Source organism: Balaenoptera musculus, chromosome 16 (assembly GCF_009873245.2).
Source record: "Balaenoptera musculus isolate JJ_BM4_2016_0621 chromosome 16, mBalMus1.pri.v3, whole genome shotgun sequence".
NCBI classification, from domain to species: Eukaryota; Metazoa; Chordata; class Mammalia; order Artiodactyla; family Balaenopteridae; genus Balaenoptera; species Balaenoptera musculus.
The window spans coordinates 65,592,279-65,726,082 of NC_045800.1; the positions used below are offsets into that span (position 1 = coordinate 65,592,279).

At 39.5% G+C, this 133,804-nt stretch overlaps 4 protein-coding genes, 1 non-coding gene and 1 pseudogene across 26 annotated transcripts; 4 read left to right on the forward strand and 2 right to left on the reverse strand.

Annotated features, from left to right (window-relative positions):
• The first annotated feature begins 211 nt into the window (after positions 1 to 211).
• On the forward strand, positions 212 to 51,078 carry RUFY2 (RUN and FYVE domain containing 2). Of its 11 annotated transcripts, none has more exons than XM_036829190.1 (18): positions 212 to 369; positions 2,257 to 2,430; positions 6,324 to 6,441; positions 12,265 to 12,366; positions 14,101 to 14,224; positions 14,418 to 14,479; positions 15,309 to 15,374; positions 18,063 to 18,132; positions 20,124 to 20,225; positions 20,363 to 20,479; positions 21,321 to 21,488; positions 23,604 to 23,701; positions 26,133 to 26,252; positions 33,804 to 33,933; positions 34,242 to 34,336; positions 42,772 to 42,820; positions 48,818 to 48,895; positions 48,988 to 51,078. In XM_036829190.1, the coding sequence occupies exons 1-18, from the start codon at positions 366 to 368 to the stop codon at positions 49,129 to 49,131; spliced, it is 1,821 nt and encodes a 606-aa protein (XP_036685085.1). In that variant the 5' UTR covers positions 212 to 365; the 3' UTR covers positions 49,132 to 51,078. The 11 variants fall into 11 exon arrangements, 10 of the variants coding, with proteins under 10 accessions (XP_036685085.1, XP_036685082.1, XP_036685081.1 ...); XM_036829186.1 differs by lacking the exon at positions 212 to 369 and adding an exon at positions 430 to 449; XM_036829183.1 differs by lacking the exon at positions 212 to 369 and adding an exon at positions 672 to 792.
• Positions 38,554 to 38,682, forward strand: LOC118883181. The gene has a single exon (XR_005016965.1). It is a non-coding gene; the product is annotated as a small nucleolar RNA SNORA19 (small nucleolar RNA).
• Positions 48,351 to 48,469, reverse strand: LOC118883187 (annotated as a pseudogene).
• Positions 51,079 to 51,386: 308 nt separating the features above from the next.
• On the reverse strand, positions 51,387 to 63,222 carry HNRNPH3 (heterogeneous nuclear ribonucleoprotein H3). Of its 7 annotated transcripts, none has more exons than XM_036828029.1 (10): positions 63,108 to 63,211; positions 57,497 to 57,631; positions 56,830 to 56,968; positions 56,131 to 56,315; positions 55,588 to 55,674; positions 55,183 to 55,298; positions 54,013 to 54,148; positions 53,181 to 53,276; positions 53,008 to 53,100; positions 51,387 to 52,623 (listed from the first exon to the last, which is right to left on the reverse strand). In XM_036828029.1, the coding sequence occupies exons 2-10, from the start codon at positions 57,606 to 57,608 to the stop codon at positions 52,547 to 52,549; spliced, it is 1,041 nt and encodes a 346-aa protein (XP_036683924.1). In that variant the 5' UTR covers positions 57,609 to 57,631; positions 63,108 to 63,211; the 3' UTR covers positions 51,387 to 52,546. The 7 variants fall into 7 exon arrangements, with proteins under 7 accessions (XP_036683924.1, XP_036683925.1, XP_036683922.1 ...); XM_036828030.1 differs by lacking the exon at positions 63,108 to 63,211 and adding an exon at positions 62,926 to 63,008; XM_036828027.1 differs by lacking the exon at positions 63,108 to 63,211 and adding an exon at positions 62,696 to 62,882.
• On the forward strand, positions 57,638 to 102,940 carry PBLD (phenazine biosynthesis like protein domain containing). 6 transcript variants are annotated; one of them, XR_005016765.1, is made up of 11 exons: positions 63,138 to 63,223; positions 81,197 to 81,343; positions 90,826 to 90,925; positions 91,296 to 91,394; positions 93,178 to 93,287; positions 93,500 to 93,529; positions 95,994 to 96,082; positions 96,320 to 96,498; positions 98,586 to 98,648; positions 100,083 to 100,256; positions 102,727 to 102,940. XR_005016765.1 is itself a non-coding variant. In XM_036828034.1 (11 exons), exons 3-11 carry the CDS (start codon positions 81,260 to 81,262, stop codon positions 100,193 to 100,195), a joined length of 867 nt encoding a protein of 288 aa, XP_036683929.1. In that variant the 5' UTR covers positions 63,155 to 63,223; positions 67,180 to 67,224; positions 81,197 to 81,259; the 3' UTR covers positions 100,196 to 100,896. The 6 variants fall into 6 exon arrangements, 5 of the variants coding, with proteins under 5 accessions (XP_036683931.1, XP_036683930.1, XP_036683927.1 ...); XM_036828034.1 differs by lacking the exon at positions 102,727 to 102,940 and adding an exon at positions 67,180 to 67,224 and having other exon boundaries at positions 63,155 to 63,223; positions 100,083 to 100,896; XM_036828036.1 differs by lacking the exons at positions 63,138 to 63,223; positions 102,727 to 102,940 and adding an exon at positions 57,638 to 62,138 and having other exon boundaries at positions 100,083 to 100,896.
• A 21,618-nt stretch (positions 102,941 to 124,558) lies between these two features.
• On the forward strand, positions 124,559 to 126,108 carry ATOH7 (atonal bHLH transcription factor 7). The gene has a single exon (XM_036829135.1). The coding sequence runs from the start codon at positions 125,141 to 125,143 to the stop codon at positions 125,597 to 125,599; it is 459 nt and encodes a 152-aa protein (XP_036685030.1). The 5' UTR covers positions 124,559 to 125,140; the 3' UTR covers positions 125,600 to 126,108.
• The last annotated feature ends 7,696 nt before the right edge of the window (positions 126,109 to 133,804 follow it).

Below are 133,804 nucleotides of genomic sequence, written 5' to 3' on the forward strand. Positions count from 1 at the left end.
GCCCCCAGGGTGAGACCAGGGTCCGCCCCCCTGCTCCTCAACGCAAGGTCCTCCTCAACGCGAGATTCTCCTCAACGCGAGGTCCCCCTCACACACCTCTTCCTTCTCTTTTCGCTCCGGCTGGACCCGGAGTGGCTCAGAGAGGGCGGGTTTCTCTCCTGCCGCCTGCAGGCTCCGCGGCCCCCCGCCCTACTCGGGCGCCGCGGGACCGCCCGGCCGTCCTCCCGCCGCCGGGAGCGCTGTGGGCCGCAGCGGGCCTGGTCGCAGACGCCGTGGCGGCCGCCGCTCGCCTGAAGGGAGCTGCTGGCTGGGCCCAGGGAGTCCCCGCCCGAGACCGCGCCGCCGCCGCCGCCTCCGCCGCCGCCATGGGTAAGGGGAGCAGGCCGAGAGCGGACGCCCGGCCCTCCGTGCTGGGCCGAGGGCTCGGCCAGGCCAGGAGGACTGGTGGTGTGAGCATGGAGGCCTCGGGGTCGGGACTGGGGTCCGAACCCGGGTTTGGGCCTGGGCGGGGGCAGCCGGGGACGCAGGGGCGCCCGCGGTCGCCATGGCAACGCGCGGCCGCCCCTCGTTCCCCTCCGCCCCCTTCCCCGTTCAGGGGCCTAATGGCAGAGGTTTGGTGGTCCGTCGGCTTACAGGGAGCGAGGACAGGGCCGGCTGGGGTGCAGCTCCCGGGTCGGGGACGGGCGATGACTTTTCAGGTTTGGGGGTGGCGGAGGGAAGCGTCTCAGGTTTGGGCTTGGGTTCCAGACGCCGAGGGCAGGAGAAGGGCAGCGATGCCTCGCAGGACCCCGGGTGAGCCCTCCGTGAGGGTGTTGGGGGCGCCCCGAGCCCTTGGGCAGCCTTGCTGGCTGGGAGGAAGGGAGGCAGGGAAGGGGTTCTACAGGCAAGATGCGGGAACCGGCCCTTGGGCGCGTGCGGGGGCCGCAGCCCGGGCGGGGCGCGGCTGGGGTGCAAACGCTCCTCTACTCGGGAGCTGCCGGTGCCCACCAGGACCTACCTTCGAGCAGTTATAAAGGCGCCCTTTGTCTGGTTGTCGCATCGTACATTACGGATTGTGATGGGCACTGTTAAGAAAAATGAGAATTGCTGCAGATTATGAAACATCGACTGGTTTCGTCCCCGAAAAAAGAGGGAGTCATACCACGATGCACATTTGAAGAAATGATGTCTTGTGTGGAGATTCTCCACTAGCTAGCTTGGTCGTAGCAGTTGTGACTGTTTGCATTTTAAGTTGCTTAGGATTCAGTGTCACGCTTCACGCCTGGCTATCTGTGACCAGAAGTAAAATACTAGATCATTGGGAACCCTGGACTTTTTGTCCAGTGAAGGAAAAACGGACATTTGGTTTACTTGGACTAGTAAATTGTCAGGGATTATAAGACAGTATACTAAGTGCTTTATTTTTTTACACTTCATTTTGGCATCTGTGTTTGCTGAAAATATTTCTGCCAGTCACAACAGTGATGAGAGTATGGGGAAGTATCTGAATTTATAAGAAAACTGAGAATAAAATTTGTGGGAAAGAAAAATTTTTGTGAATTGAAAGTATCAAGTAAAATCAGTTTTAAAAAAATGTATCTATTACCTTGATATTCAACTGGATCAGCTGTGTGGAAGGTCAGGGAACTTTAAGGTGAAACTGGACCCTGCTTTAATTTCCTCTGGGAAAATAAAGGAGTCCTGCAATACGGAGCTACAATTGCAATGAAAAGAGACAAGATAGAAAGAGGGTTAAAATGAGTGAGAGTTGAATGGCTTCTCTTGTGTCCCCCTATTTTATTTACCTGTCATGTTTGTTATGGGTGAAATTGGAATCTTAGAATTTTAACTACCTTTTATTTTATTGCCAGTTTATTCTGAACATTTTTTTGCTTTTGAATTCATCTTTGATGGTTCCTGCTGTCTGCCTTTGCATGAGACCCTTAAACATGTTGTCTGTTACTCTTATCTCCAGAGAAAGATTTAAAAAAACTCATTCTCCCTGAAGAGGTACCACAAAAGTAAAATAAATACCCTAGAATAGCCAATTTGCAGGATCTTGAGAATAATTCATAAACTTTGGCTGGAGTGAGCATTGTTCTATGGTATGCATGAGAGACATAAAAAGAAGTTAACTAGGGGTGTATGTTAGGAAGACTTACTTGTCCACCAAGGAAAAACAAACCACTGTTGGTTTTACAGGGGAAGGAAAGGGTTTGTATAGTTTACAATGTCAGTTCTTGCAAGTGATGTTGGACTCCTTTCTTGTGCTTTCAGCTACAAAAGACCCTACAGCTGTAGAGAGAGCAAACTTGTTAAACATGGCTAAACTCAGTATTAAAGGACTCATTGAATCTGCTCTAAGCTTTGGCCGCACTTTGGATTCTGATTATCCCCCCTTGCAGCAGTTCTTCGTTGTTATGGAACATTGTCTGAAACATGGTCTTAAAGGTATTGTGAGATTTTTTTTAAAAAAACCAACTATAGAACCTCCCCCCTCCCATCTTAAATATCCTTGAAAATGTAATTTTTTTTGAGGCCATAATTACTGTTACTTTAAAAATACTGGGTGGGTTGGTTTTAGGAGAAAATACCCTACTACTTTATGTTTTCTAATTGGTGGTCTTCAGAAAATCCTTAGTTGTTAGTGTTTTGTAAAAAGGGTATTTGTATACTCTTTTGTTTTAAAAAAAACTATTTATTTATTTATTTGGCTGCATCGGGTCTTAGTTGCAGCATGCCGGCTCTTTGTTGCGGTGCACAGGCTTCTCTAGTTGCGGTGAGCGGGCTCCAGAATACTCAGGCTCAGTAGTCGCGGCACGCCGGCTTAGTTGCCCTGTGGCATGTGGGATCTTAGCTCCCCGACCAGGGATTGAGCCCATGTCCCCTGTGTTGGAAGGTGGATTCTTAACCACTAGACAACCAGGGAAGTCCCTGTAGAAAGTGTATTTGATTTAAAAACGTTTTCAACATACTCTGAGCTGATTTCCATTTTCTAGGACAACTATAGAGTTATATAGAAAATTTTAAGCTTGGTGATTCTGGTATGAACTATAATTACTAGTTTGAGCTCTCTTGAACAAATACATTAAAATAGTTGATTGTTGAAATATGAACCTCCTTAGTGCATGGAAACATATCTAGAAAAATTGTCTTCTGGATTGGGTTATTGTAGAAATGTGAGTGCTCCCTGAAAATGATGATAACAGTGGATATTGTATTCATCTATACATTTCATATTGAATTATTTTTATGTGTTTGTGTTATATTACTGTTCTTTTACTTATAGTAACTACTTTGATCTCTGGTTCATATGATCAGAGCTGTGTAGAGGGCTATGTAAGAGTTGTGTACTAAAGTGACTATTAAAAAGGAAGAGAAGCTTGCTTTTATGTTGGTATACCAGAAGCCTGGGTAAGTTGGAAAGTTCTTTTTTTTAAAAAATTTTTATTGAAATATAGTTGATTTACAATATTGTGTTAGTTTCAGGTGTACAGCAAAGTGATTCAGTTTTATATATATATTATATATATGTATATTTTATATATCTATATTCTTCTTTAGATTCTTTTCCATTATAGGTTATTACAAGATATTGAGTATAGTTCCCTGTGCTATACAGTAGGTCCTTATTGGTTATCTATTTTATGTATAGTACTGTGTATATTTTAATCCCAACCTCCTAATTTATCCCCCCCCCCTTTCCCCTTTGGTAACCATAAATTTGTTTTCTATGTCTCTGAGTCTATTTCCCTTTTGTAAGTAAGTTCATTTGTATCATTTTTTTAGATTCCACATATAAGTGATATCATATGATACTTGTCTTTCTCTGACTGACTACTTCACTTAGTATGATGATCTCTAGGTCCATCCGTGTTGCTGCAAATGGTATTATTCCATTCTTTTTTATGGCAAATATTCCATTGTGTATATATACCACATCTTCTTTATCCATGCATCTGCTGATGCACACTTAGGGGGAGTTTCTGACTATGGCACATGAGAGTAAGGGTAAATGTAAAAAGCAAAAGAAGAGATTTACCTAAACATGGTTTTAATAAAATGTACTTTAAACTGAGAAGGAGCCTTGGCATTGAAATTTGAGAAACCCTATATGTGATGTTATTAATGTATTCATTTTAAAATTAAAATTTGTTTATATTTATTGAGATATAATTGACATATAACATATTAGTTTAATGGGTACAACACGATTCAATATTTTTATATATTGTGAAATGATCACCACAATAAACCTAGTTAACAGCCATTACCACACATAGTTACAAGATTTTTTTTCTTGTGATGAGAACTTTTAAGATTTACTCTTAGCAGCTTTCAAATATACAATACAATCTACAATACAATAACTGTAGTCATTATGTACATTACATCCCCAGGACTTCTTTTATAACTAGAAGTTTGTACCTTTTGACCATCTTTACTCATTTCATCCATTCCCACCCTCCAACCCTGGCAACCACCAATCTGTTCTGTGTATCTATGAGTTTGGTTTTTTTGTTTTTGTTTTTTTCAGATTCCATTTTTTCTTTAATTAGAGTTAAAATAATTTAAAAAATTATATATAATAGTGAAATATGTTCTTTTTGTACATGAATCAAACAACATAGAAGCACATGGAGCAAAAACATAATTTCCCTTCATCCCTTCCATTCATCTCTCTAAAGGAATCTTTGTCATTCTTCCAGCTCTTTTCTGTTTTTCTTTCTTTCTTTTTTTAATTGAATTATAGGTGATTTTTTCTTTTACTCTAAATAAAATCATGCTGTATTATTCTGTGACTTTCTTTTTTTCCCTATTTAAAAGAAAAAAACAAAACAATGGTATGGTTTGGAGATTTTGCCATTTACATAGAGGTCTTTATCACATTTTTTTTTTTCTTTATCACATTTTTAATGGCTGTAAAATATTTCATAGTATATGTATACCATGACTTATTTAACTACTTTCCTCTTAATGTACACTTAGGTGTTTCCAGTTCTTTATTATTAAAATTATGCTGTAAGGACATCTTTGGATATATATGTTTGTACACACATGCTATGATTTCTTTAGGATTCCTAGGAGTAGAATTATTGGGTCAAAGGATATAGGCAACTGATGTCTGTAAAGGCTTCACTGATTAATCAAACAACAGTGAATGTGTTTGTTTCCCCACATTTTTGCCTACTCTTGATAGTCTCAGTCTCTGAATACTTCTTTTAATACATCAGGAAGTCAACAGTCTTATCTCAGGCCTTTAGTTTTAATTTGCTTTTTGAAAAACTTCCTTTTAAAAAAAAAATAATAGCAGTGACATAGGTCTTTATTTTCCCCCAGCCTGCTGAAATGGAATTTGCCAAATGATGGCCACGATAGTTACATTTTAAACTCTTTTCTGAATATATTTTCCTTTACTTCCCAAAATATCATGAGGCATATCCTAACAGTCAAATGCCTATCTTGATCAACCATTATAAAGCTACGTTGTGCTGATTGATTTTTCTCCCCCAGGGAAAAATTGCCTATCTTGCTGGCTTTTGGGTGGTGCATATGATAGGCACACTGGATCTACAGGAGATCTGGTCAGTATTAGAAGGAAAAATAGTGATTTCATGGTTTTATATTACCCAAATCTCACATTCAAATAAAAGGAAAAGTAAAGTCACAGTTTTTTGTGTTTAAAAGTAAAATAACTATTTGTCCTTGGTTTATTGAATAAACTGGTAAAGATCAGCCTGCTAGGGCCACCAGTCTTATTTTTGTACTGGTAAAGAATGAGCCTATGGGACTTCCCTGGTGGTCCAGTGGTTAAGAATCGGTCTTGCAATGCAGGGGACGCCGGTTCAATCCCTGGTCGGGGAACTAAGATCCCACATGCCGCAGGGCAGCTAAGCCCATGCACTGCAACTGCTGAGCCTGCACACCACAATTAGAGAGCCCGTGTGCTCTGGAGCCCTCGCGCCACCAACTACAGAGCCTATGCGCTGCAACTACTGAGCCTGTGCGCCACAGCTATCGAGAAGCCTGCGCAAAATAAATAAATATCTATATAAAAAAAGAAAGTTTAAAAAAAAAAAAGAATGAGCTTAGTTGTTCTTCTACTTTAATTACCTACTTGCATATTTCTGATATGGAAAAATGACCAAGGTGCATATTTCTGATAGGGAGAATATCAGAATCCTGATGAAAGGCTCCTGATCAACAGGGCTGTGTAGTGATAAGAGAGGAAAGGTCTCTGAATAATTGTATGTTAAGTTAGAAATGTTGAAACTAAGTGTTTAACATGAGGTTACTGCAGTTTTGTAAGTTGAAGTTACATGCATTATATTTTCTTTTTAAAGTAAGAAAATCATTTTTGAGTTATAACAAAACTATATGGGGCCCTTTGGAACTGGTGGAGAAGCTGTACCCAGAAGCAGAGGAAATAGGAGCTAGTGTCCGGGATTTACCTGGTCTTAAGTAAGTAATCTTATTACTTGTTCTTCCCTCACTGTAGAAGTATATTTACTGTTCCTTAGAAGTACCTCACAGTCTAGTTTATTATCTTCTCGCAGCCTTATGTAGCCTTCTTGCATTCTCTTCTAATAAAATTCTGTTTATTCTTTATGGCTCAGCTCAAATTTCATTTCCTTTATGAAATTTTTCTTAGCCCCTTCAATAAGAATTAAGTGCTGTTTCTTTTATACTGCTATCATTATAGTCACTCTTATATCACTTACTTAAATTCTGAATTGTATTGCAGGAAATAGGCAAGTTCTTTTAAGATAGGATGTATCAGTTATGCATTTCTGTTTCCTGAGTATTATGCTAGTTTGCAGTAGTAGGCAGTTGTACTATTTGAAGACTGATTTAAGCTAAATCCAGGGCAAAGGCTCAGGAGATTTGAGTTCTCTGATAAGCCATTTATGTACCACAGGACTTGTGCAAATTACTTTTTTTTATTCTTAAAATTGGGATCTTGGGGCTTCCCTGGTGGCGCAGTGGTTGAGAATCTGCCTGCTAATGCAGGGGACACGGGTTCGAGCCCTGGTCTGGGAAGATCCCACATGCCACGGAGCAGCTGGGCCCGTGAGCCACAACTACTGAGCCTGCGCGTCTGGAGCCTGTGCCCCGCAACGGGAGGGGCTGCGATAGTGAAAAGGCCCGCGCACCGCGATGAAGAGCGGTCCCCGCACCGCGATGAAGAGCGGCCCCCACTTGCCGTAACTAGAGAAAGCCCTCGCACGAACCGAAGACCCAACACAGCCAAAAATAAATAAATAAATAAATAAAGTAGCTATAAAATTAAAAAAAAAAAAAAAAAAAAAAAAAAAATTGGGATCTATATTGTCATCTGCCTGTTTGACTAGATGAAGGTGCAGCCGGCCCTCAATATCTGTGGGTTTTGCATCTGCAGATACAACCAACTTTGGATCAAAAATATTCAAAAAAATTTTTTTCAGGTTTCAAAAAGCAAAACTTGAATTTGCCACACCCTGGCAGCTATTTACATAGTATTTACTTTGTATTAGGTATTATAAGTCATCTAGAGATGATTTAAAGTATATGGGAGGATGCACATAGGTTATATGCAAAATACTATGCCATTTTATATAAGGGACTTGAGTATCCATGGATTTTGGTATCTGAGGGGGTCCTGGAACCAATCCCCCACAAATACTGAGGAAAAACTGTATACGAAATGTCCTAAAAGCTTTATGTTCTAGCTAGTGACTCATGAGTGTTGAAAATTTTTTGCAGGTTTTTTGCTGTTAAGGCTAAGGTCTTATGTTCTTCAGGGTGTGATTAAGATGGAAGAGCTTACTTTAGTTTATCTTAATTCTTGTGAATGAGATAACTTTTTTTTTTATGCTTACCATTTTTTGTCAGATTATCAGTTTGCTTTCTCTTAGCTTTACAATTTAGGGCTTTATATGTTATAGGGAATATGGTAGTGTTTTCTGTTATCACAACATCCAAATGTTTGCAAGTTGTACTTAATTGAGTGATAAAAGTAAATAGCTACTATTCATTGAGTACTGTATCAGGGTAACAGGATAATTGTTTTACATGAATTATCTCATTTAGCGCTTAAATCAACCTTAGGGTAGAGATTATTATCATGATAATTGTATAGATGTGAAAAGTAAAGATCAAAGAAGTTACAGTTAATAAATGGCAGAGCCAGGATTTAAACCCAGTTTTTAGAATTAAATAGCAAGTGATGTTCACACTTCATATTTCTTATAATGGTATATAAGGTGTAGCAATTTTTAACAAAGAGAGGAAAAGGGGAATTTAACTCTCAAAAAGAAAAATATAAGATTTGGTTTCATTTTAATATGAAAATACATGTTCATATTGTTTTTAAAAAGCCAAACTCTACAAAAGTAAAAAATGTTTTCTGAAAAATAGTGTTCATTAAAATGCTAAGCCCGAGGTGGGTGGGTGATAAAAATAAATAAATAAAATAAAATAAAATAAAATAAAATGCTAAGCCATAAGAAATTTGTTAGCTGTTTGAAGTGAAGATTAAGTTTCCTCCCACATTACCTGACAAAATGTTCTCTGCATAAGAAAACATAAAAGTGTGAATGATATATTTCTCTTTAAAAAAGTCATACATATTCTGTAAAACTTGGTTTTATTTTTACTAAATGATAAGAATTGGGATAAGAGAGATATGAGATTAAATTTTTTTTAGCAAGAGAACAAATCCACACTTTTATTTATTTACTTTTCAATAAGTTTAAATCCTTGAGGGGTATAGCATCACACAGATTCTGTGTCCAATGACCTTAGCAGGAAGGTTGCTTCAGAATTTGGTGCAAACCATGCCACTGTTACCATGAGCACAGGTCACCTTTCCCCAGATGGCTGGTTTCGTTCAGTTTGCCACAAGGAGTTACTGTGTTGTTTTTTGCTTTGTCCACATCAGCGCATCTCTTGCCTAGATAGAATTAGTTTTCATCTTGAGCACAAACACCTTCCGGTTTTTTTTTACATCTTTATTAGAGTATAAATGCTTTACAATGTTGTGTTAGTTTCTGCTGTACAACAAAGTGAATCAGCTATATGTATACATATATCCACATATCCCCTCCCTCTTGAGCTTCCCTCTCACCCTCCCTATCCCACCCCTCTAGGTGGTCACAAAGCATCGAGCTGATCTCCCTGTGCTATGCAGCAGCTTCCCACTAGCCATCCATTTTACATTTGGTAGTGTATATATGTCAGTGGTACTCTCTCACTTTGTCCCAGCTTCCCCTTCCCCTCCGTGCCCTCAAGTCTGTTCTCTACATTTGCATCTTTATTCCTGCCCTGCCACTAGGTTCATCCGTACTGCTTTTTAAAATTCCATATACATGCGTTAGCATACGGTGTTTGGTTTTCTCTTTCTGACTTACTTCACTCTGTATGACAAATTCTAGGTCCATCCACCTCACTACAAAAACTCAATTTCGTTCCTTTTTATGGCTGAGTAATATTCCATTGTATATATGTGCCACATCTTCTTTATCCATTCGTCTGTTGATGGACATTTAGGTTGCTTCCATGTCCTGGCTATTGTAAATAGTGCTGCAGTGAACATTGTGGTACCTGACTCTTTTTTTTTTTTTAATTAATTTATTTTATTTTATTTGTTTATTTTTTTTTATTTATGGCTGTGTTGGGTCTTCGTTTCTGTGCAAGGGCTTTCTCCAGTTGCGGCAAGCAGGGGCCACTCTTCATCGTGGTGCGCAGGCCTCTCACTATCGCAGCCTCTCTTGTTGCGGAGCACAGGCTCCAGATGCGCAGGCTCAGTAATTGTGGCTCACGGGCCTAGTTGCTCCATGGCATGTGGGATCTTCCCAGACCAGGGCTCGAACCCGTGTCCCCTGCATTGGCAGGCAGATTCTCAACCACTGCGCCAACAGGGAAGCCCCCCTGACTCTTTTTGAATTATGGTTTGCTCAGGGTATATGCCCATTAGTGGGATTGCTGGGTCATATGGTAGTTCTATGTTTATTTTTTTAAGGAACCTCCATACTGTTTTCCATAGTGGCTGTATCAATTTACATTCCCACCAACAGTGCAGGAGGGTTCCCTTTTCTCCACACCCTCTCCAGCATTTATTGTTTGTAGACTTTTTGATGATGGCCATTCTGACCGGTGTGAGGTAATACCTCATTGTGGTTTTGATTTGCATTTCTCTCATGATTAGTGATGTTGAGCATCTTTTCATGTATTTGCTGGCCATCTGTATATATTCTTTGGAGAAATGTCTATTTAGGTCTTCTGCCCATTTTTGGATTGGGTTGTTTGTTTTTTGTGATATTGAGCTGTGTGAGCTGCTTGTATATTTTGGAGATTAATCCTTTGTCAGTTTCTTCATTTGCAAACATTTTCTCCCATTCTGAGGGTTGTCTTTTCATCTTGTTTATGGTTTCCTTTGCTGTGCAAAAGCTTTTAAGTTTCATTAGGTCCCATTTGTTTATTTTTGTTTTTATTTCCCTTACTCTAGGAGGTGGGTCAAAAAGGATCTTGCTGTGATGTATGTCATAGAGTGTTCTGCCTATGTTTTCCTCTAAGAGTTTTATAGTGTCTGGCCTTACATTTAGTTCTTTAATCCATTTTAAGTTTATTTTTGCGTATGGTGTTAATGGTGTGTTCTAATTTCATTCTTTTACATGTATCTATCCGTTTTTCCCAGCACCACTTATTGAAGAGGCTGTCCTTTCTCCATTGTATATTCTTGCCTCCTTTATCAAAGATAAGGTGACCATATGTGCGTGGGTTTATCTCTGGACTTTCTATCCTATTCCATTGATCTATATTTCTGTTTTTGTGCCAGTACCATGCTGTCTTGATTACTGTAGCTTTGTAGTATAGTCTGAAGTCAGGGAGCTTGATTCCTCCAGCTCCATTTTTCTTTCTCAAGATTGCTTTGGCCAGTCGGGGTCTTTTGTGTTTCCATACAAGTTGTAAAATTTTTTGTTCTAGTTCTGTGAAAAATGCCATTGGTAATTTGATAGGGATTGCATTGAACCTGTAGATTGCTTTGGGTAGTATAGTCATTTTCACAATATTGATTCTTCCAATCTAGCAGAATGGTATATCTCTCCATCTGTTTATGTTATCTTTGATTTCTTTCATCAGTGTTTTATAGTTTTCTGAGTACAGGTCTTTTGCCTCCTTAGGTAGGTTTATTCCTAGGCATTTTATTCTTTTATTGTTTCCTTAGTTTCTCTTTCTGATCTTTCATTGTTAACCATAAGATCATCTCGATAGATGCAGAAAAAGCTTTTGACAGAATTCAACACCGATTTATGATAAAAACTCTCCAGAAAGTGGGCATAGAGGGAACCTACCTCAACATAATAAAAACCATATATGACAAACCCACAGTAAACATCATTCTCAATGGTGAAAAACTGAAAGCATTTCCTCTAAGATCAGTAATAAGACAAGGATGTCCACTCTCACCACTATTATTCAACATAGTATTGGAAGTCCTAGCCATGGCAATCAGAGAAGAAAAAGAAATAAAAGGAATACAAATTGGAAAAGAAGAAGTAAAACGGTCACTGTTTGCCGATGACATGATACTATACATAGAAAATCCTAAAGATGCCACCAGAAAACTACTAGAACTAATCAACGTATTTGGTAAGGTTGCAGGATACCTTCAGTTTTAAGAAGAGCTGTGTGCTCCCTCTGTCCCAGAGACACTGCTTATAGCCAGCAAAATGGCCTGGTCCACAGCCTTTCAGACAAATTCGTTTTAAAAGTTCTGTTCCCATCAGGCCTCCACATTAAAGAGGAGATTTAATGTTTTAAACGACAACTGGATAAAAGAAACATTTGAAAAATAGCAAGCAGTGATTCTTTCTAATTAATTAGCATCTAGATACCTTCTTAGCTTTGTCATGATTTTTAAAATTCAGATATAATATCAGTTATTTTTTGAGAGCATTATATTGCCTTTATTGATGCATTTTGTAGAATCATATTTAGAGGGCTAAGCCTAGTCTGATAAAAAATTTCTTGTGGAAATATCCTCACTATTTAGAGAGTCATTTTTTCCAAGGCATAAAATGATACCTAGGTGTCCTGTAGGTGCAGATTTATCTTAGAGACTTAAAAAGCTCCCAGGGATTGGTTTGCATGCTCAAAGAGCTGACTTGAAGCTCTGGAAACTAAGATAAAACCATGATAAGTTGCCTTTTTTCTTTATCAATGTGTACTTCAACAAAGGTAGAAGATGTAGTCTATAATCTTTGCGCTGGGGCTCTTTTCTGACTGTTGGGTTTTGCTTTTCAGGACCCCCCTGGGTCGTGCAAGAGCGTGGCTTCGATTAGCCCTCATGCAAAAAAAAATGGCTGACTACCTGCGTTGCTTAATTATTCAAAGGGATCTCTTGAGGTATTACCATTAAATCATGTTCATTTTCATTTTTTATTTCATTTATATACTGTTTCCCAAAAAGAATTGAAGATATAGTATGAAAGGATATGTAAAATACATTACGATGGCATAAAATAAAAGGAGGAGCAAAATGAGATAGAAAAGCATGGTGGGGACATAACGTGGATCAAGAACTAGCCTAAAAAATGAATACTGTAAGATTTTTATTGGCTGACAAGGTGGAAATTTATATGTCATATTTCTAAGTTTTAATTTTTTCCTAAATTACAGTTAATTCTATGAATAAAAATTTGTATTGGAATTTGGGGCTTTAATTCAGGAGGTTTCTTTTTAGATCTCGAATGTCCAAACTACTGCTTTGACTGTATTGTGGGCGCTTTTTAAACTGTCAGTTTAAATTGAAGGCCAAATGTTTAAGACTTTCAAAGCAAGGATATCAGTTCTCAAAGGGAGTGGGCCCATGGCAGCCCTTCTATTCGCCCTTGTTCTCTTAGAGTGCCTCTGTGATATTTTGGAGAATCTGGTCTTTTTTTTTTTTTAATGTTTTCTTTTTTAAAATTTATTTATTTATTTTTATTTTTAGCTCCATCGGGTCTTTGTTGTGGAATGCGGGATCTTTTTTGTTGTGGTGCTTAGGCTCTTTGTTGCAACGCATGGGCTTCTCTCTAGTTGTGGCGTGTGGGTTTTCTCTCTGTAGTTATGGCGTGTGAGCTCCAGAGCATGTGGGCTCTGTAGTTGTGGTGTGCAGGCTCCAGAGCGCGTGGGCTCTGTAGTTTGCAGCATGCGGGCTCTGTAATTGAGGCACATGGGCTTAGTAGTTGTGGCCTGTGGGCTTAGTTGCCCCTCGGCACGTGGGATCTTAGTTCCGCGACCAGGGATCAAACCCTCATCCCCTGCACTGAAAGGCGGATTCTTTACCACTGGACCACCAGGGAAGTCCGTGGTCGTTTTTTATTTTACTTGTGACTCCAGTTGTACATCTTGGTTTTCCCATTTGTTAAATGAGAATGACCATGCTTTAAATACCTTCAATTTCTCAACGATATTCTTCTGAAGGTTAATTAAGGTGATTAAGTAATATACATGGGACTTCTTGAAGAAGGCATGAGACAGTGATAAATAGTTTTCTGAGTGTTAGTTGTCAAGTCTTAGTTTTTAGGCTGTCCTATTTCTTTCACAAGTCTCTTGTTTGAACATTTTTTGGGATCTAGATATCCAAAAATATCTTTAATGCTTATCTATTAAGAGCACTTGCAGTAGATATACCAAATGCATTGACTTGAAAATGGACTTGAAATGTTTCTTATGTTCGTTTACCCACATTAGCCTTTATCCTAAGCGTCTTAATAAATCCTGGGATGAAAATTCAACTGTACTAAAAAGTATCGTAATCAGATCAGCAGCAGTCACTGTATCTTTTGAGAGTCACAAACATTCCAGGCCTCAATGATGCCCCCTTTTTTTTTTTTTTTAAATCTCTGTTTGCTTCTCTTTTCTGTCTCTCAAAACTCCTTTTCCTCTTTAATCTCCTTCAGTCTGTTTCTTTTACGTTTTCTTTATAGACATTTAAATCTCAAAAATTTTAAGTTATTTGCATATAGAAAGGTTAATTTCAACCAATATAAACTAATTTATATTGGTTCCATGCTTGTAATAAGGTATTGAGATTTTAAAATTTAGTTTTCGAAATAAATTTGTAATTTAAGATTTTTATTATTTTAATTTTCACAGTGAATTCTATGAGTATCATGCACTAATGATGGAAGAAGAAGGAGCAGTAATTGTTGGGCTGCTGGTTGGCCTGAATGTGATAGACGCTAATCTGTGTGTAAAGGGAGAGGATTTAGACTCACAAGTAAGTGAGAATGATTAGTGCCAAATGCAGAGTGTTTTCAGTTTGTACTGTTCCTCTTTGATCCAGGTATTACTCTAAGTTATAAACAGTGCTGTTAAACACTAGAGAAAAATTAGGGATGAAAGTCAGTTGTATGTTAAAGGTACTTCTAGAATTTCCACCCTCTAAATAAGAATAACTTTATTTACTTTAGGTTGGAGTGATTGATTTTTCCATGTATTTAAAGAATGAAGAAGATATTGGAAATAAAGAAAGGTATGATTTTCATAAGTTATTTCACATGTTGTATTTTATATGTAGCTCTTTACAAATCAGTATGAGGTCCATCTATTTGCAATGTGGTTTTTATTTCCTTTTATTCTGTGTAGTTCCTGCTTTGTTTTGTTTTCACTTCCATTTACAAGGGTTACAAAGCAAAAATCACTTAGAAGGAGGTTTTAATCTGAAGTATGACTTTTGGTCATACCAGTAGTTCGGAGACCCATTTTATTTTTTATTTATTTATTTTTTGGTTGTGCTGCACGGCTTATGGGATTTTAGTTCCCTGACCAGGGATCGAACCTGGGCCCTTGGCACTGAGAGTGTGGAGTCCTAACCACTGGACTGCCAGGGAATTCCCCGGAGACCCATTTTAATAGTCAGCTCTGTTTCTGTGATAAAAAGAAATGAAAGCTTATTATTCATAAGCTTACAAATGCTAATTTATTTTAAGACATAATGGCAATCATATCACAATATTAAATGTATTATATTAACATGTACACCTTAAATTTACACAATGTTATATGTCAAATATATTTCTTAAAAAAATAAATGCAGAAAAATTTAAAAACATACTAATGGTATTGTTTAATATTAGCAAGTAATTTATTTAACAAAAGTTACAGTTATTTAGTACACAGCTTGCTGCTATATGATTATAAAGATTCTTGAATTTTATTTTAAAGGCAAGATAATGTTGTTTTACCATTATGGTTTAACAACAATTTTAGATGATTTAGATCTTTTGTGTTTTCTTTTTGTTTTTGGTCACCCAGTAAATACCTTTCCAATTAGCACAAAGCTACTTTTTCCCCTCCTCTAGGAATGTTCAAATTGCTGCCATATTAGACCAGAAGAATTATGTTGAAGAATTAAATAGACAACTGAAGTAAGTATTATGGACACATGGATACTTAGTACATTTTGGATGCTGTCTTAGGGTTTTTCCCGCCCCCCCTTCAGGTCATCTTAACCCTAATTCCTTTTTTCTAAACATCTTTGAAAAGGGGTTGAGGGGTAGAGAGTGAATGGAAATTGAGAATACAGAGAATTATTGGAAATAATTGATTTTCAGCAGAAAATGAGAGTCATATTTTTAAATAGAATCTTCAGAGACATTTAAAAATAGAATTTCAGACTTATCCCTCTACCCTTGAGAAAAAAAGGCTAGATAGGGTGAAAGTTTATATCATTTTGGTGGTTCAAAAATTCATTTTTCCTACTTCAGAGGACTTCACGTGTCAGTGTGACTGTCATCTTCCATGGTGGAAGTTTTCTCCTTACAATGTCACCTGGTCATTGAAGCTGTTAGTGAATACTCTATCTGGGAAGAATTTCTGAGATCTGTGTGTAAAATAGTATAGTATAGTTCTGTCTAGTAGAAATATAATGTGAGTCACAAAGGTAATTTAAAATTTCTAGTAACCACATTAAAAAAATAAAAAACATGAAATATGAGATATTTTATATATTTTGTTGTACTGTCTTCAAAATTCAATGTGCATTTTACACTTACAGCACATTTCAATTCAGAGAAGCCACATGTGGCTTATGGCTGCCATACCAGATAGCACAGGTATAGTGAATAATATTTACTACATTGTTAGAAACAGACTGTTCTCATTAACTAAGATGAATAATTCAAAAATGGCTATCTCTGGGTGATATTATGAATAATTTTTAAATTTCTTTATACTTTTCCGTATTTTCTGAGTTTCACTCAATAAACATGCATTACAATCAGAAAATACAGTTAAACATTTTCCCATTTTAGAAAAAGAAACTAATAAGTTGTAGCTCTTGCTTTCTCTCTGAAGTTAGAGAAGAAAGATCTTTTATCAGTGTCTTTTTTTTTTTTTATCATGGAGTTTTAATAATTGGTATCATAGGAAATATATGCATATATATGTGTATTTTGTAATTTGTATTTCTGGGATTGTATATCTGAATGCAACCTTGTACTGCTTATTTATTTACTTTTAAATTTTTACTCACTATTTGGGAATAGGTAATATATTCACATGGTTCGAACTTCAAAAGGAACATAAAATGAAAAATTTCCATCCTTCCTGATCTCCAACCATCTGATTTCCCTCTTTGGGAGTAATTAATACACTAGGTTCTTGTGTATGCCTTCAGAGATACATAGGGTAGCATACTTTTTACACTAGTCTGTTCTTTACTATGTTCTTTACTATTCTTACTCAACTGTTTATCTTTAGAGTTTATTTCATTCAGTTAAGAAGAGCTTTCTCATTCCCTTTTCAATTATGTGTATTATTGAGTTACAGCAGTACTGGTACCTTACTTTTGTATGTTTTATGTATTAAATTTTCTATTGTTTGTCTCTTTAGAAAGTAGTTCTTGTACATTTAGAATATTTCAAAAGTATAGAAAACAGAAAAAATAAAACTCACTTATTATCCTTCACTTAAAGAAAACAACTGTTGAGGGTTTATTGTTTTTAAAAGTGCTTTTTGATTATTATTTTATTGATTCTCACATAAAAGTAGGGCAAATATCATTGTCTGATTTTATAGATAAGGAAACTGAAGCTCAGAAAGGTTTTACAACTTTGAAGGTGACACAATTAGAAAGTAGAAAAGCAGGGACTATAAACTTGGTCTTCCATCTCCTAGTCCTGTACTTATTATGTATCACCATCAGGATACCCTTGCGCTGTTTGTGAAAAATTCAAGTTGTTTACCTAAGAATGATTGTATTTTAAAAATGATTTAATATGAGTAGAAAAACATTTTTCTTGTTTCATCAGTTAAACTAATATGCCATTACTTATTTCTGAGGCTAGTATAAAATTTGTTGAATCTATTATAGATTTTACTGTAACGTATACAGCATATTTCATTTTATTAGAGAAAGTTTGAGATGGTAGAATCAAGCAGGCCTTGAAAAACGACTCAGTAAAATGTACAATAATGTCCAGTCTTGATCGATTTAAGTAAAAATGCACAGAACAGATTTGTTCATATACTGTAACCTGACTTTTGACTCTATCCTTGAAAGACGCGTGATTGCTTAGCTGCAGGCTGATTGGATACCTGATGCTGGGTGTCTCATATTCACATTTCCCAAACCATGGGTGACTTTGGAGGTCTTTAAGTTATTATGAAAGTGGAGAGGGCGAACAGATGGAGCTTGTGTTGAAGACCACTATTTACAAGCTTCATTAAGCCACTTAATTATAAAGTGGACATTTAAAATTCATCCTAAATCTAAAATAATTTTAAATTTAGTTTTAACAATATTTAGTAATCTTTGTGTGGAATTTTAGTTCCTAAATGTTATAAGTTAAATGTAAGAAGGACCCTAAGAAGACAGAAAAATATAATGAGCAGCATCAAATGGAATTTTAATAGAAAATTTTATTCTTTTGCTACAGATTTTATTGCTCTGTTAGTCAGATCAAGTTCTCCAACTTAATGAAATTTCCCACAATCAAAAATTCAGACAGGGCAGTTGGTGCATGTCAGTCAACATGATGAGTCCAGGAACATACTTTTTCTTGCCTTTGTGAGTCTGTGTGATTCTGAATGTGTTTTTTCTTTATTAATTTCAGCAGCACAGTCAGCAGTCTCCATTCAAGAGTTGACTCTTTAGAAAAGTCAAATACTAAGCTGATTGAAGAGGTATTGTCACCTAGCCATGGATAATTGCCTTTCATGGACCTAGTATTGGTGATCCTTTTCCATTTTAAGTATGAATGCATTAAGCGTGCACGCACACACACACACACACAAACACATTTTCATCATTATGATGGAGTACTTATAGTATAGTTGTAATTGATGATCATAAGTTCTAAAGAAACCATGTATTCTCCGGCAAATTCTTAGGTGAATCTGTGAATTGTTTGAGATACTCAACTTCTGGAAATGAGCCCCAAAGATGAAATGCATACAACTCTTCTGTAAATAAACCATGAGTCTCTTTTTTTAATCTGGATGACCTGTATCACCTATAGTTAGAAATTACCATTAAAATGATCCTGTCCCCCGTGTTCTCCTATTCAGATTACTTTTCCTTACAAGCATCACTCCATGATCATGTATGCTCTTTCTCCACCCTCCCATCTGTAAAACTCCTCCCATGTGCTCTGGTTTCCTGCATTGTTGAAGTAGGTTGTCTGGTGGTTGCAGAACCAGAAATTTATCTCAGCTCTCTTTTTTTTTTAACTTTTTAAAAAAACTTCAAAAAAAATATTTTGGCCATGCCGCACAGCTTGTGGGATCTCAGTTCCCCAGCCAGGGATGGAACCCGGGCCACAGCCGTGACAGTGCCGAATCCTAACCTCTAGGCCACCAGGGAACTCCTTCAGATCTCTTTTTAATACTATTTGTAAAGTTGCTTTTGAGATAAGTTTTTTTTTTTTTTTTAATCTATCTAACCATAGAATTATTGCTTTCCGGACTTCCTTGGTGGCTCAGTGGTTAAGAGTCTGCCTGCCATGCAGGGGACACGGGGTCAAGCCCTGGTCCGGGAAGATCCCACATGCCGCGGAGCAACTAAGCCCATGCGCCACAACTACTGAGCCTGCGCTCTAGAGCCCCTGAGCCTAGAGCCTGTCCTCCTCAGCAAGAGAAGCCACCGCAGTGAGAAGCCCGCGCACCACAACAAAGAGTAGCCCCCGCTCGCCGCAACTAGAGAAAGCCGGCGCAGCAACGAAGACCCAATGCAGCCAAAAATAAATAATAAAAATAAAATAAATAAATTTTAAAAAAAAGAATTATTGCTTTCCATTTTCAGAATTATTTAGGCTAGAGGAAGAAATCTGTTTTAGTGCTATGAACCCTACTTTACATGTTAATTAAAATTCATATTTCTTTTAGAACTGGCCTAATTTTCCCAAACCAGGAAGCACATGACTGTTTGCATGACTGCATTTTCATTTTGATAGTTTAGGACCATTTGATAGTTTGATAGATTGGGACCATTAAAGAGAGCTCCTCACTAGTTTGTGCCTCTTCTTGACCATAATAGGCGCACTGTGAAGTTCGAGTTGCATTTCTGACCAAGTGTTCATGAATTTATTTGCAAGCCAACATTGGGGAGTAGTTCCTGCTTTCCTTTCCTAGGATCCCTCTTTTCATTCTAGGCTTCAGAGCCAAGTCACTTAGTCATTCATATTTAACTCTGAAGGTGAGAGCTGTCTCGTATTTGTTATCGTCAGTTACTCAGCATGCCCAGATTTCACAAGGGTGTCCTATTTGATTATCGTGAATGTCTGTGTTACATTTTCAATAATAGCAGAACTTTCCTTATAGATGTTTTTGTCTTTACACAAGTCTTTACAGTCTTACTGTTTACCATATAATTCTTCATATGCTTACTCATGCACTTTGTACTCAGGACATTATAAATCAGATAAGCAATATGTTTCTACTAACATACGATTTGACTGGCTAACAAAAGGAAATAGAAATAAGAGTATAATTTCTTTAATTGGTATGTTGGGATAATAGGAGCACATTTTTCTTATGAAAATTTCTGTAGATGTGAGAGACATTTTACAAGTTTTCGAATTTTATTTTCTGTTGTTATAGTCATGAACATAACTTGTAAAGCAAGTATAAATAAAGATGTTTAAAATCTTTTTTTCTTGCCCCTGTTTTATTTTTAGTTAGCAATAGCAAAGAATAATATCATTAAACTCCAAGAAGAAAATCATCAATTACGAAGTGAAAATAAATTGATTTTAATGAAAACACAGCAGCACCTAGAAGTAAGTATAGATTGCAGACAGATTGTCTTGCATCAGAAATAGCCCTTTTGGGGACTTTTGCATAGACTGGATATATCTGTGCTGTATTAATTAATAGTAGTGATTATAGAATAACAAGTTTTATGTTTTCTTCCTAGGTTACCAAAGTAGATGTGGAAACTGAGCTTCAAACATATAAGCATTCTAGGCAGGGGCTAGATGAAATGTACAATGAAGCCAGAAGGCAGCTTCGAGATGAATCTCAGTTAAGACAAGTAGGTTACATTACAGTTACATTAGTAAAAATGATAATTTACCCTTAAGCACCACTTAAAATCTCTATCAGCCTTATCTTCCTTGGTGTGGGATAGCGATCTGATCCCCTTAGTCCCTTCAAATTCTTTAAACTCCCATTGTGTCAGTGTTTTTTAAACAGTGTTTTTAAACTGTGTTACAGTCTGTGTTTGTGAAGTAAGTAGATTGTGACCAGCATTACAAAAAATAGAATAGAATGATGTATTCGGATATCAATATTCAAATAGTAAAGTCATATTTAAAATTAACTTATTTTTTAACCTGTCTAAATTATGAAATACTGACAGAAAAATACAAATATGTAGCTTGATGGATTATAACATAAATACCTGTGTAGCCAATCCAGGTCAAGAAGAGAGTATTGCCAGCCTTTCCATCCCTTTTGCTCTTTGTCTTTAATGTTAGGATCCTTCTGATGTAAAATTCTTGAAGAGAAGAAATTAAAACTGTTTGTGAAATGGGATTTTTGATTTATCTTTGGCCTTTACTGATATGGACTACTTCATTTCTTTAAGGAAAATTAATACTGAGTTTATGAGGCATAAGAATACATAATTCTCTAGCCATTAAAATAGTGATAGTCAACATAATGTGGAAAATGCTTTCATTTAACAAAACGTGCATTTGAAAATATTTAGAATGTTCTTATAGGGCCTAGTTGATTCCCTTTAGTGGGGCTTATAACTCAAAAGGAGTAGTCTGCATAATAAATGGTAACTCTTTCTTGTTGTCATTAACTGTTGTGTATCTGACTTTGACATCCTGAAGCAGTGTGTGAATTGAGGCTGTATTGAATTGCAGGATGTGGAGAATGAGCTGGCGGTACAAGTTAGTATGAAACATGAGATTGAACTTGCCATGAAGTTGTTAGAGAAAGATATCCATGAGAAACAAGATACTCTGATAGGCCTTCGACAACAGCTAGAGGAAGTTAAAGCAATTAACATAGAGATGTATCAAAAGCTGCAGGTAAGGAATGTTCTTAAATTCTTGGAACTTCTTGTTATATAAATTGAAAATGAGGGACTTCCCTGGTGGTCCAGTAGCAAAGAATCCACCTTCCAATGCAGGAGATGCAGTTCCCTCCCTGGTTGGGGAACTAGGTTCCCACATGCAGTGGGGCAGCTAAGCCCTCGCGCCACAAATACTTAACGCACCTCAACTAAAGAGCCTGTGTGCCGCAAACTGCAGAGCCCATCCACCCTGGAGCCTGCGCGTCACAACTAGAGAAGAGAAAACCTGTACCCCACAACTAGAGAGAAGCCCACGCGCTGCAACGAAAGATCCCGCGTGCCGCAATGAAAGATCCCGTGTGCCACAACGAAAGATCCCATGTGCCACAACTAAGACCTGATGCAGACAAAAAAAATAAATAAAGATAAATAAATAAATTGAAAATGAATGTTTGTATGAAAGATTCGGTTTTTAAGAGATGAGCCCATTTTAATTGTGCCATGTCGGTAGTAAAAACCAGTGACATTTTTCCTAAATGGAAGCTGAAGAAATGTAGCAATGTCAAAGAACAAACAAAAAAATTACCTATCTGAGTTTGTTTCTTTTTTTTTTTTTTTTAAATTTTATTTATTAATTTTATTTATTTATGGCTGTGTTGGTCCTCGTTTCTGTGCGAGGGCTTTCTCCAGTTGTGGCAAGCGGGGGCCACTCTTCATCGCGGTGCGTGGGCCTCTCACTATCGTGGCCTCTCTTGTTGCGGGGCACAGGCTCCAGACGCGCAGGCTCAGTAATTGTGGCTCACGGGCCTAGCCGCTCTGCGGCATGTGGGATCTTCCCAGACCAGGGCTCGAACCCGTGTTCCCTGCATTAGCAGGCAGATTCTCAACCACTGCGCCACCAGGGAAGCCCCTGAGTTTGTTTCTTAATGCTGACAGATTAACAGATGAAGCGTAAATCTTTTGGGAAAATTCAGTCAAAATGTGCAAGACATTTTTGTAAACTTCTTTACACAGTATAGTCCTAAGAGATTTAATTTTGATTGAAATGCTTTACTATAATTGTTACAAATTGTCTAATAAAGTGACATTGCTGTTAAGTAGACTTGTTGCCAAAAGCCCTTTACAATTTAATTTGAAAAAATAGCATATTTTACATGAGTTTATTCTGTCATCTTCTGAAAATATTGAAGGCTGAGGTTTTTTTTTCCTTTATTACTTTTTTTTTTTTTTGACCTTGCTGCACAGCTTGTGGGAGCTTAGTTTCCCAACCAGGGATTGAACCAGCGCCCTCGGCAGTGAAAGCTCAGAGTCTTAACCACTGGACCACCAGGGAATTTTCCTTTTATTACATTTTAAATGAAGACTAGTTGTAGTAGTACTGCTTTATATCTAGGAGTATTTTATTTTATTTTATTTTAAATTTACTTTTTATTAGAGTATAGTTGATTTACAATGTTGTGTTAATTTCTGCTGTATAGCAAAGTGACTCAGTTATACACACATATACATTCTTTTTTATATTTTTTTCCATTATGGTTTATTCCAGGATATTGAACATAGTTCCCTGTGCTATACAGTAGGACCTTGTTGTTTATCCATTCTATATGTAATATGTTGCATCTACTAACCCCAAACTCCCAGTCTATCCCTCCCCCACTCCCCCTCCCTCCTCGGCAACAACAGGTCTGTTCTCTGTATGTGAGTCTGTTTCTGTTTCGTAGTTAGTTTCATTTGTGCTATATTTTAGATTCCACATATAAGAGATATCATATGGTATTTGTCTTTCTCTTTCTGGCTTACTTCACTTAGTATGATAATCTCTGGTTGCAGCCATGTTGCTGCAAATGGCATTATTTCTTTCTTTTTTATGGCTGAGTAGTATTCCATTGTATATATGTACCACATATTCCTTATCCATTCATCTGTTGATGGACATTTAGGTTGTTTCCATGTCTTGGCTATTGTGAATAGTGCTGCTATGAACATAGGGGTGCATCTAGGAGTATTTTAATCTACAAATAAACTCTGCTCATTTCAAAGTAACAATCCCATAGCAAAATGGTATACAAAGCTTATAGATATTCAGGTTTAAAAATCAAAACCACTGTAGCTTTTATGTTTTTCTAAATAGGGTTCTGAAGCTGATTTGAAAGAAAAAAATGAAATAACTGCCCGACTAGAAGAAAAAACCAATAAAATTACTGCAGCCATGAGGCAGCTGGAACAAAGGTACAGCATTTCCAGTCTTAGTTTCTTTTTTCCTTTCTTTACCCCCCTTTTCTTTATTCAACTCTGACACCTGCCACAAAGACCATTAGGAAAATTTAGATTAGGAATTTTTTTTAAAGCCCAGCAGAATTTTGCCTTTTTTGTTTCGGTTGTTGCATGGAATCAAGTTGCTTTATATTAGCCTGATTCATTTGAACTTGCCATTTTGTAGATTTTTTAGAAAGGCCTAATATCGGCAGTTTCATTTGGTTCAATGTATTACATAAAACAAATACACAAACAAAAGCCTCGAAAAAGTGAAAAACGAACAAAATCCATGGTGGAATTATCCCTGATTGATTTCCATGCATATTGATTGTCATATCCCTTGTCATTCACCATCTCTTTATGTGAAATCAAGCTTTCTGAGTTGGCAGTTTAGTTGTGTTTTTTTGAGCTAGGACCCTCAACCTAACCCAGGAAATAATTTTGTTTAAATTGAATTGTTTTATATTGGCATTTTTCACTTTTATTGTTGGAAAGTGTAATGTATTTCCATTGACCTGTCATGTTGGTGTCAACATATGTCTTATCATTGCTTTCTTTGAATCTACTTATGAAAAACATAACTATTAATGCTTTATTGACATGAATATTCTTTTATTGACATCCTCTTTCTTCTTTTTTCTTTTTTGTTTTCTTTATCCCCATTTTTACATTTTGGACATCTTTATTACCTTTTTCTGTCTTTGATTTCTGTCCATTCCATTATGAAGTGACAATGATTTGTTAACTCAAACTAGAACAATTGCAATGTCATTGGTGAAATGTGCCAGCAGTGACACTCAGGACCAGTACAAGCTGGTCAAAGATATATCTTTCTGAAAACCACTTGTATTCAAACAGACTAAAAGAGAACCAACAATTTTATAATATATTAAATTGAAAAAGAATTTATGCTATTATGTATTCTGAAAGGGTATTAGGAACCCTGTACACTTCTTGATCAGCTGCTGTGGTAATACACTGCCATAAAGCAGAGTGGGTGCACTTGGATTTCCAAAAATTCCTCATACTTTGTGCTCAAGGGCTTATTTGAGTATTGACCCTTTGAAGGTCAGAATTTTCGAATGCAGTTTTACCTTTTTAGCTACTTTTTGATGGAAAATACAAAAATTGTTTAATAATAAGTTAATCTTTGGTTTCACAATGTGTTGGCACAGACTTTTTTCCCCATTGGCCCACTCTTTGCCTACTAGCTCCTTTACTGATTTTTTACTATGTTTTAAAATAGTTTATAACCCAGATTGGCCATCATCTTATGCTTTAGCGCCTTGATTTTCCAGTTCCCCTTAGCCCTCTTCTGTGATAGCACAACTTCAAGGCCTACCTCACTCTGACTTTTATTTTCATTTCTGTACCCTTAGAGAAAAGCTTGGGTCTCCCATCTCTCCATCTTAATATTTTAAATTTAAATTTAGATTTAGAGATAACTTGAATGTTACACTTACTCTCTTTTTTTTGGAAGTGGCCTTTATACTTTTGAAATGTGTGAGGGTTGCCCCATTGGCATGGTTTTAAGGAAGAAAAGAAGAGGTAATTTTTTTGGTTAGTTGAATAGAAATTTCTCTTTTGATTCCCTGCAAGGACTTAATGTCCCTTGAATACTTGGGAGATGTTTTCTTATAAAAGTAGTGACGTTAAATCTAAGAAATCCTAGATGGCCATAGGAGGCAGGGAGTGGAGCTAAGCACAGGGAGAAGCAATGACTTACAAATAAAAGCAGAAAGAAAGAAATTCACATTTTAAGCTACTTTAAAAAATTCAGTGATGAGGAACAAAAATGATCTCTAGAGAATGTTGCCAACTAGTAATAAATTCTTTTGAATCTTAAAACACACATATACACACTCACAGAACATTGGCATAATTTAGTAAATGTATAAAGATTCTATAGGGAGGACTTGACTGTTATTTGAAGTAACTGCAGGTCTTTGCTCTTGGCCTTGTAGCACACTTGATTCCTAGCATACACATCCTAGCATAATATATAACAATGTGGCTTCTTCACCTAGTGTAGACATAAGTACTATACTTTTCATGGTTTCGTAAAAAGGCAGTAACACACATATTATACTTTGAAAGTTAACTCATTATGCTTTACATAAGTGGTAAAGGCTATATTGCTTTGCATTGTTAATTATGAACAAGAAATAAAGCACATTTGAAGATAGTATTCTGGGTATATTATGCGTTATATTGAAAAAAATCACAAAACAATTTCTAGACATTGTGTGGCTCTTTCACGTTTGAGTTTGTGAGTTTTCCCCCAAACTTTGTTTTCATTTAGAAATGTTTCTATTTCCCCATTTTTCTTTTATTTGTCTTCTTCACCCTTTTACACCCTAGTTCTAGCCTCAGTTTTACCCAAAGTTGATTTGAATTACACCAGATTGCAGCAAGCAGAGAAGGCGCAAATGGACACTGAAGATGAGGACAAGAAATATCTACAAGAATGCCAGAGTAAATTCGACGGTCTGCAGAAACAAATCTCCCAAAAGGAGAAACAGCTGTGAGTATATTTGGAAATAAATACCTGTATTAACATAATTTCCCCCTCTTCCCCCCCCCATTTTTTGGCACATAATGGTAGACAACCTATATTTTTATTTATTTAACGATGCTGGCTAGGTTGTGGAGTTCTCCTTCCAAGAAAAAAAAGAAAACTAGAAAGCATAATTGTGATAAAACTTATGTTTTTGCTCCCTTTATTGTTTATAGAGTACTTTCAACTGTCTTGCTATCTTCTTGCTCAAGGAGAGTTTTATTCTTTTTGCTGTTGTTCAGCATTAATCCGATGGCCATTATGTTTCTAGATACTGAGTATTATAGGCCTTTGTAACTCAAAGGAACTTACGTTATCAAAGAAAGTGATATTTTCTGAGAACATTTTTATTAGTACTTTGTATGATAGATCTATATATTACCAGCTAGGAAAGATGTCAGTATATGTCACTGAGTTGAAAAAAGCAAGTTGCAGACAGTATGCTAAGTATTATCCCATTTTTTATAAAATTAAAACTGTATATGTGTGTATTTACATATACATAGAAAAGAGTTTAAAGAATACAGATTCTGGAAAATGATTATCTCAAGGGAGTGATGGTAAATTGACAGGGGTATTTTACTTTTTACTTTATAAACATCAGTATTTTTTTCCCCAATAAATATGTACCACTTTGTTATTAAAGAAAACAGCAAAACAACAATAGAAAATAAAGAGTTATATATTGGGTTGGCCAAAAAGTTCATTCGTGTTTTTCTGTAAGATGTTCCAGAAAAACCCGAACGAACTTTTTGGCCAACCCAATATTATGTTTAACAGAACATTAACAAGATCACATACCATGTATGATGTGTAACTTGCTAAGCTACCTTTAAATCCATTGAGGTGTTTTTAAGTTCTTTTCTATTCTTGATGATTTTCTGTCTAGTAGTTCTATCAGTTATCAAGAGAGGATTTGTTGAAATATCCCAACTATAATTGTGGATTTGTATATTTCTACTTTTAGTTCTATCAGTTTTTGCTTCTTGTATTCTGAGTTCTGTTGTTTGGTGCCTACACATTTAAGATTGCTGTGTCTTCTTGGTGTATTGACCTTTCTATCATTATATAATGTGCCTTTTGTCTCTGGTAGTTTTATTTGCTCTGAAGTCTATTTTATCTCATATTAACATAGCCACTCCTGCTTTCTTCTGATTAATGTTTTCATGTAGTAAACAAAAGATTAATGTTTACATTTTCTATCTTTTTAATTTCAGCCTAATCTGTATCATTATATTTGAAGTAAGTTTCCTATAGTGCATGTTTTTTATCCATTCTGCCAATCTCTCTTTTAAGGATGTATTTAGCCTATTTACATTTAGTGTAATTGTTGATATATTAGAGCTTAAATCTGCTGTTTTATGTATTTTCATTCCTCTATTCTATTTTTCCTGTCTTCTCATGGGTTACTTGAACATTATTTAGAATTCGCTTTTGATTTATCTGAGTATTTTTTAGTGTATCTCTTTGTATAGATTTTTAAAAGTGGTTACTCTAGACATTGTATCATATATCTGCAACTTTTCACCACTGGTATCAACATTTTACTATATTGAGGGAAGTGTGGAAGCCTTACCCCACTTAGGTCTTTTTACGTTCTCTTTTTTACAATGTAATTTGCTTAAATATTTCCTCTATGTAATATTGAGAAGCACATCAATGATATAGTTTGTGCTTCAACCATTAAACATAATTTAGAAAACTCTCTATTGTTCTTTCTTCATTCCTGATGCTCCAAGTTTCCTTTTTTGTGTCTGAAGAACTTCATTTAGCCATTCTTCTAAGGTAGGTCTGTTGGCAACAAATTCCCTTAGTTCTCTTTCATGTCGTGATTTCACCTTTATTTCTGAAGGATATTTTCAGAATATCCTTAAAATTCTGAGTTGACAGTTCTTTTCTTTTAGCATTTGAAAAGTGTTGTGCCACTTTCTTTTGGTCTTCGTAGTTTCTGATGAAAGGTAGACTGTCATTTGAATCATTGTCCTCTAGTTACCCTCAAGATTCTTTCTTTGGATTTATCCTTTTTTGCCTTTGGTCAGCTTCTTGGATCATTAGGCTTATCTTTGCCAAATCTGGAAAAATTTCAGCCATTATTTCTTCAGATATTTTTTTTCAGTTCCACCTGCTTTCTCCTCGCCTTCTGGGACTCTGATATAATGAATGTTAGATCTTTTTATTAATAGTCCCACAGGACCCTGACACTATTTTTATTTTTTTCAGTCAGTTTTCTTTCTGTTGTTCAGATCGGGTAATCTCTGTTGTTCTGTTTTGAAATTCATGCATTCTTTCCTCATCATCTTCATTCTCCTATTGAGACCATTCAGTGAGATTATTTTATTTTTCAGTTCTAAGATTTCCGTTTGACTCTTCTTCCCTTCCAAAATTTCCTTTCTTCCTTTCAAAACTTCCTATTCATTAATTTGTTTCAAGCATATTCTTTTTTTTTCAGAGGAAGTAAAATATAAACTGTATTTTAAATGATACCCAGGAGTCTAAGTCACTATCTGGGCAGGAGAGGGAATTTCCAGGTAGAGGAAATGACATTTTGGGAGTTTTTTTGTTTTGTTGTTTTAATTGAACTATAGTTGATTTACAGTGTTGTGTTAGTTTCAGGGGTACAGCAAAGTGATTCAGTTATACATACATCTATATATTTTTTCAGATTATTTTCCCTTATAGGTTATTACAAAATATTGAGTATACTTCCCTGTGCTAGACAGTGGGACCTGTTGGTTATCTATTTTATATATAGTAGTGTGTATATGTTAATCCCAAACTCCCCCCTTTCCCCTTTGGTAACCATAAGTTTGTTTTCTATGTCTGTGGCTCTATTTCCGTTTTGTAAATAAGTTCATTTATCTCATTTTTTTTTAGATTCTACATGTAAGTGATATCATATGATATTTGTCTTTCTCTGTCTGACTTACTTCACTTAGTATGATAATCTCTAGGTCCGTCCGTGTTGCTGCAAATGGCATTTTATGGCTGACTGATATTCCATTGTATAAATATAACACATCTTTATTTAGTCATCTGTCGATGGACATTTAGGTTGCTTCCATGTCTTGGCTATTGTAAATAGTGCTACAGTGAACATTGGGGTGCATGTATCTTTTCGGATTACTGTTTTCTGCAGGTATATGCCCAGGAGTGGGATTGCAGGATCGTGTGGTAGCTCTATTTTTAGTTTTTAAAGGAACCTCCGTACTGTTCTCCATAGTGGTTTTACCAATTTACATACCCACCAACAGTGTAGGAGGGTTCCTCAAGCATTTTCTTAATTGGTCATGGGAACATTTTTATGATGGCTGCTTTAAAATTCTTGTTAGTTAAATCCAGCATCTTGAATTATCTGACATGTTGCCATCTGTTGATTTTTCCTGGAATCTGTTGACTTGGAATCTGTTGGAATCTGTTGATTTTTCCTGGGTCTTGGTATGACAGATATTTTTCAGTTGCATTCTGGACATTTTGGGAACTATGTTATGAGACTGCATCTTACTTAAATCTTATGTTTTAGCAGTCCTATACTGAAACCACACCAGCAGGGGAACGTGGACACTGACTCTTCATACCAAGTGGGGGTAGAAGCCCAGGACCATCCTGGATGGAATGGAGAAGGGTGCCTAACTAGTGGGCAGGGATTGAAATCTGTGCTTTCCACTCAGTCTCCATTGACACTGTGGAGAGGGAGAGTGGTGCCTTGTTACCATCAAGTGGGAGTGGAGTCCATGCTTCCCTCTTGGTCTCTGCTGACACCATCCTGGAGGGGAGTGAGAGAGGTACCTCACTAACCCCAGGCCAGGGTAGAAATCTAGGCTCCCCACTTGGCGTTTGCTGACACTGTGGGGACGGTGAGAAATGCCTTGTTACTGATGCATAAGGATAAAGGTCCAGGCTCTCCATGTGACTTCCACTAATACCGTAGAGGTGGTGGGGAGAGATACGTCATTACTGCTGGGTGGTGGTAAAAAAAGTCCAGGCTCCGCACTTGGCTCTTTCTCTGATACTACAACAGTGGGAATTGGGAGGCATGCCTCATTATTGCCAGGTGAGGGTAGAAACTAGGCTTCCTGTTTGGCTTTTGCTGACAGTGGTTGGGGTGGGCATGGTTTTTTCCTCTGGTGTTTTTTTTTGGAATAGGGCATTTATCGTTGAAAAGGTTTCTATCACGCTAGGCTGCTTCTTCCTAGCTCTTTGACAGGAGAGAGTAGGCTTTTCTTGGGGCTTTTTTTGTCTGTGCCCATTGCTGTTTGTGGGTTGTGGGCTTCTTCAACATCCAGTTGGAGCTATAAAGAAGGCAAAAAGAAGCCTCAGGGAACTCATCACCATGTTATTCCTTGAATTCTGGCATTCCTAGCTGGTCTGCTTTCTTCTCTCCCCCTTTCAGAATATTCTTATGTTTGTTTATATATAATGTCTAGGGATTTTAACTGTACTTAGTTGGAGGGATAGGTAGAAATGTGTTTACTCCACCTTGTTCAGAACCGAATTAAGTTCCTTTTAAATCTGCCACAAAAATAACATTTTGAGAAATTGGTATATAGAATAAGGCTTTAGGCCAGGGAGTATTACCTTGGTTGGAAACTTACGTCATTTGTAAATTGTGAAACTAAAACTCACACACGCCCCCCCCCACTCCCCCCCCCCCCCCCCCCCCCCCCCCCCGCCCCAGAAAAAACCCACCACTCGGCAAACAAACATTTTCTCTTAAAGACTTTCACAGAAGCGCTTTCAGGACTCCCTTGGCAACAGAAATCACAAAGAACATTTAAGTCATCAAGTTTATTAATGGTGCCAAGGGTTTTGTTGTTTAAGTCCCTGTACCCTGCGAAATGGAAAAATGTGAAAAGCAAGACTGGGACACTTTGCCAGTCAATAGAATACAATCTTGAAACTTCAGTACTCCGTGTTACTGAATCACTTTTCTAGAGTTTGACAAAAGGGTAAGTAAGGCAAGTCTGATATTAATTCTACAATGTTGCCTTTATTTGATCCCTGCCCAAAGGATGACCCAAATAATGCTCCAGGGACCTGGTCCTTCCCTGTAGGGCTAACCTACTCAGTAGGTCTTGGGTACAGATATGGAGAGAAGATGTTTGTCCCTGCTGAAACTGTGAAAGTAACTTCATTTCTCATTGGGTGCCGTTTTAGTAGAGCATAAACATGTTAACAATTTGGAGATCAAGGGGATCCCTGATGTCTCAGAAAAATTGGAACTGTTTCTGTAGAAATAGGCAATTGGGACTTTGTTCAAGAAAAACAAATTCCATTTTTTCACCTAAAATGGAAATAACTTTTTTTGGTTTCTGATTATGAAAACATTACATCCTGTTGACCAAATGTAAGAAAATATGGGGAAAAGTGCAGAAAATAAAAATGGGATATACCTTTTTTTTTTTTGGCTGCGCTCGTGGCATGAGGGAACCTTGGTTCCCCAACCAGGGATCAAACCCAAGCCCCCTGCAGTGGAAGCACGGTGTCCTAACCACTGGACCGCCAGGGAATTCCCTGGATATACCTTTTTCTAACATTTTGATGAACATTCTTTTTGGGTATGCATAGATATTTTTTGCTTTTTATCAGTAGAAAGAGGATCATGCTACATGCTCTTTAGTATCTTGTTTATTGTATTTACTACATTATGGACATTGTATCATATCAGTTACTGTAGGTCTACAGTATCGTATCTCAGTTAACCTAAAGGAATCATTTAGCCTGAAAAATTGTGCTTTATTGTTTGAGTTTGCATATCTTTGATTACTAGTAATAGCCTTTTGTATTTCTTTATTTTGTGAATTTCCAGTTCATAGCCTCTAGTTTTTCCTCTGTGGTGTTCAGTTTCTTAATATTTATTTATATAAGAGCTCTTTATGTGTTTACTGTGGGTTTTTCACATACAGTGAAAATGTTTTCTAAGTTTATAGTTTTTTTGTGTGTGTTTTTAAAAAATTAATTAATTTATTTTTGGCTGCGTTGGGTCTTAGTTGCTGCTCACGGGCTTTCTCTAGTTGTGGCTAGTGGGGGCTACTCCTCTTTGCGGTGTGCGGGCTTCTCATTGCGGTGGCTTCTCTTGTTGTGGAGCACGGGCTCTAGGCGCGCAGGCTTCAGTAGTTGTGGCTCGCGGGCTCTAGAGCGCAGGCTCAATAGTTGTGGCGCACAGGCTTAGTTGCTCCGCAGCATGTGGGATCTTCCCGGACCAGGGCTTGAACCCGTGTCCCTTGTATTGGCAGGCGGATTCTTAACCACTGCGCCACCAGGGAAGCCCTATAGTTTATTTTTAAACTTTGTTCATAGTGGTTTTTTTCATTTAGGCGTTTTACATTTTTATATAGTTCTGTTTTCCCTTTTTTTTCCCTTCATGGTTTCTGCCCTTGGTGGTCAACATGTGTTTTGACAATATATTTAAAATAACTTAAAAACAAAATTTTTCCTTTGCTTTTTCACTCAGTTTTTTCTGATTCTTGATGATGCAGCCACTCAACAATGCACTCACTCTGTACTTTGCTTACTTCAGTGTTAGTAGCATATACCTGTCCCTCTGTATCCCTTTTAAATTTGTGGTGAAATGGTATTTATCAACAACTTGTAAATTCCATTTTGAGGTATCTTGTCTCTTCAACCTTAATTATAAAATCTAAAATTGCTTCACTGAAAATAATTTGGCTGTAGATGGAAATGCTAACTTTATGAGGAAACAAAAGTAATCATTAACAAAAAATTAATATAATGTAATACGGTGATATTCTCAATATTATGACATAACATTATAATTTAAAATGTATAGTATTAGGAACTATTGCATTATTAGTATATACCTCACCTGTTACAACTACTTATGAGCAATAATTATTGGAATTATTTTGGGGGAGTTTCCTAAAATGTAAGAAGTTGACTACTTTTGTTTTTCCAGCTAGCACCTGTTGTTTGAATGATGAAATAGAGCTTCCAAATGTGAGCTGGCATTTTCAGGCAGTGTGGATTTTCCTCTAGTGTCTCCCTGGTCTTAGCTCTGTACTGTAATGGGTCAGCTTCCAACAGTAATCTGCAAAGTAGCACTTGGCACCAGGGCTGATTTTTCTGTTTCTGATGTTGAATTGATTTCGTGGTTGCTGTAATCCTTATATCAGAACAATACTTTTCATTAGTTTGTGGTAAAAATTTTCTCATGGCCCAGAACATGGTTCCATTTCTAAGATATAACCAGTCTTACTAGTATGGTGTGCCCTTCCAGGCATTTTCCATGCTTATACAGCATTTATGTATACAGAGTTAATAAATGACAAATTGTCATTTAGCAAGAGGTTTTTGTGATTGACAAATTAACTGAGACTTTGAGATCTGAAAACCCTGTGCTACTGAACTTGTTTTCTAAAAAATATTTGTGAAAGAAACTACCTGAAGAATTGCATTACAAAGGTGAAAGTAATCAACCAAAGAGATGCTGTTAATGAAGAATGCATACAACCGTCATGTGAGAAATAACACTGAACTTCTCTGTATTATTTGTCATTCAAGGGTGCAACTGGAAACCGATCTGAAGATTGAGAAGGAATGGAGGCAAACTTTGCAAGAAGATCTTCAAAAGGAGAAGGACACCTTATCTCATCTTAGAAATGAGACCCAACAAATCATTAGTCTTAAAAAAGTAAATAATGGTGGTAAAACTTTAAAAATTCTATCTTGATGACAGTTAAGTTATTTAAAAAGAGAATCAAATAATAATTTACATTTATACCAAGGAAACAGAGTATACTGGTCATCTTTAAAAATATCAGTAAGGAGATTAAATGAATGGAAAATAGCTGATAGTTGATAGAGCAGCTTTTTGGTTTTTTTTAGAGCAGCTATTTTTTATGAAAAGCTGAAGGATACATTCCTATCCTTTAATTGCATGTATGCAGTGTGGAGTTTGTTTCTTTTAAATTGCATTTTCTGTCTTTTATTGTTTTGAAGGAGTTCCTTCACCTCCAGGATGAAAATCACCAGTTGAAAAAAATATATCACGAACAGGAGCAAGCTCTTCAAGAACTTGGCAACAAACTTAGCGAGTAATTTCTCTTTTTTCCTCCAACTAAGTAGTCATTGACTCTTATTAAGTTATGAGTGTGCCAAACCAAGTAGACAGAAAAGTTTAAATATAAAATAGAAAGATATGAACTATTAAAAACAAAGCCAAACAAAAACTTTAAAGATTAACAAATAAGGGTGTGGATTGGAGAGATTTTTTTTAAAGTTATGTTCATTATAGTAAGTGTTAGCTCTAAACATTTTCCAGTAGATGAAATCTAAGACTCTTGTTTAATTTCTTCCAATCAGAGAATTCAGAAGTTCATTTAATATATTTTTCTCAGAACAAAAGTCAAATTTTCGAAATATCTGGAGAGATCTTTTTCAGACTGTTCTGAGAAGGAGCCAGCATTGTGAAAAGTGAATGGTGTTTGATGCCGTCTGGAGTTGAGGCTTGACTTCATACAGTGTGGTTAGTTCTGTCACAATGAAGTGTTACTGGGTTTCTATGAAGACAAGAAGGAGAAACGGCGTTCTGTCTTTCTCACATTTTCCTCCTTGTTCCACATGGTCTGTGTTTTGGATTAGCTTCATCTTTGTGCCCTGATTGAACATATTGTCAACTATCTAGGGTAAACGCTGGAGGGTTTAATTTAGTATTGAATGTACCACTGTCACATTAAAAAAAAAATAGTGTCATTTTTTTTAATACAGAAAAGTAAAAGAAAGCCACAATGACCCATAAGCCTATCACCTATATAAATCCCTTTGATGTTTTATATGGTTAGAAAATTCAAAGAGCACCAAAAGGGGACTTCCCTGGCGGTCCAGTGGTTAAGACTCTGTGCTTCCAATGCAGGGGACGCGGGTACGATCCCTGGTCAGGGAACTAAGATCCCGCATGCCATGAGCAGCGCGGCCAAAAAAAGACAAAGAGCACCAAAAGGTATAAAATAAACATTTGCCTCCCTCCTCCCAAGTATCAATCCCCAAAGTTAGCGAACCTCAGAACAAATCTATATATGAGGATTTCATTATATATATGGATATGATTAGCTGTATATATATGTCATATATATCTTTTGTAATCATTAAACTGAATAGAAATCATACTGGAATGGAGACTTAATTGCTAAAGTTGGGATTCCATTAGGAAGTCTTGAGAACAATTACCAAGGGCATAGTAAAGAGTAGTTCCCTAGGACTTCCCTGGTAGTCCAGTGGTAAAGACTCTGTGCTTCCAGTGCAGGGGACACGGGTATGATCCCTGGTCAGGGGACTAAGATCCCGCATGCTGTGAGGCGCAGCCAAAAAAAAAAAAAAGAGTAGTTCCCTAAAACCACAAAAGGAAATACCAGCTCTCAAAAAGATAAAGATGTTTTTGTTTCTACAAAGCACAATTTGCATTGTGATATCAATAAGCAAGATTTTATTCTAATCTGGCATCCATTCATTGATCATTTTGAGCCAGACCAGGTGCTCATTTTCCATTTATTCATCCAACAAATACTATGTGCCAGGCACTATTCTAAGTGCTAGGGACTCAACAGTGAACAATCCCCACAACAAAAAATATATGTACATTTATTTAAGATCATAAAGGTTTAATATTAAAACAGGTTAGAATAGTAAAACAAGGAATGTGTATTACTTTTCACCCATCTCCCACTCAATACTAGAGACTTTATAGTTGTGTTAAAGGCATGATCATTTAGATGTCCAGATAGCTGAATTCAGAATTTCGTTGTTTTCCTTTTTCCTTTATTCTGGTTCATTGGTTCTCAAATTATAGTTTGCATGAAAATTACTGCTCAATGTTATTTTGAGCAGTAATTTTCAAGGGTTTTTTTGACTACTAAATTTTTCCCTTGTATACTGACTGCATACCTAATCCCTGTGTAACTGCACTGTATGCATATTCTTTTGAAGTTTGCTGGTTTGTGTGTGTGTGTGTGTGTGTGTGTGTGTGGTAGGTTTTTTTTGTTTGTTTGTTTTTTACTTAAGAATATGAGTTAAAAAAAAAGAATGAGTTAGAGGTTTTTTCATATCATTACATAAAGATATTCCATAGGATGAATGTGCTTTAATTGACATTGTTTATAATTTTTTTCTTTTATAACATGCTTCTGTGTCCTTGTACGTGTGTGTTGATATATCTTGATATACCTTCTTTTTTAAAATATTTATTTATTTATTTTATTTTTGTCTGTGTTGGGTCTTAGTTGCGGCAGGCAGGATCTTCGTTGCGGCATGCGGGATACTCTGCTGTGGTGCATGGGCTCCTCATTGCAGCATGCGGGCTTCTCTCTAGTTGTGGCACATGGTCTCAGTAGTTGCAGTGCACGGGCTCTCTAGTTGTGGCGTGCAGGCTTCAGAGCGTGTGGGCTCTGTAGTTGCAGCATGTGGGCTCTCTAGTTGTGGCCCACGTGCTCAGTAGTTGCGTCGTGAGGGCTTAGTTGCCCCACAGCATGTGGGATCTTAGTTCCCCGACCAGGGATTGAACCCATGTCCCCTGCATTGGAAGGCGGATTCTTAACCACTGGACCACCAGGAAAGTCCCTTGATATACTTTAATGTGTATATCTGAAGAGTAAGTTCCTAGAGGTGATCGCTGGCCAAAAGAATTTAGATTTTTTGATTATAGCGATGGATGGTAACTAGACTTTTGGTGGTGATCACTCTGGAGTGTGTACAGGTTTTGAAATATAATGCTATATACCTGAGACTTACATAATAAAAACATAAAAATAAATTTAAAAAGGGGCTTCCCTGATGGCGCAGTGGTTTAAGAATCCGCCTGCCAATGCAGTAGACACGGGTTCAAGCCCTGGTCCTGGAAGATCCTACATGCCATGGAGCAACTAAGCCTGTATGCCACAACTACTGAGCCTGCGCTCTAGAGCCCATGAGCCACAGCTACTGAAGCCCGCGTGCCTAGAGCCTGTGCTCCACAACAAGAGAAGCCACCGCAATGAGAAGCCCGCGCACCGCAACTAGAGAAAGCCGCGCACAGCAACAAAGACCCAATGCAGCCATAAATAAATAAATAAATAAATAAATTTATTTTTTAAAAATAAATTAATTAATTAAAAAAGATTTTGTTAGTGCCAGATTACCTACCGTCTCTGATGTTAGACCCCCTCCAGTAGTAGGAGAGAGTGCCTGTTTTTGCCAGTCTGACAGGTGAAAATCTTAAGTGTTTTGATTTGTATTTCTTTAACTATGAACAGGGTTAAGCATCTAAATTTGTGTTCCATTTGTATTTGTATTTTATTTTCTGTAAAGTGCCTGTTCGTATCCTTTGCACATTTTTTGTTTTTGGTTGATTGTTCATCTTTTTCTTATGGGGTCTTTGTAAATTATTTGTTGTACAAGTGTACATCTTTTTTTCCCAGTTTGTCTGTTGTCTTTTAGCTTCATTTATATATATATATATTTTTTAAAATTAATTAATTTATTATTTGGCTGCGTTGGGTCTTCGTTGCTGCGTGCGGGCTTTCTCTAGTTGCAGCGAGTGGGGGCTACTCATCGTTGTGGTGCGCGGGCTTCTCATTGTGGTGGCTTCTCTTGTTGCGGAGCACGGGCTCTAGGTGCATGGGCTTCAGTAGTTGTGGTTTGCGGGCTCTAGACTGCAGGCTCAGTAGTTGTTGCGCATGGGCTTAGTTGCTCCACGGCATGTGGGATCTTCCTGGACCAGGGCTCAAACCCATGTCCCCTGAATTGGCAGGCAGATTCTTAACCACTGTGCCATCAGGGAAGCCCTAGTTTCATTTTTGATATGTATGTTTTTTTCTTGCTGATGTTTGAATTTTTATGTTTCAGATTTGTTAGCTTTCCTTTACTGTTTCTGAAACCATAGTCTCTAAGACATGGATAGGGCCACTTTTGAGTCAGAACGTATTTTATCCTTCCTCAACTCTGGTTCTCTTCTGTTGTGATAAGAATTTAATCAGGGCTGGAGAAGAGACCATTGGCCCCTAAGAGTATTTGTACCTGCTTATCTGCTGAAACACTTTTGGCCTTCCTCTTTATCCTCCTACTCCTATGACTGTTATCAGGTTGAAATTAAGCAAAAACAAATTCTTCCCTAATACACAGAATGATGTTCTCTTTAATTTTTTTGCCACACGGCCGCATGTGGGATCTTAGTTCCCTGACCAGGGATCGAACCTGCACCCCCCTGAAGTGGAAGCGCAGAGTCTTAACCACTGGACCACTCCCAGGGAAGTCCCTGATGATCTCTTTAAAAATTTGTTGTGTGCACATTTCATTGTCTTTTTTCTTTATGTCAAGAGAAAAGATATTTCTGAGGTGCTAAATAAACCTTTGGAGGTAAATTAGCAGCATGACTAATTTAGCCATTGCTGTGAGTCACCTTCAGACAAGAATAAAAAAGAAAAATTTGTTGATGATGAGGGACAGAGTTTGGACCAATACTTCAACCTTTGCTCCTAATTTACCAGAACTGGCTTTATGTAGACCATTTGGGTGTTATTTAAAATGGGGTTGGAATTTCCTGGTGGTCCAGTGGTTAGGACTCCACATTTCCACTGCTGTGGGCACGGGTTCCATCCCTGGTCAGGGAAATAAGATCCTGCATGCCACACGGTGCAGTCAAAAAAAAATTTTTTTTTAAATAAAATGGGGTTGGGAGGCAGAAGGTCATACAGAATAATATGAAACATTTAATTTTGTTAAAAGGGAAAACTAATATTTCAGAAAATAGTTTTTAAGCTTACCATTCAAGATCTGTATTTTCAAGCAATGACTAGGAACTTCCATGGTGGTGCAGTGGTTAAGACTCGGCACTCCCAATGCAGGGAGCTCAGGTTCGATCCCTGGTCAGGGAACTAGATCCCACCTGCATGCCACAACTGAGATTTCGCATGCCACAACTAAGGAGCCTGCTGGCCACAACTAAGGAGCACATGTGCTGCAACCAAGGCCTGGCACAACGAAATAAATAAAATGAATAAATAAAACAAATATTTTTAAAAAATCTGTGACTAAATTTAAAAATTAGTATTCATTAATATCACTCACAGGATAAAGTATCCCTCCTACGGTTTATCAGCTGTGTGACTTAGGGCTGTTTATTTAACCGCTTTTGGCCCATTTCTCCATTTGTAAATTGGAGAGTTATAAAATCCGTATAGGGTTCTTTTTCTGATTAACAGAATAAGTATGGGAAGGCACCTAGCACAGTGCCTTTCCTCATCGCAAGCAGAATATCAGTTTTCGTGTCTGTAAGATGAGCAGGATGGATCTGAAAGTTACTTTCCTGTGCTTACTTTCTGAACCAGCAATTTTAAATGTAAATGATTAATTTTAATTAGAAAAATACTTTTAGTAAATATTTACTCTTAATTGGTTTCTTATTGAAGGATTCTTATAAAGAGAAATTTTGGTAGATTTTAAAAGGCTTTATTTTTTTATTTTATTTTTTTATAAGAGCACTTTTTTTTTTTGGTTCCGTTGGGTCTTCGTTGCTCTGCACGGGCTTTCTCTAGTTGCGTCGCGTGGGGTCTGCTCTTCATTGCCGTGCGTGGGCTTCTCATTGCAGTGGCTTCTGTTGTTGTGGAGCACGGGCTCTAGGCGCACGGGCTTCAGTAGTTGCGGCGCGCAGGCTCTAGAGCGCAGGCTCAGTAGTTGTGGCTCACGGGCTTAGTTGCTCCGTGGCATGTGGAATCTTCCCGGACCAGGTCTTGAACCCATGTCCCAAGAATTGGCAGGTGGATTCTTAACCACTGCGCCACCAGGGAAGTCCCTTAAAAGGCTTTAAATGTTAATTATTATTCTGAATAAGTTATAATTGTAGTAGATAGACTATCTAATTTGAGGATTAAAGAAATGAAATAAACTTGAACTGTTCATATTTGAAGAAAACATGGAACATATGAAATATTAGGATGAAATATTCAAGTAAGAAAATCTAGACTAATCTGTGTCATAATGACTGACAGTTTAGAATACCTGAAGGAGGAAAACCAGCTTTTCCCTTATCCTCATTGAGGCTTAAATTCCAAGGAGAAAAACTTTTAGTTTAAAAAGGAAATTACCAGGACTCTTCCAAATGTAGTATTCTGTAAATGCTATTCTTTCCATATAAAGAGACTTACAGATTTTTTTTCCTCAAAGGAGGGGTTTCAGGATTATCAGAGGCTTGTATAATTTATGGATGTTTTCCTATAGTGTCATAATTGTATCACATTTATTACATTCTCATGTTTTATTTTGACCCTTCTCTATGCTGTTTTCATGCTGTGGTCAAATACTTTCACAAACTTAAATACATATTTCTGAATAGAATTTAATTAAAATGAATAATATAGACATCTGTTCCTTGTCTAGGACAAGGAAAAGGTGTTCTTGTACATTGTGTTTATTGGAACTGTAACTGATACTCTTTTTCTTTAGGTACTTTGGCAATTCGCATCAGAAGGGGGCAAGCTTTTTAGAGTCCATATTTGTGAATAGAGGCATTTTAACCAGAAATATATCAACACCAGTAAATTTTCATATAGAAAGTATTTCTGTAGTGAATGCCATTAAGTAAGCTCTTTTATTCCTTACTCAGTTTTTCTATATAGCAGTTACTGTTTTGGCCAAAATTCCCACCAGCATCAATTTTCCTTGGATACATTTTGTAGATGTGAATTCAGCCAAGAAAATTTGATTACTCTGTTAATATTTTTATACTGTGTAATTTTACATTGATTATTCCCACTGTAAGAGTCATTATGCGCCAGATAAAAGACTAACACTTTGTTTCTATGTCTTGGAACAAAGAGCATTTGTAGGGCAAAGCAAGTTTCCTAATGTTCTGCTTCAGTAGCAGAGACTTTAGTATGTTATGTACCTTTTGATCCAGTAATTTCATTTCTAAGTTGTTATCCTAAGAAAAATAATACAAATGTTTTGGTCATTTCAACTTTAATGAACAATTTTGTGGTAAAGAAATTTGAAACAGATTGAAAGTTCAGCACTGGATGATTATATAAACTACATACTTCATATTCTTTTTCATGGTATACCATGTAACCATTTAATATAATGATGTGGCAGATAGTTAATAACAAGTCAGTAGCTCTAATCCTTTCAGGATATATTGTTAAGTCATGTAGGAAACTGTAAATAATTTTTCCATTTGAAATACACATACTCATTGATATTTAGAGATTATCATCTCTGGGTAGTGGGATCACAGATAATTAAATATTGTTACTTATAGTCTGTATGTTAACATGTATTTTCAAGAGGTGAAAACTATCACAATTATATCTTCCTTAATATTTCCACTCTCACTCTCACTTACCACTCTTTTGCATCTGCTAGAGAAATAGTGTTCATAATGGTTAACCTGTCGGCTTTGGGGTCTCAGGGGACCAGGGTTTGAATTCTGGCTTCCCCAGTTACCACCTGAACTTCAGCAGGCCTCACTTTTTTCATCTTTATAAGTGTTTTTGAAGACTAAATGACATTATGCATGCAAAGTTTATAGCATAGTGTCTGGTACATCATAAGCCTACAATAAATGATAGCTGTCATTAGTAGTCATAACCACATGAAAACACCAATATTCTTTCTTTTTTTTTTTAATTTATAAATTTATTTATTTATTTATTTATTTTAAAGGGGGAAGAGGAGGAAATGAGCTTTTTTTTTTTTTGATTGATTGATTGATTGATTGATTGCTATGTTGGGTCTTCGTTTCTGTGCGAGGGCTTTCTCTAGTTGCGGCAAGCGGGGGCCACTCTTCATCGCGGTGCGCGGGCCTCTCACTATCGTGGCTTCTCTTGTTGCGGAGCACAGGCTCCAGACGCGCAGGCTCAGTCGTTGTGGCTCACGGGCCTAGTTGCTCCGTGGCATGTGGGATCTTCCCAGACCAGGGCTCGAACCCGTGTCCCCTGCATTAGCAGGCAGATTCTCAACCACTGCGCCACCAGGGAAGCCCCTATAAATTTATTTATTTATTTTTGGCTGCATTGGGTCTTCGTTGCTGTGCGCAGGCTTTCTCTAGTTGCGGCGAGCGGGGGCTACCCTTTGTTGCGGTGCCCGGGCTTCTTGTTGCGGTGGCTTCTCTTGTTGCGGAGCACAGGCTCTAGGTGCGCAGGCTCAGTAGTTGTGGCTCATGGGCTTAGTTGCTCCGTGGCATGTGGGATCTTCCCGGACCAGGGCTCGAACCCATGTCCCCTGCATTGGCAGGCGGATTCTTAACCACCACGCCACGAGGGAAGCCCAATATTCTTTCTTTAAAAAAGCAAATTTTAAATCTCAAAACTATTTTTGCTTTAGGACATTTTGGAAATATAGGAAAATATTAAATATAATCCTACTAGCCAAAGAAGATCATTAGAATAATATACTATATACCATTTTATATCCTATGAAAATTCAATACCTTTCTAATGAATTACTAGATGTTCTATATTTTAAAATGTGTACTGAAATTTGGACCTATTTATAATCTTTTTAGATCAAAACTTAAAATAGAAGATATAAAAGAAGCCAACAAAGCATTGCAGGTGAGTGTAAGTATTTTCCTCAAGTAGGAAGGTATGGATATATGTGAAAGTCTCCAATAAAGGTAAGGCCCTGTGTACTATTATTGAATCCTGGGATATATAGAGGCAGAAGCAGTGAATGGGGAGCTTGTATGATGGGGTCCATCTCTTCCCTATACCTCTAGAACACATTATTAAAATTCCTCATGTTGGAAATGACCTTGGAAATAATTTTGTCCACTTTCCTACAAAGTGTGGCATGATAGAGTGAAATTGCCTTTGAATTTGATAATCCTTAAATTCCTGTGCTAGTCTATTACTTACTAGTTTTTGACCTTCATCAAGTCACATATCCCCATGGAGTCTCAGTTTTCTCTTCTGAAATTGGCTTATGATTTTGCATAGGGTTGCTTTGAATATTGAGTAGGTTAATGTATGTGAAAGTGATTTGGTACAGTTTATTAGTATATGGTTCTGAATGTATCTGGATGCAAGAATCTCTTTACAACACAGGAGAAAATACAGTCCCTGTGTGAGTACTTCAGTGACAGATGGCTTCCTACTACACAAGCTACCCATTTGGTTTATCAAAATGTTACATGAAAGTAATTTAAAAAGTCAAATTGTACTAGGGAGACTTCAAAAAAAAAAAATGGAAGCAGTCTCTTGTTTTCACCCTCTTGTCCCTTATCCACCCCAGCTCCTGCCACCAGAAGGGGGTTACTTTTAATTCCTTTAGTTGTTTCTTCTGGTATTTATTCCCCTATTTCTTAAGTACTATTCAGACCTATCTATTGCCTCATCAGCATGGTGGATGAGGAGTTTTGTTCACTCTCACCCTGGTCTGTCTTCATTGCCCTCCCAGTATAATTAAGTAAAAGTTTTTGTGACATTTATTTACTGTGTATTCTTTATTATGACTATTTAAATATTGTTCCTTGCTGGGCCAGGTAGTATATTGCAATTATATTTTCTTTCTTGAGCTACTTTTTATTTCCTCTGGAGTTAATATTTACTCTCCCCCTACCTGCCCCTTTAAGTTTTGTTGTATTTGAGCATCAGACTTTTCTTATACTTTCAAACAATTCTGTAAAGTGCTTCTTGATAAAAGGTTTTCACATGGTAAAATGAATCGGGTAACTGGTTAGTTTTCTTTTTCTGTCGGAGTCATCCCTCCTGGAGTCTCTGCTTTACTGCTCCTGTCTGGTCTGGTCACCCTTTTTCTTTTTTTTTTTTTTTAAATAAATTTATTTATTTTATTTATTTATTTTTGGCTGCGTTGGGTCTTTGTTGCTGCGGGCGGGCTTTCTCTAGTTGCCGCTAGTGGGGGCTACTCTTTGTTGCGGTGCGCAGGCTTCTCATTGCGGTGGCTTCTCTTGTTGTGGAGCACGGGCTCTAGGCATGCAGGCTCCAGTAGTTGTGGCGCACGGGCTTAGTTGTTCCGCGGCATGTGGGATCTTCCCAGACCAGGGATTGAATTCGTGTCCCCTGAATTGGCAGACAGATTCTTAACCACTGCGCCACCAAGGAAGTCCCTGGTCTGGTCACTCTTGTCCTGGCATTTCCCTTTGCTGCCATTCGTTCTTTCAGCTGTTTTTGGGTTGTTTTTGGCCACGTCACACGGCTTGTGGGATTTTAGTTCCCCGACCAGGGATTGAACCCTGGCCCTCTGCAGTGAGAGCACGGAGTCCTGTCCACTGGACTGCCAGGGAATCCCCACTAGGCAATGCTTCCTTTAGTAGCCTCCTAGAAAATGGTGAATGAAGATAAAGATTTTATGAATCTGTATGCCTTTATTCTGCTTTCACACTTTTTTTTAGGAGATACGTAGGGATGTCTGCCCAACTGTCATTTTTTAAACTCTGTAAAATTTTTTCTCTGTTAAATATATATTATATATGCAAAAGAGGACACATATAGTATAACTTAAAAACACTGGCATACTCTGTTTTAGCTTATAATAGAACGTGTGTGCTCCCTGATTGCATTCCCCTCCCTATAGTAACAGTCCTCTATTTTTCGTTAATCATTATGTTGTTTTTCTTATAGTTTTATCATTTATGTCTAGCTTTAACAAAATATTATCCAGATTTCCGTTGTTTTTTTTAAAAATTAATTAATTAATTAATTTATTTATGGCTGCGTTGGGTCTTCGTTGCTGCACACAGGCTCCCTCCGGTCGCGGCGAGCGAGGGCCACTCCCCATTGCAGTGCGTGGGCCTCTCCCTGCAGCGGCCTCTCTTGTTGCGGAGCACGGGCTCCAGGCACACGAGCTTCAGTAGTTGCAGCACGTGGGCTCAGTAGTTGTGGCTCGCGGGCTCCAGAGCACAGGCTTAGCAGCTGTGGCAGACGGGCCCAGCTGCTCTGCAGCATGTGGGACCTTCCCCGACCCAGGCTCGAACCCGTGTCCCCTGCATTGGCAGGTGGACTCCCAACCACTGCGCCACCAGGGAAGTCCCTTCCCTGTTTTTATATGTATGAAAATGGATTTATATGTGACTTTTTTTTTTTGGTCCTTGCTATTGTCCAGTTGATGGGTCTGGAACAGCTGTCCTACAGTTTCTCACATTTCAGATTTTATCTGATTGCTTGTTCATAGTAGTCTTAAATTTGTTACTCTATCCCCTTTTAAGCCTGTAAACTGGAAATTAAATCGAAAGGCTTGGTTGGATTCAGGTTCAGCCTTCTGTGAGACTTTTTTATTTCTGCTACCATATTTTAAATATTCAGCAGGCTCTTTTTTTTTAAATTAATTTATTAATTTTTGGCTCTTGGGTCTTTGTTGCTGTGTGCGGGCTTTCTCTAGTTGCGGCAAGCGGGGGCTACTCTTAGTTGTGGTGCGCAGGCTTATTGCGGTGGCTTGTCTTGTTGCAGAGCACGGGCTCTAGGCGCACACGGGCTTCGGTAGTTGTGGCATGCGGGCTTAGTTGTGGCTTACGGGCTCTAGAGCGCTGGCTCAGTAGTTGTGGCGCACAGGCTTAGTTGCTCCGTGGCATGTGGGATCTTCCCGGACCAGGGATCGAACCTGTGTCCCCTGCATTGGTAGGTGGATTCTTAACCACTGTGCCACCAGGGAAGTCCCTCAGCAGGCTTTTATTCACTCATTTTTCCTTTTTAAAATAGCATCCTGTTATTTTATCTCTGGGGATATTCATTATAGTTTCTTTAAAGTTTTCTTTTGCTACTGCCTTTCTGTTTCTTCTGAATTCCATTCTTGGGTTTGTTCTTTGGTTGGAGTACCTCATGCCCCAATCATTCCTCAAATGTTGGATAATCTCCCAATTTCAATAAAAAGCACAAAAAAATCTTGGAAGCCCTGTGTGTGTTGGTTAGGTGGATGGGGGTGGGTTGTAATAGACTGGTAGGCCTCAAGCATAGAGAAATCTGTTAACTACCGAACTGATGGTATCCTTTCTCAATGTTAGTACCTACAAGACTCCTCTCTGGGGCAGTTGACGTTCTCTAGAGAAGGATCCTCTAATATCCTGTTTGGAGGATTTAAGCTGGGTGGTTGACATTCTGGAACTGGGCAGAGAAAAATAGCCATTTGTTTGCCGAGCAATAGCTTGCCCCCTTCTAGTTTTGGCTCTGCTTGTAAACAGCTTTGTTTCGTTGAGGAAGCTACTTCAGCTGTCTGGGTCTCAAGTTTTCTTATCTGTAAAATGAAAGCTTGAAGGTGCTGATCTCTGAGGTCCCGTCCAGCTAATACACTAGGCTTAACCTACAGTGTACAGCTTTTCTCTTTGGGAGAGGGGCAGGGTAAGTTCAGTCAAATTAAAATTAAAATAAGTCTGGAAATAAAGTTGGAAGCTCAACCCTGATGTCAGAAGGTTACTTCTGAACCAAATGATACTGCTTGGAAATCTGCTTCACATCAGGCTCTCCAACCCTTACAAATATAGCTGGGCAGGAAGCAAAGTTGCTTCCACTAGGTGGCTTTGGGACATTTGGCAAATCACTTTCCTTTTTATGGTGATCTTCAAGTTGGACTGAATTATCTTTACGGCCCCATCTTGCTTTAAAAAAAAATTCCACGATTCAAGTCATATGACTCTGCTGGTGTGTCTGATATGAGCTGTCTAGGTTTTCCCTTTTCTTTTCTTTCTTTCTTTTTTTTTTTTTAACCTTCACTTCTTACAATCCTGTGTTCTAAGGAGCCTTAGACTGCCTGAAGTGCAGTAACCCAACACCATTTGTCTTACCTCTGCTATATCAGATAACAGCTGCTGGTTATTAAGACTGTGAAATAAAAACAGCTGATATTAACCTTGTGACCTTGATCTGTGAATACTTAGTCCTCGTCTCACTTTCTTCAAAGAATTCTGTCAGGTAGAAAAGGCTTTCAAGACAACTCAGGCTTTTGAGAAATAATGGCTGTTGGCTCTTCTGCTTGGAAGATTTTTCTCTCATTAGCTGGTAAAGGTCTTATGCCTTAGAGGTACACTGTTGTAAGTGGCACTTGTTCCATCTCCCAAGTGGTAATCAGATATACTTGGTTCTTTGGAAGCAGTGGCAATGTAGCTTAGCCTGGGCTGTTTCTGAAAGGGAGATGTGATGAGATTAATCAGAAGCAGAGGACTCCTCTTTCACTTAGGTCTTCTCGAAATAAAATGGGCACCACCTAACAAAGTTGCTTTCATAGGGAGAAAAATGCTTTTTCTAGCCAAGAGCTTGGTTAGTTAAGAATGGGTCAAAATTTTCCCTCCAAATTCAATAATTGTTTTCAGTTTAAATCAACAACAACAAAGAAAGAATGGGTCAAGTTAGAAATTTTAGGTATCAAGTTAACTTCCACCTGTTCAACACTACTTACATTTGCCACTAAAGTTTACATAGTAACTATTAAATTTGTGAGTTACAGAAGGTGAGGGAAATTAATAGCAGTGTAGAACTGAATTTAAGGTGAAGTCTTACCTAAAATAACGAACTCAGTCATCTGATTTCCAAAATCTCTTCAAATTTTGTGGATTTGCTGTATATAAGGTATATATACATAATGCCAGACTCATGCATTTCACATAATGAAAATTTATCCTTAAGTGTTTTTGGACTGGATATTCTTTAGGGTTCTTTCCTTTTTTTAAGTGTAAAGCGTTCTTTTTTTTAATTATGTGTAACACAAAGTTACTTTCAATAAATTTTAAGGAATTTCACATGTTCTGATTCTTTTCACTGCCAATCACCTTAGTTCCTCCAAACTCATAATCTTCAAGATAAAATAGCCCTCTCAAAAAGAAGTTATCATGTGAGTCAGCCCACAATTCTTTTAGTTAGGCTTCTTTGATCTCCAGTGAAATATGGACACACTTCAAAATTCCCCACCTGTAATCTCTGGGATCCAATTTCCTCAAGCGATTTACTTTAGGACCATGTTTAGGGTCAGGAGATGGCTCTGCCCGATTCTGAATTTGACACCCTCTAAAAATGTATTAGGTTCAAATCATATTCACTCCTAAGCCATCACACCCTAGAACAGTACAGATCATTGGGATATGCCAATACCTAAGATAAAAAGTTTGACTGTTAACGTTTTTCATAGTTTACTTGGCAACTCTGTCTTGTAGTTCTTTCCCACAGATCTAACAGGTAGTTCTATGAGTAAAGGAAACCACACAGTTAATCTATGAGGCGTTTCCAACGATGTAGGTATACTAGGGTTCTTTCCTTAAAGAAAATTACTATCCATAATAGATTTTTGTTAAAAACATTTGTCATGGAAATGTTCAAATATTCTGTTGTAAAGAATAAAATGAACCATGACCCAGTTTCACTATTTATCAATATATGGCCAGCCTTGCTTTATTTATATTCAACCCACATCCCTTCTTCCTCACCCAGATTATTTTGAAGCAAATTCCACACTTGTTAAATCTACAACTATTTCAGTATATCTGTCAAAGGACTCATTTTTGGTTTATCTACATATCTATTCCTATAAAATGCTCTTGGTTGAAAATATTTTCACATGTAACTTTTAGTTACCAACTTGAGCATTAATATTTGTATTTTTCCTACTAGGGACTGGTTTGGTTGAAAGACAAAGAAGCAACACATTGTAAACTTTGTGAAAAGGAATTCTCACTCTCTAAGAGAAAGGTAAGGGAGATAGGAAGTGAGTCCAAGTTATGTTGCAAATATGGCTTCTAATTTTACTCAAAATTTTTTTCTCTGATTTTTCCATTTAATAGCACCACTGTAGAAACTGTGGGGAAATTTTCTGTAATGCTTGCTCTGACAACGAACTGCCTTTGCCTTCTTCACCAAAGCCAGTACGGGTTTGTGATTCCTGTCACGCATTACTGATTCAGAGATGCTCATCTAACTTGCCATAATACTCCAGAACTAAATTCTTATGTATGAAAAGTACCTACGATGAATGTTATGTATGAACGTGTATACAGCGTATTCAGACAGTCCTTCTTAAGCAGCTTTCAGACAGCATTGGTACCAGTTTTACTTTCCACATATTCAACTCACGGGAATTATAAACTGTGTAATTTGACATTTCCTTCCCCACTGTAACTCAGAAAGAATTTGATAGGGCATGCTTTACAGTAACTTTATCCTAATTCCTGATGTAGTAATCATGTAACTCTTTTCTTAATGCCATTGAGAGGTCAGATAGCATAGCTAACACATTTGCCTTATTTTGTAAAGACCTTAAAAATAGGGCTTCAGATTGTTTTATTCTCCAGATTGTCAAACTGATATTTGATGGTGCCTGTAATTTTCTTAATGCACTTTAAAGCTTCACAGTTCTGAAAGATTGGAGATACACATTTTAGAAGTATTTATATTTCAACACATTTTTCATTACCTTGGTAAGATTTCAACAATATTTATTTGCTCCGCCTTCCTCTGCCCATTTTGCATTAGAAAAGGCCTTCCTTCTCTAAAAAAGTCAATGTGACATTTGCTGATAACTTTCAGATAACAGTGCGTTACAGAGGTATTATTTTGCCTGACAACTTTTTATTTTGAAAGTAAGTTAAAATTCCATATGCATTTCTTAGGGAGGACTCACACCCCCTTTGAAAGTCAAAACATACATAAACCCTTCCCCAGAAAAAAATGTAGCAGGGATTACAGGCTACTGATTTGATCCTCCCCTAAGCATTTAAGAAGAAATCGAAAATGCAATAAAACTTTGCTTTTGATATGACAGTCTTGAGTAAAAAAATTCTGTATTACGTTTCCATTCCAGTAACTTTTAGGAAGCATTACACTGTAGCAGTCTACTACTACAGTATATATACAGAATAAAATATTTACCATTTACTGAGCACCTCCAAGCCAGGGCCTAGAGTAAAGATGTAGTTTCAGCCTTGCCATTAAATTCATACTTGAACTATTTCAAGCATGAACGTCAATAAACACTAATCCCTGCCATACCAAGAATTTAATCCAGTTACCCTTGTATAATTAACCATCTGAACAGCCTCACCACTTGGGGTTCCACTTTTAACCCTAATTTAAATCATGCACTTTAAGTCTGAGAACCTTTTAAACATGTCATAGGTATCTACATTACTCCTAAGAGCATTAATGAATCATGGCTACCTCCCTCTCTGGTAGGATAGGGTTGCTTATTCTATAGGATTGTTTCCTCAGAGTACATTCTTCCATTGAAGTTTAAAATTATTTAATTTTCTAAATTGCCAAAGTATGAAACCATTATTTTACTTTCGGATTTATCTTCTCCCTAATCCAGTTTTCGGTGTTCAGTTAGAACCGACACACCGATTTATAGGTGGTCCTTAATGCTCTGATAGGAATATTTGAGACATGAATTATATTCTTGGAACTATTTTGTACTGATGGGATTGGATTAACATTTTTATGATTGCTGAAAATAAGAATAAGCAAAAATGAAAATTTCAAATACTGTTTTTTATAACTGTGCTTAAATTTAAAATGCGATTTTCTTAAATTCCAAGGCTGGTTTCATTCAACAAATAAACCATGATTTTTAGTCCCCCTTTAAATTCTTTGCCACTCAAAACTCATGTCATCGCCATTGATTTGGGCTTTTTGTAGGCAGGCTTTTACAACAGTAATACAAGTTGCTCCATTTTGTTTTGACTTTTATCTAAAAACCATTCTAATTTTGGATTTTTTGTTACACAGCTGTCAATTTGTACTTTGTGAACTTCACATACCATTCCCTCATCTAGGAGTACTACCACAGTAATGCTATCATGGTGCCAAGGAATTGTGATTGTAATTCTTCTATACACAGTTTTAAAATGTGAATTTTATATAACAAATAAAAGATTTGAAAAATTAGCCCACTTTAGAAGGCGTACGTTTTAATAGGGTAATCCTGGGGAAATAAAAGCACATGTCATCTTTTTTTAAAAAGTGGTATGAGCCTAGTACTTAAATAGGTAATTAAGGGAGTAGAGGCAGTAAGATGAATCATTGCTCCAGTTGATAGGCTCCACTTATGTTATCAAGCTGCCTTTTCTAACAAGCAGAAATCGTTTCTTAGTCACTCTGTCTAATCTTCAATTAGACATAGTACCTTCTACCAATTTGATTTATAATCAGTAACTGACACAAAGCATTCTAGGACAGACGCCATTACTCTTCCACAATGATATTTATTACATTAATAACATTTCTAGCAAAAACAAGTAACAAGTTCAATAACTGAATTCACATTGACAGGTTTCATTTTGATCCATTAGCCAATTTGGAAAAAAGCCATATTGATCAAAGGGATTAAAAGTAAAAAAGCACCTTTTCCTTGCTACATATAATAATTTTTTAACACAATGGCTCTAAAACTCCAAACATATCAGATGCAAAATCCAATCGCAAGACTCTCAAGACATGGACTTGTGTCTTACATTTTTTTTAAAGTAGTCATCTATACAGTTATTAAAAAACCATATGCTTTAACTATTGGGCTGGAAACTGAAAATACATCTGTGAGAATTAATTATACTCCATGGTAAATATCTTTGTACTTGCACTGAATTCTCATGTCACTGAGAACCTTAACTTAGTCTAATACATTTTGAGAACTTAAACTATCACTTTTGGGAAACATTTTTTTGGTACGTCAGTCAAGTGCTGAGGGGATTTATTCTAAAATCTAGGGCTAGAATTTAAACTTTCAACACTCCCATCTGCAGGTAACACAATTGTGAATATTCATATATCCAGATACCTCTTAGATCATTAACATTTCAGAGCTATGCCTGATAAATGACTTTTGAAAAAGAATAATATAGAATTAATTAGCTGAATTTATACTCCTGAAGCCATCTAAACTCATCTTTAAGGTTTTATATTTACAGTATTGTCAAGGAGAAATTAGAGTTACACTAATTATTTTCCAAGCTCTATTCTAGATGTCTGCTTATTAAGACTTGTAGTTTATGCAGAGGTGAACCACTGTCCTCTAAGATTACACTAAACTACTTCTTGTAGAGCTATAGTAAAATACATCAACCCAAATCTTATGAAAGCAGCACATCCTCAGGAGTAGCTAGTATATAAAAAGTATCAACATCAGTGGTTTGAATATAAAAATTTATTTTTTTAAGTCAAAGTATGCAACAAATAAAACCTACAGAAAACAGATTTTCCCATCACAATCTGTTGCTTTACCAAATAATAGTTTGAAAACACATTCCTTCAGTCATTATAAAGTTCTTAAAATACAAAAGAAATTAAATCTGTAAGAAAGTCTAGTAGACCAGATGCTGTTGTCAGGACTTCTGTATCGGTGGTTATGCTTCAGTACATCCCACGCCATCCACCTCCACTCATGCCACCTTGCCCATAGTAACCGCCACTGCCTCCACCACCACGGCCTTAGGAAAAAAAAGACATTAAGAACCGTTTAGAAGATATAAATGCATAAGATATTAAAAATATATACAACATTGTAAATCAACTATACTCCAATTAAAAAAACAAAACAAAAAGGGACTTCACTGGTGGCATAGTAAAACTCCACGCTCCCAATAGAGGGGGCCCAGGTTCAATCCCTGGTCAGGGAACTAGATCCCACATGCATGCTGCAATTAAGGAGCCGGTGAACCACAACTAAGGAGCCCGCCTGCTGCAACTAATAAAGCCCAGCGCAACCAAATAAGTAAATATATATTTAAAAAAAAAGAACAATAAAATGAACTTTAACTCTGCACCACATAAGGGGACTAACACAAACTGAATCAGAGTAACCAGACACTTACCATAACCACCCAGGCCATCAGGAGTACCATATCCTCCACTGTAATTGTTCCCCATTCCCATTCTTCCAACAGATCCATAGCCTCCCTGATTATCTTTTAAAAAAAAAAAAAAAGAAAAGTTTGAGACTGATTGCTAAGTGTCTAAGTCAGCTTATTTTAAAAACTTTACATACCCATTCCATCTCTGCCATAGGCTCCCATTCCAGAACCTCCCATTCCAGAGCCGCCTCCAGGAGTTGAATTCAAGAAGAGTTCAATGTATCGATGTTCTTTAGGGGAAAAAAAGTAATATGGGAGAAAGGAATGATGGATCAAATTTATCAGCAGAAGTGTGAAAAAGTTGACTGGCTAATATTAACTTGAAAAAGTACGCTTGCAAATTCCTAGTGGAGTGACAAAGTGAAGGCCAGATATGACTAAAATCTAAGTTTTGTTCAAACTGTTCAAGCTAGAACAAGTAACAAGTGTCTGACGCCTCAGTTTCCTTATCTATAAAAGGGCTGACATTATTTTAGAACCTGCTGGTATACGTCTTAAAAATATATTCCAGGCCCATTCATAGTATTGAATTAGAATATTGAGGGTAGCCTGAGGGTAGGGTCTGGAACAACTTATTAAGTATCAAGTGACTGATGTGTGGCCAGATTTGGGAATCACTAGTGGAGTTTAAATTTAATGGCTTAAAAACAGATTTGATGACATGCAGGAATAACTTACCCAAGTTATCAACAAATACGTTAAGAAACAGAATTTGCAAACGGCATAGAAACTCAGACAAGTACAAAAAACATACGAATTTTCTTCTCTTTAATAACTTGAATTCTAATAATCTGTCAAGTATTAAGAGTCTGAGTAAACTTCAATAGAAAGCCCCCTAGAAAGCCACTGAAGTCTGAACTTATTAGAGGCCACAAGGTTTCAGGCCCCAGACTACTAAGAGTTACCTACAGATCCCAGAACCTCTTACATTTGAGGAATTACAAATGAGAAAGTTATACCACTTACGCATGTTATTCTTATCTTTAGACATGGCAGCTACTGCATCTTCATGTGTCACAAACTCTACATCTGCTTCTCCTGTTGCTCTGCCATCAGCTCCAATATCAATATGCACTCGGATTGGATTTAGTGGTGAGAAAAACTAAAGAAAACACTTATTTTACTTTTCTGTTTAGATTACTGAAAGCCAATTACCACACACTTTGGTTTTAAGTATATTAAAACAAATGCAAAGAAGAGATCTCTTTTAAAGTAAGCCAGGGGATATATTAAATTTAAAAAACATTTCTAAGCTAGAGAACAGTTTACCTTAAACAAATGAAAAAGCCATATTTTCCTTACTATACTGAGAGGGAGAAGAGTAAGCTCCCCTGGCCCACTCCCAAGAAAGGTATTTCAAAATTGTTTGAAAAAAGTCACCCGGGACTGACATATGCAGAGAAATTGGGTGTTAAGTGACTCAGAACAATGGAGTTTGATAAACCTACCCACTGTATATGCAGAGCTCCCAAAATATATCATTTAGTTCTAATCACAAGTTAACCAGATTTAAGTGACCCCAAAAGGCACCTGGAACTTGGTCCAACTGGTTCCCAGTTAGATCAACAGCAAAATTTTTCTTTAAGTGCTAGTTGATAAATAAATACCCTCAGCTTTGTAGGCCACTGGGTCTCTATCACAACTACTCAGTGACTGACTTGGCCCCACGGACTGAAATTTGCTGATTCTCTAACCAATGTGAAACAAACCAGTTTCAAATCAGTAATAGCATCTACTACCATTATTTTCAGTTCAATTTCTGATCACCACATAAGCCTAGAAAGCCAAACCACACCACTAAAACTTACTGACTTGTCACATATTTACAACACTTTCAAAACTTGACACAACAAGGAAATAATCTTCCAGTCATCACCTCTCTGCTCGTCAGTCTTTCACGCAATTATTAACTGGACTTTATAAATGTAGCTTTTAACTTGCTTGAGTCCTATGTAGGCTGGCACACAACGGACACATATTCATCAACGAGTGAAGATAAGGACATATGTATTTTCATATTAAAGGGTTTTTTGACATTAAAACTAAAAAGACAAAGATGAGTACATTAAAGAATTTTCAAAATTTAGAGACTATGATTATGCACAAAGTCACTAATAAATTACTAAAATTACTCACATTAGCAATGTCATTTTCAGTTGCACGGAAAGGTAATCCCCTCATATGTACAAAATGACCACCATGAAAACCTGAGCTTGCATCACCAGCTCCACCATAGCCATGTCCTCCCATACCTAGAGAATAAAATTTCCAAAGATTATTTCTTCCCTATACACACCTTTTCCTATTTACACTCTTTTTTTTTTTGACAATCCCAAGAAATCTTAATACTTATAGTTGTTCTAAATATCAAATGGAGAATTTTCCTGTAAGTATACATCTGTATAAAGCCCTATGCAGGAATGCACTGAAATATGCCTGAGTTGACTTTTGTATACAAGTCACCTATATTACCACTAAGTGCATGTAAAGCAAATACTGAAATTCACCTAAAAATGACTATGTCTTTAATATTTATTTTACCTCTTCCATCTCTCATTCTGTCATCAAAGCCATCATTTCCATAGCCATAATTATTATAGCCACCATAGTCATCAAAACCTCCATAACCTGTGTAATTTAAGGAGAAATACATGAATAAGCTTTGAGGAGACAAATTTTATAATCCAGTTTACAAAAGCATGTTTTGTGGCAAGCAGTCTGGCAACTCTGCCCTCCCCCAAAGTTTGCAACTTCCAACTTAGTGCATATGAAAAAAGCAGTTAACACTTGGTGGAAATTAAAAATATGAAAAGGATACATTTAGACATCAAAATTAATTTTCACCCTGATGCCAAACAGAAAATTTCAAAACGTAACAATCTTTTAAAAATTTTTGTGTAAGTAAACCAGGTGCCAATATGTGCATCAATCAAGTCCCATAGCTGGCCATGGGAATCCATCTTTTCATGAACAGGTTTTAAAACCTAGTAGGTACTGAATTACTGCCATTTCTGTATTTCTTGACAAAGTGTCAGGAACATTAAGAAAATGACAACAGAACCTTTGTTCATTAGATACACATACCACCATCATATCCATCACCTCCTCGTCGCATTCTGTCATACATACTTCCACGCCCAGCTCCATAATAACCCCCTCTTCCTCCTATTGGTCTATCATATGGTCCCGGTCGCTGGCCCAGCAATCTTCTTGGTGGATCATAAAATCCTTTGATTTCACTCCTGCTACTTCTGAAGATCTCAATATACCTATTTGAAAATGGTTTAAGGTACAGGTTTCAGCATAAACGTACTAGAGTAAATAAAATATTGGGCAAAATGCAGTAAGTTTTTCTACATCTAGATATAACCCAATTTAAATTGCCTAAATACACCAAAAGTTAACATTTTTTACACCTACAAACTTAAATAATTAATATTTAAGTTTTACATACAAATCATTTGAAAACAATTCACAAAATATAATTTTAAGCTTGTTTCCTTTAGTATGTAATAGGTGTTTAGAGAAAACAGGTGATTATACAAAAGCATTTATCAACAACATCCTACAAAAAAATGGAAACAATCTAATTTTAATTTAAGCAAACTATTATAGCATTAATTCCCCACCCAAATCTGTAGTTTCCAAGTTAAAATTTAGATAATTATCAATTCTTTTAAACTACCCCAGAAAAATGTTACTGTTACCCCCCCATTTAAGCAATAGTGACCCACAACCCCCAAAAATAAAAATTTAACACCATCCCAAACTCTCCATCCCCACCTGTGCCCTATTCTTTCCTTGTGTTTCCCCAGAGCATTTTCTGCTATCTCCTTTGAAGCAAACTGCACGAAGGCCTCCCCTGTGCTTCTCCCCTGGTAGTCCATCGTCAATGTTATCCCATTTGGCACGATTTCCAACCCTTTAACCCAAGGACAAATAACCCCATCAAGGGGAACAGTGTTAAAGGCTGAAACATTCCCATCTGAATCAAATATTTAAAACAAGTCTAAACAAAACAAAACAAAAAAGCTTAGTTTTCCCATCACCCCATAATATAAAAGGAAGATTTTTTTCAAATATTATTGGATTACATAAAAATTTTTCTGCGACCAATGTCTTTTAAAATTACACACACACTCTAAAAGCCCACCTAATATTACATGGAAAAAAAAAATCAAACTTAACTATGCTCCATATGCTAATTCATGATTCATTTCATCACATATAATTACTCTCAATTAAGTTTATTGCGTATTAGTTAGGTTTTATATATTTTTACACATTCTGTATTGAATATTAACTGGAGCACATTTCATAACTGAATACATTAACCCAGATATACTCAAATCAAAAAGTCCCCCAAACAAATGGGTTTTACAAATTAAAAACTGAGTAACAGAAATATAAAATTAAAATACTACTAAACTTTGACTAATACTAGAGGTACCTTGAAAGAACTGAACTATTTCCTCTTTGCTGCAACCAAATGGCAGTCCACGAAGTCGTACTGTCCCATCACTAGCGTCATTTGGACCATTATGTTTCATAACCCAATCCATCTCAATACCGTTTGATTTAAATGCTATAAAAAATAAACAAGCACATAAAGCAGTCAATCAAAATACACTCTTGCCAGAGGTACTGAAGAAACACCTCTCAGTGGTGCACAACAGGAAATGTTAACTATGGTTCAGTGACTTCAGTGACAGCGTCACAACACAACGGTACAACACCTTTCTATTGGGGGTAGGCAAAAGACGGAAAAGGCAGTGAAACCTGACCCCCCCTCCCAAAGTACTGAATTTCTAAGGATCAAATATTATATATTAACCAATTTTAAGAAAACTTACATAATTCCACCATCAGTCTTCAAACTCTATTTCTTCACCCTGTCATCTTAGTGTCAACTCTAGCCTCTTCCTCACATCTCAAACTTTCCAGGTTTTATTATTCACTTGAATAGTTATGCAAATTCTTTAAAACTTAATCACCCAAAAGTTGTACATAGTACCATCATTCATTCACAGTAAGAGCCTAAGTCACAACTACAATGAGTATTCTCCTTTGATGCTGGAAAAATGGTATTAGAAGTCTCAACTTAATAGATGCACTATAATTCTGGACACACCAAATTGTTTTTGAAGGGGGAAAAATTCCTATCTGTGTTTAAACCTGATTTAAACACTCCCCAAAAGCAAGTTTTACAATTACTGAGTTAATTAGGCTGAGTTTAAAAATTGAGATAAAAGGGCACTCAAAAGTGAATAGCTTTCAAACAGTTTTTTGAAGCCACCTGTTTGGAAATTATTGAAGATAGTAATATTAAAAAACAGTTTACTCACTACTTTAAACAGAACTTTAAAAAAAGTAATGCAATCACATTCAAAAAGTATTAAAACCGGTACGAGACACCCTCCTTCCCCCCCCCCCCGCAAAAGAACCCATCCACCAAATTCCCTTCCCAAGAGACAATCACCCTTTCTTTTAAAATTCCCGAACATTTTAAAGAGGTTAATGCAGAAGTCCTTCAGCTGCAGAAACTTACCAGATCTTATAAATTTCACTATGCAGCTGTAGGAATCCTACTCACCTGAATATTTCAAACCTTTCCCTCACCACCTCCTCCCCTGTAAACAAAACAATTTGTTCACTTGATTCCTTTAAGCTTGAGGATATTTCATATAAACAGTATTCACTAATATTTAATTTCACACAATCTAATTATCAGTGCAACTGTTAAGGGTAGCATCTCAAAAGAGTAAAATTTTTTCCCTAGAATCCACGCATTTAAAATAAGCTAACGTAGAAATTATCCAAATGTGGTTATTAAGCAAATACCTCTGGCATACGAATCACATTTGGTACTTGGTTCGCTGTTTTTTTTAAACGCCATCCTAAGTGCCACTCTAGACACAGATGTTCAAAATAGGAATACAAATTTTTATCTGACGTTACAACTAATTCTTATGCACACAAATAACTGGGAAGAACTTTTAAGAGAAAGGAAACCCTGGGTTTGAATCCCTAGTCTGCCACTCACTTGCTACTTAATTTAAGCAAACTACTTAACCTCTGCATTTTTAACTGTAAAGTGCAGCAGTGGTTACTTATACCTCACTGGACTGTTAAGGAATCCGTGCTTGGTCTGCAACATGGCAATCATTCAATGGTGGCCATTGTTATTGGATTTTAAGGGGCCCTATAAAACTAATGAAATAACCCACAAACAAAATAACAACCTTAAAGGAGAGGAAACCATCCTCAATCTTGAAAGGAAATAAGGACTGTTACAAGTCTTTTTCAAAGTCAACAAAGGCTTAAGTTTTCAAGTGTCCTTAGGAACTGTCTAAAGCAGAGAGAGAGAGGGAAAAAAGGGGTCTTTGGAAATGTTTACTAGGATATGTGATTAGCTAGACAATTAAAAAAATAGTTCTAGAGTCACCCTGAAAGTAGGCTTTGAGAAAAAAGTTGAGACATTTTGGAGATCTTTATCATTTTCTTAACAAAAACAGGCAGCAACCTAAAAACTGTTTTCTACAAAGGGGAATTTAAGAACAGAATAGGAAAAAATAGGGAGGCTCTAACCTCAAATGTTAACTTCCTCATGAAAAACTTAAGAACTTTGCAAAGCCAATCTAATCTGTTGTGAAAAGACCGTAGATGTGGTGGCTTTATTTCATTTAGAACATTACTTTTTTTCAATGTAAAGGTACTGTTTCAGGAACAAATACCAAAAAAAAAGACAGAAACTGACTTATCTTTACTATAAATCGTATTAGCACTTTCCAAGAAATACTAGGCAAGCAAACTAGTTCTGATTTTTGGATCAGCCTATATCAATGAGACCTATATAAAAACAACAAACATAGCCTAGAAAAAAAATACCAAGCTGTTAACACAATTTTAAATCAGGATAAAGTAAGCAGATTCGGAAAACAAACTATTTTATAGGGTGACTCTCCACCCCGTGTGTATGAAGAGTACACAATAAAGAAAGCCATACTCTATTATCTCTTCAAAACTCAAAATTTGAACCTAGAATTCTATTTATAAAACAAAACCAAGACGAACTCTAAACACATAAAAAAAGACAATCTGCTCTAATACCTTAATAAAGCTGTCTCGGCAACTACCTAAATGGCATTCCCTAATTATTCAGGATAATCCACCTCAACCTTTCTTTGCAACAGTGTCATGGCTAATCAGAATGCTTTTTAAAGAATTCCTAATGTTAGCACCAATTAAAATACCAGCAGTTGAAATACTAAAATAACTTTAGTCAGTTCTATATGAGATTTTAAATATAATTTCCTAAACATTATGCTAAGTGAAAAAAGCCAGTCACAAAAGATCACATGTTGTTGTGATTTTAAATGGGTGAAGTCTATGATATGGGAACTGTATCCCAAAGCTGTTAAGAAAAAGCATCTAACAACAGAGGCCAAAAGAGATAAAATTCCTTTATAACGCAGAGACATATACTATTTTCCGAAGTATAATACATACAGTAAGGGTTTGATGCATTAATAACTTTCTAAATGGTAGTCCACTGCTGCTAAAAAATGAGAAGGAACTTCAAAATTTGGTCAATAAGTGGTGATGAAATTCTTAACAGGTAATTTTACATCATTTCCCTTTCACTGTGCTTGCTCCTTAATTGAATTTTTTATTTTTTTGGCCGCACCGTGAGGCATGTGGGATCTTAGTTTCCCGACCAGAGATGGAACCCGTGCCCCCTGCATTGGGAGCGCGGCGTCCTAACCACTGGACCGCTAGGGAAGTCCCATCATTAATTTTAAATAAAAACAAAATTAGAGACACCTCTAGTACCTAAAGGTGGTGAGGTCTCTAAAATGATCAAGTTCTTCTCTAGAACAATGTTACCAGCCACTGCATCTCAGCCAAGAACACCAGAAGAACACAGTTATTAAAAATATAAAGGCAATTAGATGCATTTCCAGATTATGATGCAGATGAAAAAGAGGGCAGAAAAAAAAGATTTATAGAGTAATCCAATCAGGGAAACTGTTACATCACATACTAGGAAACTAGTATAGGAAACTCTGGGCTGTCTTTTCAAAGTCCACAAGAATCATAAAACATCTTCACCAACAGGAAGAGTTTTTTGTTTTTAAAGCTGGAAAAATAGGCTGCCTGTCCCTTTTGTACGGTCTTCAGCGAAAATTACAGAACCAGTTCTCCGACTGTTCCAAGGACCGAAAATCATCACAGCATCACATGACTGAACTTGCAGTTTGTCTTTCTGTTGAGCAGGCTTATTTTCTTGGTCAAAACGTTACTACAGTCCTACACCAAATAGAAAACATGCTTAGCTACCAAAAGAAAATAAACCCTAACTGTATTTTGAAGAATCTTACTTCTACAGCCTTAATGCCCAAACAATCTCTGCACAAAATCCAACCCTTGGAGATTTAATAATTCAATACCTATACACACAGTTTTGCCATCACTGGTTGTGTTTTAACAACCGTTTCCCCAAAATAAAACTCCTACTTAAGTTCTAACCCAATCAATATTTGCCAAACTACACAAAACCATTGCTAAACCATCCCACCCCCGCCCACAGGTTCCAAAAGCCTAGTTCCACAGTTCACTGGATCCAGACGACCTATTTGAAATAAGTCCATTTCACATTCCTATCTGGTAAGTCACCCGCTTTTCTGCTTACAAAACAATTACCCACAAAGTCTTTCGACGTTTAAGAGAAGCGTGGAAAAAAAAACCCTTTGGAAAATGAGTACGTACTCTTTTCGAAGTTCCAAATCTGGACTATAAGGGCCGGCTAAGCGTCCTTTATTCCGCCCCGGAGACTTTCCGTTTATCTAGCTGCCCTAGAGACCAAAGAGCTAGGGAGAGTACGCCCCTTCCCCCCCTCCCCGCCCGGCAGCCAAGCCTGGCTTAAAAACCTTCGCCACCGGGCGGCGGAATTACAAAGGAGGCCGTCTGGCTCCTTTGTCCTGGATTTGGGAGTTGAGCGCCTTCGTCGCCATTGGCTTTCCTCCCCCAGCTCCAGCCTCTCTCATCTTGGGAATCTGCGTCAGAAGTCACTCGCAGTCCCGCCGGCCCAGGTAGCCCAGCCGAGACTGCGGAGGAAGGGAGGCCGCGGTGGGAGGCCAGGCTCATCTGGCGCCATTTCCATCGGGAGCGCGCCCGACGGCCCAGATCCTCCCGCCACCCAAGTGCCCGGCCTTTCCCTGCTCGCTTCCTTCCCCACCCTCATCCCTTCCACGGACCTTTAACCATCCCCCGGACTTCTAAATCAGTTTTCGGAAGCTGAGGGGCAAAAAACAGAAAAAGAGGAGAAGGGCGGGAAGCTGAGGTGGCCGCGCCGCCGTACCCAAAATGGCGGAGGCCAAACCAGCAGGGAAAGGAGAGGAAGTGCTGGATGACCCCCACTTCGGGGCTCGGTTTCGTTCACTGAATTCCACCTGAGTAAATCCTCCCCCCGGCAGGCCGCCCTCCTTGAAGTGGGAGATCGGCTGGGAGGCGCAGCCTGGCCGCCCCCGAGCGGCGACCTCCACACTTCCCCCCCGCAGCCCCACCCCCTCCCAGTCGCTCTTTCGTCCTTCTCCCGACTCCGCTCTCGAAACCACCAGCCCAACCTACCCCCTTTTACTTCAGATACCCTGTCGGGCGACAGTAGCGCCGACTCCGGTGCTCGCGAGGTCCGGTCGTGAGCAGGGAGAAGTCGCTCGCCTCGTGCAGCGCTCCCACAACGGTTCTTCCAACCGTCTCCGGCGGCGGCAACCGCTAAGGGAGCTGCGCAGCAGAGCGACTGGCTTGGGGGGATGGGAGAGAGCGAGCGAGGAGGAGGGGGTGGAGCGAGAGCAAGGAAGACCGGCCGGCCCCACTCACGCGAGACAAGAGAGTCGGCCCAGCCTCGGCGCGGACGGCAGGAAGTGCGCTTGCGCGTTGGTGAAAAGCCCGGTTGTTGGGGGGAGAGGTGGAGAGGAGCTCGGAGCTAGTCCAGTTAAAGAAAGAAGCTGCGAACTCCACCTTTTTGCTTCCCATAAAACTATCAGATCCTCAGAGGTCACCTTTCTGCTCTCTCGGGTAGGATGTGAAGAGGCAATAGTGGTCCTGTGTTGCAGGAACCGTGGCGTCCGGGTGTGGAAAAGTTCTCTGCTGCTCTGCCGCACCAAGAGCAAGTTCGGTAAAGGCCCCGCCCTTACCTCAGCGTCACCTGCGTGGAAACGGAGCCACGTGGTTCGGCCGCCAAACGCGGGGAGGGCTTTTTTTGTCCACCATGTTTGCATTATGCGGTAAAAATAGTAGGGCTTCTCAGCTGGGAAGATACAAGAGTGTCCACCAGGCCCTGATTTGGGTTCTCGGGCTGGGGCTCCTTCCCCCGGCTTTGGCACTGCCGGCCCAGCCGCCCCAACGTGGGCCTCGTTGGGGGCGAGGGGTGGGGGATGTTCATGATTGAAGTTTTCCTACAGATCACTCCTCGCTTCCTCTTCTCGCTTTCTCATTCTCTCTTGCTTTTAATGTCTCCCATTTTGTAATCTCAGTGACCCATCAGCCGCTTGCGGCACCCGATTTCTGGTTGTTTTCTGAATAGTGCTTTGCATTCTTGAAAATTGAGCGAACCAGTGACGCCTAATAAATAATTTTTGGTTGTGCTGGCTCGCATACCACCGAGGTTCCTAGTGACAGCTTTTAGGGAAAAACAAAAACAAAACCCCAAAAACAAGCAAGCCTAATTTCTGTAAGAAGAGTGGAGGGCAGTCCTGGTACCGAGATCAATGCAAGTTAAAGTGCAAACGAAGGAACGTATGTCAAATGCGAGGGAGAGAAGGAAATGAGTTCGAGTACACGGATGTTCCCGAAGGTTGCAAATGTGGACGAACCTAAGTTGTACACCTTCAGTATCCAAAGACTTTGTACTTGGTACTACAGGCACTAGGAAGCCCGTCGAGAGTGGGATGAGGGGGCGCAAGGGGTATTAGCAGTGGAGAAGCTTGAATAACTTTTCCTTCATGAGGTTTGCAGTGTGTAGGGTGGAGACAGGAGGTCAGTTACCGTCATATAATGGAAACTTCCATTTCGTGGCTTTAATTCATCCTCAAACCTGCGTAAGACAAGTGTGTGACAGTAAGAATTGTCTGGGTCATAATGCCCTACTGTCTTTCTTGAGACCACTCCCTCAAAATAACCCTTAGAGAAAGGGGGAAGGGACAATGTCATCATTTACACGAGATAGAAAAACGAAACTGGATAATGTAATAACGATAGCTCACAATTATTGAGAGCTTGCTTGAGCTAGGTGCTGTGCTCAATTCACTGACTCTTTATAACCCTGAAAAATAATTATTATCCCCATTTTACAGATGGTATGCCTGAGTTCTAGAGAAATGTAAAAAGTTGCCCAAGGTCACACACCTAGTGGCAGAAGCTAGGATTTAAACCCAAGTGGTTTTTACTCCAGGGGCTTAGGGTCTTAAAGCACTATGTACCTACCTGGAGATGTAAATAACCTTTAAGGGAACAAACATCATTTTAGGCAAATTGAAGTTACTTCTATTTTTTAAGATTTTTTTTTGATGTGGACCATTTTTAAAGTATTGAATTTGTTACAATATTGTTTCTGTTTTATGTTTTGGATTTTTGGCCCCAAGTCACGTGGGATCTTAGCTGCCTGACCAGGGATCGAACCCGCACCCCCTGTATTGGAAGGCGAAGTCTTAACCACTTGACTGGCAGGGAAGTCCCCAATTTGGAGTTATTTCTAACTAACACTGCAGTTAGCATCTCTGGAGACCTGCAGTTAACGGTTTATTGGCTGGAGACTTTTGAACAGGACTGAAACTTGATATCTTGGTGTCTGACACTGTGAGGGGGTCGGGGGAGCTTTCTTTTTTTTTTTTTTTTTTTCCCCTCTAATAATTGCTGTATTAGTAAGACTCCAAGCTCCCGCTTCAGGTGGAGTTCTTCCCTGGATTCAAATTACATCACTACTTTATCCTTTCTGTCTTTCAACCTGATTTGGTAGATGGAATTCTGTAATCCCTTTTACCCCTTGCGTGAATTCAAACAATCTGTTTACTGCCTGAATGAGTTTGGCATTCTCTCCACATACTTTTATTGTTACGGGCCATAATCCTAAAATCATTCTTAAGACTTTTCACCACCAAACTGCAGTGCTTTCTTTGTTTTTTCGTTTTTTTGGCCACATTTCTTTGTATTGGGCATTCTGCTGTTTGCCAATGTGAATGCTTGGGAAGGACTTGAAATTAGCACATGCATTCCTTTGGCTTTTTTATTATTACAGCAAGTAGGAAGTTTTGAGTTTAAAAAAAAGTACGTTATATAGGGGTAAACTTAATTTTTATTTGGCTTCCTATTTTATTACTTTTCTCAAAAAAAAAAATGTCTATCAACTATTCTCATTTGCAAGTTGAGTCCTGTAAGGCTTGGTGAGATTGGCTCACCATTGCTCCAGTGGTCCGTACAGAATTGTTTCCAGATTGGTCTCTGTGGAAATGTTTCCATAGAGATGGTTAGAACTAAGGACTCCCAGCTGCTGCTTTTTTTTTTTTTCCTCTTTGTCTTCCTTTTCGTCATTTCAGTGCTTTCCTATTAGTACAGAGATCAGAGGGACCCTGCAGAGGGTCTTGTTAGAGGCCAAAATGAGAGAAGAGATGAAAAAGGAGAAGGAAATAGAAGTACTCACACGGCCCAGAGGAAAACAAGACAGCTAACACGTGATCCTGATTATACCACCAGGATGAAGGGAACAGGAAAATTCCATGCAGAGCCTGAAAATAAAAGAAAGAGAAATTGAAAGAGACTGTACTCTTTTGGGGGAGAGAAGGCATATTAACTACAAATTGGCTAAGATAGTTGTTCACATACCCCCACTGGCATTCTGAAATAACATAAAAACTGGATTACAATATTTTTGTCTACAGGAAAATCAAATAAGCTAAAAACGTAACAAACCCACAAATAAGTTTCTAGGAGTGTGTCTAATTAAAGTAGTTAATGCCTTTTGAACACTAAATCTGTCTTACTAAGGTTTTGTGAAATGCTTGTTCTTTGATTTATATCATATATATCTACTCTCTTTAGAAAGCAGTAGTCTTCTCCATCATAATTCAAAATTATTCCTCAAGACAAGACTTAATTACAGTTTACATTCTTGATACTTTTTTGTATCTTCAAGTCACCCTAGTGTTCATTCTGGGATTAGGGAAGCCAAAAGGTCTCATCCAATTGGAATAATTATACACTAAGTAAAAAAACTGCAACTTAGAAGGAAAAAAGCACCTAGCACACTTTCTCTAATTTTTGAAAATAATTAAAAGTGTTGAACATTATTTCTGTCCCAGTGGATTGCTGTGAAGAACAGGGAAAGCAGCTACAAAAGATAGCTACTTAAGGAATTTAAATCAAACTATTGTACTGCTTTTAATATTTTATAAGCACATTGATAACTTAGAAAACACTGTACCGTTAAGAGTAACAGACCATTCCCCTCTCCCCCCACACATGATTTTAAGCTTCTGAGTGGTAGATAAAAATATGTTTCTTCATATATGTACCTGTGCCTCTTAGTGTACAAATAACTATGGTTATATTGGGGGTGGAGGCACTTTAAGTAACTAATTTTCACCACAGTCTAGCAAAGAAGGCCCAGCAGAGATGATGAGCTCTTAAACTAGAACAGTGGTACTGGGATAGATATAAGAGGATGTCTTTGAGATATTTAGGAGCCATTATCAGCAGGATTTAGTGATTGATTAGAGAAGCTGTGGATGGATGAGTAAAAAGTCAAGGATGAGTTACTTTTGGTTTAGGGTTTGTTGGTGGGGATAGTAACTGACAGAGAATACAGGACTATTGAGTATACGGATTTTGAGGTGCCATACACAATCCAAGTGGATGTGTCTAGTAGGAAATTAATATGTGCTAGGATATATAGCTGGCATTCATCAATGTATATTTTGCTTTTACATTCTGATAGTTTAGGGAGATAGGCTCAGGCTAGGTAAATTTGGTCTAGCATCTGTTGTTAAAACTGGAATGAGAACTTATTAACTTACAATGAGGAATAATGAGAAATATAATTCAAACAGACTGACTGCATCTTGTCCCTATGTTTTGCAGTGGCTGCTTCTGAATATTATATGTAAAAAAATTATACTTTACAAGGTAAGTACTAGGGTTGTAATATACAGCATGATGACTATAGTATACAGCATGATGGCTATAATTAACACTACTATATGATGTATGAAAGTTGTTAAGAGAGTAAATCCTAAGAGTTCTCATTACAAGGAAACATTTTTCTTTTTTTGCTTTCTCTTTTTATTGTATTTATAGGAGGTGATGGATGCTAACTAAACTTACTGCAGTAATCATCTCAGAATATATGTAAGTCAAACTATTATGCTATATACCTTAAACTTACACAGTAATGTATGCCAATTATATGTCAGTAAAACTGGGAAAAAAAGAAATCATACTGTATTACTTAGTATTGCTGTTAACAAATTACCCTAAAACTTAGCAGCTTAAAACAACAGACTTTTATTATTTCATTGTTTCTGTGGGTCTGAAACCTGAGGGCAGCTTAGATGGGTGCCTCTGGCTCAGGGTCTCTTATAAAGCTGCAATCAGAAGTGTCAACTGGGGGCTTCCCTGGTGGCGCAGTGGTTAAGAATCCGCCTGCCAATGCAGGGGACACGGGTTTGAGCCCTGGTCTGGGAAGATCCCACATGCCGTGGAGCAACAAAATCCTTGAGCCACAACTACTGAGCCTGTGCTCTAGAGCTCGTGAGCCACAACTACTGAGCCTGTGTGCCACAACTACTGAAGCCTGTGCGCCTAGAGCCCGTGCTCTGTAACAAGCCACCGCAATGAGAAGCCCACGCGCTGCAATGAAGAGTAGCCCCCACTCGCCGCAACTAGAGAAAGCCCATGCACAGCAACGAAGACCCAACGTGGCCAAAGATAATAAATTAATTAATTAAATAAATTAAAAAAAAAAAAAGTGTCAGCTGGGCCTGCAGTTACTCAAGGCTCAACTGATGGAAGATCTGCTTCCAAGCGCCCTTACATGGTTATTGGCAGGCCTCAGTTTTTTGGGGTTTTTTTTAATGATTTAAAAATTTTAGAATAGTTGTAGGTTTACAAAAAAGTTGCAAAGATAGTATGAAGAGTTCCTGTATACCTCTCACTCAGTTTCCTTTGTTGTTAACATCTTACATTCTATGGTACGTTTGTCACAAGTAATGAGCCAGCATTGGTCCATTGCTATTAACTAAACTCCACACTTTATTTGGGGTTCACTCGTTTTTCTGTAGCATCCTTTTTGTGTTCCAGTATCTGATCTGGGATGCTAAATTACATTAGTCAACATTCTCCTTAGCATCCTCTAGTCAAGTACTTTGTAGAATATCCTTCAGTTGGAATTTCTCTGATATCTTTGCCATGATTAGACAAGAGTAATGTGTTCTTGGGAAGAAGACTACAGAAGTAAAGTGCCATTCCCATCACACCATATCAAAAGTATATGCTGGCAACATGACTTATCACTGATGGTGTTACCTTTAATCACCTGGGTGAGGTAGTGTTTGCCAGATTTCTCCACTGTGAAGTTGCTTTTTATCCTCTTCCTATGGTCTACTCTTTTGGAAACAAGTCACTGAGTGCACCCACACTAAAGGGGTATTTAAACTCCATCTCCTGGAAGCCACTGCAAGGAGAAGTCCGCGCATGTCGACCAAGAGTAGCCCCCACTCTCTGCAACTAGAGAAAGCCTGCGCGCAGCAGCGAAGACCCAATGCAGCCAAAAATAAATAAATAAATTTATATAAATAAATAAACTCCATCTCCTGGAAGAGAGAGTAGCTAGATAAATTATTTGATATTATTCTGTAAGGTTTTTCTTTCTTTCATTCTTTCATCTTTTATATATGTCAGTACAGACTCACGGATATTCATTTTGTACTTTGGGTTATAATCTACTACTACATTACTAATTTTGTTGCTCAAATTGTTCTTGCTTAGGCCACTGGGAGCACTTTCAGGTTGGCTTCTATATCCCTTTGACATGCCCCTATCCTTTTTATTTTTTGAGACTGCCTTACTTTCTGGTACTAGAAGATGCTGCAGGCTCATCTGGTATTTTCTTTACCCTGGCCCTAGAATCGTCCATTTCTCCAGGGAGCTTCACTTCCTTTTATTATTGGGGAATGTTGTTTAGTTTCCACATTTCCCAAATTTCCTTTTTCTTTTGTTATTAAAATGTAATTTTATTCCATTGTGGTTGAAGGACACACTTTGTATGATTCCAGGCCTTTAAATTTATTGAGACTTGTTTTATGGGCTACCTAACATATGGTCTATTTTGGAGAATGCTTCATGTGCACTTGAGAAGGATGTGCTGTTTACTGCTATTGTGGGGTGTACTAGAGATGTCTGATAGGTCTAGTTGGTTTACAATGTTGTTAAATCTTCTTGTTGATCTTCTGTCTAGTTGTTCTATCCATTATTGAAACTAGGCATTGAAGTCTCCAACTATTATTGTTGATTTGTCTATTTCTTCTATTCTGTCAGTTTTTGCTTCATGTGTTTTGGGGTTCTGTTGTTAGGTGCATATACGTTTATAACTGTTATATATTCCAGATAGATTGATACTTTTATCATTATAAAATGTCATTCTTTGTCTCTAGTAACAAATATTGTCTTAAAGTCTATTTTGTTTGTTATTAGTATAGTCACTCCAGCTCTCTTTTGGTTATACTTTGCATGGCATATCTTTTCCCCATTTTTTTACTTTCAACCTATTTGTGTCTTTGAATTTAAAGTTTGTCTCTTATAGAAAGCATATAGTTAGATCATGTCTTTTAAAAAAAATCCCTTTGATGTGAATTTAGTCCATTTACATTTAATGTAATTAAGGTGGGGTTTAAGTCTGCCATTTTGCTATTTGTTTTCTATATGTCATGTCTTTACTGTTTCTCTATTCCTCCATTACTGCTTGCTTTTGTGTTAACTAGATATTATATATATATGAATATGAATATCTATAAAGAACATATGTATATGGCTATTATCAAAAAGAATACAAATAGCAAATGTTGGCAAGGATGTGGAGAAAAGGGAACCCTCATACACTGTTGGTGGGAATGTAAATTGGTGCAGCCACTGTGGGAAACAGTATGGAGGTTTCTCAAAAAACTAGAAATAGAACTACCATATGACTCAGCAATTCAACTTCTGGGTATGTATCTGAAAAAAACCAAAAATGCTAATTTGAAAAGATACATGCACCTCAGCATTCATAGCAGCATTATCTACAATTGGCAAAATATGGAAGCCACCTAAGTGTCCATCAACAGATGAATGGATAAAGAAGATATGGTATATTAATACAATGGAATACTACTCAGTCATAAAAAAGAATGAAGTTTTGCCATTTGCAACTATGTGGGTGGACTTGGAGGGTATTATGCTAAGTGAAATAAATCAGACAAAGACAAATAAGTCAGACAAAGTTATCGCTTATATGTGGAATCTAAAAAATAGAACAAACTAGTGAATATAACAAAAAAGAATCAGACTCACAAATATAGAGAACAAACTAGTGGTTACCAGTGGGGAGAGGAAGGGGGGGACAATAATTTGGTTGATAAATGGTAAGTCATGATGATAAGATGAGAAATGTAAACTTTAACAGAAAAGTGAAAAATTTCCATCCAAAACAGTGGGCATTTAAACATAAATGTAGTTGAAGAAATCAGAACGAGTCTAAAAATATTTGAACAAAGGAAGTGTTTAGAGCTTCTGTTAAGTCTAGGAAATATGGGTAAAAGTAAACACAAAGTAGCTGAATGCCATATATATGTGTGTGTGTGTGTATGTGTGTATGTGTGTGTGTGTGTGTATATATATATATATATATATATATATGGTCTTAGTAGCTAAATGAAACTAATTTAAAAATAGATTTTCTTCTAAATTTTTATTTAAAAACTTATTTTACTTATAATTTGTAGCTCTTTTTTATACTCATTTTCTTTTCACCAGTAAGTAGACAGTGTTCAAGTACACTTTGAATGCCAGTCAGTGCTCTATTAGTAAGTATTTACATTTTCAAAGAACTAAACTGGCATTTATTAATGAGTATCCTTGTTTTGAGGCAGTAGTCATAAGCAAAAGCTAAGTGGATTCTTTTATGCTAACAGCTACGGAATAACAGAAATCAACTTTCTGTTGTCTGTAGCCACAGGAGACTGTAAACAAGCTAAGACAGTTACAGAGGGACAAATAAGCCTCAGTGTTCCCAGGCATACCCATGGGCAGGTTTAATGACTAAGCTATTTGAACAAGGGAGGTTTATGATTTCCCTACATTTACATGGTAAATGGAACCAAGATTAGAATTCAGGAAGGTGTCTACTGTGTTCTCAAAAACAAACCCAGTGGAACTCAGGGGAAGGTAGTGGGACAGGGAATTGTCAAACGGGATTTTAGTTTTTTCCGTACTATTTTATTGTTTATAACAAGTTTATATTCATATACTAATTTGATGATTAAAAACTAAAGAGTTAAAAAAGAGAAGTATGAATAGTTGAGAAATCATATGAATTTATAAATGTATGTATTTGTTTTTGGCTGCGTTGGGTCTTCGTTGCTGCACGCGGGCGTTCTCTAGTGGCGGCGAGTGGGGGCTACTCTTCGTTGCGGTGCGCGGGCTTCTCATTGCGGTGGCTTCTCTTGTTGTGGAGCACGAGCTCTAGGCACGTGAGCTTCAGTAGTTGTGGCATGCGGGCTCAGTAATTCTGGTGCATGGGATGCTCCACAGCATGTGGGATCTTCCCCAGCCAGGGATCGACCCCGTGTCCCCAGCATTGGCAGGCAGATTCTTAACCACTGCGCCACCAGGGAAGTCCCGAAATCATATGAATTTAGGTTTATGAGCTTGTACCCTCTGGGGGTAATTTATTTCTTTTTAACAGCATATTTGCTTGGCATTATTGAGGGACATGTAAAGCCACTCTAGGTGTCCAAACGGAATGTCAATGAAACTAGACAAGGATAATTTAAATTATTTGGATCATTTGAAAAACACCGTGCTGGATAGTTGCTCAGAGCCCTGCCTGATAGCTGCACCTGAGGACCAGCCATTTGACTGGATGCCAAAATTTGTGCAAGCCCATTTACTGGGTAAATAAAGGCAAGTTGCTCAAACTTTACCTGCCTCAAATTTTCTCTCAGCAATTCAGGGGGACGTTAAGCCTGCCTTTTCCTTATAGGACTGAAACCAAAATTAATTTTAAGGAGAGAGAGAGAGAGAGAGAAAAAAAAGAACATCTTCAAAGATAAATTCTAGATTAGATCCTCAGGGTAGAGGTGTATGGCTCATTCATGAGATTCTCTTCTCTCCCTGGTGCCTAGCATTGGAGTCTGCCTGCCACACAGTAGCTGTTGAACTGAACTTTGGATTTCTGAACCCACAAAGATAAAGAACAAATCATGAACATTGGCTCCAGCAGATCTTTATAGCCTTATCTCCACCCTCTCCTATCCTCTTGCCACATCTATTTCCATACTGAATTGCTTACCTTGGGATTAATCCATGCACTCTGCCCAAGATGCCTGTTCCCACCCTATGGAACTGCTGGACATTTTTTTGTGTATGTTTTTGGACCCATTCAAATGTCACCTCATCTCTGGAGCGCCCTCTGACTGTCACCTGGGCAGAGTTATTGCTCTCTCCTTGTGTTCATAAGCATTGTATCTATATCTTTTTCTTTTATATTTTATAATTTTTACATTGGTCTCCTCACTGACTGAGAATACCTTGACAGAGAGTTAGTGACTTGTTCATCATTTTATCCCCCAAATCTAGCATGTGCCTGGTGTTTAGGAAATACACAGTATTTTTTGAAAATTAAATTGTTAATGTGAACCCTATGTTAAGCATAATTGGTTACCATAGAGCACAAACAGGAATATTAATCAATTAAATGAATAAAAATACTTTTTCTACCCTTTGAGAATAAAAATTAAATTTATAAAATACATTTTAGAAAGACAGTTTTAATACATTTATGGTGTTAGAAACTTCATGCTCTTTTTGTAGTGATTCTCCAAGTACGGCATCAGCATCACTTGGGAACTTGTTAGAAATGTAAATTCTTGGGCCCCACCTCAGACTTATGAAATAAAAAATTCTGGGCATGGAGTCCAGCAATTTGTGTTTTAATACATCCCCACAGGTGATTCTGATGAATGCTAAAATCTGAAAAGCAGTGTTCTAGAACAAGTAAAAATGCTTAAGAAACTTTCACACTTGACCAAGAGCTCTTTTTACTTAATCAGAAATCTTGTTTAGTTTTCATACATAGTACAGTTATTTAGTGTTTCTTGTACCAGGGTCCTTTGTATTCTTGAGTGTTTGCAAATTCTAAGAGAATTTTTAAACTCTTGAGTTTTCATTTCAAAGATGGTCTAAAGTATTTTAACACTTAAGACAAAATTTCTCTTATGCAGTGGTAGTTTACAATTTCATGGAACTAAGATTTTAGTTCCTTAAGTAAGAGTTCCTCAAATTCTGGTCCTGGGATATATTCTAAGGCATGGTGGTTAACAACATGGACTCTGGAGTTAGACTATTTGGGTTCAAATTTAGTCATTGCCTAAATTTGTGACCTTGGGCAAGTTACTTAAAATTTCTGAGCCTCTGTTTATTCACCTGTAAAATGGAAATGGAGATTATAATAAGGATCTATCTCATGAGATGCTCTGAGGATTAAATGCTCTTAGGACCATGTCTAGCACATAATAAGTGCTCAGTAAGTATTTACTATTATTGTTCTTGGAAATTTGTGCAGCAGTTAGGATTTTGCTGGGCTGCAAGTAACAGAATATTGGATTGTGTTCATTTCCTATTGCTGCTATAACAAATTATCACAAATTTAGTGAGTAACAATAGCACAAATTTATTATTTTATAATTCTGAAGGTCACAAATCCAAAATAGGTCTCACTGGGATAAAATCAATCTTGATCTGGGACTTCCCAGCCTCCAGATTGTGAGAAAAGAAATTCTGTTGTTTAAGCCACTCAGTCTCTGGTTTGTTATGGCATCCACAACTGACTAATCCAGATTTGTTCCTTCTAGAGGTTCTAGGGGAGAATTTGTTTCCTTGCCTTGTTCAATTTTTTTTTTTTTTGGCCATGCTCCATGGCATGGGGTCGGGGAACTTCCCTGACCAGGGATCAAACCCATGCCCCCTACATTGGGAGCACGGATTCTTAACCACTGGACCACCAGGGAAGTCCCACCTTATTCAATTTCTAGAGGCTACCTATATTTCTTGGCTTATGTCTCCTTCCTCTGTCTTTAACCCAGCAGCACAGCATGTTCAAATCACTGCCTTGAACTTTTCTGCCTCCCTCTTCCACTTTTAAAGATCCCTGTGACATTGAGTCCACTGGGATAATCCAAAATAATCTTATTTTAAGGTCAGTTGGAACTTCCCTGGTGGTGCAGTGGTTAAGAATCCACCTGCCAATGCAGGGGACACGGGTTTGATCCCTGGTCTGGGAAGATCCCACATGCTGTGGAGCAACTAAGCCCATGCGCCACAACTACTGAGCCTGTGGTCTAGAGCCCACAAGCCACAACTACTGAGGCCACATGCCACAACTACTGAAGCTCGCACCCAAGAGCCCGAGCACCACAACTACCAACTGCAACTACTGAAGCCTGTGCACCTAGAGCCCATGCTCCGCAACAAGAGAAGCCACCACAATGAGAAGCCCGCGCACTGCAATGAAGAAGTAGCCCCCACTCACCACAACTAGAGAAAACCCGCGCGCAGCAAGGAAGACCCAACGCAGCCAAAGATAAAAATAAAATTAAAAAAAAAAGTCCTGCCTTCAAATGTTAAAAAAAAAAAAAAATCAGTTGATTAGCAACCTTAATCCCATATGCAACCTTAATTCTCTGCTGCCATGCAACATAGCACATTAACAAGTTCTTGGAACTAGAATGTGGACAACTTTGGCTATTTCAGCCATTATTTTGGCTACTCCATGGACTGGCAATAGTTTGAACCTTAAGGATATTTGCTGTCTACTTAAGTCTGGAAGTAGGAGGGTCTAACATTGATTTAGCAGGTTAACTACATTGTAAAGAACCTATACTATTTCTTCCTTACCTAGTTTGTTAGCTTTTCCTCTTCGTATTTGTCACCTCATGGTCAAAAGATGATCGTTGCATTTCCAGGCATCAGCAACATATTCAAGACAGGAAAAAGAGGAGGGGGAAAAAGAGGCTGTCCATTTTCCTTTCCCGTCTGCTCCTTTTATCAGAAAGCAAAAGATTGTCCCTAGAATCTCTCCAGCAATCTTGCTCTAAATGGGTCCTATGGCCATCTCTAGCTGCAAGAGGATCTGGAAGAGGGAGCATCTGGCATAGGAGAATGAAATCATACAGATTGGCTTAGACCATTTATGATACATTGATGGGGCCGGGTGCATTGCCTCCCCAAACAAAATCAGAGTTCTTTTAGAAAAAGAGCTTCACAGGTGAATTCTATCAAACATTTAGAGAAGAGCCAACACCTATCCTTCTCAAACTCTTCCAAAATATTGCAGAGGGAGGAACACTCCCCAACTCATTCTACGAGGCCACCATCACCCTGATACCAAAACCAGACAAAGATGTCACAAAGAAAGAAAACTACAGGCCAATATCACTGATGAACATAGATGCAAAAATCCTCAACAAAATACTAGCAAACAGAATCCAACAGCACATTAAAAGGATCATACACCATGATCAAGTGGGGTTTATCCCAGGAATGCAAGGATTCTTCAATATACGCAAATCAATCAATGTGATACACCATATTAACAAATTGAAGGAGAAAAACCATATGATCATCTCAATAGATGCAGAGAAAGCTTTCGACAAAATTCAACACCCATTTATGATAAAAGCCCTGCAGAAAGTAGGCATAGAGGGAACTTTCCTCAACATAATAAAGGCCATATATAACAAACCCGCAGCCAACATTGTCCTCAATGGTGAAAAACTGAAACCATTTCCACTAAGATCAGGAACAAGACAAGGTTGCGCACTCTCACCACTATTATTCAACATAGTTTTGGAAGTGTTAGCCACAGCAATCAGAGAAGACAAAGAAATAAAAGGAATCCAAATCGGAAAAGAAGAAGTAAAGCTGTCACTATTTGCAGATGACATGATACTATACATAGAGAATCCTAAAGATGCTACCAGAAAACTCCTAGAGATAATCAATGAATTTGGTAAAGTAGCAGGATACAAAATTAATGCACAGAAATCTCTTGCATTTCTATACACTAATGACGAAAAATCTGAAAGTGAAATTAAGAAAACACTCCCATTTACCATTGCAACAAAAAGAATAAAATATCTAGGAATAAACCTACCTAAGGAGACAAAAGACCTGTATGCAGAAAATTATAAGACACTGATGAAAGAAATTAAAGATGATACAAATAGATGGAGAGATATACCATGTTCCTGGATTGGAAGAATCAACATTGGGAAAATGACTCTACTACCCAAAGCAATCTACAGATTCAATGCAATCCCTATCAAACTACCACTGGCATTTTTCACAGAACTAGAACAAAGAATTTCACAATTTGTATGGAAACACAAAAGACCCCGAATAGCCAAAGCAATCTTGAGAACGAAAAATGGAGCTGGGGGAATCAGGCTCCCTGACTTCAGACTATATTACAAAGCTACAGTAATCAAGACAGTTTGGTACTGGCACAAAAACAGAAATATAGATCAATGGAACAGGATAGAAAGCCCAGAGATAAACCCACACACATATGGTCACCTTATCTTTGATAAAGGAGGCAAGCATATACAGTGGAGAAAAGACAGCCTCTTCAATAAGTGGTGCTGGGAAAATTGGACAGATACATGTAAAAGTATGAAATTAGAACACTCCCTGACACCATGCACAAAAATAAACTCAAAATGGATTAAAGACCTAAATGTAAGGCCAGACACTATCAAACTCTTAGAGGAAAACATAGGCAGAACACTCTATGACATACATCACAGCAAGATTCTTTTTGACCCAGCTCCCAGAGAAATGGAAATAAGAACACAAATAAACAAATGGGACCTAATGAAACTTAAAAGCTTTTGCACAGCAAAGGAAACCATAAACAAGACCAAAAGACAACCCTCAGAATGGGAGAAAATATTTGCAAATGAAGCAACTGACAAAGGATTAATCTCCAAGATTTACAAGCAGCTCATGCAGCTCAATAACAAAAAAACGAACAACCCAATCCAAAAATGGGCAGAAGACCTAAATAGACATTTCTCCAAAGAAGATATACAGATGGCCTACAGACACATGAAAGAATGCTCAACATCATTAATCATTGGAGAAATGCAAATCAAAACTACAATGAGATATCATCTCACACCGGTCAGAATGGCCATCATCAAAAAATCTAGAAACAATAAATGCTGGAGAGGGTGTGGAGGAAAGGGAACTCTCTTGCACTGTTGGTGGGAATGTAAATTGATACAGCCACTATGGAGAACAGTATGGAGGTTCCTTAAAAAACTACAAATAGAACTACCATACGATCCAGCAATCCCACTAATGGGCATATACCCTGAGAAAACCATAGTTCAAAAAGAGTCATGTACCAAAATGTTCATTGCAGCTCTATTTACAATAGCCAGGACATGGAAGCAACCTAAATGTCCATCGACAGATGAATGGATAAAGAAGATGTGGCACATATATACAATGGAATATTACTCAGCCATAAAAAGAAATGAAATGGAGGTATTTGTAATGAGGTGGATGGAGTTAGAGTCTGTCATACAGAGTGAAGTAAGTCAGAAAGAGAAAAACAAATACAGTATGCTAACACATATATACGGAATCTAAGGGAAAAAAAAAAAAAAAAAAGGCCATGAAGAACCTAGTGGCAAGACGGGAATAAAGACACAGACCTACTAGAGAATGGACTTGAGGATATGGGGAGGGGGTGGGGTGAGATGTGACAGGGTGAGAGAGTGTCATGGACATATATACACTACCAAATGTAAAATAGATAGCTACTGGGAAGCAGCCACATAGCACAGGGAGATCAGCTCGGTGCTTTGTGACCACCTAGAGGGGTGGGATGGGGAGGGTGGGAGGGAGGGAGATGCAAGAGGGAAGAGATATGGGAACATATTGTATGTGTATAACTGATTCACTTTGTTATAAAGCAGAAGCTAACACACCATTGTAAGGCAATTATACTTCAATAAAGATGTTTAAATAAAAAAAAAAAAAAAGAAAAAGAGAAGTGCAAGTGTGTGTGTGGGAGGGGTGGGGTGGAGAGGGGTGGTTGTCAAACAGGCAAATGACATTGGATATTAGACTCTTGGAGAATTTTTCCCTTTAAAGAAATGTTTTCACTTGAGAAGCAATGCAGTATTTCTAGAAGCCTGATAAAGTACTTAGTTGTAGAATTTTATTTTTCTGTACCAAATTAGAGCAAGAAAACAAGACTATCTGAAGAAACATTTTTAAAACATAAACATGTAATTTATGATCTCTATAGAAAAGTTAAGACAGTCTTTTCAATATAAATTTTCTCATCCAGTTGAACACATAGCTGATGGCTGAGACCAACGGGGCTGTAGTTCAATGAGGCTAAAAACTTGCTCCTTTTGGCATACCTATGATTTCTGAAACAGTGTCAATTCTATTTATGAAAACTATGCTTCATTGTCAGAACTTTAATTTGTTTCTGGTCTCTATTCAATTTTTCTAAAATAATAAAGGCAATCTATAATAAAATTTCCAAATAATTACATCAACACACTGCAATGTACTGTCAATAATGGTGATGCTACTGAAACTGAAATGTTGGCTGGCAGATGATACCATGTTGAGAAGCCCTAAGTATTTGCCAGTCAGTGTATGAAAGTTCAGTTGTGATGCATGCTCAGTATATTATTTACTTAATTCAATAAACATTTATTGTGTCAGGCACTGTTCTAGAAACTGAGATTTTAGTAGCAAAGAAAAACAAGAAGAGGTTCTGACTTTATGCTCTTTGCAGTCTGGTTAGAATAATCCAAGAAACACAAATGAAAATTCAAGGTATTTTTAAATCTATCAGATCACCAATGGTGGGGCATTCTCATATGCTAAGTTGATACACTCTTTCTGAAGATAAATACAACTGTATGTGTAAGTTAAGATGTCTGTACACTTTGACCCAGGGATTTGGTTTTTGGGAATCTATTATAATTAAAGAATCAGAAATGCAGCCCAAGATTTACAGTCAAAAAATTTGATCACTACATTATCTTTACAAGTGAAAAATTAGAAATAAATACTCACCAAAGGGGAAATGGTTAGATAATTTATAGCATATGCATGAGCCTATTGTAAATCTATTAAAACGATGTTTTTGAAGCATTTATACTCATACTATACTGTTAAAAGGGTAAAAATTATTAAAAACTGTATATCTAAAATATTAATAATGTTATTGCTTGGAGGGCAAAAGGTGCAACCTTACTGAAGTTACTGAAGGGAGTCAAAAGGTACAAACTTCCAGTTGTAAAATAAATAAGTCCTGGGAATGTCATGTACAGCATGGTGACTATAATTAACAATAATGTATTACATATTTGAAAGCTGTTAAGAGAGTAGATCTTCAAAATTTCATCACACACAAAAAAACCCTTTTTTTGTAACTTTGTATGGTGATGGATTAACTAGGTAGTTAATGATTGTGGTAGATCATTTCCCAATATATAAAAATATCGGATCATTATGTTGTACACCTGAAAGTAATACATCAATTATATCTAAAAAAAAAAAGGCAGAAAAAAGTAGGCATTTGGCAAGAAAGTTAAGCAAAACACTTGTATAATAAATTAAACACAAAGAAAAGAACAAGAAACCTGTAGGCCTGGGAGCTGCCTAGTGGGCTGGTGCCAGGTGTGGCCACCAGCAAGGCGTCCCACTGTTGTTTATCTTAATCTTGAGAACAAGAAATACATGTTAGGTTAGGTTAATTTCTGTTAGATTTAAACAAAGCACCTCCTAATTTGCTGGATTTTTTAAAAGTTCTATAACTTTGGGAGGGAAGAATCCCTCCATGCCTATGACAAAACCCATGCTTTCTAGTAAAGCAAAGGAAACACTGAGAATGTTTAACAGAATTTCTCTCTGTAGGGCATGAGAATACAGGAGATCCCCTCCCCACCCTGCTTTTCTATATTTTACAGGTTTTCAGTAAAGAGAAAGTGTTATAATGAAAAGCTTTATTTTAACAAATCTATATCATGAGTTAAAAAGTCTCCATCTGCAGATTTATAAAATAACACAAAATTAAAGCATGAGGCTCCTTTGACTATGTTAAGTCCAAAAAAAGTTATTGCTGATTTACATGGTTATGAGTCACTTTTTGATTTTCCAAGCTTTTTAAAATGGGCATTTTAAAAATATATACATTTATTTATTTTTGGCTGCGTTGGGTCTTTGTTGCTGCGCGCGGGCTTTCTCCAGCTGCGGCGAGCGGGAGCTACTCTTCTTTGCAGTGCGCAGGTTTCTCTTCATGCAGAGCACAGGCTCCAGGTGCACGGGCTTCAGTAGTTGTGGCACACGGGCTTAGTTGCTCCGCGGCATGTGGGATCTTCCCGGACCAGGGCTCGAACCCGTGTCCCCTGCATTGGCAGGAGGATTCTCAACCACAGCGCCACCGGGGAAGCGATAATGGGCATATTTTTTATAATTAGAAAAAATGCATTATTTTAAAAGGGCAGTAATATTCATTGGGAAACTATAAGCAACATATATGCCCCTTGAAAGTTTCATGCACTTCATTAAAAACATAGCCTAATGTAGTTTTGGCTACTCTAAGAATATGATTATGTTGTTAAGTATATGTACACTATGAAAAGAAATATTCTATTAATCCAGTATTTTAAAACAAATTCAATTTAGAGGCTTAAAATCAGAGGATCACTTTAAATGTAGGTGTGTTAGAATAATTGCTTGACTTTGTACCTGGAAAATGCTAGTTGCTTCTGTACATCAAGTAAAACATTAACTTTTTGATATTTTGCAGCAGCAAGCATGAAAGCAGGCTACCAGCAATTTTGAGAGCTTGCAGAAACAGCTTGCAAGGAAAATGAAGCTCCCTATTTTCATAGTAGATGCATTCACAGCAAAAGCATTTCATGGGAATCCTGCTGCTGTTTGCCTCCTAGAAAATGTAAGTAGTATTTTGTTTTGAAGTGCAGTGCCTCAAATCCTAGATTCCTGTAGAACCAAGTATTTCCTAAAAAAAAAAAAAAAAAAAAAAAATCAGACCCACCTAGCTGTGTACCTCTCTGGTTTGTGTTCTTTGTCAAATGGTATCAGCGATGTTCATGTCTGCAAGTTGATTTTGACCAAATCATATGATGAGACTGCTTACACCTACATGCTTAGGTCTAGACAAATGAAGATTCATGTAAAGAAGAACTAGAGCCAATTAAACAAAAAGTGGGGGGGGGATTTCCCTGGTGGTTTGGTGGTTGAGACTCCCCCCCCCCCAAAAAAAAGAACTCGAGCTCCTTGTAGCCTCTGTGTTTTCATTTAGTTAGCACCAAATGGGGAGGAGAATGAAATTAGATGAGTTTTATGTGACTGGACATGGCTGATACTACATTTAGCTTAAAAGATTCTAGCTGGATATTTTTAACCTTACCTATAGTTCAGACAATTAGAAATTCTTTTCAGGACCAAAGATGAGACATTTTGCAAGGAATTAAGTAATTTAGTAGAAAGATAGAAGGAATTAAGCTCTAACATAGGGAGAACTCAGCTTACTGAAAGTCTCATTTTAAAAATGGCTCTTCGATTGGATAAGTTTTAACAGAAGAGTTAAATTTTCTTTGACCTTAGATGCTTTGTGTTGTTACCTGGGTATTAGGAAACAAGCCAAGGTACGCTTCCACTCAGAGCAGTTAGTACAAGAGTAGATTTTCTAAAAATTACTTCAGGAACACAGTAAGCAACTGATGATCTTAAAGGGCAGGAATAGAAAGGCAGAAGTAGCGAACACGGTGGGGAGTGGGGGGAAGGGGAGGGTGGGATGAATTGGGAGATTAAGTTTGACATAAATACACCACCATGTGTAAAATAGATAGCTAGTGGGAACCTGCTGTATAGCACAAGGAGCTCAGCTCTGTGCTCTGTGATGACCTAGATGGGTGGGATGTGAGGTGGGGGAGGTCCAAGAGGGAGGGGATATATGTATAAATATACCTGGTTCACTTCACTGTACAGCAGAAACTAACACAACATTGTAAAGCAACTATACTCCAATAAAAAAATAACACATTAAAAAAAGTCTTATTAAGTTGGGGCCTTTGAGTGCAAACATCAAGCTGGCTGCAGATTAAAATCACCTGAGGTGCTTTAAAAATTCCTATGCCCAGCCAATCACAATAGAATCTCTGGGGGTGGGACCCAAGCAGCACTGTTCTTTAAAGCTCCCCGGGTGATTCTAGTGTAAATCAAGATGGAGAATGGCTGAGGTTTTACTGAGACAGGTGAATATTGTTAATTGAGTCTTTGGTATACCTATTTTCTCCGTCAAATGGAGCAGCAAAATGGTGATCAAGAGTCCTCATCTTACCTCGGGCTTCCCTGGTAGCGCAGTGGTTAAGAATCCGCCTGCAAATGCGGGGACACGGGTTTGAGCCTTGCTCCGGGAAGATCCCACATGCCGCGGAGCAACTAAGCCCGTGTGCCGCACCTACTGAGCCTGCGCTCTAGAGCCCGCGAGCCACAACTACTGAAGCCCCTGCACCTGGAGCCTGTGCTCCGCAACAAGAAAAGCCACCGCAATGAGAAACCCGAGCACTGCAACGAAGAACAGACCCGCTTGCCACAACTAGAGAAAGCCCACGTGCAGCAACGAAGACCCAACGCAGCCAAAAATAAAATTAAATTTAAAAATTTAAAAAAGAGCCTTAATATATTTGCCCCATGTCCCCATGTAATATTCTTGAAGAGTTTTAGAAAAGTTTTGAGTGATTTATGTACTCAGTTTCACCAGATGACAAGAATCAGTATTATTCCTCAATTTACTCCTTTTTACCTCCAGTACAGTCACTAAACTCCAGACTTAGGATCTCTCTCTCTCTCCCCTCTCTATCTCTCCATTAAAATATATTTTGCATGTTATTTATATATTTGGAAAAGCTAGGAAATAAAAATTTAACCAAAAACTTAGCATAGTTCAAAGCAATATGCGTTAGTACGAAAGGAAGAAAGAAAAAGAAGATGAAGTCTATGATCCATCTGGGGACGCTTTCTGAAGAGTCTCTCAATTCACTTCTGTGCCTTAGACCTGTGAGACCAGGCTAATTTGATGGCCTGTCAGGGACAACTGAATAGATATCTAAAGACTAGTTTGCTAGTTTTCTATCCTGTGGACACAAGAATCCTGCTCTCCTGGAGGCTAATCTAGCACTTTCCCCAATGCGTAATCAATAAAAATTAAAATGGAGGTATAAACTGTTGTTTCCACCCTTGGATTCTTTTACACATGGCTGGAGATAGTGGACACCTGAAACACCTAGAGAGAACACAAGTGAACTCAGGAAAATATCATAGACAGATGAGTGCTAAACCTTATAATGCTGACCACAATTCAGTAGGTGTTCAGCCTGTCATTACATAGTCTACAAATATTTGTTGACATCTACCGTGAGCCAGGCTCCAGGGTAGGGACGGGAGGTATAGAGATCAGTAAGTTTGCCTGTCCTTGAGGTGCTCAGAGTCTAGCAGGGGAAATACACTTTTAAACCTGATCATTTTCCCATAGTTACCACAGAGGCTGAAAGACCAGGTACCGGGTACCATGGGGACTCATGCCAGGTCCCATGGGGATGCAGAGCATGGAACAACATTGGATTTTTATGGGGGAGAAAATGCTTCAGATTTTAAGTGCAGGGCTGCAAAGGAATATTCTTTTTCATTTTGTTTAAAATTATTTAAAATTTGACTGAGATGAGACTAACTATAGAAAAACTTGGTGGACAAACTAAAGACTAGGTAATTGTACTTTGAGTTTTTGAAATACTTGATAAGAGACTGCTGGAAGGAAAGGAAAAAATTCTGGGTAACAACATTTCCAGAGCTTCTAGAATATTCTAAAGTTTTGTTTTCCTTTCTAGACAAGTCCATTTTAAAAATTTTCACATGAGGAACTTATTACACTGTACATTAGGTGAAAGCAAAAACAGATTAAGGGCTAAATGGAACATGAAACAGACATTTGAAAAAAAAATTTTTAATTTCAAAAAATCGATGGTTTTCTCAAATGCCTGACAATTTTACAATAAAGATTATGTAGAGACATGGAAAATGTATAGAAACAATTTTTTTTTGTAATAAATTAATTTATTTATTTAGTTTTGGCTCTGTTGGGTCTTCGTTTCTGTGCGAGGGCTTTCTCTAGTTGTGGCAAGCGGGGGCCACTCTTCATCGCGGTGCACGGGCCTCTCATTATCGCGGCCTCTCTTGTTGCGGAGCACAGGCTCCAGACGCGCAGGCTCAGTAGTTGTGGCTCACGGGCCTAGTTGCTCCGTGGCATGTGGGATCTTCCCAGACCAGGGCTCGAACCCGTGTCCCCTGCATTGGCAGGCAGATTCTCAACCACTGCGCCACCAGGGAAGCCCTAGAAACAATATTTTAAAAAGTGAACTAGATACATTACAATGACAGCTGTGTAAAAACTATAGGAACTCCTGACCAACTATTGGAATAGGTCAGAGGGCTGTGGTAGTGAAAAGGGGTGGTACTTTGTTTATTTTTCTGTAAACCATCTTTACTGTTTAGTGAAAATAACCTCAACAGAGGTAAGGAGCCATATTTATTCTCCTTCATATTCTAACAAAGCCTTAAGGTTTTTGTTTTTGTTGTTGTTGTTTTGTGTGTGTGTGTGTGTGTGTGTGTATATGTATGTGTATGTATGTGTGTGTGTGTTTTTAGGGCAGGGCTTCTCAATAGCAGTGTTATTGACATTTTGGACTGGCAAGTTCTTTATTGTGTGAGGCCGTCATGTGCATTGTAAAATGTTGGGCAGATCCTGGGCTTTGACCCACTAGATGACAGTAGTCTCTCCTCCTCCCCCAGACATGACCATCAAAAATCGCCCCCAGTTGAAAACCATTGTTTCAGAAGATACCTTCTCTAAAGAGAGGCTTATCCTGGAGCTTTCCTGTTTAAATTATCCATAAAAACAACTTCATTTTGTGCCCAGTATATTTATTTATCCCGATTCAACTGGCCGTTACTGGCTGTCTACCATAAACTGGACACTGTGCTAGGATCAAATGTAATATTCATATATGTGTGTTTCTATTCTTTTAAACACTGCTAATCATTTCCAGTGACAGCAAGGAGGATCGGCTTCACACTTTTTTTTTTTAAGTTTTTATTGAGTCTGTTACAATATTGCTTCTGTTTTATGTTTTGGTTTTTTGGGCCCTGAGGTATGTGGGAATCTTAGCTCCCAACCAGGGATCGAACCCGCAACCCCTGCTTTGGAAGGTGACCTCTTAACCACTGGACCGCCAGGGAAGTCCCTGGCTTCACACTTTTAAAGAGGAATGCTTAGTTTTAGTTCCTAAAGTACTTGCTGTTCTGGTTTATCTGGTTAAATTTAGGGACGACCAAAAGCCCCTTTTACAGCTTGGTGGGCTATATATTTAAAGAAAAACAGGTGTATAGCAATGCTGTGTTCAATCCATGTTTTAACTCATGTGCAGTGGCCATTTCCAAACTTGCTGCCCTTCCTTAGAGAGAGGATCACTGGCTCAGTGTGACCATACTGGGTCAGAGGCTCCTGGGGTTTCTAGAGGGTTACAACCTCATATCTCATTTTTATGCCCAGAAAAATGATGCAAAGTGCAGAGAAGATTCTTCTAGGACGTTGAAGTGTTTTCCTTTGCTATTTGAGGGAAGAGAGCAACGCAAAGGAAGAGGAAATGTTAATGTGGGAATTTCTGCTTCCCAAGTATCCTCACTGGCTTCTAGAACATAACTCTCAGCTTTGAGGGCAGTGACTTCAGGCAAGTTCAGCCAGATACATACTGTGCTAATTTCTTTTCATTTCACCCTCACAACCACTCTATGAGTAGGTCTTATTATTATTATCCCCATTTTACAGATGAGAAAACGGAGGCAGAAGAAGGTTAAATGGCTGACTTCAGAATCCCACCCCAGGTCTGCCTGACTGCAGGGCCCATGCTTTTACTCTTCGTCGTGGTGCGCGGGCCTCTCACTATTGCAGCCTCTCTTGTTGCGGAGCACAGGCTCCAGACGCGCAGGCGCAGTAATTGTGGCTCACGGGCCTAGTTGCTCCGCGGCATGTGGGATCTTCCCAGACCAGGGCTCGAACCTGTGTCCCCTGCATTGGCAGGCAGATTCTCAACCACTGCGCCACCAGGGAAGCCCAGGGCCCATGCTTTTAACCCACTGTACTCAATACTAGACTAGATGTCCCCTCCTTTTATGTGCTCCCATGGCACCCCTTCCCAGTTGATAACATGCATCACTCTTGTTGTAATTCATTCAGTGCCTGTCTCTCTCACTACTGTACATTCCATGAGATCTTAATCTATTCTGACTTGTTCCAACACACAAGGCCTAGCACATGGGAGGCACTATATAGATACCTGTTGAGTGAAAGTGAAAATATTATAATCAGTGATATTATGGCAAAATTTCCTTCTAAGAGTTCTAGTTAGCCAACAATTATTCATCTTTTGTTCTCATTGGTAGGGTGGGGTGGGCAGGGTATGCAAAGTGAGTATGTGCTTTGGGTTTTGTGATGGAGCTGGAGAGACTAAGCATTCATAAGATACATTGGAAGCAGCTGAAGATGGCCTGCAGTTTGAGTGCTGCAATGTGTGGACATAACTTTACAATCGGAAATCCAAGTGCCTCGAAAGGAATCTTGATCCTAGCACAGTGTCCAGCTTATGGTAGACAGCCAGGAATTCCTCAAAAGGAATTTCTTCCTAGATGATTTAGAACTTTCTACATCCAAGTGCTTTTCCATTGCTGGAAGGAAAGCAGAGGGACAAATAAACAGAGCAGGACTGTCCTGTTTAGGCTGTCATATTTCTAAACTGCCACAAGGTGGGAGTATTTTAAAACTTTACTCTGATTTTCTGATCATTAATCTTTCGCGGGCCGTATAGTGATGGAATCTCAGTGTCCCAACGCAGTACATTGGAAGGCAGAAAAACAAACATGGCTCTAATTTTGCTGCTGGAAGCTTGACTCATGTGAAATTGGCAAAAGGAAATGGATATTAAAGCAAGAGAACTAACAGTTATCGGTTTGGTTTGAAACTATTATGTGTTACATTTAAAAATAAGCTTGTAGTGTAAAATGGAAACATTATTGGAACCAAAATTCAGTATTTTGAATGAATGTAGTCTCATTCTTTTTTTCCTAAAGCTCTCCAAGTTGAAGCAATATTAATCTTCTCATGATTCACCATTATTTTGATCTTTGGTTCCAGTGTAGAAATTCAGCCACGTGTGGTGCACATTGAGGGCTGCTACTGTCATACTTTCTACATTGTCTCTGGCCCCTCAGGCAAATAACAGGTGCATTTTCAGTGTTCTGGGGCAGAAATTGCACTTACAGAAATTCAAATTGTAATTGGTGAAATGTACCAAAGCAGAGAAAATTAAAGAGTTGATGGTCAGTGAAGTGTGTGTTTTTAGCTGATGTGCAAAAAAGCCCATTTGCAGAGGAATCTATTACCAATAGATGGTGAGCTTGGCTACAATGTGAAGTGCTTTAATACTTTTAGAGACTCTGGTCCCAAAGATCAAGGGAAGCAAGAGGCAAAGAAAGGAAGGACAAGGATAGGGAGTTTGGCCAGATGAGATACAGGAAGGACTGGCAGGCACTGCAGGTTCCTGCAGTCAAGGAGGCAAATCCAGGCTTTTCTTCATCAACCCTTCAATCACCTTTGAGGCCTGTGACTGCTGACTCAGCACTGGGGAATTAAGTGGCTCTGAGTTTCTCTCAGGTGTTATGTGCACGGGCAGGTGGGCCAGTTTCCATGGGGAACATTCAACAGGCCACTGCGAAGCGCTTGAGTTCACTTCTGAACATTGTTGCCTTGTTGGCCTCAGCAGCACCCAACCCCCTCCTCTACTCAGGTGGGACTTCTCACTCCCCAGGCCCACAGGTGCCCAGAGGTGTGACATGTGCTCATTCCACTTCATTCCTACCATCCTAATTCTCCTTACCTTAGCTTACAGAATCCTAGAGTGTCAAAGATTTAACAGAAGGAGAAAGAAGTGAGGTCAAGTGATTTGCCCAAGAAGCGTCCCCAATACAAAGCTTTTTGCCCACATTTTCCTGTTCAACTGACCAAAATCTTCCCTTTTTCTAGGTCCACATCAAGTCCTCACCTTTAAAGTCCTAGAGTACTTAATGTCAAAATCCATTGCTGATTTCTGTATCTATCTCGACTCCTCCACTGAGAGGCTCAGGCCCTTGACCACAGGACCATATCTTACACACCAGGGCTCCCCAGACTTTAATGTGCACACGGCTCACCTGGTTTCTGGTTAAGATGGAGATTCTGATTCAGAGGGTCTGGGGCAGGGCCTGAGACTCTCCATTTCTAACACATTCCCTTGGGAATGGTGCTGATGCTGGTGGCCCAGCATGGCACTCAGTGATCGATTCTGCTTTCAGGAGTCCATTTTACCGGATAGACGTTGGTTTTCTTGCCTGCAGCCTGTTAAAGGGATAATAATAACTCCCTTGTTATGGGGAGGCAGTGCAGTGCGGCAGGTTAAAGCACTGGCTTTGAACCACTCAAAAAGGTAACGTTTAAAAAAAAAAAAAGGTAACGTTTATCAAGTACTTACTATGCATCAGGCACTGTGATGAGCACTTTATATGCATTATTGGATTAAATCTTTTGAAAGAAAAACGTTAAGTAAAAAACAAACAGAAAAACCTATTGTGTTATTTTTTCAGAAAATAAGTATCTATGTCTTAAGTGATTTCTCTTTCTGTAGGACTACAGAGCCTCTACAGATTTTTAATACAGAGCTCCTTTAAGAAAAGCTTAGTAAGTCTCCTGTTAGGATCTTTACATCAGCTGATATTTTAAAAATCATGACTGATTTTTCACAACGGCTGTTTTATGCCTTTTTTTTCAATACAGAAACTTTAATAGGTAAACATATCTGTAATGTTATATGAGTATATGGAAAGTGTTTCAAAAGAATTTGAATCAACTAAAAGACAAGGGTGTTTAACTTGCATAACTCAGATAAGTGAATTATGAATTTATTAGAATAAAGTATAATTATTATTTATGGGTTTCAGGAGCTCAAGAATAGTAAGTTTTGCCAAAGCAAAAATACATTTGTCTTGAGATTTCTTTTTTTTTAATAACTTTTTATTGGAGTATAGTTAATGTCTTGAGATTTCTTTAGAATTCAAAATCTAAGTAGTGATCATTTTGTTGATTAAAAAATTGCTTTTCATTCTCAAAAAGAAAATTCATGCTTCAGCTGATTTTTTTCCCTTGAGTTAAGAGGAATGTGTGTATGTGTGTGTATGCATGTATATGTATGTATGTGTCTTCACAATAACCCTTTGACCTAAGTACTATTATTCCCACTTTAAAGGCATAGAAGCTGAGGCTCCAGGAGGTGAAATGACTTGCCCACTCTTGCACTGTTTCTAGGAGCTGACCCAGGATACAAATCCAATTATGTCTGTTTCCAAAGCCCACTATAAAAAAATTGTTTTATTTTGAAAAATTAAAAAACTTAAGAAAAATTTCAAGAATGAACATCTATATACTTTTCCTCTAGATTCACTGGTTCTTACCATTTGCAAAGCCCACATTCTTAATCACTCTACCATTTATTAGGCGTATTGTGTTCTTAGGATATTACACAAACTTTCTGTGTTTAATTTGTTTATCTGTAAGTGGATAAAAATATCTATATTGAGGGTTTTTAAAATGAAGGGTAACTGGATAATTATTCACTCAGCAAATATTTATTGACCTCCTTCCATCCCAGGATGAATAAAAGCATTGTTCCAAACCAGGACAAAGCAAGGTAGCACAGCTGGTGCTCTCATAGAGCCAGAGTCAGAGGTGGGGGGAACAGACATTAAAAGGACATAGCAAGTAATTTCAGGTGGTCTAAGCACGGGGGAAGAGACAGAGCAGTCTGGAAGGCTTTCTGGAGGAGGTGACCTCTGGCCTGAGGCCTGACTCATGAAAGGGAGTGAACTGTACGTAAATGGGGGCAGAGTGGTCCAGCCTGCTCAGAGTGGGCACCTAACATCTCTTCATCCAACAGGAAAGAGAGATTGTGGAGTTTCCATTTGCAGAAATTATTTTTAGAAGAGAACACATGCTCACAGATAGACTAGATGATAATCTGACAACGGTAGCCCAGGCCGGTAGGTTTTCAGAATCTGTTCTAGCTTTTAACCTCCACCGCTCTTCACATGGTTGCATGCATGGATTTCTGAAAAACCATCTTTATAAAAGTGCCTTGAATTCCTTGGTGATTATTTCCTTTTAGGCATATAACTTTTAATATTAATAAACTGTTATTTACTAGTGGCAGTTGCTGTCCAAGGAAGTCTGATTTTTGTTTCTGGAGTCTCAATAACCTTTTGTTTCTAATTTAGAAATTGGATGAAGACATGCATCAAAAAATTGCAAAGGAAATGAATCTCTCTGAAACTGCTTTTATCCAAAAACTACACCCAACTGACAACTTTACACAAAGTAAATACTCTTTTTTTTTTTTTAAACCATTCCTGAATGGCACGAGAAGCTGCTTTTCCAGTGGGGGAATGATAGTTAAGGGAAATATCCATGTACTATTTGCAGGCAGATAGGAGGGAGAGGGGGAGCTTCTAATCTGGTTCTCATTTCATCTGTGGGAGCAGGTGTTGGTGAATTTGAGTGTTTCAGCTCCAGATCTAGCACTCGGGGGCCCTAGGAGGCTTGCCTAGACTTTGCTCCTCCTTTCACAACATGTTTCAGTGATGAATCATGCTAATGAAATATTTAGAAAAGAATAAGAAAATGAAAAGTTTACGACCCCCTTGTATGGGAGTGATCTCGTCTCTCTTTGGTTTTTTCTCCTCTGAAGGTTCCTGCTTTGGATTAAGGTGGTTTACACCAGTGAGTGAGGTTCCTCTCTGTGGCCATGCTACCCTGGCTTCTGCAGCTGTGCTGTTTCACAAAATAAGTAACGTGATTTTCTTTTATGAACTTACCATTTAGAAAATAGCAAATATTTAAAAAAACTCTCACACATTCTTTCCTGTGAACCAAAGTGACTGGTATAAAGACATTGCAAAGTTTATTTCATGCGATTTATTATGCAGAAACAAAAACAGCAAGCTTCTATAACACTTTGATATTTCAGAGTATGTGCCATGCATGTTGGAAAGCCATGGTCATTGTTTCCTGGAATGCCATTTTCTTCTAAATAGGAGCTCTCTGGTCTCTGTGACAAACACAGGGGCAGAGCTTGCAAGGCAGAATAGTTGTCTAACATGATATGATATTGGGGAACCAAAAGACATACTTTGCCCCAAATAGGTCCCCACCCACATTGAAATTCATTTCACAATAAGAGCTTTTTTACTCTGAACTTTAAATATTAATGAGTCCCAGCTGTATACATTTACCCTGTGAAGAGAGGATGCAGCACCTTAATCCTACCTGTTTCCATCTCAGCTACACTTAGTATAATAGATAAAGATCAGGGCTTTGTGGGAATGGGGCAGAGAGATGCCTGGAAATGTCCTAAAAGTGGAGATGGAAGCAGCCATGAATAAGTGTAGACAACAAACAGAAAGTTAAACAAGGAAATAAACAGGATGATACGACAGAGGGGTAACTGTGGGGGGTAGGGTGTTGGAAAAAGAATTTCTCTGGGGGAGTAACTTAGATGGGGCTGATAAGGGAAGGTGTTAATAGGTCAAGTTTGCCCAGAAAGCAGACTCTGAGACACACTGGCATGCCAGAAGAACTGGGGGCAGTGTTCTTGAGATCAGTATTGTTAAGGGAGTAAAGAAAGCAGAATTGAACACAGGGAGAAGTTGAACTGCAAAGTGGTAGCACCAAAGAAAGGCCTGATAGTCCTCCACAGGGTGGGCCTAAGGTTCGATGAGAAAATGCTTTGTAAATAATGATGTCTTACACCAATTATAATGAGAAGAATTCAACTTTGGGTTTCAGAATGTAAATTTTATTCTGTGAAAGTTAGTCAGCAGTGCTGAATTTCCTCACCTTTGAGATATGGTTAAGTATTACAGAAATATTAGGGAAGAGAAAAGAATTAAGTCACAAATCTTTGTTTTCACTAAAATGTTACCCACACTGAGATAAGTGGCCCAAGTTGTATCAGTAACGTGAAGGGATATTATATCAGGGTTGGTGATCTAATCTTTAAATCAAGATTTTATGTATAGTTTGGTTTGTTTATGGTAAGCTTGATTTGTTCATCTCAGACTGTTGTACATAACCTGTATGTTCTATTTGTCATCCCTTTGGCTTATCTTAAACTAGTAGAGTTTATAACTCTATAGTATTATAGGGGGATAGTTAAAAATCTGCATTAGAAAACATTATAGCATCCCTATGAGCTATGTTTAATTATTACCCCCAATTTATTGGTAAAATGAAATTAGTATAGTTTTAATTATTACCCCATTTTATTAATGAGGAAATTGAGGTTTAAGGAGATTAAATAATTTTTTCAAAGGCACAGCATGATGTCAAGTCCAATCAGTTATGTTCTTGGTTCTCAAGTTAGAATCCAGTGAGAGTTTTCTCCACTTAGGACCCCAGTAACCCAAACCTGGGACCCCTTTACTGGAAAGGACAACACTGCCAGAGAATCTAAGACTACATAACAGTGATCAAAACAGACATGCAACTATATAACAATGTTTATTTTCCTATTTCTTGATTCCTTTCAAAAAGTTTTCTAGTTGACAAAATAGAATTCTTTTTTTGGCCAGAAAACATGAATAGCACCCTAACCTTTGTCACTCTGAGTGGGGAACTAAAGGCCAGAAGAGAAGAGGACGGTATTGTCCTGGACCTGCCTCTTTATCCAGTCCATCCCCAGGTCAGCTCTTTTAAATTTTTTTTTTCTTTTGGCCGCCCTGCACGGCTTATGGGATCTTAGGTCCCCGACCAGGGATTGAACCAGGCCCTCGGCAGTGAGAGCATGGAGTCCTAACCACTGGACTGCCAGGGAATTCCCAGCTCTTTTTAATTATTGCCGTAAACTGAGAGCTTTCCTGTTTTACAGTAGTTTTGTCTTTTTTCCCAATCTAGGACTTCCATGAAGTGGAGGAATTGATAAAGGTTGGTGAAAAGAATCAAACCTGAGCCGTGTGATTTGATCATCTGTTATCGTTTGAACAAAGATTCGGTACTATTTGATCTCAACAGATAGGCATTCTACCAGTACAAGTGTTCCATTCTAAGCTTGGTTGAATACTGCACTGTGCATTTGAGATCTGAATTTTAATATTGAATCTAGGGACTTCCCTGGTGGTCCAGTGGTAAAGAATCCACCTTACAATGCAGGGGACGGGTGTTCGATCCCTGGTTAGGGAACAAAGATCCCACATGCCTCAGGGCAACTAAGCCCATGTGCCTCAACGAGAGAGCCGTCGTGCGCAAACTACAGACCCCGAGAGCCACAACTAGAGAGGGAAACCCCACACGCCACAACTAGAGAGAAGCTCGTGTGCCACAACTAGAGAGAAGCCCTTGAGCCGCAACAAAGACCCGACATAGCCAGAAAAAAAAAAAAAAGAAAAAGAATATTGAATCTATTTAGTGAGAAGGTTGACCAGTTTTCCCTGACTCTTCATTATCCGATTAGCCTCCGTGGAAAGGTGGGGGAGGGGAGACTGTCGTGTGTCAGGCTGAGAGTGAAAGAAAAGAGTGGAAACTGCCTGGCAGCTGTCGGTGTCCTGATGTCTTTAGTGGAGAATACGCCTGAGATGACAGGGCTGTGCTTTGATGGAAGAGAGCAGGAAAGCATGGGAACCTCGACAGAGAAGACAAGATACGTAGACTGGCCTCCTCACGGGGTCTGTGTGGGGATGGGGCTTGATGATGATGATGGTGATGATGACGATGATTACAACGAATATTTTTTAGGCTCCCCTGTGCAGTGCCACGCACTAAGTGTTTTAATGTATTATCTCATTTAATTCTCACTGCCACCCAGTGCAGCAGGCACTACAGTTGTCTCCCAGAGATTCCAGAAGGCCAGAGCAGCCCTGCATGGCCAGGTGCTTAGTTTGTAGAGCAGGAAGGGCCCAGGTCAGGACCAGGCCAAGGGCAGCCATGAGAAAAAATGATTCTGCAAAATGACGTATTACGGTATTTCTCAGTGAATTTTCAACTCAGCATTTGTAATCTCTTCAGTGTTTTGCTTTAAGTTTTCAGAGTATAAGCAAGTATCATGGATTCTGATTTTACACTCAGCTCTACCTATGGCTTGAGTTTTGGGAGACAGGCCAAATTCATAAATGAACTACTTTAACCGTATTGGCAAGAAAATGGAAAATATTCACAGTGGTAGACCTTGTTCGTGGTAGAAAGAACTTAACCTGATCTCTCTAAGCCTCAGGGTCGGCATTTGTAAAATGAGGATGATGAAGGGTTATTTATTGTGAGTATTGTCATTTTGTGTTCCTAGAAACTGGCAATAAGATTCTCAGCTGAGAATTAAACTTTCAAATTGACATAAGAATCCATGCAGAGAAGGGCTGGATGACCCTTCAGAGAGACTGAGAGGCCCCGGAGAGCAGATGGGATCGGGCTGTAGGAGTTCCCATTTCTAGAGAAGGGGGACATTGGTCAGCAGTGGTCACAGAGGCAGACATTCCAGGCATCACCCACGGCAGAGGGAGTCTAGGCCATAGGACCTAGAACACCTCAGTCCCTAAAGAAGATTAGAGAACCTGAAGCCACCTAGTGACAACCGGACAACTACCATGTAACTCTTGTCTGTTCTGCCGGCAGCTGGTGGTGGTGCCACAGGATGACTCGGAGGGGCTTTTGTCCCCTCATAATCTCCCTCAGCACCCCAAGCCAGCAAAGACAAGACAGACATACAGTGTCTTAGATATGAGCGAGGCTATGTGCAGCCCAGTAAAGGGTGAATCAAGGTATCTCTAGAAAATGTTGCTACGTTCTTGATCTGTAGCATACAGTCTACGTGAGAACAGCGAGCTTGCCAAGCAGAGCAGCATTGAGACAAGTGCCCTAGTTCCCACTTCCAATCAGACTGCTGGCCCTGAGTCCTTCCCATGTGGAAGCTTCTAGTTACTGCTGCAGGAACTCCACATATTATTTCATTTAATCCTCACAACACCTCCAAGAGGCAGGCATGAAGCCCCCACCTCTACAGATAGTAGACAGTAGTAATTCAGAGCTTTGACTCCAGGGCCCCTCAGACCTGGGTCAAGGTGTGTGTCTGTGTGTGTGTGACCTTGGGCCTCTCTGAATCTTCTTATCTGTGGGGAAAATACCCACTTGAAGGAGTTGTGTGTTGAGGCACGTAGTAACACGTGTGAACAGTGCCTATCTTTGGCTAAACTCAGAGGGTAAACTCAACCCTCATCAAGGTCTCTGGCTGCCAGGAAACTGGCTTTCTTGAGCAATACCTTGAGTCCCGAAACTGACCTGAAACTCCTGGGATTGGAGATGTTGGGTGTGCCTGGCACAGAGCAGACACTCATGAGAGGTTGCTCTCCAAACATGGGTCAAATTCATAAATTCCTGAGGAGGTTTTGGTCTGTCTCCGTAGACTGCCATAGGTGACACACTGGTTCAGGACATCCGCTATTCCCCAGATACCCGAAAGCTCCTGGTCCGGCTCAGTGATACTTACAACAGGTAAACAAGATTTTTGGCTTCGTCAGCACCCTGGGAATGGCTGAGCACCCAGATTTATAGCTCTGGCTTGGTCTGGCTGTGCCATGTTCCGTCAAACCATGATTTACACAGCCAGAGAGTTTTGTTCCCCTCCTGGTGAGCCATTTGGCAAGCTGCATCCTGGCCTGCTTTACAGAGTCTGGGTAGTGGGTAGTCTATTGAATGACTTTGTCCTGATCCATCCCGTTTATGAACAAGGTCATTTCTGGAGAGCCTGAAAGTGAACACACAGAATCTGCTGCAAGTGGAAAACACGGGGAAGGTGAAAGGACTCATTCTCACCATCAAGGGAGAGCCTGATGGGCAGACTCAAGCGTTTGACTTTTACTCCAGATATTTCACTCCATGGTTTGGTGTGGCTGAAGACCCCGTAACAGGTACTTTTTGACTTGAGTCCTGAAGAGGGCTAAACAGTGGGGAGGGAGGAGGATAACAAGTAGCTATTTATGTGCGCTCCACGTGACCTTTCAGGTTGTTTGGTTTCTGAGCTGCCTTTGTTTCCCTACCTGCCCCTCCCCCATCCCTCCACTGAAGTCTCATGTGAAAAACACAGAGTTAAGGAGGCAGTACAGCAGGGTTAAACTAGTGTCAGACAGCCTGGGTTTGCATCCTAGCTTCCTAGCCGTTGACCTTGGGCAAATGACAACTTTTTTTTTTAGATTTTTTTTGATGTGGACCATTTTTTAAAAAGCCTGTATTGAATTTGTTACAGTATTGCTTCGATTTTTATGTTTTGGAGTTTTTTTTTTTTTTTGGCCGCGAGGCCTGTGGGATCTTAGCTCCTTGACCGGGGATTGAACCCGCACCCCCCGTACTGGAAGGCGAAGTCTGAACCACTGAACCACCAGGGAAGTCCTGACTTAACTTTTCAAAGCTTTTGTTCCCTCGCTATAAAATATGGATAATACCTCATAGGTTATGTAAATGCATGTTAAGTGCCCAACACAGTGCCTGGCACATGGTAAGTGCCCAGTAGCTATTAGGTATTTTAATAATAACAACAAAACTGACTCCCTGAGCCAACACTTCTAGAGCTGCCATTTGCAAAATCCAGTGGCCAATATCCACTACATTCCCAAAACCTTTTGTCCTTTTCAGTAACCAGCCTGCATGATCATTGATCTAGATAAGATTTGGTTTTTGAAGGATCAAGCCCTGGACTGCTGGTGGGAAATTAGGACAGGCATAGTGGTTTTGTTTTTTCCTCCCCTCCTCATTTCCCTGACCTGCCCACAAAGTGGGTGGGATGGGTTCAGGAACGTGGGTATTCAGGATCTTCTACCAGACAGAAGCAGAGGGATGAAAGTGAAGCCTCGTACTTTCATCCTCCTTGAGAAGAATGGGCTGAGCCGCAAAAGGGGGGATGCTGGATGGAGGAGGCTGGTGGATGGGATAGTGGCCAGGGTAAAAGGAGGCTGAGCAGAGACTGCGAGCCTCCTGTTCTGGTCAGATGGCAGGGGCTGGGATGGTTTCAGGGCCTTGACTTAGTTACTCTGAGGAACAAAATATGTGAAATTCAAAGCTCAGCAAGCAAGCACTTTTAAAGACTCAGGAAAATGCCCAACGACTGTTGGTCCAACTCAACCCTCCCCAATAGAAAAGAAGTTCTGAGTGGACTTACACTTGCACAGCTGCTTCCCAAAGATTTTAATTACCACAGAGGGCAAGTTTTTCCCCCTGTAATAATGCTTTACTAGAGTGGGAAGGACAGCGATGAGCAACCGTTTCAGTTTGCTTGAGACTGAGGGACTTCTTAGCATACAGGACCTTCAGTGCTAAAGCCAGGACAGTCTCAGGCATACTGGGATACTTGGGCACCCTATGTGGACCTCCCATAACATTAGTAAGTTTTCCTGAAGGAGAGACCTTTTCCAAACCATCCTTTTTTCTCCCAAAGACTTTTCTGTCAGTTATTCCTTTACATTTTGTTTCTTCGTTTTAATATCTATTCTCTGATCTAAACCTAGGGCACAATCATATGAAAAAATACCTCATTAAAAGAAAGTTCTTCCGGCACCGAAAACCTGTGAATGCTGACTTGGTGGGAAATTTAGCGTTTTGTCAGTTACCACCTTTTCTTTCATGTGTGTCCTAAGAGGAAGGAGATATTTTTCCCTTGAAAGATGTAGACAGTTTTATGTGAAGACCTTGTTTCTACCATGGGCTGACAATGAACTGGTAGACAAGACAAGAATTAAAACCTACAGTTTAATTCAGCCTTCAGAAAGTATAAGACACAGAAAGTATAAGACATAGGATACATCGTTTGGAGGAGTTATCCGTAAATTCTATGTCTTCCTTTCTATTTCCATCCTTAATTCCACACTTGGCTGTGGCCACGGCCAGCATACTGACTAAGTCACCTAAGGTTTAGTCAAACTGGATAGTTGATTGTTTATGAACTTAGCACAGAGTTGCCCCTGTTTTCTTTGGGATTGTACCATAACTTTTCACTTCTTTTAAGGGTCTGCACATACTGTTCTCAGCAGCTACTGGTCCCAGCAACTGGGGAAGAAAGCCATGCACGGTAGGACAGCTCTTTCTCAAATTTTAAAAAATTTGCTTAACTTGAAGCTAGTATTCCTTCTCATATGTACTATCCACTTGAAGATGTAATAAAATGTTAACTATCACCCACGTGAAAACGAGAGGTTTTGAATTCCTTCCCCCTGAACCTTCTACTCAAAACATCCTCCACCCCAAACATCTTCCACCTGTGTCTCTCCCAACACAAGGACACACTTCTAATACAGTAAGTACCCAATAAATGTTTGTTGAATAAAGTTAACTGGCTGTATAACTTTGGCCCAGAAAGGTTACTTATAATGTGACACATTGAGACTGGATGATTACCAAGGTTCCTTACTGCCATTGCTAGTTATGAGATTAAATCAAACAAACTGCTTTGGAACCAAGTCTCCTAGTGATCTACATATTGCCTGAGGCAGAGAAAATAAATGGCAGCCAGTGGAATTTACACAGCTGGTACTAACAATGTAGCTGGTAGTCTGTATGTGGTGCAGGCTACACAATCAAAGTAGGAGTTTGACTTTAAAGGATGGAGGTTCTTGCTTAGTGGGATGGTTAAGCCTCTGTGACCCTGATTTGGACATAGCACGGTGGCTGTTCTCTTTCCTTGGTGAGCCTAATTACTCCCCTAAGCTTAGGAAGCCTGAGGCTGTGCCTCGTGGTTGCCTGACAAGTGTGGTTGCTGGCTGACCACAATGAGTAAAGAACTCCCTTTGTCCTATTCAGACCTCGGAAGGTGGGGCCTTTTCAGAAGGGCCAAGAGCACCCCTCTTTATCTTCTTAGACTTTTAGTCCTAGCCTCTGTCTTTTCACATGTGCTTGCTAACTCCTAGACAGAGCCAGGGAGGATGCTATGGGCGGGGTATGTCTGGGGCATTACAGGAAGTAATAGAGGATGTGGCTCAGGAAGCGAAGCGGTAGAGCTGTGTATTTTGTGGATCAAATTGCGTCTGTGGTCTCTCAGTCCTCAGGAGAATGGGGTGGGCTGGGCAATACCATGCACAGATGAAGGAATGCATTCTATTTAAAAAAATTTTTAAGATTAATTGATTTTTATTAAGGTAACATTGATGTATAACATTATATAAGTTTCACATGTACATTGTATTCCTGCTTCTATATACCCTACAACATGCTCACCACCAAAAATTTATTTTCCGTCTTTCACCGTACAGTTGATCCCCTTTACCCATTTTGATCTCCCTGCTCCTCCCTGACCCTTCGCCTCTGGCAACCACCCTCTGTTCTCTGTGTCTATGTATTTGTGTTTGGTTTGTTCATTTATTTTGTTTTTGTTTGTTTGAAGGGATGTGTTCTTTAAACTGACCTGGGAGGATTCTAGAGCTTGTAATAAGTGGTCTCTCACTATGTCCTGTTAATTAAAAAGAGTGAAAATGATCTTAATTTGTGACTCGTTTTATGTTTTCTTTAGCCTTTCAGTGTTCCAGCCGGGGAGGAGAATTGAAGATTTCCCTGCGTCCTGATGGACGAGTTGACATCAAGGGAGGTGCTGCTCTTGTTTTAGAGGGCACGCTGACGGCCTAGATGCGCTTGTGCGCGATGCTGCAATCTTGACTTACCAAGCATTTTCCGCGTAGAAAGAAATGTAAGGGGCTGCTTTGAATAAAGTTTGCATAGTAGTCTACTTAATCCTCACCTTAGACATAGAACAACAAAGACATATTAATGGAAATTTAATAATGCTTCCTGACTAGTTAACTAATGGAGTTTTGGCTCTACCTGTGAGTATATTTGAAATGTAAGTAACCAATAACGAAGAATAATGTTGTCACCTTTGATTATGAGCACCAAGCACAAAATGAGGAACAAATTTATGAGGAGTAAGATCAAACCATTTAAACTTAGGTGTACCAGACAGACTATTTTGCAGCCATTGAAAAGACCCAATAACTATGAGGAAATATGAAAAAAAATTTCATGATACAATACCAAGAAAGAAAATCATGGTTGAGTATAAACTGTTAGCAATGTTATGCTGTGTCTGTGGAGAATACAAATTTGTATAGACAAAGATGGATCATGAAGATAGAAAAGTGAAAAGAGTTCGCGTGTGGAGGGTAAGATTGGAGTAATTTTAATGTACCTAAAAAGTTATTTTCTCCATTGGAACACACTCATGTTTAATAACTAAAAATCAGGACATGTAACTAAATAACTAAAAAGCCCAGAAATTTTTTAAAATGTATGTGTGATAGAGTGGTAGTAAAATTAAACATGAAAAGTAATATCTTGCCTCTTTCCAAGTTCTTTTTGGGGTGGGAATTCCCCTTGCTGTGGCTCCCATGTATTCTGCAATTTAGGTGCCCAGCTGGGATCTGAATTCCCAGCCCATGTGTCAGATCTACTGCTCAGCAATCTGACGTGCTTGGTAAAAAGCAATTTGCTGTCTCCTGTGTATAAGACACCGGGCTAGAAGCTGGTGGGGTGGAGATCTGGGGGCCAGGCTGCAAAGGAGATTAGAGGGGAAGCTTATAGAGCTCTCAAGGGACTCTGGGAAAACCAGGCTCATCCTTTCATGAAAAGATAATGAGCACTTGCACTGGTCTGTGATTAGGGTCTACATATGGCAGACACTGAATGCTATGGCGTAGTCAGGGGAGTGTTGAAGGACAGGGCTTCGAAAGACTGGGGCATGAGTAAGGCTTCAGAGATGAATGCACATGGCATGTCTGGGTTTTGTCTAGAGTTTCTACATCTTGAAAGTAGTTAGGTTCTATGGGGGCTGAGAGAAATAAAAGAAAGTAATTATTAAACTAACAATCCAGTTGAAGAGATAGCATGTAAACACAAGGATAGATAAATAATACTGTAAGCTTTTTTTTTTTTTAATTTATTTATTTATGGCTGTGTTGGGTCTTCGTTTCTGTGCGAGGGCTTTCTCTAGTTGTGGCAAGTGGGGGCCATTCTTCATCGCGTTGCGCGGGCCTCTCACTATCGCGGCCTCTTTTGTTGCGGAGCACAGGCTCCAGACGCGCAGGCTCAGTAATTGTGGCTCACGGGCCTGGTTTCTCCGCGGCATGTGGGATCTTCCCAGACCAGGGCTCGAACCCGTGTCCCCTGCATTGGCAGGCAGATTCTCAACCACTGCGCCACCAGGGAAGCCCCTGTAAGCTATTTTTATTGTTGTTTTTTAAACTATTAAAACCTATAGAAAGGACATAGGAATCATGGCGATTGTGAGTCATCCCCAGGGTATGAGAAAGGGAGAACTATGGTTCTCCAGGTGTGGTACCTAGACAAGCAGCATCTGCATCACCTGGGAGCTTGTTAGAAAAGCAGATTCTCAGGCCCCATCCCAGACCCACTGAATCAGAAGCTCTGGAGATGGAGACCAGAAGTCTGGTTTTTAGCAAGCCCTCCAGGTGATCCGGGTGTACACTTAAGTTTGAGAACCACTAGTATTCAGCCACTGTTTTCTTCCCTCCCAAGTGATAATTGCCTTTGTAGCTCAATAACTTTAAATGTGCATTATCTCAAAATCTCCTTGACCATACCAATATACTTGCTGCTTAGTGCAGTTTTGGAGGAGCTGGGTTTTTTTTTTTTTTTCCCTCTTAGCTTCCAGTTCTGTTCAGCATAGAAAAATTAGCTGTGCTCAGGTGGGAGCTGTTCAGTAAAATGTTGGTAATATACAGATTAATCAGCCATGATTTATTAATGATGAATTAATTACACCTGATTGTGCAGTTCTGCTAGCTAAATGGAGCTTTAAAGGAGTTATTTTATTAATCATCATGGTGCTAGTTGCAGACACTTACAGAAGGATCACTAATTAAACATGCAACCATATGCAAAACAAGTTGGGTTGCTGAGACCTGCAAGAATAAGAAACCCTGATTTTTAGGGGAGCCAAAACATTTTATTTTATGCAATATTAGGGAGTTGGCTTGGCAATGTTAATCATTCACTGCAAGTTAATATTGTAATCTTTCCCAGCAGGGGTTGATCCCTATATCAAAAAGTATATAACACTCTAGTGAGATTCTAGTAAAGGGGAAGATTGTTCAAGCCTATTTTCTCTTTTATACACATGCAAAATGGCTTTTGCTGAACAGAGACCATTGATTGATGGGATGGGACTTACAGCAGAGACAGTCAAAACCACAAACCAGTCCTTCGTGTCAGAGAGCATCAGGTGAGTGCGAGACTGAACTCTTGGAGACCCTGTGTATTGAATCACAATAAGAGGAGTCACAGCCTTGTACTATTGGAGCAGAGAAAGAAATGAGACTGTCCAGCTGAAGGGGCATCAGGTAAACTCAAGGATAGCTAAAGAATGGGAAAATTGTTTTCAATTTTTAGCTCAAGATAGATTAAAGCCGTTTCCTGACTTTTTGTTGTTATGATTGTTTGTTTGGAGTTATGCAGCATCATTGTGAATAGTCAAGGAGGTACTAGCCAACTTCCTCCAAGGAAGCCAAGGTGGCCAGGTGCTACCTCTCTCTGCACCTCAGGGGGCAGGAATGCTACTTGGGCTCAGCCAAATCAGAAACCATCTCCTGGGAATGTGGATCCTGAACAAGGGAAGCAGTACTGTAGAGGTGGCTAGAGACCTATACTATAGAGATCCATACTATAGCTCATTCTAGCTTGTTCTAACATTATTAGCTGTTCCACCATTTACTCAGTCAATCCCCTCAGTCTCCTTTTTTTTTTTTTTTTTTTTGGCTACGCCTCACGGCATGCAATATCTTATTTCCCCGACCAGGGATCAAACCCGTGCCCCCTGCAGTGGGATCATGGAGTCTTAACCACTGGACCACCAGGGAATTACCCCCTCAGTCTCCTATTGAAGACCTTTGATTTTATTTCCAGATGCTTTACCATTAGAAGCTGTACTGCAGAGAGCAACTTTATTTTATTTTCTATGTCCTGGTACTTTTATTTCTTTAGGATAGACTTGAGAGAGAGAGATTTCTGGTTCTGAATAATGTGTGTATTTTGGGGGACCTCCCTGGTAGTCCAGTGGTTAGGACTCCACGCTTCCAATGTAGGCGGCATGGGTTCGATCCCTGGTGGGGGAAATAAGATCTCACATGCAAAAAAAAAGAGGAATGTGTGTGTTTTTCATTTTAGTAGCTATTGTCAGATACCCTTCCAAAAGAGACTGTAGCTGTTCATGTTGCCAGAGCACTGTATGCTTTTCACCACAACCCACCAGCAGAATTTTGCTAATCTGATAAGTGATAGCTTAGTATTACTTACTTTGCATTTATCTGATTAGGAAAGTTAAACATCTTTTGTTACAGTAACTTGCTACTTACATTTTATCTTCTCTGAACTCTCTATTCATGTATTTTGCTTATTTTCGATTGCATTTTGTTACCAGTTTCTTTATTATGAACTTTTATGTGTCATAGGTGTGGAAATATTCTCCCCAATGTTTTGATGTATATTAAGGCAGTCATTATTATCCTTGTTTTATAGATGAGGAAAGTAATGCTCAGAAAGGAAATTGACTTGCTTAAGTTTACTCTGCTAGTGAGATGATTAGATCTGGATTCAAAACCAGGCTATGTGATTACAAATCTAGTGCCCTTGCTATACTTCAAGGAATATCCCTAGAGGGTTGCTTTGCTTACTGTCCTGTATAATGTTACCCCCAAGTTTAGAGGTATGCTCGGAGATTCTGTGGGTCCCCAGGAATTTGCATGGGACATATTGGGCAGGCTTGTTTCTACTCCACCTGGTGTCAGCTGAGGTGGTTCAAAGGCAGGGCTGGGATCATCAAAGGCTTGTTTACACACGTTTGGAGCCTGAGTTGGGGACGCTGAAACAGCTGAGAGTTGAAACAGCTGAGAGCTGGAACAGTAAGGCCTCCTTTTTTTTTTTTTTTAATTTTTATTTTATTTTATTTATTTATTTGGTTGTGCCAGGTCTTGGTTGCGGCTGGCGGGCTCCTTAGTTGCGGCACATATGCTCCTTAGTTGCGGCACATATGCTCCTTAGTTGTGGCATGCAAACTCTTAGTTGCAGCAGGCATGTGGGATCTAGTTCCCTGACCAGGCCCCCTGCATGGGGAGTGCGGAATCTTAACCACTGCGCCACCAGGGATGTCCCCAGTTAGGCCTCCTTGAACACATTTATCTCTACATAATCTCTCCACGTGATGTTTCCAGCATGGCGGGTTTAGGAGAGCTGGACTTCCTCCATGTAGGCTTGGCTCCCAAGGCCCCAAGAAAGCCAAGTGGAAGCTGTCTCACCTTTTATGACACCAGGAAGTCACATGATTTTACTTCTGCCGCATTCTATTGGTTGAGGCATTTATGAAGGTCTGTCCAGGCTCATGGGGCAGGGACACAAATCCCACCTCTTAATGGAGGATTGTTAATGTCACATTGTAATAAAAGCATATGAGATGGGGTATATTTGACTGCAGCAATCTTTGGAAAAATACGATCTACCACAAGAGTGTTTTGGGGAATTTCCCATATTCTCGGGAAATTTGAGACATAAATAGTTAGCAAGAACAAGAAATACCTCCATTTAAAAGAAGAAAACTTGGTGTTAACCCTGAATCTTTTTTTTTTTAAATAGAGGAACAACAAATATAGTCATTGAGCCATCATCAACAAACATATGGATGTGTTTATAGGTCATCATCAAAAACTTATGAAAATGTTCTTAGCCTACTGAAGATACTTTCAAGGAACCAGAAACATTTAAGTGTCAGGTTTTATGGACTTTGTGGGCTCTCAAGCCTACTGTGCAAAGGAGATGGACCAGACTGGATCTGTTCCACACTCAGAGTGAAACAGTGTTCCTTGGCTTAGTCTTTATCTTCATCTGTTTGGGCTGCTATAACAAAAATACCTTAGACTAGGTGGCTTATAAACAATAAACATTTATATCTCATGGTTCTGGAAGGTAGCAGTCCAAGATCAAGGCAGTGGCAGATTTGATGTCTGTTGAGAGCCTGCTTCCTGGTTCATAGATGGCAATCTTCTTGTCGTGTCCTCACATGGTGGAAGGGGCAGGGGATCTCTCTGGGGTGTCTTGTTTTTATAAGGGCACTAATCTGATTCATGAGGGCTCCACCCTCATGACCTAAGCACTTCCCAAAGGCCCCACCTCCACGTACCATCACACTGGGGATTCAGTTTCAACATATGAATTTTGGGGACACACAAACTTTCAGTCTATGGCAGCCATTCTGGGGCAATGGCAGCTGTTCTGGGGCAATGCCTTGTAGTTACTGTTTTCTGATGCTGCCAAATTCTTCCAGAGAGGCCAGAGTGGCCATTGTCGGGGATGAGTGTTTTGGTTTTTTTTTAATATTTATATATGTGGCTGCACCGGGTCTTAGTGGCCACATGCGGGATCTTCGTTTTGGCGTGCGGGATCTTTTTAGTTGCGGTATGCAGGCTCTTAGTTGCGGCGTGTGGGATCTAGTTCCCTGACCAGGGATCAAGCCCAGGCCCCCTGCATTGGGAGCACGGAGTCTTAACCACTGGACCACCAGGGAAGTCCCGGGATGAGTGGTTTATGACTTTGTGCAAGAACCGTTGAGGTTATCACAATACCTTTGGGCCAGGTTATTTTAAGTTACAGTAGACCGTTTGTGAATTTCATCAACCAACTGGAGGCTCTTCGTAGCTAAAGTCATGATTTCAGCAAAAAAGAAAAGAAAAGGTAAGTTAAAAGTGAACACCTGTTCTTCTAAAATTGCTCTACTGCAGGTACCAGCCCTAGAGAATTGGCAGATGGTTTTGTGTTTCTAAGCCTGACCTTAGCAGCCCTTCATCAATCTTAAGCTGATTGATTCTCAAGAAGGAGGAGACTCTGGTTTCCCAGGGTACCCAAGACACCTTTGATTTAGTTACTACCTGAAGACCAATTAATTAGTCCACACTGGTTCTCTCAAGTTTTCCTAACAAAGCTAGGAAATCCTGGGCACAGCCTGACTGGGGAGGCTTTTTACTAGCTCATTAATTACTGTCACCCTAGACGTGGATAATTCTAAAAGAAAGAAAAAGCATCATTCTGCACTGGGGAAGATAGGTGATTTCCAAGGCCTGCAGCTATCTGGCATTGTGATTCCTGTAGCCAAGGGGCTCCCATCTTTAAAAAACCTCCACCCATAGGACTGAAACTACCAACTTCTTTTCCCATTGCATCTTAACTCATGGCTGCCAGGGGAGCTTGTCAAACATGAGAGAATCTGCCCCTTGACTATCAGGTACTTTTTAGTTTTTAAATTTAGCAGTGTTTACTTAAGTTATTTTTAAGTCAAATGGGATTGTACTGGTTTTTTTTTTTTTTTTTTTTTTTTTTTTAAGAGGGGAGAATTTATTTATTTATTTTATTTATTTATTTATGGCTGTGTTGGGTCTTCGTTTCTGTGCGAGGGCTTATCTCTAGCTGCGGCAAGCGGGGGCCACTCTTCATCGCGGTGCGCAGGCCTCTCACTATCGTGGCCTCTCGTTGCGGAGCACAGGCTCCAGACGCGCAGGCTCAGTAGTTGTGGCTCACGGGCCTAGTTGCTCCGTGGCATGTGGGATCTTCCCAGACCAGGGCTCGAACCCGTGTTCCCTGCATTAGCAGGCAGATTCTCAACCACTGCGCCACCAGGGAAGCCCTGTACTGGTTTTTTATTACTGTATGGTTAGGCCACCCAGGCCACTCAAGGTGTCTGTTCTCTTGCTCTCTGTTCATCCCCTCGACCAGTGCCTGCTTCACCTATACCTACTTCCATGACTGACCTTCCTATGTATGTACTTGCCCCAGACCCCAGCTAGTAATTGTTCTAATCTTTAGATCTGACCATCTTTACCTGATAGCTTCTCAAAGGGGCCGTGAGGGGCGTGCCCTTCTGCTAGTTTCCCTGGTAACCAATGAGCCAACCTGATCTCTCTTCCCCTCCCCCGCCCCACCGCCCAGGAGCCAAGACTGCTGCCATCTTGCCTGCCAGCCACCGCACACAGTGGGGTCTTGCTCCAGGACCTTGCTTCAGACATGTAAGCTCCACCATCCATCAAACCATAGATGTCTCTGCTGCTGACTCTAGGCTTTCTTGAAGCTGGGCAAGTACAGGGCTTGCAAGCCTGCAGGGTGCAGCCCAACAACAACATAGAATTAATTCATAGTCAACTCTCAATTATCCTCTGGATGGATACCTGGGGATCTCACTCTTCTCACCCTCTCAGCTGGTTTCCCCTCTTCTGTCTCTTACCTGGACCCATTTCTCTCCTGGTCTCTCCTCAATCTTTGCTCTTCATTCCAAGCTGGGGCCTAACTGGGAAGAGTCAGGGTGGGATGTGGGGGTGTGTTGTTAATGTGATAAGAAGTAATAGAACAGTATACTCATGTTAACCAGTAGGTGCTCTATGACTCTCCTCCTTTAAGAGGATAACCATAAGTTGACTTTTGCTACTAAGAACTTCCTCCTCATGGTCAATGTTATTTCTTGGTAGTGTTAAAAGATAAACTAGGGGCTCCCCTGGTGACACAGTGGTTAAGAATCCGCCTGCCAATGCAGGGGACATGGGTTCGAGCCCTGGTCCGGGAAGATACCACATGCCGTGGAGCAACAAAGCCCGTGCGCCACAACTACTGAGCCTGTGCTCTAGAGCCCACGAGCCACAACTACTGAGCCCGTGTGCTACAACTACTGAAGCCTGTGCGCCTAGAGCCCGTGCTCTGTAACAAGAGAAGCCACGGCAATATAATAATATAATATAAATTTATTTAAAAATAAAAAGATAAACTGGGGCATATTTTTAAATTTTAAGAGTTTATTTGAGCAAACATCTATTCCAATCAGGCAGTGCCAAACCAGAAGTGGTTAGGAGCACGTCACTGACAGGGGCTGGGGCAAGACTTTATTATCGAGAAGACTCTGAAGCAGAGCAAGGATATTATTTGATTGGCTAAGCTCAAACATCGTTTGGGAAAGCCTAGTTGGCTGTCTGTGCTTGGTTGTCCTTAGGTTTTGACTTTTTACCCTTGAGGCATTTATGGGCTTAGGTTTTGGTTTGCTTATGTAGCTAAGTATGAGAACCACCTGAGTCTAATGACCTCCTTGTTTATTTATTTTTAAAATTTATTTTGAAAGGCCTCCTTGTTTATATTTTTTATTTTATTTTATTTATTTATTTATTTAATTTATTTATTTATGGCTGTGTTGGGTCTTCGTTTCTGTGCGAGGGCTTTCTCTAGTTGTGGCTAGCGGGGGCCACTATTCATCGCGGTGCGCGGGCCTCTCACTATCGCGGCCTCTCTTGTTGGGAGCACAGGCTCCAGACGTGCAGGCTCAGTAGTTCTGACTCACGGGCCTAGTTGCTCCGCGACATGTGGGATCTTCCCAGACCAGGGCTCGAACCCGTGTCCCCTGCATTGGCAGGCAGATTGTCAACCACTGTGCCACCAGGGAAGCCTGGCCTCCTTGTTTAATTAACAGTATTGTACACATTAAAAAATTTTTTTTTATTGTGGACAATTTCAAGCATGCACAAAAACAAAGCAAATATTGATACTATAGTTACTACTCCTGGCTTTCTTCCCTGCCACTCCCCACCCCTTGCACCCATCATGCAGCTTCAACGTTTATCAACTCACAACCAATTAATTATGTTTCATAGATGCCCCCCAAACCCAGGTGTTCTGTGTTTCGTGTTTGGGGTCACCTGAAACCCCATTTTCTCAGCTGAACATGCCCAGGAGGCAACCCTGGGTACAGCAGACTCCTGCCGGTCTGTGTCTTCCACTCCATCCTGTGGACTGAGGCTTGAGAACACCTCGAGTGTCACATTCTATTATATTGATGGGGAAACTCGAGGCGTCCTGGTGGCAGGCTGGACAAAAGGACAGCTGTGCTGGGCTGCCCACAAATTAGGGCATCTTTGGAGGCTGTCCTCCAATTCCCAGTTAACTTTTAGGAGAGCTTTAATTATGCCATCAACAGTCCTCACTTAAACAATCACATGCGCTCTGGCTGGGGCAGAAATGAGTGACTGACTAGATTTGCATAACCATTTACCCTAATTAGAATGTCAAAAGTTGGTGGCAAAGAGGCCAAGTTGTGCTGTGACTTAGTATCATTTTAATTTAGTCCAATTTCCTATTATTGCAACTGTCTTCCTCTTTGCATCTCAGATCCTCTTCTAAACGATTTGTAGCAAAAACAGAGTGGAAAGCAGAACAACTAATAATAACTCTCTTGAGGGCTGAACTCCTGAAAAACTCTAAAGGTTTCTTTCCTTAATCCAAACCATGATTTTAGTTTTCATCTAAACTTATAATTGCATGAACATTTAGATTTAGGTAATTTAGGCAGACACTTAGCTTTGAATCCAGAAGCTGCCTCTTTATGTGTTTGTGTGTGTGTGTGTGTGTGTGTGTGTTGTATAGTAGAATCATATAGTAGAATCATCTGCAGGTTGTGCCATGAGAAAAAATATTGTCTTTGAATAGTTACTTTTATTCCAATGTTTTAACACAAGGATTGGTGTGTAATAATAATAATTGTAAGATATACTCATTAATAGGAAATATTATTTTAAATAATGTGTAAAGCTTCTATGACACACGTTTTGAACTATAAGATTTGAAAACTACAAACTATACAGAACGCCAGGTCTCAGGCATAGACCCACCCTGACCCATTAGAGACCGTTTAGGCACGCATCGGTGGTTTCTGGGTCCGGCTGTTTTTCCGCCCTCATTCCCTTTTAGCATCAGGAGGCCACCTATTTAATTAGTTGGGGCTGGGAGCGCCTGTAATCTCCTGGGGGTAGCTTTAGCCCCAGAGTTGGATAAGAGGGTGAATCCATCCCGGGGGCGTGGCTGGCCTCTCCCCTGCAACATATGGGGAGCCCGCCACGCCTACAGCCCAAGTTCCAGCAGCAAGCAGGAGTGCAGTGGCCTTCCCTGCTGGGAACACTCCCTGCAAAGCCAAGGGCAGGTGGCGTCACTAGTAGAGGTCAAGCAATTCTTAGACCAAACAGCATCTGGTGAACTATGCCAATTGGAAATCAATGTCCCCTCCCCGGGTGGGGTTAATTTTATGGTTGTTCGCACAAACTTACAGCTCCTAATGGGCAGGGCAGAGCTCAGAGCATCCTCCCAGGATTGCTCCAATGGAGTCTGATGTCTTCACTGCCCATCGATAAGCGAAATTAAAGAGTCTGTTTACTAGAGGCTAGTGTTGGGGCCTGGCTGTCAGGCCACGATTTATCCAAGACCTGGAGGTCTTGTGACAGGAAGGGGGAACCCTTCCAGGGCCCGAGAGTGGGCTGTTGTCTAACACTCCGAAAGTGTTTAGTATAGTGTCTGGTACGTGGATGTACTTTTAATACATCTTGGGTATTAAAAATGACAATAAGGATAATGATAATTCCGGCCAAATATGAACAAGATAGGCATGTTAAAATAGGCAGGAACAGAAGACTTGAGTGAGCAGTGCAGGTTTGAAAATCTTAAATTTTAACATTTTACCCTCAAACTCCACAGTCTTAAAGTTGTATGTGAATTCTTTAACTTGCTCGTTTCTCCCTTGTTCTCATTCATGAGTCTTTCTTATTTTTCAACAAAGAGATAAAGATCAGGCATAACACTATATTTTGATTCACCCTGCAATGAATGGGTTGTTGCTTTAGAAGCATTTCATGCCAGTCCCCAGTCCTATCAGAACCAGAACTCCAGGGAACTCAGCAACAGCCATGGCAAGGACTTCTGTTGTGTTTCTCAGGTGGATCATTCCCAGGAGACAGTTGGATAAGATTTCCAGGAGAGATGTGGAGAGATCAAGATCAAGTGCTTACTCACATGGGAGAAAAACTTTTGTTTTTCTGAGGATGGGGTTGCATTCTTCAGGGCCAGGCACTCTGATGGTGCATGGGCCTGCCTGGCCACATGTACTCCAAGCTCTCCTCTCCTCCATCAGAGGCAATTTTATTGCAATAGACAACAAGGGAACAGGGGTGAGGAGCCCTGCTTCTGAGTGGAGCTGGGTGAGGAGAACAGGAGCGGAAGGGCCATTTCTCCCAGATGAAGAGAGAGCAGTGGTTGGCTGAGAACTGTGTTATAGCCAGAATCTCAGTTTCCATGAGATGCCTGATTACTTTTTTTCTTTATCTACAGTTTCTGCTGGATCCCCATCATTGGGACAGGATGAAAGGGTCCCCCTTTCTCTAACAGACACAAACTGCAGTGGCTTCTAGCTCACAGCCAGCCCCCCAGTGACCATGTGACTGTTTCCTAGCCATAGCTAGAGATGCCTGACAAGCTGGCCAGTCCATTTCTCTCTCCCAGGTATTTGAAAACTTGACTGGAATAGACAAGCAAGTTGGAGCAGAGTCATCTCATGATAATGCTCCAGGGCCAAGAGCAATGGCTGCTAAGGTCCCAGGTCACCTTCATTCACGTCCTGCCAGAGAATGGGTTGTTTAAGTTTCCTTTGATTTAGTGAGCTACTCCTCATATCGTTCCATATCTCCTTTTTTGCTTAAAGACTGGTTCCATTTTCTTTTTTTCTTCTGCAAGAACCGTAAGTGATGTTACCTACTGAAAACTTAAAAAAAAAAAAGCAGAGAGGGATAAGTTTTGTACAATAAGTTTGTGGTGTTTGCAAGTGGTTTAATCCAGAATCTTTGGGTTCTCCAACCTTGAGAATATCATCATAACATAAAATTTCCCCCACAAAAGGCATCTTCAGCCACAAGAGCTATAAGGCTGCATGGAGATGCATGTGCCAGATGGTTAGCCAGCTGGATCTGTTCTTTGGCTAAGCGATTTACATCTATGTCTGGTAACCTGGGATTTAAATTTGTGCCTACACAAAATGACCAAGTGCGCTTCCTCAAGTATAGGTGACACTGTAGCGTTAATTTTGCAAGTGCTAAAATCTCTGAAAAAAAAGGCCCCAGGCTCATCTAAGCTGCACAAACTTGTACAGCTAAGTACATTTTAAAAAAATGAATTATAACATTACCTTCAGTGATTAATTGAAACAGCCTCGGCTGTGTGAATCATCCAGTGAAGCAAGCCATGGGTTTCTTACAGTTATTACTGGAAATGGCTTCTTCCATAGGATCCATGCTTCTAATCCACATTCGGGCACTGATTCAGACGAGGAAGGCTCTGGTCTCATCTTCTGCAAAGGGCTTCCTCTGAGGATCCAAATGTGAGGTTGGGTCCATTTATCAGTGACATCTTTGAAGCTGGGCAAAATCCCTGAGCAAGAGATCAAAGTCTCCCTCCTAGCTCCCTCAAATAGGGAGATTTTCATACGATGTCACCAAGGGGGTGGGTAACTTTGTAACAAAGCTAAAGACACGAATCCCTCTTAGGGCCAGTTCAATTCCTGCTCTTTTCTGGCCATGGAGTGCATCCTCCCCCTGTAGACATGACCAGCCTCCACCCAGATAGCTGCCCTCGGCACAACCCATCCTCACTTCTGCAGGAGCCACTTGGAGCATCCGTGGTCTTGCTTTAGCTTATTAGACTTCACATAATTCACCAAAACTTCCGCCAGCTTCCCGGAATTTTCATGTTTCCACGTCATAAGTTAGCAGTTAGAGCCTTCTCTTACGGAGCTCCCTGCTTGAGGACTCTAGGTCCTTCCATTTGTCTCTCTAAGTCTCCCACTCTTCCTCTCCTCCCCACACGGTAAAGGGACTGGGATCAGACCAGGGGGAAGCAGTTAGGTGGGTCTCCAGGCAGGTCTTGGATAAAACCAGAAAAGAGTTGGATCAGCTTCAGAAGCAGACTTGGTGGTTTGGTTGAACTGGGTCACCTCCTTGACCCCAAGGCACTGATGCTGTCCACCAGCACCTGAAACCTGAAGACACACACTGCTACTGTTATGAGTTATGTCCCCATTTCTTTTTTTTTTTTTTGGCCCCCAGGGTGGCATGCGGGATTTTAGTTCCCAGACCAGGTATCAAACCTGTGCCCCATGCAGTGGAAGTGCTGAGTCCTAACCACTGGACCTCCAGGGAATTCCTGAATTATGTCCCTGTTTCCAGGCCAGTTATAATGAACCATAATATCTCCATCACTCAGCTTCAACAACTATTAACTCATAGGCAATTTTGTTTTACCTATACTTCCACCCATTTCCCTTTGTCCTAGATTATTTTGAAGCAAATCCCACACATTATATAATTTCATTTGTGACTATTTCAGTATGTATCTCTAAAATATAAGGACTTGCGTCTTCCCTGGTGGTCCAGCAGTTAAGACTCCGTGCTCCCAATGCAGGGGGCCCGGGTTCGATCCCTGGTCAGGGAACTAAGATCTTGCATGCTGCAACTAAGACCCAGTGCAGCCAAATAAATAAATATTAAAATATATATATATATATATAAGGACTTAATGTAACCATGATATTTTTATTACACTGAAAATAATTAACAGTAATTCCTTATCGAATGTGCAATCAGTGTGCAAATTTCCCTCATTGTCTCATAAACATTTTTAGAGTTGGTTTGAGTCAGGATTCAAACAAGAGCCACACACTGTACCTGGTTGATATGGTTCTAGCCTCTTGTTCTAATTTCCTAGGTTCCCGCTTCACTTTTTCTTCATGCAGGATACTTGTTATCAATGTGTCAGTTGTCCTACTGAGATTCTCAGTTCTGGATTTTGCTGATTGCGCCCCCCCCGCCCCGCGTGGTATCTCTTGACATGTTTCTGTGTCCCCTGAAGGTCATGCAAATTGATTGTTCGAGGTGGAGGCCTAATAAGATTCAGGTTCAACTTTTTAGTAGATACACCAGGTGCTGTGTTTTTCCATCAGGAGGCATACGATGTCTGATTCTGTCTGTTTCTATCTCTTTTTAGTGGATTAATTGGACAATAGTTAGAAGCATTCAAATAACAGTGGTAGGTTATTCACAGGCATGTGTTACCACCAGGCCTTGGGCAATAAACTGTGGGTTAGGCTGGAGTTTGAATCTTACCCTGCCACCAATGCCCTTCTCTCTGTTGGCACTTCCTTTCCTGGGTCCCTTTATGTACGGTCCAATTCTGGGCTGGCTGCCAGCTGAGCAGTGATCTCTGACCATCCTGCTCACCAGCCAGTTTTTTGCCCTGAAAGTTTTCTCAGCCCCAACAGTCTCCTCCCAGCACATCCACCTCACCCTTAGCACTACCTGGAGCGTCTGCATGCTCACAAGTCACTTTATAAGAGAAATCTTCAGGACTCAAAAGAATGCCTAGAATGTAGAAGAGAAGAGGTTGGTTCCTTCATTTCAAAATAGCAAGTTAAACTTTTGAGTGTAAAGACATACAGATTTGTTTTTTTTTTTAAATACACAGATATTTTTAAGATGGCCTTTTCCTTAATGTAAGAGTGTGGACTCAGGTTGCATTTTCCAAAAATGTTTTCTGTGGGTACTGCTCTCTGGATATCCTCTGAGATGAAGAGTTTCCATGGCCACATAATTTAGGAAACTCAGCATTTCCCATTCTGAGAAGGACCATGATCATAGTAAAGCCTGTACACCTTTGTTTAAGCCAGAATTTCCTTTTCTTTATTGAAGGGTAAGAGTTTCAGGACACACTTTGGGAAACATACTTTGGGGGAACAAATAAAGCTGATCTTCTGGGTGAAGTGAGGCATGGGAGAAAGGGGGCACTGAAGGTTGGAAACAGCACTCTGGAATTTCTCTGACCTATTTGAGTATGGAGACACTTGGGAGATCGAATTGGTAAAAGGTTCTTGTAGTGGGCTTCTGCAGAAAACTTGTGTTCCAGGGTGTTTCTTGGCCTAAAGTCATCAAGTAGTTAAGTAAACTTCTGGCTTCCATCCGAGATGACTTACCTGCATGCTGCATAACACCAGGGAGCATGGAGGCATGAACCACTGTAACCTGGGTCCCAATTCAGTGTTCATCAGTTAGTAGCAAAGCAAACTTGCTAGGGTGAATTAAGTTACCTAGATGACCTAGAGTGACACATTATATGGCAACTGGGCATTAGCCACTGGGGAACAGGACAAGTGAGCTGAAAGGAAAGGGTTGTGGGCATTACTTGTATTCTGAGCACTGCAGTCAGCAGTGGTTTTATGACTGGCAAAGCGTCAGGTGCTCAGTTGTCTGGTCCACTGAAGCCTCAAGAGCAGGCAGCGGCGGGGAGGTGAACATGCAAGCAGTGGAAGGCTGGAGTTGGAAGAGCCGACTCAGTGGTGAAACTGGCCTGCGAGGAGGATGGTCAGGAGCCCAGTGTCAGAGGGGTATTGCCAACTTAGGCTCCCTCTCCTTTGGTACTGACTTCTGAGGATCTGAGATTGTGTGAAGAGATGCAGAAGCAGGAGGCTTTATGTTTGGCGAAATGTGGAAATGATCAAGTGGTGGGTCCTGGGGCTCCAGAAGAATGTGTAGGATGAAGCAGGCCCCTTGTCCTCTTCTGAGAGAAGAGCAAGTGACCAGTTCTTGGGAGAAGAGAGCTCATGGTAAATGAGGGACCCCACTCACCAGACTGAGGGTCGTACAGCCTCCAGGAACCCAAGGAGGGGGGCATACAGTGACACAGTGGGAAGTGGAGGGTGAGGGTGCTGCAGAAGGGTCCAAAGAGGAAGGCTGAGGTCAGTGAGTCCTTAGAAGCTTCTCATCCACCCCCAGGCACATCAGACACCAAGCTCAGCACTAGGTACTAATTCTATACCAGTAGCGGGAGATGGTGCTCCAAGGAAACCTCAGACTTGGTTCGCAGAAATAGTCTAATCGTGCCTGCCAATTACCCGCCCCACGGCCTACTGTTTAGCAGGGCTGAGACTTGCTGGGACTGACATAGTGCTGTGAACATGTTACAGCACTTTAATGAAGGTCTACTATGTGCCAGGCATCCTTCTAGGCACTGGGGGCCCAGTAATGAATAAGTCTCTTTCTCTGACATCAAAGCTCTTCTAGGCAAGACTCAGTGCAACACGGAGCATGGGCTCTAGGAAGAAAGAGAACTGGGTTTCAAATCTAGTCACTGGCTGTGTAGCTCAGTTTAACCAGAGCCCTCAGTTTTCTTGGCCACAAAATGAAGATTGTAACAGTCCCTACTCAAAAGGTATGATGAGGCTAGGAACTAAGACCTGGTAAGCATTTGGTGTTTCCCGTAGGTGTTAATTTTTTTATGGTGATGATATTGGTTTCCTTTGCTTAAGATCAGCCTGAGTAAGACCTTCAGTCAACAACAACAGCAAATATGTATTCACTGAACACTCTAGACCCAGATATCTAAAATTTGCCCCTTCCCTCAAAAAAACTTACAACCTATCTGGAGAAACAGAAAATAAATTCATCAGAATATAGCAACAATACCAAGTTTTAAATATCCATGAGGGTAGAGATTTTTGCGGTGCGGTCAACACTATTTCTAGGGCTTACAACAGTACCCAGCACATAGTACGTGCAATACATATTTGTTGAATAAACAAATGAATGAAAATTAGTTTGAAACAATGAAACAAATTGGTATATGGTTGCCAAATGAATAGAAAAGAGTATATACTCCTATGACTACCAATGTCGGACTCCACTTAGACAGAGCCCAGGAATCTGATGGGTACAGATATCTGGTCAGCTAGGCATGATTTCTTTTTTGCTCCCCACTCAGGGGAAGTCAGTAGGAGGCAGGAAAGTAAGACTCAAACACGATGGTGAGGAGGGACAGGGACACAACCTCAGAATTAAAAGACCTGGGTGTTTGGACATTTAGAATAACTTGTGCAGCCAAGCTGCTGAAACTGCACAAGGAAACAAAAAAGCAACACCAGCTCAAATCAACAGAAAACCGCTTCCCCTTGGGGCAGGGAGCTGGCATCAGCGGCTGGCCTGGGCCGACGAGGCCTCTGGGCTTTTACTCTGCGCTGACTCAGGTAACTGCCTGAAACCTGGATTGTAATGAGAGCCACCCTTTGGGGGAGTAAGCCACCTGCTCACTGTGAAGCAGCAGATATCACAATTTCAGAGCAGAAACAGAAGCAGCAGGCCTGTGGTCCCTGCCTTTGGAGGGCACAGTTTTCCCCTAAAGAGTCCTATTAGCAGGAGGAAAAAGAGCTGTGTTGCTAAGGGGGACAGTTTCTACTCTCCCTTTGTGTATGGGGTCCTTTCATCTCCCTTTTCCTCCTCCCTTCTTTTCCTTCGTTCCTTCAACCAGTATTTCTTGAGCATCTGTTATGTACTAGACACAATTCTAGATCCTGGAGATATAGCTAGGAACAGTACAGAGGAGGCCCCTGAATTCCTGGAGTTTCTAAACAAACAACTAAGGACATACAGCATCAGATAGAGCAGGAGCTGAGTGATACAACGGAGCCAGCCAGGGAAGATCTGGGGAAATGGCATTTGAGGCTGGGGGAGCAACCAGTGAAGAAGCCCCAAGCTGTGGGTGAGTGTGGGCAGTGGAGGAGGAGTAGCCTTTTGAGCGGGCAGCAGTAAGAGAGGTAGCCGAAATCCTTCTTCCTCCAGAGCACAGTGAAATCTCCTTGCTCTGAGCTCCTAATTGTACTAACTATGTACTGCCTCATGCCTAGGACAGTGGTCCCAACTTTTCTGCTCAAGTGCTCCTATCAGTTAAAAAAAAAAAGCATTGGTATATACTCACATATAAATATATGTATTTATATTTTGTACACTATAAAACATACCCTGAGACAGAAATGAAAAGAATGAGATAAAATAAATATCAGCAAAATTTCTAATCATTTCCCATACTCTAATGGACTATCTAGTGCACCTCTTGGGGGCCATGACCCTGGTTTACTACTCAGGCTAGTCTTTTTTTTTTTTTTCTTTTTTTTAAAGCTTTTCTTTATTATTATTATTATAATAATTATTTTTTGGCTGCACTGCAAGGCTTGCCTGATCCCGACCAGGGATCGAACCTGAGGCATCGGCAGTGAAAGTGCCAAGTCCTAACCACTGGACCGCCAGGAATTTCCCTCAGGCAACTTTTTTGATGTGTCTTGGATCTTATCTCCACAACTAGATGGTGAATTCCATTAGGCTAAATGCGGTCTTATCCCTGCTGTTGCCTGGCACAGGGCTGAACAGATGGAAATCGTAATTACTGTCCAAGAGACAAAGGCTCTAATTCTGGCAGACACATAGACCATGGGGCACTAGTGTGGAGGGTCTCTGTGCAGGGATAGGTCCTATGGCCTTTCTGTGGCCAGGTGAAAGATTCCTTGTATCAGTCAGGGTTCAACCAGGGAAGCAGAGCCACTGTGAGTATTATAGAAGAAGGAATTTATTATAAGAATGAGTCCTTACACACTTGGGGAAGGAGCTAGGGACATAAAGTTCCAAAAAGGGTTGTTGAAGGATGAGAGAACAGTCGCTAAGCAGCCCTGGCTGGGCTGAATGAGTCAGAGCTTGCAGGGGAGTCTGGAAGCCAAGCATGTCCAGCTGCAGGAGTAAGACTGGGTGGGGGCACTGGTGCAGAAGTCCGCTTTTTTGAGGCCACCGCCTCTATGCGTTCACGTGAAGCATCTGATAGTGGGCCTGCGGCCGCTGTTGGTCAGCAGGGCCGGTGGTTGGGGGGGAGCACTGGATGCAGCCTGAGGAAGAGCAAGGACAAGCTGGAATCTACCAGCACCTCTGCATCTGTCCCTCATGGCCTCTAATCTACACGGATCTTCAGACCATGGTGGCTTCACTTCTGCCTCCCAAGCTCATGCAACTTCACTTTTGCCTAACTCAAACCCAGAAGCACACAGGGAAGGGCATTCTAAAAAACATAGGTCCCAGCCCAGATTTACCATAGAACAGTCCAGCACACCCCTGAGACTGATTCCCTTTGTTATGCATCTATCTACGTTCATGAAAAGAGACATCATGATTATTACTTTTTTTTAAAAAAATGTATTTATTTAGGCTGTACCGGGCCTTTGTTGCAGCACGGACTTCTTAGTTGCGGCATGCATGCGGGATCTAGTTCCCCAACCAGGGATCAAACCCAGGCCCCCTACATTGGGAGTGCAGAGTCTTACCCACTCTGTACCGCCAGGGACGTCTGAGAAACATCATGATTATTGATTCATCTTCTCAGATACCTCAGTTCTAGGAAGGGAAGGACCCTGGATGGTGAGTGCAAACATTTCAGTCACTGGAAAAGTGGAGCATCTCCTGAAAATTAATGCTTTAAAAATATGTGTCTGTCATTGTGAGACTGAACCTCTAACTACAGTGAAACCACCGAATCTGCTACCCAGTAAGGCCCTGAGCTGCGTTGTTTTAGCCTCTGATATTTCAAACTTAGATTGCTCCAGTATCAAAGGCAGAAGGAACTCCTTTGGATTTAACCTTGTCTCCCTGTCCCTATTCACTCTGTGGGTCAAGCACTGAAGAGAAAGGAAATAAAACAAAAATGATCTGGATAATTGCAACAGGTCATTTTGTTTATCTAAACAAGCACCTGTATTGCATTTAATTGTATGCCAGGCATAGGTCTAAGTGCTTTACAAAGAGTAACTAACTCAATCCTCATATCAATTCTATAAGATCTATTATTAACCCTCCTTACAGATAAGGTAAGAGGCTTAGAGAGGTTAGGTAAATTGCTCAAGGTCACACAACTGGAATTCACATCACGCTTAACTGTAGCTTTTTTTTTTTTTTTAATTGGAATATCGTTGATTACAATGTGGTTAGTTTCAGGTGTACCGCAAAGTGAATCAGTTATACATATACATATATCTACTCTTTTTTACTCTTTTCCCATATAGGCCATTACAGAGTATTGAGTCGAGTTCCCTGTGCTATACAGTAGGTCCATTAGTTATCTATTTTATGTATAGTAGTGTGTATATGTCAGTCCTAATCTCCCAGTTTATCCCTTCCCCCTTAACTGTAGCTTTATGTGTAAAAGGTTCAAAAATTATTCATTAAAGTCAAAAGCTGCAGAAACTGATGATGAATTCATTTTCATTATCACTTGTAAAGTATTAGATGTCATTTAAAGAGTGACTTTCTTAGGGACCTGGCAGAGGTCTTTATTTAATAAAACCTCATTTAATGCTCACTACTGCCCTGCGAGGTATGTATTATGATTCCACTTTGCAGATGGAGAAATCAGAGAAGTGATTTGTGCAAGAGTACACAGCTAGTTGAAAGGAGATCCAGGATTCAAAACTGGCTTCAAAGATGCTGCTCAGCCCAGACACTAAGAGGAGGCTAAGATCTACCACCCAGAGTCCAAACCCTACAAGTCATTCTGGCTCTTGGCACTAGAAACTAAATCAGACTCCCAAGCCGGAATTCTCAAGCAGCATGTGCTGGGGGTTGGAGAATCAGCTGGGGCCCTTTAGTGAGCCCGTATTTTCTGGAGGTGAGAGATCATTTCTGGGGCCTAGGACAGGGCCTCCCGTCTTTTCCATCTCTCTCTTGGCCCCATTGTTAGTCTCTGTCCCTTCTTAGTTTCTTCCCTCCACTGGGTTTTCTCTTCCCTGGATCATTGAGGGGCAGGCGACAGAGATGCAAGACTTTGCCTCTCCCTTCCTTTCTCTAAACACATAAATCCTTTTGCAGTTTTTTCCCCAGTTGGTAACACATAGCACATTATAAGATCACAAGAATGTTTAAGACCTTGCACTTCTGGTCTTTAATGAAATATAAGTGGAACTCAACTTCATTGTTCCCTTGTCTTTTGCTGGCTCACCTCTGATGTCTTTCAGGTACTCAGAGTCCCCCAGTTGCCATGCTCTCCAGAAGCAAACCCCATTCCTCATTTTCCATATTTTTTTTGCAAATTCAGAATGAACAAGTGTTCTCCTCTCTTTTAATTGTGTGTTTCTTTGGAGAGTTTTTATTTAGAAAATTATAGTTTTGGATAATTAAGAAACGTTTACCCTTTAACCTAGTCTATCCATTTAATGTAGTAATTTCCAGCCATTGATCTTTTACCGCTAAAATAATGTTTCTCCTACTTTTCTGCTCCTACAGGTGTAAGCTCTTTCTATCTTCCACTCTCTCCCATCTCCATCTGCCAGTTTTGATTTCTGGCCAACCCTAGACATATAGTAACTGCCAATTCACCTGGTAGGATCATGCCCTCAGTGTAGAAACATGGTAGAAATTAGTCTGACATGCAAGTTCTTATGGCTCAAATGGCTATAGATGTGTTTCTTGATAAGAAAGGATCAATTCTGCATTCAAAATGTGGATCTAATGTGTGTTCTTTACAAAGTGAGGGAATGTAAATTATTTGTAAAGGTTATTCACTGGCAATACACGCATTCTGATTGGCATTTATCATTTACGTAACATTTTTTTCAGCCACTCAGGCTGGGTTGTTTATTACTTGTTATTTTCTATGCACTGTGCTAGACACTAGGGTTATGAAATAAATGACACTGTCCTTTAAGCACAAAATTTCTAATTCTATTCCTGAAACTTTTACTAGTGACTCTGCTGACTTTGGGAAGTCATTAGTGGATCTCAGCTGCCCCAGTATAAAGTGAGGGGCTTGTATTAAGTGATCTCAACTTTAAAACCTCTAAAATCAGAGGCTACAGGAGATTTGACTTCTTAATTTAGTCACTAAGTTGTTCAGTGTCTTTGAACCTAATGTTTAGTCTCTGGATCTCAGTCTCCTCCTCTATAAAATAAATGGAAGGTATTAGAGCAGGTTTGGAAACGTGTATTCCAAGGAACTTTGTTAAAAGACCTTTCTAGGAAGAAAGGGTTCTGTGTTCAGGAAGGTCTAGGAAACTATGGAGTCAGAAGGTTTCTTTACTCCAGGACTTCTCAGAAACTTTACTATACCAATTTTGATTCATGACTCTAAGCAGGAAATAGCAGACGTGTTTCCCAAATTTACTTGACAGTGGAATCCTTTTCCCCCAGAAGCATCTTTGTAGTACTAATAAATTGTCCTTCAGAATACATTTGGGCAATGAATTACTATATACCTTCTAAGGCCCTTTATTGCAGCAATACTGTCTATCCTTGGATCAATTTCATGTCACAGATATCTGCTAGTTTGTTCTAATATAGCTGTGTGGTGTGCACACTGCTGGGCTTCCTTTTTCTCTTCAAGTTGTGTTTACAATTCTCTTGGTGCACAGGCTATAATCTCACCAACCCTGAATACATGGCCTGCAAAATCATGCATCTCATTAGCACTTTGGTCAATAGTGTCCAGAACAGTATGTTTTTTAGGGAAACATTCCAAAGGGTAGCACAGAGGAGGCTCCTTGGGGGAAACAGATGAGATAAATGAACATGAGAAATAATAGCATTAGTAGGGCTGATTTCCGTGAAAACTCAAAAAAATGTATTTGACATTTTGATGACTAAACATAGTCTCTCCTGTCATAGGACTGCTGTTCATGACCAAGACTGTTAAGAATCAGAGTAATAGAGCTGAGTGTCTCCATGCAAAAGTCTGTGTTCAACATCTGTCATGCTGGAGATCATTAATGTCCAATTGCATTCTATTGTCTTCATGTTACTCAACTTCATTTCATTGTCATTGCTTCAGCTGGGGATTAATCAACTATTTATGGGAAGACAGGACTTGGAGTCAGGGCAGTCACAATGGGGTTTTAGTCTCAAGCAATGGTAAGGGAAGTAAGACACAGTTAAAAGACTCCTGATTTGTGGGAGCTTGTTGATAATTTAATTAAACAAAAATATCTGAGAATAATGCCTACATAATCCATATTTCAAAAGGAGAAAGAACAAACTTGATCTTAGTAAAGAATCCAGAAATGATTCTGGCTTGAATCTATTTGGAACTGGTTTCTTTGCCACTTTACTCTTCCTTAAGATGTAGAAAGAAGCTGAGATAAGAGAATCAAGTTAATGGTTTCTCTATAAATCAGCACATCACTATCAATAGTGGAAATCATGCTTCATTATTGTTCCTGAGGACAGTTGACACAACTGAAACATCCAAGTAGTATGACATATTTATAGCTTTATGAGGTGGGGGAAAAAGTCTTCTATTAGGAATTATTTTTTTAAAACCTCACAAATCACTTAGATATTCCCATTTTGTACATGTATGCACATTATGATTAGTTTTATTAGATTTAAAAGTCAAATTAAATAATTAAGTGATTATCATCTCAATATATGTCCCGAAAACATTTATAAACCGGTGTCAGGGGGAATTGAGCATAAATTCTGAATTTGCCTAAGTATCCAAGCTCACGCAATTCAATTATATAGTAGAATAATATACATCTTTTACATACACATTAATATCTTTTTAAAACCATTTTTTAAATTGAAGTATAGTTAATTTACAATGTTGTGTTAGTTTCAGGTGTACAGCAAAGTGATTCAGTTTATATATATATTCTTTTTCAGATTTTTTTCCATTATAGGTTACTACAAAATATTGAATATAGTTCCCTGTGCTATACAGTAGGTCCTTGTTTATCTATTTTATATATAGTAGTGTGTGTATGTTAATCCCAAACTCCTAATTTATTCCCCACCTGATCCCCTTTGGTAACCATAAGTTTATTTTCTATGTCTGTGAGCATATCAATATCTTTTAATATGCTGTGATAAATTATTCTGCAGAAAACAGCCAAATTATTTGCACAGTAAAATTTCAGGTCTGAAATAATATTAGGACCTACTAGTTTGTCCCAACTTGCTTAATAGCTAAAATTAAATGAATATACTCAATTGAATACATTCAATCAGCATTGTGCAAAATTGCCACACATCTTGACAAAGCGAAATTTTCTGGCACTAAACGTCTATATATCTTAAAATTCCAAGACCAACATATTCACACAAGTGATTTCTAATAATTTAAAACCCTTGGTTCAGTTTTTGATAATGTAAGCTGCTCGCTGATATGGGAGAGGATGAACCAAGCCCTCCGCCCACCCCCACCTTGTTATTCTTTTGGGGACAGCCCGGCCACTCCAGATGGTGTGTTAGTGTTGGACATAGCTTTGGAGAAACTTCCAACAGACGAAGGCTGTAATGTCAGGATTTTGCCGTGCGTCGTCCCCCTTCCCCCCTGCAGTTCCCAGGGTAGGAAGGTGCTGAGATGGAGGCCGAGGGACGCCCGCCCACCTGCCACCACCTGTTTCCCTCCTTCAGCGCTCTGCTATAAATTCTCCTCCTTCAAAGATGCATCCAGCACTCTCCGACAGCTACTGCGGAAGAAGCGCTCCTTTCCTCTCTGAGCTTGGGGAAAGATTTTGTCTACCAGAAAAGAAGTCTCGGGCTTTCCCAGAGGACTTGAAAGACATTTCCCGAACCAGCGACACCAATTCTGCTGCAGGAAAGTTCCCTTCTCTTTTTCAACTTAACGTTGGGGAAATGACTTTCTCTTCCACATCTCAATTTCCCCTAAACTTTGGCAATTGAAGAGACATCAATCTGGCTATCCAATAGGACAGAAGGCGGGGCCCCGCACTCCCACTACAAACTTCGAACCACACGGTTGCTTTGTGCATGACTTATTTGCTAAGAAGAGCCAGGTGCAGAGAGGCTTCATACACCAGCCCACGCACAGGTCCTGAGCGGACCGGAGAGCTCGGCGCCTCTCTCTTTCCGGCGGGGGATGAAGTCCTTCAAGCCCAGCAACCCGGCGGCGGGAGCGCGTGCCGCGCCCCCGTGCGCGGGCGGCGCCGAGTGCGCGGGCACGTGCTCCGGGGAGGGGCGGCTGGAGAGCGCGGCGCGCAGGCGCCTAGCGGCCAACGCGCGCGAGCGCCGTCGCATGCAGGGGCTCAACACGGCTTTCGACCGTCTGCGCAGGGTGGTACCCCAATGGGGCCAGGATAAAAAACTGTCCAAGTACGAGACCCTGCAGATGGCGCTGAGCTACATCATGGCTCTGACCCGCATCCTGGCCGAGGCAGAGCGATTCGGCTCCGAGCGGGACTGGGTCAATCTCCACTGTGAGCACTTCGGCCGAGACCACTACCTTCCGTTCGCGGGCGCGAAGCTGCCGGGCGAGAGCGAGCCCTACGGCCAAAGGCTCTTCGGCTTCCAGCCCGAGCCCTTCCAGATGGCCAGTTAGGACGCGCGACCCTGCCGGCATGAGACGCCCAGTGATCCGCGCTTTGGAGTCGTAACCTTCCCCCAAGTAGCTGGTCGGGCTATCGGTGGCGTATGATGCATTCTTAGAATAAAATTAGCAAATTTCCAGGTTACTTTTATTCGCATCTCCAGTCCTAGGGACGCAATGACTTTATTGCTTTTCTTTTATTACTCCTTAGTATGTTGTAGATTTCATTAATGGATCTTGGAATGGTTTTGATTGCTGAAAGTAATGCCCCCTCCCCCTTTTCTGGACTACCTTGAGAGAAAACAATCTTAAGAAAAATAGGATTAGCTTATACTGCAGGTTTAGTCCTCACTTTCTTAAACTTTGTAGGTTTGTCCTGTTAGGGTGAAGTTACAGTATCTATTACTTGTGTATACTTAATACAGAGCTGCCTTCCTGTCTTGTAAATGCAGTTATGCTTAGTGCATTGTGTGTGCATGCATGAAGCAGTAGAAAGTTTTCTTTCTTTCCTTCTTTTTTTGGTAGAGTACATGGGCGTGAGTGCTCTGTATTTTTTAAAACTGTGTATACATTATTAAAGTATAGATTTTGTAAAATATAATTAAAAACGTGGGTTTGTTTTTCATGCCAAGTGCCCTGCTAGTTTCCTGACGGCACTAAAGGCCTGTTTGTTTGGGGGGGTGATGATATTGAGTGCTTATCTGAGTAAAGATGTGGAGTGTTTAAATCTAATCCCACCAATTGGCAAAGTGCTGTTTTGTAATACTTCATCAAAAAAAAGACCAGCTGCTGAGAGTACAAGTAATTAATTTGAAAGTTTTCTCTATCAACTTGGAAATATAGATATATTTTTCATGGTTTTTAAAAAGATTAAATTAATTGAAATAATGTTTAGCTTTTAAGCAACTAGATTTACAGTTCCTTAATATTTTATTTTCCTTATTAAGCCAATTACTAACTACTAATTCCTTACAAGTACCCAAATATATATATTTGCATATATACATTTGTGTGTGTGTATATATATATATATATATATATATATATATATATATATATATATGGCTTTTGGAAGTGATTTTCTTTTAATCAGTACCAGTTGAGCAATAAGGGCTTCACTACCATCAAGGCTAATCAAAAAAGGAGCAATATAATATACGTGGTATTGGTTTGAATTACTTTTTATAAATTTGCTTAACCATTGGATGAATAAACCAAGCCCTTAATGTAAAGAACGACTTGGTCAACAGCACTGCACGCTTTTGAGAGAATGTCTTGCTAATAATTGGAAAAAGCAAGGCTCTATGCGTTTGGAGCTTGTCACAAGTCACCAAAGCAGCATTTCCCAAACCCTTTTATTATGTGTTCCAACACCTAACATCAAGGCACAGCCACCTATTTGCCGTTTATCTACAGAGTCTTCATCAAAATTTTTACTTTCTTAGTTATCCCTGATTATCAAAATCCTTTTGGTTTGTAATGAGTGGAAGTATCTTCCCCATAAACTAAAACTTTAAAAATCACAAGTATATCCATTGAGAGACTAATGCTGAATTTCCCTTTCCTTCTGATATCTGTTAATAAGAAACTGAGTGCTCAGGACTTTCCTTCCTCGGTGCAAATTAGAGAATAAAATGTTTAACCTCTTGACTTCAGCAGCTCTTAGAAGACATTATAGTTCCAGCAGACAACAGGGCTCTAGAAGTGATGATGCCCAGACCACTGTCTGGTCCTACTCCACTCTACAGTGGGTACTGGGGCTATGGCAACCCTAAGGGCACCTGCCTTCCTCACTATTTGGGCACAATACTCTACTTATTTATACTTAAAATGCGTCATTAGTAACCCCAGTAAGTTTCTGAAGTTTGTAGAATGAAATAAAATCAGTGCTAAAATAGAATGTGTTAATCAGAGAGGATCTCACAGATGTATTCAGATGGTTAGTCCTCTTTTTAGGTAGGGTGCACATTCCTCTCTCTGGACTGTAAGTACCTTGCAAAAGAGAACCATACAGGGATAAACATGCAATATATATATTTGCTTATCAAGTTAACAGCAGTTTCTTTTTTTAAAATTAATTTTTATTGGGGTATTGTTGCTTTACAATGTGTTAGTTTTTACTGTACAGCAAAACGAATCAGCTATACATATACATATATCCCCTCTTTTTTGGATTTCCTTCCCATTTAGGTCACCACAGTGCATTACGTAGAGTTCCCTGTAAGTAGAGGGAACATTAAGTAGAGAACATGCTATACAGAATGTTCTCATTAGTTATCTATTTTATACCTAGTATCAATAGTATATATGTGTCAATCCCAATCTCCCAGTTCCTCCCACTGCCCCCTTTCCCCCTTGGTATCCATACATTTGTTCTCTACGTCTGTGTCTATTTCTTTTTTCTTTTCTTTTTTTTTTTTTTTATAGCTACTTTATTTATTTATTTATTTTATTTTTATTTTTGGCTGTGTTGGGTCTTCGTTTCATGCGAGGGCTTTCTCTAGTTGCGGCAAGCGGGGGCCGCTCTTCATCGCGGTGTGGGGGCCACTCTTCATCGCGGTGCGCGGGCCTTTCACTGTCGCTGCCCCTCCCGTTGCGGGGCACAGGCTCCAGACGCGCAGGCTCAGTAGTTGTGGCTCATGGGCCCAGTTGCTCTGCAGCATGTGGGATCTTCCCAGACCAGGGCTCGAACCCGTGTCCCCTGCATTAGCAGGCAGATTCTCAACCACTGAGCCACCAGGGAAGCCCTGTGTCTATTTCTTAATGAAATCAAACAATTTAATTAAAATGATGCTATTCTAATCCTATGCCTCTTCTCCCCCATCCCCATTCCCCCAAAAGAGTGGGAATCTGTTAACTGTTATGCTTTTAGTTGCCCATTTCCGTGGTTTGGAAATCTCTGGAAGCAACTTAGCTCTTACCAAATTCCTAAGCTTTCCACCCCACTTGATGTACTATTTTTTTCCTGAAAGATATTTGAGGGAAAAGTAAATGGGTCTCAGTGATCAAATCCAATGTATGATAAAACTCCTCAAACTGTATGTTGGGGAATCCATTATGGTTTATGGATTAGGAGCTTGGATAAAACAAATGTAAAATATTTGTGGAGTTAAGGTTCATTTATTACTATACATAATAGAATTTAGATTACCAAGCAACCTAAAAGTTGCTACACTATACTATATTGTCTCACCTTTGAAAATCTGTGTTCTTTCTAGTTTGATAACAGAACACATTGAAATTCAAAAATATGCTTTTATTCAGGCTTCCTTTTCTTAAGAAATCAACAAATGTTATCAAGCATCTACCCATACTCTGCCTTCTTCAACATCATCCTTGTCCTTGTGTAGGCAGCCAAGAAGAATACACATGTACTAGTCAATAAGCGGCCCTGAACAGTGTGTAGCTGAATGCTTCAACAGTATAGTATCGGTAATATGTGCCATAAGAGCTCCTAAGAGAGATATTAAATAATAGAAGAAGACCGACTTACAGGCAGGGTTTGAGTCCCATTAGTTATTATATGTGGGCTCTCCCTAGGTGCCAGCTGCAGGTTGAGGCCAAACCCCAGGGTCAGAAGTCTTGAAGAACCCTATACAAATGAATGGGGCTCTCAAGATGGGAAAGGCCATCTAAGCTAGTGGTTCTCAACCCAGACTGCTCATTAGAATCTCAGGTAGGGAGTCTTGAAAAATATACCAAATCTGGGGCCCCCAGTTCAAGAATTGATTTAACGGCTCTGAGGTGAGGCCTAGGCATAGATATTTTTTCAGTACTCTCCCAGTGATTCTAACTGGCTGATGGGGTTGAGAACTGCTTAATTAAACAACATCTACTATGACACCATTAACGTCATTACCAAAAACTGATTATATTGATGTCACAGGCTTTGTATTTGCAGATCTTAAGAAGGATTAGGCTATCTTTCTTAACATCCAGTTACACCCAGTTTCTTAGTTAATGAGGTGACCATTATATTAATGAAGATCTAAAATTTCTGCTGGATATGAGCCAGATGGAACGTATTTGGGTTGTGGTTAATAGTGCTGCAGGATTCAACAATTAAGGCTCAGTTCACTACTTAAATTTTGCCATCTTAGAGTAAAAGTGTTATTTTGGACTGAATTTGGCTCTGCTCTCTGATTAGGTTTCACTAAAGATATCTCTTTTTGCTACCTGTGGGTGAAAGAAATTTCAAAGCACATATAAGACCATAAATATATGACCAACCTTTTCACATGTATATCCATTCCTTTTTCTGATCATGAATATACTAGACGGTGCAAGCTTTAAAGAGTGTTTCACTGAATTAACACAGGACTTTAGGATTGCTGTTTCAAACTGGTAGTGTATCCCCAAAATACTCAAGCCGAAAAAAAACTGAGAGCAAGAACTTACCCATCTCACATACAAAGTCTGGGACCAAACCACAAAACAAAACAAACCCAATAACTAACTGAGAATAAATAAAATTTTATTTAATGAATAAAGAAACAGTCCATCACATCCTCTAAACTGCTTTTTAAAACATCCTGGTGAATTAAATACTGGTTCTTAATTTTTCTTTTTCTAATTGCAAAGTTTCCAAACAAAACACAACCTCCAATAAATCTTTAAGAAAGCACAACTAGGAAACAGCAACGGGTGTCATGGAGATGATGTGGGCTACTGGAATACAATACCATATACTTCCTGGAGAAAGACACAGTAAATGCTCACAAACATTTTGGCTTAAGCGATCATTGGTTTTCATTTCCAAAGAATATCTAACATGCACGATGCAGAGGAAAGGAATAAAAGCCAAGATCCATTAATTGCTTTCTAGTAATAGAGACGAAATATACAGTTTATATAGTTCACACATTTCAAAATGGTTACTATAATAGTTTTTCCATTAGGATTTCAATAAGCAAAAAGGTACTTTAGAAAATAAGTTGACTCTAGCTTCCTGAGATGGAAGCATATCATGTCTGTGAGCCTTCTGGGGCCTGGTGTGTTTTCAAGTGGAAAGAACTCATGCAGGAAGAGAAAGGAAAAGCATAAGATGTGTCCCTTGACCATGATTGAATTGTTAGCTATGGGTGTGTGTGTGTGTGTGTGTGTGTGTGTGTTGGTGTGTGTGTGCACATGCCTTCAGGCACAAGAACTTTGTCAGTTCTCATGGCTGAAATGAATCATGGAGTTTAAATTCAGACTTGATGTAGCTAAGAATTTGAAAACAGAGACCAAAGGATATGTTCATTTTTGAGGGTCCATATCCATCTGTTATCCTAAGGTTGATTCATTTCAACATAAGGCTAATGACATGCTAGTATGGAACGTTTCTTCATTAGAGCCTAGAGAAGTACAATGGAGTTGTCCTGAACTGCGTAAGCCAGAAAGGAATACAGGGACTCTCTTGCTACTTCTTTGTGCACTTCGGAGTCATTCCACTAGCTTCGATCATAGACGCAGGACTCTGAGTTCCCTTAGGCTATTCTGCCTATGTTGAAATAAATTTCCCTGGAATCTGCCTGTAGAAAGCAGATAGGATATTTCTTGAATTTATTTAATTTTTCTCCAGATTTTTTTCAACCACATAGCATCTTGGAAGAAGAAATTCTCCCACTGTGTACTACCCTTCTCAGGAAATACAAAGTAGTGGGACTGGGAAGAAATGTGAACTTTTAAAACAGATTACTTACTTTGGAGAAAAATATTTTTACCATTTTCTTTGGGATGAATAAACCCCTGCTATCACTTTTTAAAAGGGTCTCTACAGTAAACTTCATAAGTATTTATTTATCCTACCCTTCATCCTGGGAAAGTCTCAGATATTTTGTTTATTTCACAGATAAAGAAACAGAGACTCCAGAGCTATAGCAAAATTAGAGAACATATCTGAAATTCATCTGAATGATTAAAATCCCTATAGGAATTCACCTGAGAATTCCTAGACATAAGGAGCTCTCCTAATGCTATTAAATATTTTATAGATTTTTATCTTCACAGGAAGATAATGAGAGAGAAGAGTAGGTCATGAAACAATGCTAAAGCTTGGAAAAAATAAGTGAAATTTAATCAGAAAAGAGGATATGGTTATCTCTGAAATCAAAATACTGAGAAAGTAAAAGTTAATTAACCAGTGTGTGTTAAAAAATACAGTTGCACTCAAATTATCTCATTTGAATTATTTCAGGGTTTTAACTCTCCTTAAAACACACAGTGAAATGGTACTTCCCTGGTGGCGCAGGGGTTAAGAATCCGCCTGACAATGTAGGGGACACGGGTTCAAGCCCTGGTCTGGGAAGATCCCACATGCTGCGGAACAGCTAAGCCCGTGCGCCACAACTACTGAGCTTGCGCTCTAGACCCCGTGAGCCACAAGTACTGAGGCTGCATGCTGCAACTACTGAATCCTGTGCTCCTAGATCCCGTGCTCCGCAACCGCAATGAGAAGCCCGCGCACCGTAATGAAGAGTAGCCCCCGCTTGCCACAACTAGAGAAAGCCCGCGTGCAGCAACGAAGACCCAACGCAGCCAAAAAAAAAAAACAAAAACGGTAAATCTGTTTATACTGTGTGCACATACATTTAGTAATCTTTTGATAGTGACTGCTATGGTCAATACTAGAATGTAGTTCACTGGATTCTTGCACCACTAATTGTGGGGAAATTATAGGAATCTGTCTCCAGTTTGCAGATAACTCACTGAATATGTGTAGAAACATTAGGTTCTTTGGAATTTTGGAACATTGAGCAATTCATTCTTACCACATTATATGAAAATCATTCATGTTTCTTAGTGGGTATTAAAGTACTTCTTACTTTAAGAAAACTATACTTGTAACTCCATTAATTTCCAATTGAAACTGGTCAAGCACCCTCCACCCTGCCACCCCCATCTTTCCCATCTTTAAGTTTCATTTTAATGTGTCCCTGTTTTCAGTTAGGAGGTAGAACGAATTTTTATCTTAGAAAGTAAAAAACATTCTATGAGAAGTTTATTGGAATTGCTGGATATTTTAGGAAGACTAAAACCCAGTTATCTTTCTGTTCCTCTAGAGGTATCTGACCAGGTTATAATGTATGTGGTAATTTTTACAATTTGAATAATTTAAAAAATCTCTTTTAAGTATCGAATGTATGTATTTGTACATTAAAAAACCAGTTCAATCGTCATCAAAAAAAACAATCTTTAAACCTGGAAACTAGCACTGTTTTCTTCATTTTAAAGAAAAATGCCCATTTATGTCAACTGTCAAATATTTATTATCAAATAATGTTGAAATATTTTAGTTTTTACTATTAGGGAAACATTTTCTACTTACTTGTATGTTAAATCTTCTAGCAAATTAGCATATATGCCTCTACAGTACAGCAATTTTCTTTATTGCTTACTCTCAGCATTTATGGCACAATTCTCAGAGGATTGAAAAGTGTGTTCTTTCTCTATTTCTTGCAATTTCAAGGCTATTGCTCTTCGGAGTTCGAAGTGGCCATTACTTACATATTAACAAAAAACAGCCTGTTTATGGTTCTATAGCACCAAGTATGCTAACTAATATAATTAGACAGAAAAAGGAGGCAAACATATTTTTAACAAATATGCATTTTTTTTTTGCATCGCACAGATTTTTTAAAAAACATGGTAGTAGCAACTTTTTTTAGCATACTGATGACCACTGCATTGTCAAAGTTTAGAAGATGCTTGGCATTCTTCAAGCAATGCTTCAGTAATTAACTTTCTGAAATACTGATCCACTTAAAACAAGAAAAGGCAATCAGTGGTGAAAAGGACTTCAACAAGCTCTATTGCAATCTAAGTATCTGTTCATCTTCCTGGTGAGGCCCAGTGATTTTCAACTCTACCATTAAGTGGAAATACTTTGAGTCCAGGTTACCCCGGAAGGGACCTTGAATAAAGGTCATTATGAGTAAATTTGCCTTTGAGTTTACAACCAACTTATAAATAGCCCATATACAAACAGACTCAGGCCAGGATCTCAGCTTGGAAGGTTCTTTGGGAGTGTGTAGGGAGGAAGAGGACAGGAGGAGGCTGTGATCAACCAGAATAATTTGGATGCCTGACTCAGTTTTCTAGACCTACCCTCCCAGCCTGATTTTTTTTTTTTTCCTTTTGCCAGCAGTTCCATCTATTAGAAGTTGATGGAAGTAAGGAAGCAACTGCTTTTAAAAGCGCAGCTCCTCTGTGAAGTTAAAAGACTCTCAGGCATTC

Excerpts from the sequence above, each read along its gene's own strand:
- RUFY2 (XM_036829183.1), top strand. The coding sequence starts at position 687 with ATGACTTTTCAGGTTTGGGGGTGGCGGAGGGAAGCGTCTCAGGTTTGG. Across the intron at positions 21,489-23,603 it reads AGATGTATCAAAAGCTGCAG|GGTTCTGAAGCTGATTTGAA; the intron begins GTAAGGAATGTT and ends TTTTCTAAATAG. Across the intron at positions 34,337-42,771 it reads CTTGGCAACAAACTTAGCGA|ATCAAAACTTAAAATAGAAG; the intron begins GTAATTTCTCTT and ends TAATCTTTTTAG.
- HNRNPH3 (XM_036828029.1), bottom strand. The coding sequence starts at position 57,608 with ATGGATTGGGTTATGAAACATAATGGTCCAAATGACGCTAGTGATGGG. Across the intron at positions 56,316-56,829 it reads AAGGAAAGAATAGGGCACAG|GTATATTGAGATCTTCAGAA; the intron begins GTGGGGATGGAG and ends ATTTTCAAATAG. Across the intron at positions 54,149-55,182 it reads CTGAAAATGACATTGCTAAT|TTTTTCTCACCACTAAATCC; the intron begins GTGAGTAATTTT and ends TGTTTTCTTTAG.
- ATOH7 (XM_036829135.1), top strand. The coding sequence starts at position 125,141 with ATGAAGTCCTTCAAGCCCAGCAACCCGGCGGCGGGAGCGCGTGCCGCG.
- PBLD (XM_036828036.1), top strand. The coding sequence starts at position 81,260 with ATGAAGCTCCCTATTTTCATAGTAGATGCATTCACAGCAAAAGCATTT. Across the intron at positions 81,344-90,825 it reads CTGTTTGCCTCCTAGAAAAT|AAATTGGATGAAGACATGCA; the intron begins GTAAGTAGTATT and ends TTTCTAATTTAG. Across the intron at positions 96,083-96,319 it reads CTCAGTGATACTTACAACAG|GTCATTTCTGGAGAGCCTGA; the intron begins GTAAACAAGATT and ends TTTATGAACAAG.